Below are 141900 nucleotides of genomic sequence, written 5' to 3'. Positions count from 1 at the left end.
TCTCCACTTCCCCTCCTAGAAAACATTAAACCAGCCACTGGTACTCCACAGCTGAATCCAAGTTTACTGTAACTGATGCTCATTTTCTCACAAAGCCAGGGCTAATCATTTGTTTGGTAGCCATTGGTGGGGGATCTAAAGGGCTGGGCCATAGTATGAGTAGTCAGAGGCGTGTCTTGGAAAAAGAGGAGGAGGAGAGGGAAGAGGATAAAGAAGGGCAAAAGGGCAGAGACCTGTGGCAGAATTACAGGAACCCTAAACAGAGGTTTCAGGTGGCAGTGTGTATAATAAACTTTTTTCTAAGACTTTTTTGATTCATTACCATCCCCGTGGGCTCCCTCTAGGTATGGGGGGAAATCTCTTGATGTTTCTTAAAGACTCTGCCTAGGCCTTTCTCTCAGAGCTTAGGATTTTGGAAAAAAGAAAGAGGTCTTTTTTATTTTCTACTCTGCCCCCTGAGGAAAAGGGCACTGAAAGCTACTTGCTTAGGTGGGGAGAAGGGAAGGGGGAAATACAGAGAAAAATCTAATTTTTTAAAATTTATTTTCAGCATAACAGTCTAATGTTTATCTTTAGGTTGCTATGATAGAGCCCACTCCACTGACATAGGTCAGGTTAGAATTTATTCTCTTGGAGTTTACCCTGGATAAGATCACATGAAAAGTATCCATTGCTGCTATTCCTATGTGTCCTAGCTGGTTAAGATTCAGGATGAATTTACCCATCTTTAAGTGAGAGGTAGGATATTTTAGGTTCAGAGTTTTGGCTCTCCATCTCCAAGGTGAGAGGAATATATAAATCCTTTTTAATAAGCACAACTGAGTTTACATGAGAGGGAAATTTATAAGGGCCAAATATGAAAAAAAGAACTGAAAAGCAGAGTGGTAAGCCAAGGGTGGACACTATGGTTTTTCCCAGAGGGTGCTGGAAGGGTAGGGAAGGGACGCAAGAGGTTGAGATTTTACTCCGACTCAGGGACCAGAGGCTAGGCTACGGGCTTTATCAAGGTGAGGAGCTGGAACTGAGGTGGCATATAGGTGAGATACAGGACAAAGGTGGGTTAGAAAAAGATCTGCTCAGCAGCACAAAGACACAATGTAAAAGGACGGAGCAGGCATATTTCTCTGTCTTGGCCTGGGTCCTGTGTGTAAAAAGAAAATAAACAAATAAAGGACTCCCCTAAGAATTAATAACTATATGCTGTCCTTACTTGGCTTTCAGTTTAGAATTCACTCTGCCTGACCAATCCAGGAATCTCCAAGCCACAAAATAACCTAAAAATAATTTCTGGCTAGCAGAGATCCATGTGTGTTTAGCAAAATCACACATAATATTCCTCTGAAATATACATGGTAATACAACCTCCAATAGGCTACAGAGATTTCCTAGAGATGGAGCTCTGCCAAAGGGAACTCATGACTTAGTGGACATTAAATCATGTCATGATATGAATCTTTTGACATTAATCCTCAATTTCTGGAAACACAAGAAATCCCAAGCAGGATATAGAAAAATAAATTCACTTGAAGGCACAATCTGGTGAAACTGCAGAAAATCTTCAAGCTCTTCAAGAAGAAAAAAGAGAAAAAATTTAAAAGCAACTATTGATACAATTACCTTCAGTGGGAAGACAATCAAGTCGACAAGAGAGTTCCAAGCAGTTTTGAAAAATTCTCAGCTATTATTTCTCCAGATCTGACTTCTTCCCTTGTTTCTCTTACCTCTCCCTTTAGGATGGCAGTTAATTGTGTGCTGAGCCATTTCATGGTGTGTACTCTCTTTTTCACTCTTCGGTATTTTCCCACTCTTTGGTCTTTCTGTGCCTTATTCTAGATAATTTCTTCTGACTTGCCTTCCAGTGGACAGTTCTCTCCTGAGGCACGTATAATCTGCTATGAAAGGCATTTACTGTGTTCTTAATTTTAGCTACTGGATTTTACAGGTATAGATTATTCCGTAGTTGAAATAGCCTGGGTCACTTTTATATAACTTCCAGTTCTATGTTCATGTTTTCCAATATCACTTCTTAGAAGCTCTTTAAGCACAGTGAGCATAGTTATTTCAACACTCTTGCCTGATGATTCTAAAACCTAAGGCTGCAGGATCCAAGACAGCAGTTACTAGTCATTTTGGCTATTGAACGCTTGAGATACAGCTAGTCTGATCTGAGATGTAGTGTAAGTGTAAAATGCACTCTAGTATTTTAGAGATTTAGCAAAAAAAAAAAATTCAACTATCTCATTAATAATTTTATATTGATTACATGTCAAAGTAAAAATTTAGGAAGAATAAAAATTTGATGTAAAATATACTGATTTAAATAAAACGGTTTTAAGAATTATTTTCACTTGTTTCTTTTTACTCTTTCCCTGTGGTTACTAGAACATTTAAAGTTGCCTGTGAGGTCCCATTTGTGGCTTGCATTATAGTTAAAGCACTAATCTAGATCTGCGGTGTGTTTCCTGTTTCTGTTGTAAGTTTCAGCCAGTTCTCGTTCCTATCTTATTTCCCCTGTGTTTGGCTATATTCGTCAATATGCTGGACTTTATATTTTGGAAACAGCTGCTGAAACAATGAGAAGTCTAGGATGATTATTTCCTTCCTCCAGAAATGACTTCTATTGGGCACTTGGTAACTCTGAATCCAGAATCCCTTTCATTACTTTGTAGGAATTGAGATATTTTTGGCAGTGTAGATGCTTTGAAGCTGGACTGTAGTGTGTTGGAGGACTGGTTTACTGCAGTCCACCCTGGCCTCAGGTCCAAGGTCTCAGGACTCCCACCCAAAGAGCAGGGAGGGGGTTCCTCAGCGGCTCCACTGTTGGCAAGCCCTGGACTTCAATATGCCTTTGCTTTGCTTTGCCCCAGGAGTCTGTCTGAAGCCTGCAGAAGCCACAAACACCTACCCCTTCTATGTTCAAAGAGCTGCTGGTTCCATGACCCCACCAAGGCTACCACAAAAGGAAGCCACCAAGATAAGGATAAGAAACTAGTGCAACCAGGAGGTCACTGCCATCGGACACCACAGCTGGGGCTGCTGTCTCCAGAACCACACTGTGCCTATGGCCATCTGCACAAATGGGTGCCATGGGCCCTGCCCTGTGCTCCACAAAGCCACTGACAGAGCCCAGGACCTCGGCTAATGCAGGTTCACAAGCAGGAACCACAGAAACCTGGCCTCTGCTCCAACTCTGTGACATTTGTCACATCCAGGACTCTGGTTGTGGAGGAGTCTGGCAAATAGAATTTTTGATTTGTGAGTCTCCATAGCCTAGGAAGGCTCACCAGAAAGAAGAGGGAATGGATGTCAGGCGCTGCTCCCCTGCCCCGTGGAACCCAGGTACCTGCAGTCATCATGTTATTGATTTATTTTTTTTGGTGTTGCTTAATGAGTTTAGTGAGTTGTTATAAGGCAAACACCCATGTATCCACCATCTGGGTTAAAAGGCAGAATTTTGCCAGCCACCCCTGCGGGTCCCCCAGTACCCCATCCCAACCTAACCCCGACCTTCCCCCAAAGTAACCACTTCCTTATGTTTGGGTCCAAGTGTGAACATTCACAGGCATCATCGTTTAATGTTGCCCATTCAAAAAAAAAAAAAATTTGTGTGCACATATTTTTAAAATATGCAAAATACACTACATCTTGCTTTTTGGTATATCATGCATATAAAGTGTATGCATATCCCCACATCTGTGTCTATACTTACATATCTACATGTACGCACACATTTCTGTACAGGCAGTGAGATTTGTAGTGGTTTCAAGCATAGGTTCTGGAATCAGGCTACCTAATTCAAACCCTGTGTCTGTGGGACCCCAAGCAAGTACGTTTCCCCACCCCTCTTCCATAGTTTATTTTTCTCTTTCTGGAAAGTAGGTATAATGATAGTAACTACTTCAGACCGTTTGCAGCATGGCTCAAATGAGAGGATGTGTGTGAAAGACTTAGCATGCTGCCTGGCTCGTGATAAGTCCTGAGGACTTTTATTTTAGCTCTTTTTACTGCATGGTAACAGAGGATCTACATGATAAACCCACTCATTGTATCACCTTCGCAAGTCATTTAATTTCTCAGGGTCCTAATTTTTTTGTCTTTTTGTCTTCCCTCTAAGTCCATTACTGGACAGCATGAGGCACTGGGGGAGGATATTTATCAACATTTTATTATGTAAGTGAGTTAGAGAGGCACCTGGGTTGCTCAGTGGGTTAAGCGTCAGCCTTTGGCTCAGGTCATGATATCAGAGTCCTGGGATCAAGCCCTACATTGGGCTCTCTGCTCAGGGGGGAGTCTGCCTCTCTTCTCCATCTGTGTGCCCCCCCACCAGATGAATAAATAAATAAATAAATAAATAAATAAGTCTATCTATCTTTAGGGAAAAAAGTAAATAGGTTAGAGAGTCCGGCTTCTAGGCACTTTCTTTTCTCTCTCTCTTTCTTTCTTTTTTCCTCAAAGTCTTATACTTCTAATTTATCTCTAGATGCCACTTAAGAGAAACAGTATAGAACCACCACCACTAAGCTCTTTGAAACAGGACCCAGAAGCCAATGATTTTGGTAGCTAACATCAAGAATAACACCAGAGGGCACTTATGCTAAACGGTGAGGTAGAAGACAGTAAGGTTGAATGCAGTCAGTCTTTTTAAAGGGTGAGAAAAGTGTGTGAGCAGATCCTGTAAGTGAATGTAGTCTTCTGTGACAACCAAGTGAAGAAATGCTCTTTTTTCCTTGGCTGCCTGCATGTGTGTGGCTTGGGAAAGTGGTTGTGGATGGTTTTGTTATACTCATCTGGACTGTTCTTACAAAGCTTTAAGAGTCACAATCATAAAACAAAACAAACAAAAACAAAAAGACTTTATTTTTTGCTGTGGATTCTCATGCAGTGAGAAGTGCTTCCAGGATTCTCATATTTGGTGAATGACAAAATGTCCTTATTTACAGTGTCTGACAGCACTATAGGCTTTCGGAATACTTAGGGAGATGACCTCTGGAAATGAATTAACCTTGTGGTAGGATACACACAGCGATTTGAGTCCCCAAAGAAAATTTGTTTCAAAGAAATGCACATTTGACTGTAATAAATATTGGACATGCATAAAGATAGATGAGTGATAATTGAAAATAATTAATTAAGATAATATGTTTAATTGAATCATTTTTAACTCTCACAGAGATGATACTTCTAAAAAACTAGAAATATAAGCAACTTCATTGTAGATTACCTTTCAGTATCTGTTTCTGTGATAAGGGTTTATATAATGTCCTATACTCTTTTTTCCCAGTTAACATAATTTCAAGGGAACAAATAAATGTCTCTATACAAATGACCTTTAATAATACACTAAAATGCCTTCCAGTTCAGAAATAATGAAAATCTAGGCAAATGAAACATCTCCCAGGTTAAAAAAATGTTTCCATTAACTATCGCTGACCATTAATCTCAGTGCTGCATGTTCAGGGAATTGTAACTGTCACTGTGGCTTTGACATATGACAGTTGCCCAAACTGAGCAGATGCCTATCTATGCACTGGGGACTTCCATGAAAGGAAGAACTGAAGGACAATTTTAGAAATCCTTTTGGTTCCTCAGAGCTATCAAAAGAAGCATGGATGCTCTTCATAAGCAGGTGATGATAGACTGGCTGGGTGCTGATTAAGGGATGGAGTGGTGGTTCACGTCTGGTCTGAAGTCCCAGCTGTTGCGAGCTATGCTGAAGATCAGTGGGATGCTTGTTCATCAGCATGTAGATGACTTTCATGTAGACCACTCTTTACCTGGTACCTGACTTGTCCTCTCTCAGGAGATATTCTGGTCCTGGGCCAGGCTGGTGTGGGTACAAGTGGGTGGTGGGGTTCTTCTCATTTGGGAGCTCATACAAATCTAAAAATCATTACTTTTAATGGTTCATGCATCAGTACTCATTACGAAACTTAAGTGTGATTTCACACCCTTTTATTTGAAGTGTAGGCATAGGATGATAAGATGTGGAGATGGAGGTTGAAGAGATCTCTAATTGCCTGCATTGCACATGGAGTGTGTGTTAGTACACACTTGAGTGACAGGAAGTACCAAAAAATCCATAGGAAAAGGCCATATGTCTCCCTGGAGAATCAGTTTTAGCCAGAAATTTGTATGAGATAAGCTTACTAATATTAAAAACAAATCCAAGGATATTGTGGAGCAAAATGCAGACCAGTACATATGTTTTTCTTTAGTGAAATCATGGAACTTCAAAGAAACTTCTGTCCTGAAGAGGCCTGCTTTGGGCTAGGTTTCTTGGTCCTTAGATATACAGCAAGTGCTTGTTGCATTTTTCTGCCACTAGTGATACGTTGGGGAAACATTAGGAATTCTTCCTTAACAATCTCATTTGATATCCAAGAAAACTAAAGCACAAAAAGAAAACTTCTGATTTATGTATGTGGTTTGGGCTTTATACACCTTCCTTCTTGATTTAACCGTGGCTATTCCTTCCCACTCCCAACCCCAGCAATAGCCAATTAAAAAGTTCAGAAAAATATGGTCTGGTGGGAATGAAGAACATTGTGCTGTCCATAATTTTAGTCCCTGCTCTGCCACTAAACAATTGTATGACTTAGGCAAGGGATTTAGTTTCTCGGTCCCTCGGCAATAAAGACATGCACTTAAAAATAAAGAAATCAAAATACCCATTGTATTTGCCTGGCATGATTGTTAGATCAAACCAGGTAACAGATGTGTAGTTTAAAATGCTGTGGAAAGAGGCACAATCTGCTTTTCAACAAATGGTGCTGAAAAAACTGGGTATCCATATGAAAAGAATGAAACTGGACCCTTGCTTCACGCCATACATAAAAATTAACCCAATGTCAGACCAAAACCAACAGAACTCTGGAAAGGAAACATAGGACCAATGCTTCTTGACATTGGATTTGCAGTGATTTTTTGGATAGGACACCAAAGGCATAAGTAATGAAAGAAAAAATAGACAAACTGGACTTCATAAAAATTAAAGAAATTTTTGCACAAAAGACAATATCAAGAGAGTAAAAAGGCAACCTGCAGAATGGGAGAAAATATTTGCCAATTACATAAATGATAATTAAAATCGAGAATAAATAGAAAACTCCTAAAACTCAACAGCAAAAGGACAAACAACCCAGTTTGAAAATAGGCAAAGTTTCATAGAAAATGATAAGTTAAATAAGGATGTAAAAGGTAATTTTTTTTTAATTTTTTATTTTTTATAAACATATATTTTTATCCCCAGGGGTACAGGTCTGTGAATCACCAGGTTTACACACTTCACAGCACTCACCAAAGCACATACCCTCCCCAATGTCCATAATCCCACCCCCTTCTCCCAAACCCCCTCCCCCCAGCAACCCTCAGTTTGTTTTGTGAGATTAAGAGTCACTTATGGTTTGTCTCCCTCCCAATCCCATCTTGCTTCATTGATTCTTCTCCTACCCACTTAAGCCCCCATGTTGCATCACCACTTCCTCATATCAGGGAGATCATATGATAGTTGTCTTTCTCTGCTTGACTTATTTCGCTAAGCATGATACGCTCTAGTTCCATCCATGTTGTCGCAAATGGCAAGATTTCATTTCTTTTGATGGCTGCATAGTATTCCGTTGTGTATATATACCACATCTTCTTGATCCATTCATCTGTTGATGGACATCTAGGTTCTTTCCACAGTTTGGCTATTGTGGACATTGCTGCTATAAACATTCGGGTGCACGTGCCCCTTTGGATCACTACGTTTGTATCTTTAGGGTAATTACCCAATAGTGCAATTGCTGGGTCATAGGGCAGTTCTATTTTCAACATTTTGAGGAACCTCCATGCTGTTTTCCAGAGTGGCTGCACCAGCTTGCATTCCCACCAACAGTGTAGGAGGGTTCCCCTTTCTCCGCATCCTCGCCAGCATCTGTCATTTCCTGACTTGTTGATTTTAGCCATTCTGACTGGTGTGAGGTGATATCTCATTGTGGTTTTGATTTGTATTTCCATGATGCCGAGTGATGTGGAGCACTTTTTCATGTGTCTGTTGGCCATCTGGATGTCTTCTTTGCAGAAATGTCTGTTCATGTCCTCTGCCCATTTCTTAAAAGGTAATTTTTATAACTTTTTATTTATATATGCTACAGAAAGAGGAAGAAATCAGGAATTTGTTTCTGCATTAATTTTTTTTTTATTGTGTTGTGTTGGTCACCATACTGTATATCACTGGTTTTTGATGTCGTGTTCAAGGAGTCATTTTTCTGCATTTCTATTAGTAATCCTGAGATTTATCGAACTATTCTACAGACCGTTTAAATCATCTTAGAGGATCAGAGTTATTTACCTGGTATTGGAATCCCAACTTTAATTATTTAGCATTTAGTGTCTATGTGGCCTTTCTGAAAATCATTTCTACTATCTTCATTAAATTCTAGCATGAGACGTTGCCACTGCTGGGGATTTGCTGGATTTTATCCATGAACACAAGGATTACTCCAGCTAGTGGGAAAGGAAGACCAGTTATCTGTTTGCCCCAGGAGAAAAAACCAAGTGGGAATATAATATTGGCATACAACACAAGAGCAAGTGAACTTTCTAGTTTTGGAATAAAACTCTTTAGACCCTGAAGAAAAAATGAAAATGGGCAAAGGATTTGAACAGACATTTCTCCAAAGAAGATACACGAATGTCCAGGAAGCACATTAAAAGATGTTCAACATCACAAATCAAAACTACGACGAAATATCACCTCACATCCATTAGAATGGTTACTACCAAAAGAACAGGAAAGGGCGCCTGCCTGGCTCCGTTAGAAAAAGATGAGACTCTTGGTCTCAGGGTGAGAGTTTGACCCCATGCTGGGTGTAGAGAGTCCTTAAAAAGAAAATATTAAAAGAAGAAAACAAAAGAACTGAAATCAAGTGTTGGCGAGTGTGTGGAGAAATTGGAACCCTCGTGTACTGTTGGTAGGAATGTAAAAATGGTCTATCTGCTGTAGAGACCAGTATGGTAGTGCCTCAACAAATTAAAGTTAGTGTTAACATATGATCTGCCAAATCCATTTCTGAATATACACCCACAAGGATTGAAAGCAGGGTCTCAAAGAGGTGATTGTATGCCATGTTCATAGCAGCATTATTCACAATAACTAAACCATGGAAGAAACTTATGTACATTGACAGGTCAAAGAATAAGCAAGATGTGGTACACACACACACACACACACACACACACACACACACACGAATACTGTCCAGTCTTATAAGAAAAGGAAATGCGTGAGTCCGGAGGACATTATGCTAAATGCATAAAGGAGGCGTGTGCTCACACACACACACACACACACACACACACACAGTGTTGTATAATTCCACTTACATGAGGAAGTTTAGAGCAGTCATAATCATGAAGACAGAAAGTATGATGGCAGTGGCCAGGGGCTGGAGGGAGGAGAGAATAGGGAGCTAGTGTCAACAGGTACAGAATTTCAGTTCTAGAAGACCAAGAGTTATGGGGATGGATGGCGGGATGGTTCCACAGTAATGTGAAGGTATTTAATACCACTGAGGTGTCTACTTAAAAATTAAGATGGTAATTTTATGTGTACTGTAGCACAATTAAACAGAGAGGTGGAGCCCAAAACTGGAATCTGGCAAAGGCACTCTGTTGAGGGATGGAGGCGGGTTCACCACGAGTGATTTCAAGACTGCTGCTTGCTGGGGCACCTGGGTGGCTCAGCATCTGCCTTCAGCCCAGGTCGTGATCTCAGGGTCCTGGGAACGAGCCCCGTGTCAGGGAGCAGGGTTCCCCACTCAGTGAGGAGGCTGCTTCTCCCTCTGCCCCTCCTCCTGCTCATGTTCTCTCTCTCTCTCTCTCTCTCTCTCTCTCTCTTTGAAATAAATCAATAAAATCTTGAAACAGAAAAGACTGCTGCTTTGCCTGCATGGTCTATGACTTGTGATTCATCAGTTTGCTTCCACTGCCAAGCTTCGTATTATTCCTTGGCTACTGGCTAATTCTGAGTCATGACACCTAGAAACAGACATCCAGGCCAGCAGCAGGAATGGGTAAGAGCAAGCAGGAATCTCCATCAGTCTACTCCCGACTGATGGGAACCAGGATCCTCTGGAGCATGAGCCCTGGGAGTGCTCAGTGATTTTCAGGCATTGTGCTCCGCATAGCTCTCTAGTCCCCTCTGGAACGTCATTAGATTGGGACTATGACTTCTCTCACTTTATTCCTAAAGAAATTGAAGATTACAGAAGTTACATGTTCTATTCATGGGTCCATTCTATTTGCACTGTGTCCCCCCCACTTCAATGGCTGGTGAACTCCTGTCCCCCACTTACAGCCCAGCTCCATGTCACCTCTCCAAGGAACCTCTTCTATGTGCTCCTGCCAGGCGGCACACATGTTTTCCCCCTTTTTCTCCTCTGTGTTTGTGCCACTGTATCCTGAGATGGCTTGAGAGCTGTGCCTGTATGACTCCGTGTCCCTGTCACCTAGCACAGTCTGGCATGGAGAACATTGTAAAATCCATGAATAAATGAGTAAATGGATGCATGAGCAAATAAATAAATATTTTTAAATAGTAGGTCCCCAAATGTAAAATTATTCTGGTTTATATTGAAAGGGGTCCTCTAAGCAAAGAGAGAGCCTACAAGTGGTAGATCAGTAAGGAACAGATTCTCTAGAACTTTTTATCAAGTTTCCCTCTCTTTGGTTTTGGCCCCATCCCAGCTGGTAGGAGTTCAAACATCACTGAGACAATATTTAGAAAGGAGAGTTTGTTCAGATCCTGCTGGCTCCAGCCCAATCAACCCTTTTGAGGTAGTTGCTGAACCTGATGCTAGAAAGTTCCTTGATGGAACAGCGTCTGTGAAGAACACACATTTGAGTATAGTAAGCCGATGTAAAGCAGCTCATCTGTTGGCAATTGTTTTCAGCCTTCCTTAATTAATTTTGTACTAATTAGTTCTGTGTGCTCTTTAGAAAGACAGCAAATTCTCTGGAGATGGTGCTGGTCTCAGAGAAGATTTTGACAGCCTTTAGGAGTTCTCAACTTGTGTGGGATAAAATAACTTGGATGGGAAGTTGACTGCTTCTAGAAAGGCCAGGAAACACCCTTGCACGTGGGACTTAGTTTGCAAGGTCATGTAGGGCAGTAACTTGACTTCTCAGCCCCAGTCACACTGCAGAAGGGGGTGTGGGGGGAGGCAGGGCAGGGGGAGAGAAGAACACAGCTCTCCATCCAAGACCTTAGCTGATGGCAATGTGCGGGAGAGGGACATGCTGGGTGCAGAGAGGCGCTTTAATATTTTTGAGGTGTGAGTTCCTTCTAATCCCAAAGTTAGACCATTTAGATGGAAGGCTTTGTCTCATGGCTGGGTCTCTATCAGGATCAGAGGCTGATGACCCAACAGCTGAGTAACTGGGATGCGAGTTCCTCTTGGCCTGCTGGCAGGTCACACAGAGCTATTTCTAAGTACACCCCTCAAAAGCTCCCCCATGACATCTGTTTGATATGATTGGGATATGATACTCTGGTGCTTATCTTTCTCAGATGACCATTGTCTGCTTGTGACCCAGAGGCCAGGGCTGGGCCACTCATTTCACTTACTGGGCCCGCCACGTGCCCAGCTCTGTGGTTAGTATGTTATTGGTAAGTGTCCCTATCTCGGACGCACATTTTGATTGGGTCCGTGATCCCCAAACTCTGTGTAACAGGCAAGGGCAATACGGACAGAGTAGAAAACATTGTTTCCTCAAAGAAGCTTGCTCTGATTTCCCACAAGTTTGACTCACTCTTACAAGCCTCTGCGTTGTACTAGATATGACATCCACAGAGTAGGAACCATGGCGCCCCTGCTCAGCTCTGTGCTTCCAGCACTAACCAGTGATTAGCACATCACAGGTGTTTAATGAGTTGAATGAATGAGGGGTCATGAAAAGCCTTACAGAGGTGGTGGCGTCTGAAGTAGGTTTTGGCACATCAGAGGGCTTTGCCAGGAGAAGTGAATGGGTATGTTATAAAACAACCACACGTGATTTGGTGAATGACCCTCCTAGTTGGCACAGGGAAAATCCCCAGGTTTGCAAGTACTTTTTTTTTTTTTTTAGGTTTTTTTTTATTTTTATTTTTTTTATTTTTTATAAACATATATTTTTATCCCCAGGGGTTGATGACAATGAAGAATAGGCAGGTGGAGTGTTTTCAAGGTACTCCGAGGTGCCGAAAGGATTTGTGATGGTTCCTTTCACAACATGCTCAGGGAACTGATCTGTAATGAGAATAGGGCTTGATGAGCAGGGGGGCCCAGTCAGGGTGGGATAGCGGAGTTTGGTTTTCCTTCGTTCTTGGTCTGTCCTCCTCTGAAGAAGGCTGACACCCCTCTTCTTCACCCCAGCAAACCATGAAGAATTGAAACTTGAGAGAGATCTTTGAAAGCTTGCTGTTCCTTTGGTGAGTACTATTTATTTATTTGAGAGAGAGATAGAGAGAGAGAGAGAGAGAGCACTAGTTGGGGGGAGGGAGAGAGGGCAACGGGGAAGAAGACTCCCCAATGAACAGGAAGCCTGATGTGGGGCTCAATCCCAGGACCCTGGATCATGACCTGAGCTGAAGGCAGTTGCTTAACTGAGTCACCCAGGAGCCCCTGTGAGTACCTTTTAAAAGGTCTTCCTCTGCTTTCTAACTGGAATAAACATACTGGTGACAGGGCACCTACCAGTTAGAGTGTAACTTAGGAGTCTTTAACTCATGATTGAATTACATCCAAGAGCTATTTAGTGAACACCCATGGCACTAAAGACCACGTGCAAGCCACTATAGAAAGAACAAGACAAACAAGACAGGTTCTTGTTCTTGCACCATAGCCTCTGTCTTCAAAGAACTGATATTTATCAAAAATAAATAAATAAATAAATAACATGAATAACATAAACAACTAGACTGCAATCAGAACATGAGAGCCTAGAGAAATCAGACAAGGTTCAGGGCGAGGTAGACTTGGAGTAGGCATTGGATGACATGTCAACAGGATGGGGCAGGGATTCCTGCCAGTGTACAGAAATGATCCTGTAAGCGGAGCGTGTTTGGGGGAGCACTTATAACAGCTCCTTGCAGCAAAGTGATGGAAGGTGCCGTTTGAAAAGGAAACTGGCGCCAAACCATAAGAAACACCAAATGCCAGATCCAAGTGCTTCCAAGTGTTCAGTATCTTCCATAGATGGCACATTGGACAGTGGTAGGAAAGTGGTGGGATTTTCAGGAACCTTCTTTGTCTACCGGATTTGCAATACAAAATTTTCCTCTGTTTCTAATGCACACGGTCCACTCCCCGTTTGTCTGATCATAATGGGAGTTGGGGGAGGTTCTTCTCACCCAGCAGCAGGAAGAGTCCCAATGAAAAAAATCGGTGCATGATCATTGAAGAATTGGCTTTTGTTTTGATCAGACAGTTGGAATTTCATATCTGGTTTCTTTTTTTTTTTTAATAAAAAAATTTTTAAGTGAAAACTGGGAGAGGTAAAGAAAGGGAATAGTGTTGGTCTCCATAGGAATGAAGGCATGGGAAAGAAATAGCCTCCTATTTCAGTGCCCTACATGTTCAGTGAGCTAGTGGAGCTCTTTCAGTGAAATATGGATTTAGACCCCTGGCAAGAATGAGCTGGGAATCCAGTTCCCACTTGTAGAATGATTTCTGATAGAAGGCAAGTTCTGTGTCCTAAAAATGGTGAGCAGAGGCTCCTGGCTAGCTCAGTTGGTAGACCATGTGACTCTTGATTTCAGATTTGTGAGTTCAAGCCCAAGTTGTATGCAGAGATTACTTAAAGATAAAGATCTTAAAAAATAAAAATAAAAATGGCAGGCAGACGACCTTCTGAATGCTACTTGCTTAGAAGTTGAGGGTATAATAATGTTAATGATTTTAGGTTCAAAAGAAATTTAAATTTTTTTTCAAGATTTTATTTATTTATTTGACAGATGGAGAGAGAGAATGAACACAAGCAGGGGGAGCGGCAGAGGGGGAAGCAGACTCCCCACTGAGTAAGGAACCCAACACAGGGCTTGATCCCAGGACCCCGGGATCAAGACCCAAGCCAAAGGCAGATGCTTAACTGACTGAGCCACTCAGGCGTCCCTAAAATCTTGATTGATGTAACACTTATAAACACAAATTAGGGTTGGCCAGAACATTCAACAGAGGGGTATGTTTGACAAGGAAAAGCTAGCGGTCTGAGATTGTTGAGAGAAAAGATAATCCATGCATCTTTTTTGCTCCCCTACAAATTAGACTAAAATCTGTCACCACCAGAAAGGACTCTGGCTTTCTTGCATAATGCCCCTCCCTCCACTTCTGGTCCCCACACCAAGGAGCTAGAATTTCTCACACAACCTGAGAGCACCAAGAGAACTCTGTAGCTGACATCATCAGTCTGCACATAATCAAGAAATGTCAGTGACCACTGCATTCCCTTAACTGATGAAGCTCCCTTAAGTCCCTGGGCCAGGAGGAAACCTCTGAGCAGGTCTTCGGAAAAGAGTCTGCCATCTCCCCAGGTCTCCAGCCTCTCATATGAAGCTCATATTCCTTCCCAACCAAAACTCACGTCCCGAGTGTTGGTCTTTCGAGGCAGCGGCTGCCAAACGTGGATTTCGGTAGCACTGGGACAAGTAGATTGACTGCCACGAGTCGGTTTGCTCATTTGGATATAAGGTGACACTGCATTTGGCTCTGAAAGTCTAAAGCAAAGATTTGTTTTGTTTTTTTTGTATTTTTTTTTTTTGGTGGGCAGAAAAGCAAAGTTTATTGAGCGAGAGTAAAGTGATAGTACGAAGCTCCCGAAGAGAGAGGGGACCCGAGAGGGCTGCCCTAAAGCAAAGTCTTACAGCAGAGCTTTTCTGAAGATGGTTTATGCAATTCCTCTCTACTGAATGACTTTTTCCCAATCTCTCTACATACGGTGTAGTCAGAGAAAGGTCATTGTTTATTCTTAAAATCTGGGTTTTGAAACGATCCATATTTTTGAAAATTGTGTTTTTAAAAATGTACTTGATGGCAGTGAATAGCAAGTAACAACTATAGATCCTTTGTTTTCTGCCCATTTCCTTTCTGACAAGCAGCTGCCAAGCTATGGGCCCCCAGGAGATGATACAGGAGAAAGTGCAAATATGAACGTTGCATCTTAGAATTCAGAATGTGGAGGGGTATGCAAATTATCATTATTTTTTAAATTAAAAATTTAAAAATTTTAAGAAAATTCTAAGAAAAAAAGGTGGCCCAAAGTATCTTACAGGGGGAAGGAATATTATTTTACTCCCCTGCCGAGCATGCTTAGGAATAACCAGGCTGTTTCTCCATTTCAAATTTGAGCTGCCATTCATTTTTCCCAACCTACTCTCCAGCTTCAGAAAGAAGCAAACCTAGGGGCGCCTGGGTGGTTTAGTGGGTTGAAGCCTCTGCCTTCAGCTCAGGTCATGATCCCGGGGTCCTAGGATCAGGCCCCACATCAGGCTCTCTGCTCGGCAGGGAGCCTGCTTCTTTTCCTCTCTCTCTGCCTGCCTCTCCGCTTACTTGTGATCTCTGTCTGTCAAATAAATAAATAAAATATTAATAAAATATTTTTTTAAAAAAGAAAGAAGCAAACCTTGGTGCTGTGAGTTTTCCTCCCGTAAACACGGTTACTTCACTCCAGGATGTGGTGGGGGGCAGAAGCTCATTCTTCTTACAAGGTGATCTGTCTTTATGCGCTCTTGGATGAGAATATGGAAACAGCCATCTGGGATTAAGTGCAATTTCTTTTAGACTGTGTTCACCATGTTAGCTGTTCCACAGCGAGACCCGGTATGATATATCCAGAGTGAAAGGAAAAGAAATACCAAATTTTTTTAATGCTTTTTATTATTTTTAAATTTTTATTTATTATTTATTTATTTTCAATTTGATTTAAGTTAATTTTTATTTATTTTAAATTTTTATTTATTATTATTTATTTTTACTTTTTTTTTTTTTTTTTAGCTTATGCATCAGGACCAGCCACTGGAAGCTCCGTGGAGACAGTGAGCCTGGCTGTAAGGAGGCAGGATTCCTTGCAGCCCTGTTTATGGGGATGGAGGAGCCTACCCACACAGGCACGCTGAGGCATGAGTCAGGGAAACCGATGTCAGATCTGCCCTTGGCCTGAGCACAGCAGGCTGAGGCCGGAGCTTTGGTGCCTTCCTCCTCTCTGCCCTTCCCTTACATGGCCCTATTTCCACCCTTGCAAAGCCAAGCTCCTGTTTGGGCAGCTCCTTCCAAGGCACCCGCTTGGCCCTTGTCTTGCAAGTTGGCACAGAAAATAATTTACTCCATGTCTGCATTTACTCCATGGAAAGGTGAACTGAAAAGTCGAAGAAGAGGCTGGTTCGTCAGAGCCGGCAGGTTTGAACTTCCCATTGCTTGGCAACAAGTGTAATGGTCTCTCTGCATTCCTGGTTACTTCTAAGAGAAACTCTCAGAATGCTTCCTGCACTGATTTGCTGCTGCCTTTCTGTTATTAAACTTCTAGCAGAATGCCAACAACATCCTTTGTGATCTATGCTTTAAAAGTGTTCAGAGCCTGTGCAGACCCTACATCCCGCGGCCACTCTAGCAAAGAGCCGGGTGTGTGAGGAGAGGGTGGCTCCCTGTTAACCTGCTTGTTCTTTCCAGAGGCTGGCCGGTGGCTGGGCTGTTTGCAGGACTCTGTACAGGGCCAGGAAAGTAAAGGTGGGAAGGGGGTTAATGTTTATGGGACCCCAGCTCCACAGTGGGAAGAGTGGAGACGGTGAGGACCGTATTCTCTCTTCCTGTTCTCTGGCAGTGTGTGGTAGGCTTGTGGCGGGAGCCAGCTGACTAATGCTTCTGCCTGTGATTCCAGCTTGGAAGGAGAGGCCCCTGAGTGCAGGGACAGACAGGATTACTGACAGCAGCAGTGTGGGGCGAGTGACCACTGGGCAAGTGTGGCTTCCTAGACAGAATGTTCTATGGGGGATCCTGGAGGGGCCTTGCCCAGTCTGGTTTCTGTGGTTGGCAAGTCTGGATTTCCAGTCCCTCCCACGGGATTCAGGGGGACTGTCTTTCAACAGGTTTTCTCTGCTACAGACGGTTTCTCTTGTGTGGAATTGGAAACTCTACTGACGTAGCCAGGAAGAGGTAGAATCAGAATTTAAATGAGTCTCTCAGATACTGTAAACCGTCACGTATTCTATACCTGAAAAGGTGATTAGAATCTGAGCAACTGCCAAACCCTGTCTAGTTCGTGCCTTTGTGAGAAAAAGGATTTCCAAGTACATCAGTGATCAGAGAGCTAAATAGTGATCACACACACACACACACACACATTCATACACACACGTATCCATATACCACATGCACACATACACACGTTCAAATCGATGGGTAAGTTTTCATAAAGGAAATTAACATCGACTGAGTGGTTGTAAGTTCCAGAGGCTCTGGGCGGGGGGGCCGCAGAAGTGGGGGAATTGGTTAAGAAGAGATTGGAGAGTCAGATCTGATTTCATTTCAGGGTCTGTTACTCAATACATCTTTCTGACCTTGGACAAATTATTTACCTTCTTTAAGCCACTGTTTCCTTATTTGTAGAGTGGGGATGTTAGCTATTTCATGGAGATTCCCTCGCACATATAAAGCACCTCACACAGTGCTTGTCACGTGGCAAGGGCTCATCACATGGGAATTGTTCTTTTTATCTAAATATGTTGCCTCCTTTAGTTCTTATAGCATTGCTGTAGGTGGGGGGTTGTCCTTTCTTGAGTAAGTCTAGGAATCTTACTTGCTGGCATATCCTTTCACCACCTTCTAGAAGGGGAATGTAGGTGTGGTTGAACAGCGGTGAGATGAGGAGGAAGACAAACGGATCTTTATAAAAGTTCTGTTTGAGCCTAAAAGATAAGTTGGGTTATCTTTTCTCAGGTTCATTATTGAACTGCTTGTTCACGGCTAATTTGACCTGTTCATTACACCTGCCGAGAACAATTTAGATTTCAAAGAGGCCGTCAGAAACCAAGATACAATTCCCTTGGAGTGAGTTACCCACATAATCCCTGGCCTCCCAGCGTTCGGGCGCCTGAACACCTGGGCCAGACCCCCAGTTCCTGGCACTCTCCCTTCAGATGTGGCTTATCCCAGGTAGTGGGAGCCTCAGGCAGGTTTTAAGCAATACTGGTCAAGGAGTTGGGCCCACTTCACCAGCAAAAAGATGATGGATTTGGGGGAAAGAACTGAATCCACTTAGAAAATAAGTCGATCAAGACATATTCACTAATGGGCACGTAGTAGTCATTCACGTTGTATTCTGTTGCACAAGATAACCTACAGAAAACGACTTGGTCAGTACACTTAGCAGATAACAGGCATAAGGGAATGCCACTTCCCCTTCTCCGCGTCTCCCTTTCTTCCACAACTTTTTTTGTAGCTTGTCATAAAGTTGCATCTGAATTAGCTTGTAATTCTCATAATGATTTTTAAGGGACGTGTGTTGCTTTTAGTTTCTGTGTTACCGAGGTGGAACTTTGGAGATTGGAAGGATTTTTCTAGGAGTGCACTCTCTGAAAGAGGTAGAGCAGCGGCTCAAGCCCAAATCTTTTGCACACCCATTTTGTTTTCATTCATTGCCCACTTGTGGATCTATTCCAGGGCCTGGAGCGGGGGCGGACATCAGCCATGGTCCCTACCTACAAGGAACTCCTGCTAGTTAGGGAAAGTCTTTCCTTTTTGCCATCCTGTCCGAGACAGCACCATTTTTTTTTTCCTGGCCCTAATTAATGATCCATTCATATCCCAAGGCCCATGGATGAATAGCTATATTCAGGTTTCCAATTTATGGTAGTTTTCTTTGGAAGTCAACCAGTTTTGGGGCTCTGTTTCAATCTGCCCACATATTTCATAGTTAAACTGTCAAAAATAATGTGCAACTTGGGAATATTTTTTTACAAGACCCCAAAGAGGGGCATTTCAGGAGGCCATGACATGACAACTCTCTTCAGTTAGGAAGCAGAGATGTTCTAGAATCAATGCTAGAATCAACCGCTGTGCTTTTTGTTTTGTGTTAAGTCTGTGGTATTTTTCTTGAAGATAAAGCTGGCTTTATTGCTTAGCCTGGAAGGGAGATGGCTCCTCCAACCAAAGCTTGCTAGCCTCTCAGAGAAGTAAGTGCAAAGTTAGGTTATTTATTGACACTCTGAAGTCTAGTTGAAGGCAAGGATTTTACTGTGGTGCTCATTACAATTATGTTTTAAAACTTGAGAATAAGCACCTTGAGAAGAAAAGGTTGAGAAAAGCTTTTAAAGGTTTAGGGCTATTGTCCAGATCAGGTCCTTTCATCACTCCGTGAGATAATTAGTCCCAAGAAGTCCAGCCATGAAACGTGGGGACTGAGATATGAGTCCCCATATGGCCTGTATATAAACATGTAGGGCCACTATGATTTTTTAAAATAATATTTATTTATTGGGACGCCTGGGTGGCTCAGTAGGTTAAGTCTCCTTTTGGCTCAGGTGATGATTCAGGGGTCCTGGGATCGAGTGCTGAGTGCCTAGCCCACTGTGGGGCTGGGTCCCAGGACCCTAAGATCCCAAAATCAAGACCTGAGCAGAAACCAAGAGTCCAGTGCTTAACCGACAGCACTACCCAGGCACCCCTGATTTTTCTTAATTTACTGATACTTCCCAGTTTAGCCCAAGGACAAAGTCCCCTTTTCTTTCCATGCCCTCAAAGCTGGAGCTTCCAGGGAACATCATATGTGCTAAAAATCATAATCATAATCATCACGACAATACTAGCAGCCAACATTCATTTAGCCTGGACTTTGTGTAAACAGCTGGGCTAAGCATTTTGCATGGATTCCTGGCCTTAAAAACCACATGACAATGTGGTCAGGTGGGAAGTGTTTTATTCTTACTCATGAACTGGGATAATGAAGCTTCCTAAGGTTTAATCGCTAGGACGAGGTGCAAAGTAGGGCTGGAGCCAGATTCCAGCCAGAGCTCTCTGAGCTCTTACCCGTGGTGCTACAGATGATGTCTCCCCTTTTTAAACTTTTCTTGTTCCTACCACGGATTTCTCTAAAGCCACATCCACATGTTTGCTCATAAGGGAGATGACTGACTCTACTGGCACAGACCTCCTCTGTTCTTTCAACCTGGTGGGAAGTTGAATCTTGAGTCCTAATCACATTTGAGGGATGAGGTAGGTCCTCCCCTTCTTGGGGGCAGAGTCTCCCCTCTTTTGCACTGTTCTGCCTGATGCCCTGGGAAGCCATCCAGGCAGAAACAGCTTCCTCAGCGACTGCCAGGCCCCCCACCGGCCCCTCTGCCAGAGTAAATCCATCACTGTGTGACTCTTGGTTTCCTGAAGGTGTTTCTGTTGGGATGGTCCCAACTGCTTTGACATGTGTTATGACAAACCTGTGATGGAGAAGACACTGTATTGGGCTGGATGGAATGGATATTCAAAGAAATAAGAGGAAACTGTCAACATAAAAGGTGGTTGCTGAGAAGTAGGAGGATGACACAACTGGTTCATTTATTTCCCTGGCTTTGGGCAAACGTATCTAATTGTTCCAGAGACATGAAATTCTACCAGGTTAAAAGGCTTTCTGGTGGGGTTCTGTTTAAGTGTCTGACTCTTGGTTTCTACTCAGGTCATGATCTCAGGGTCATGAGATCAAGTTCCTAATTGGGCTCTGTGCTAGGTGTGCAGCCCACTTAAGAGTCACTCTCTCCTTCTGCTCCTCCCCTGCATTCATGGAGGAGGTCCCACTCTTCCCTGTAACAGGTGTGTAACAGCTAAGTGATATTTCTAGTAGCAACTCGAATTCTCCCACCTGGCAACCATGAATTCATTTCTAATTATTTTTCTTTAAGTAGAAATGGGCCAAGGATTTCCCACTTGGTAGAGGGGGTGATGGCTTGTCCACCTGATTGTCACAGGAACAGAGACTGCGGGGGAGGCAAAGGCTTGTGACACTTCATGGGACAGAGGAGAGTGAGGGGAGAGATGAACCCCAAACTTAAGCTCAGAGGTGGAGGGCTATGTCCCAGATATCAGGAACCATGGCCATAAGAACTTCTGGAGTCGCTGTGGACGTTCTGTGTTTGCTTAGCTAGTTTTCTCACTGTGAAAATACTTTGTGAATTACCCATGCTTGCTTCCTGGGCAGCAAAAAAATATGAGGAGGAGACAGTGGCAAGGTGATGGTTGAGTCTTAGGAGCCTGGGGGAGCACAGCCCTGAGGGGAGGGGAGGAGGGCTACTCTGTCAGGGGACAAAGGCAGTCTGAGTCTTGGCCACCTAGACTAAGAAAGAGATAGCAGGATGCAGAGTGATTTGGGGTCTCAGAAAGGACCCTGACATTCAGTGGTGGAAAGACCAGGTGAGAACTGAGATGAATCTCAGCGTGCTCTCCAACATACTTGTTGACTCTCAGTGAAGTTCACAGCATCTTGATATAGCCCTGGTAACATTCCACCTCCTTCTGAACTTGGCTTTTTCATCTTCTGTTTTTATCCATTCTCGTTAAGGACTATGATTTTATATGGAGCTAAGGAGGAGAGAAGAAAGAAACAGACTTCTTGGAACAGCTGGACTTTACAGGTGGAACTTTGGAAACAGAGGCTATCTTAGTTTAGAAGACAACCACAGGTAAATAAACAAAACAAATGAAGAAAGGAAGAAAGAGTAAAGAGAGAACAGATACGTTATTCCAGTGTCATGTGTCTTATCATATGCAATGACTATGCAATCTTCCACTTATTCAATAAGTATTTACTAAACACTCCACCATGCCTGGGAACCACACTGTTTGCTCTGGAGGAAATATATAGGAATCAGACTTGGAGAAGCCAGGGCCTTTAGGGGAGTTGAATCACCTAACAGGCAGGTGATGACAAGTGGGAGATGGAGGTCCAGAGCTGGTGCCATGGAACTCAGAGAAGGCAGGATCCATCTCATCTGGGACAGTAGGGGAAAGGCTTACAGGGAAGGAAGTCTGAAGAACTGGGTATTAAAACATGGCAGGTGGGGTTTGGTCATGTCAACCTGGTGGAATAGCCTTGGTGGGGAGAACATTAAGGACTAAGGCTCAGCATGAGACGGTGCAGGTCTCAGTGAGAGGAGAAAGCCTGGCCCAAAGGAAGCCTGATGGTGACTGGGGTGGGAAAAAATTATGTTGGAATGAGGTTCTGAGCCAAGATCGAGAGGTTCTGGAATTCCTTCTTGGGCAGTGAGGAGACACTGGGAACCCTGGGCCTGCAGACGTGGCTGGAAGAAGTGGCATGCAGGCTGTGGGGAATGCTCTGGGGCGGGGTGACTGCAGAAGCCCACCTCCCCCTGCTCATGACAAATGATGACATCATCCAGGTAATCATCCGGGCAACCAGGCGCCTCTGGGCTGCTTCCGGCTACGGTGGCCACTGCCTGTAGGAGAACTCCAGGTGAGAAGGAATTTACAAAAGGCAGGGCCCTAGAGAGGCAACTTGGTGTGATGCTGCATGAAGGATTCTCATGACCCCATCTCCGCTTCTCAGTGGTGGTTTGATCTGAATCCTGCTCCGGTTCGGACCTCACTTGCTTAGTATCTTAGTATCTTATCCCCTTTTAGGAAGAGTCTACACGTTAATTAAGCATGAGGGAGTTGCCGGGCGGTAGGGCAAATGCTTTAAACACATACACATCATCACTGTTCTTTGGATGGCTGCTCTGTCTCCCCCGCCCCGCTGACCTTCCACACCGGAATTCTGAAGAACTCTAGGACGTGATTCTGAGCCAATTTGTGGAAGAGTACAATGCTGGGTAACCATGACCAGATCATTTGTGTTCCTCAGTGTTGGGTTTTCCCCACAAGGTGAGCAATCCCATAGTACAACGAAGTGTTATCTAGAAGCTGGATATTTGCGTAGGGCAGGGCAGCGGGCCGTCATCCGTATTCATTTTGAGGAGGGGTGGATAACACATGTATTTAAAACTGTGGTCAGTCAGACAGGGTCCAGGAGTGATGGCACCAACTGGGCTCCCAGTGGGCAACCAGCTCCAACTGGTCATGGGATGATATGGTTTTAAAAAGTGTTGTTATGTCACCTAGAATTCTTCATAGAAATTTCCAGAAGTCTGGTGGCACCGAACTGGCATCTATGCATCGTAAGGAAAAGATAAAGCTCATCATCTTTTTATTATTCTTCAGGTATTTCTAAATAGTTCTAACTGATCTTTTACCTGCCCACACCATGTAAGGGAGCCCTTCTCACATTATCCCCTAGTCTCATTTTCCTTTCATGATCTACATTAACCTGTTTGTTTGCTTCTTGGTTGTCTGTCCCTGTAAGCCTCCAGTGAGCAGGAACTTTCCACTTGGCTCACTGCTGTGTTCATGCCTGGAATAGTGAGGGACCTACATTTTGCTTCCTTCCAGTTGTTGGGTTAGGCTTTCTGCATGCCCCTCCTTGGGGCCTTTCCTCCAGATGCGAACACTCTTTATTATCCCCCTCTGTACTTCATCTTATGTTGAGCCTTACATAGCATAGAAGCTGGAAGGAAAACCTGCTTAATAGGTCCTCATTAAGGTTTTTGTTCATAAGTAAAAGCACTTGCTCATTCATTGACACCCTTTGACATTGGTTTATAATGTAATTACAGAGAAGTCAATCTTTAAAGAAGGATTAATCAACTTATACTGAAATATGTTTCATCTTGTTTCCTAAATTTGTTATTCTTTACAGTGGTGGAAAAGGGAAGGCAGGTAGATGATGGTGATGACATTGCTTTTTAGCCAAAGAGCACCAGGAACTCACATGTGGTTGAAAAGGTTGGATTTGTTACTCGTTGTGGTGGGGAGGACACACTCCATGGCAACCTTGAGGCATCTTAGTAAGTGAACATGAGAAAAGAATTATAGCGTCTGGTCTTGCATTCATTGATTTTTTGGGACGGCTTGAGGAAGGGTAACTTTGCTTTGCATTGGATGCTGTCATTAAGTTAAAACAATTCTGTGATTGGGTATCTTAATAATTCTCATTGGGAAGGCAAAAAGAACAGAGGAGTCTAGCTAGAGCTATGACTGGTAAAGAAGCAACAGTCATTGACATTACCTGGGACAGGAAGATGGTGGTCATTTTTGTTTAAGCAGTGTTCTTATTTTTGTCTATACTCGTACTCAGACATTATTATGAAGGACTCTTTTTTTTTGTCGAGGTCCATCCTGGTCACACAATGACTTTGTCTGGTATTGATATTCTGTGAAATTGTTTATGTCTAACAGAATAATGTCCGGGCCTAGCTGTGCATGTCAGGCCAGCTCCTGGAGGTCAAGAGCTTCTCTTTCCCACCAACAAATCACAGAGAGCTGAGGGGAAGCCTCTGTCATGATATGGACAACCTATGGGAGCCATGTGAATGATATTGGAGCAGCACATGGAAAAGTCTCACCTCAAAACTCTCAGTACTAAAATACAGGTTCCATTTTTAATACATCTTCTTTTATGAAGGATGAGATTTGCATTTAACATTTTAGTTGGTACTGCCTGTATGAGAACATGGAATAATTTTTCTCTAATTTTGTACAAGTAAACAGGTTTACTTAAATGTTGGCAAGAGTGTTGCCTTCTCAGATTCTCTGTTGCTTCTGACCCCATCAATATCTTCGTGGTGCATCAAGAGGGATTTCTTTTCTTGGGATCCAAATACAAGAGTTCTACTAGGTGACAGTTTGTCCACAGGCTGAAGACCTGGAGCTCAACAAACAGGCCCGAGATGGGACACCGTTGTGTGCACTTAAGGAAATTGCTTCGTGTTGAAACTTGATAGAAGAACCAGGAGTGTCCTAATAGAGGTAGGAGTATTACTGTTTAAACCCAGACTTTGGGGGCACCTAGGTGGCTCAGTCAGTTAAGTGTCTGCCTTTGGCTCAGGTCTTGATCCCAGGGTCCTGGGATCTAAGTCCTGTGTCAGGCTATTGCTGACCAGGGAGTTTGCTTCTCCCGCTTTGCCCCCATTCCTCCCCTCCTTGTGCATGCTCTCCCTCTCTCACTCTCAAATAAATAAATAAAATCTCTAAAAAAACAACCCCCCCCCCCAAAAAAACTTCCTCGACCTGTTTGGGAAAATGATTAGTTTAAACAAACAATCAAACAAAAACAGAAAAAACAAACAAACAAACAATGAAACTCAGACTTTGAAGTCAGGCAGACCCAGATTTGAATCATCCCAGACCTCCCACTTACCTGCTGTGACCTTGGGCAGGTTACTGAGTCTCTGCCGATATCAGTTACTGCCATTATAAAGTGGTGATAAATATACCCATAAGTTTGTTGAGAGGAGTAAACCAGCCATGACAATGGGAAACATTATTTGCATGTAATATGTCTGTAACACATGGTAGCTTTATTTATCGTGTCAACCTTAAAAATAAAATAGCCAGTTAATTTGGCAGCAAAATGCATTTATTCAGGAAAAGCAGAAGAATTTGCAAACCAGGTTGGCCAAAGTGCAATAACCTTTAAGCAAGTCTGTGGAACAAAAGAGGATCTTGCTTTTATAGAGGAAAGGAGATAGATGGGAGGAGCTGTTTAGAAGGAAAGTCCATTGGAGGAGAGTAAGGGTTTGGAGTCGTGGCTACTTCTCATTGGCTGAGTTATGCAGTTCTCATTGGCGGGGTTGTTGCTGGGTCGGGAGAAACTCTTCTTTCTTCCCGCTAAGGAACGCAAGCTAGGCTTGCTCCTGGCTGGTTCTGGGCAAGTGCATGAAAGCTCCCCACTCAGGGCTTGCAGACTCCACTTTAAATGAGGTTTCCTTTACTCATTTTGCAAGCAGTTACCAGATAAGTGCCACCCGCCAGTCATTCCTTTAAGTAAGAAAGGGGGGATGAGAGGGTGGGCGGAAGGAGGGGGTGGGGATCAGAAGGAGATGACAGTGAGGGTCTTCCTAGGGTTGTCCTTGCATTCTTGGGTGAAAGAAAGATGGCTGATAACTGTGAAGAATTGTTTGATTTGCATTCAGGTGACTGAGGTGTAGTTCTGGTTGGCCATGAGGAGTTGTGTCATTTTGAACAGGCCTTTTCATCTTTTTGAGCCTGAATTTGTTTATATAATTAGAGTGAGAACGCCTGACTTTTTGCACCATGTAGAGATAAAGTGAGGATGGAATGAGCCAGTAACAAGCCATGCATATTCATGCGAGGGGACACAGGCAAAGCATGGTGCAAAGACCCGTGGCATTATGAAGCGTGTGATGTCGTTCATGAAACTTAGGAATTCATCATATACTCACTCCTAAAGAAGTTATCTTTAAAGAGAATTCCTTTAGAGCATATTCCTTGTGTTTTTTAGTTTTCTTTGGGGGGGTGCTATAATATACAAAAGTACACAATTTTGTATATGTTTATCTCCATGTAATTGCTACCCAGATTAAAATCAATGTTTCCATGCCCCTTCAGAGCCAATACCCCTCCCCTCTAGAGGTGGCCACTCTGTCACCATTGATTTATTTCTGCCCATTCTGTAACTTTCTATAAATGGGATCATACAGTGTGTTCTCTTTCATGTCTGACTTGCTTTGTCACCATGATGATTATGGCTGTGTGTGCCAGTATTTTTATTTGTTTGTTTGTTTTTGAAATGGTGAGGATCATCCCTTTGTTTATCACAATTCTTCCATCTGCACAGTCATTCTAATATTGATGGACATTTGTCCAGTTTTCCACTATTATGAGTAGAACTGATGTGAACTTTCTTATCTTTTAATATTGGCTTCTATTATACATTTCAGATGTGTCTCCTGGAAGACACTTTGACCTTGACAAGTAATAGGAAACATCAAACATTTAAATGAAGGCTTCCGCACTTCAAGGGCAATGACCATTTCAAATGCCATCATTCTTGTAAGTAAATCACAACGTCGTAAAGTGAGTCCCTGGCATTATTTTTCTCTTTGGCACACAAGCAGAATAGTTCCCAGCAGCATTTTGCATACTACAGATTGGGAACTACCAGTGTGTTGTGAAGGAAGAAAAACACTTTTTTTTTTTTTCTAGGAAAGACAAAGTAAGAGAAAATTCAAACATTTTTAGCTTGCTAAGGACAAAAATCGTTATCTTCAGACTTCTGGTTCAGTGATATAGGCAAGCATTTTCTGGGTTGTAACTATAAAAAGAAAATTGTCCTGGATCCCCAAGTGATGGAATCTACAACTTCTTTCCGGGAAGAAACTAGCATTTCTGTTAGAACATTGAAGATTTTCTGAAGTTAATGGGATTAAGACTAGATCAAGAACACTGGTTACTTACCCACCCAACTGACTGTCAGTATCAGTTAAGGATCTAGTGACCTTTATCTAAACATTCCTTTTCTTTTAGTTGTTAGTTTAAGAATAACCATTCTCTTTCTCCACAAAATGTCCCCACCACAAGTAAATCTTTGAGTGGCTCGCTAGAGGCCTTTGGTGTTTTGAACAGCAAGACTGTAAAAATAACTCTGAAATGTGTTCATAAGTAGATTGATAAAAAGTTTTAAGCACTATGTAAAATATTTTTTCTTTCTGTGCATCAGGATTAAAAAAAAAAAAAAAGGCCTGGAATTCACTGATTCCGGGGGACAGGAGGTCACAGCCTGGTGGACCAGAATGCGTGGGAGTTGGTGGTTTCCCAGATAGGGATCCCAGATCTCTGCAGTGAATTACAGAGGCTCTTATTCTCAGTAATACCTTCCAGAGAAAAGACCAAGGGATCCCTGAAAACAGGATCTGTGCCAGGACATCATTTTGGGCCAAGACTGCTTCTGTGTGAGTGAGCTGATAGAAGGCTGAGGAGGAATGGGTCTGACTGCTACAGGCAGAGGAAGAATGGAAAGCGTATTGAGAATTTCCTGGGGAGTGTGGTCTCTGGGAAAGAAGGAAGGCTGTGTTACTGAGTTGCCTGCAGCAGTGGTCACTGGTCCCTGGATCACTGGGACACCCTGAGGAGCCATAGGAAATGCATCTCAAGACTGCCCATCTGGGGAAGGAAAGGGAAGGACTGGCCCCCAATTTCTGTGGGTTTTCCTGTGAGATGTTAACTCTCCCATCGTCCAGGTTTGTGGGCACCAGGTGGGTTCCGAGGCACCCCGCTCTGCATCCACAGAGATGTGCTAGTTTGGGTGGTAAGAGCTTTGAAGTGTACGTGGAACTGACTGGAGCCATCAGTGGGTACCCTAGTGGAGCCTGAAACAAAAGACAGGTGAGGTTGAGGGGGTCCAAAGTGGTAAATAAGATGTCCCATACAGATGGAGAAGCAGTAACACCACACAAGTTTATTGCATGGGACAATGGTTTGATCATCAAGATAGAAAATCTTAGAAATAGATGGAAAATATTTAGTTAGCCATTGGCTTCAGCCTTGTTTTATTTCTTCCTGGTAGTAGTCTTAGTACAGTACAATCTTCTTAATATGTCTACTCAGAACTAGAAAAACAGCACAATGTTCCAGTTTAAGATTTACCAAGACATCACACTTCTGAATGCCATCACCTGGTGGTGCCTCACAAGACACATACTGTCCCTAAGAGCCTGTCTGCAGCCCAGATATCTGTATGATTCCCATCTCAAAATTTTCATCTCAGTCTCTCTTCTGAGCTGAGGGTCCATTTACTTTATTATCCTTAAGAATCTTCCCATAGGAAGGACACCTGGGTGGCTCAGTTGTTTAGTCCTCTGACTGCTAGTTTCAGCTCAGGTCATGATCTCAGTGTTGTGGGATTGAGCTCTACGTTGGGTTCCATGCTCAGTATGGAGTCTGCTCAGGACTTTTTCCTCGCCCTCTCTGTGCCCCTCCCCCCACATGCTTGCTCTCTCTCTCTCTCTCTTTCTTAAATAAATAAATCTTAAAAAAAAAAATCTTTCCACTAGAATTTACCATGCAACTTATTGGAGACAGGAACCAACACCAATATTTTGCCCTCTTGCCTGGTCAGAGGCATCTGACTGGAACACAGGGCTGGAACCCTTTCCCATGGTCAGCTAGCTGTGAAGTCCCAAGTCCACCCCTTCCTATCTGGAAGGCTGTCCCTCTCTGTTCTCTTCATTGAGGTGGTTTAGTCCAGGGCCTCGTATCCTCTGCTCTGGGTTGCGGCACAAGTGGCCTCCTGACTGTTGCTCTGCTTTTAGTCTCTTCTGCCAGTTGTCTTGGGAGGACTCTGGGAGGACGTCACTGATTGTCCAGAGACCTGTAGTAGGGGGTTGGGAGTAAGGCATGGAACAGGAGAAGTCACGTGGTCTGGCAATCCTCAACCAACAGAAAAGAAGTTGCCTGGGTGGGACCTGAGGTTTTTTATAACAATTACCAAAATTGTCTTTTGCTTGTGCACCATGTCTACCATAATTGTGATGTGATTCCCTCTGCTTCCTACCATGGCTTATGTACTTGTAACCTGCTGGGAGGTGGGCTCTTAGACACTCAGGACTGCTCTTGGTCCCCCATACACAAGTGTTTACGACATGCTGCAGTGTGACTATGTGTATTCATTTAGTGGTGTCTGGAGATGTGGTGGTGATATTTGACTACAACACAGAACATTCTTCATGAACACCACAGGAAGGCACACCCAAAGAAGACAGTCTCTGTCCAGGAGGGCTTTCTTGGCACTTAGCCTGACCTTACTTTCCTGTTTCACTTGCCGGTTGGGAGGAAAAAAAAAGATGATTTTGGTCAAACTCCCTTGGCGGGGGCGGGGGGTAGATTTAACTGAGTGGCTGTTGGAAAGCAGTAAGCATGTAAGCTATTGCTAATGTTGCAATAACACAGATTTCCCGTGGGCCAGCTATGTTCAGCCTTGAGCAGAGGCATTGAGAGATGTAAAATATGGAAGATACAGTCCCCTCAAAATGCAGGGGGCAACCGGACTGAGTTTCATTGAAGGTTCACGAGGCACCTTTTCTTATAACTCTAGTTATAAGAAAATTCAGCTATTTTTCTGTGATGCCAAAACATGTGAACGAAAGGAAATTCAGTCATCTGTTTTTCTTTGCTTACTTTGTATGATTGAATTTTTTTATTTTGTAATTTTTATTTATTTTATGGAAGGATAATTAACATAGGATGTTATATTAGTTTCAATTGTGACAACGTATTGGTTAGGCAATTCTGTACATTACTCAGGACTGAATTTGAAACTGTTCTTTCAAGTGTGTGCAGCCTGTAGACTGAGAAAGGACAAATCTCTGGGAGAGATTCCAGTCAGAGTCTAACAAAAGCCGTTAAGGAAGTAAGTATGGACGTGTTGCCTTCTGTCAGTATTTACTGCGTGACATGAAGAATAATTTTATTTTAATTAGAATCATCAGTGTGGCCTCAATTTCTTTAATGAATGCCAGGTTAAATCCATTACTTACTTCCCAGCTGTGAATGAGTTCCATTCTTCGCTAACACATGTGTATTCCAGAAGTCAGATTTTTTTTCTTCACCTAACAGGAAAATTTACTTTTGTTGCATGGTTAGGGCATTTAACTTGTTGGTTCTTTCAGAAACTAGACAGAAATAGCATTTATGATCACTGCTTCTTAGATTGAATGGACTCATTTGATTTAAGGCAAAACTTCCCAACATCTGACAAAAATGATTTATTCTTAAGGCAACCGTGAGATGATTGCTTCAGTTGGGCCAAACTCCGCACATCTGTTATGGGCTGAATTGTGGCCCCCACCTCGACCATTTATATGTTGAAGCCCCAACCCCTCATTTCTCAGACCATGACTGTATTTGGAGATAGAACCTTTAAAGAGGTGGTCAAGTTACAGCGAAGCTGTTGGGTGAGACTTTAATCCAACTGGACTGGTGTTCCTGTAGGAAGAGGAAATTTGGATGCACATAGAGACACCAGGGATGGGCACAGAAGAAAGACCAAGTGAGGACACAGCAAGAAGGAGGCCATCTGTATGCCAAGAAGAGAAGTCTCAGGAGTAAACAAAGCTATTGGCACCTTGACCTTGGGCTTCGGGCCTCTACAACTGTGAGAAAATAAATTTCCATTGTTTAAGCCATCCAATATTTGGCATTTTCTTATGGCAGCCCTAGAGGACTAACACAACATCCAAAACCAAATTTATTCTTTCCTTGTTCAAACTCATTCATTCATTCCATGGCCCTCAGAGGCACTTACTGTTCACTGAATATCCATATAATTTCCCCTGCGGTTAGGTGGGCCAGCAGTGATCTGGTCGGTGAGTGACACCAATCTTATCCCCTGTCACAGTGACCAGGGAGGCTACTCTTCCAGAGCTGGAGCTCCAAGATGGTGGGCGTTCCCTCTCCCTGGGTGACTGAGTGGATTGAAATTTCCCACAACCCAGTGCAGGGGATGTCTCCCAGGTGAGAAATAATTCATTACTGTGTTAAGCCTAGGATTAGGAGGCTTTAATTTGTTTCTTTAGCTTAACTGTGTTCATTGTGCATGTTCAGTGCAATCTTTATCCTCTCAGTTCACCTGGGAATATAAATTTAACCATCCATTTGCACTCCTCTCACTTCATAATTCCACATCTGATAGGTCATTAGTCCTTTCCATGCTACTTTTGCAACATTCCACAGATCTGCCCTACTTTCTATTCACAGAGCAAATGATAGTGATGATGATGACAAAGAAGAAAAAGAAGAAGAAGAAGAAAAAGAAGAAGAAGAAGAAGCCAACAATGGCGGCTCATTGCCCCAGGCACTCCTGTGGCGCATTACATATATGATGTCATTGAATTACATAACCAACAAGGTAGGTACTATTTTCATCCCCTTTTTCAGGTGAAGAAGTTCAGGTACAGAGAGTTTAGGTAACTTGTTCAAGTTCATACAACTGATAAGTGATAGAGCTGGGATTTAATCTTGCCAATCTGGTTTCCATGGCTTTCCCATAAATTCATGGCATTAAGTTCCCTTCTAATCCCAATGCACACTCTCACTCTCTTCTCCCATCAAGGACAACCCTCTACCCTGACTACTTCCAATCTCTTACTCTACTGACAGTCTAGATGGTTTCTCCAAACCAGTCCTGCGTTTGCCAATCTCTGTTTCATTGTTTAAGCTCTTCCACTGGAATCGCTCTATTTCCCATTCCTCTCCCCTTTGGTCCTCCCTGTCTACTTCCTGTGTATCCTTCAATGCCTCCCTCCTTTGCTACCTCTTCTGGGAAGGCTTCCTTGGTTCATCTTCATTCAGTACTCCCCAAATCCCTTGCCTATACTTTCCTTTGGGGACTCATGGCTTGCTTATGTGCGTATCTTGTTTATCTCTCTCCCTGAAGTATAAATTCCCTGAACACAGGAACCATGTTTTCTTTGTTTTTAGATCTCCTCTATAGATAATATGTATCACTGGATTTCACATAATTGTTGATTTATGGATGTTACTTGCAATTAATTGAAACTTTCTTTGAATGCATTGCTACTTAACAGAATATAATAATGTTCCCCCTTCTCACTTTGGCCACCATGGCTTAGAATTCCCAATCACACTGAGTGAAAGTGACTTTGTTAACATTAGCACATTTTTTTCTTCATTCCTTTATCTCTTCCATTTCTCTGAGTTTGATGCTATCACTTTTCATCTGTGTTATGTTAGCAAATTGCTCTTTGGCTTTTGTATTAGAACTGAGTTTCAATGGATTTCAATTATTCCTTAGCTTTGATTTATTGATTAAGAGCAGTCTTTTATCGTGGCAGTATTTTTCAAGCATGTGGTGCTTGAAAGGTGTTCCCGCCTTTTCCCCTGCAAAGACCTTTGAGTATTTTATGAAGCCTGAGCCCTCGTCTCTCATGGGTGGGCAGGAAGCTGAAAGGAATGTAGAGTTTGGTCATTTCTGCCACAAGGACTTCTGGTTCAAATGCAGGATGGAATTGAAACTTGAACAAATTTTTTGAAGCTTTCAGGTGATCATTTTCCCTCAAGAATGTGTGTTAAGTGAATTTTTACCTACACATACATTTCCCATGGTATGGCAGCCATCCTCCAAGATGACCTCTAATAGTCCTTGCATCCTGGTATTTCTGGTTCTTGTCCCATGACCCACTGAATAAGAGAGCAATCCCATGTTAAACAATGGGATATTGTGGTTTTGATGGGGTATAACTTCCAAGGCTAGATTATAAAAGACATTCTGGTTTCCACCTTGCCCTATTAGATCACTTGCTGTGGGAGAAGCCAGCCTCCAGGTTGTGAGAACCTGAAGTAACCGTTTGGAGAGGTCCATGTGCCAATGAACAGCCAGCACCGACTTGACAGCAATGTGAGTGAACCTTCTTGGAAGTAGATGCTCCATCCTTGGCTAGGCCTTCAGATGATTACAGCCTCAACCAACATCTTGTCTTTAATTCAGGAAAGATGGAAGCTAGACCATCCCAGCCAAGTTGTTCTGCAAATCCTGACCTATACCATCTGGGTCAGATGATGAATGCTTATATTTGTTTTCAACCACTAAGTTTTGAGGTAATCTGCTGTGTGGCAGTAGACAACAAATATACATGCCATGTGCAGTTTGATTTTACTGGTTCTTTGTGAATCCATAGTCTTGTGTTTTCAGTCCTATCAATTTTTAGCAATATGTAGCATATGACTATTCATTTGGTAGAAGTAAAACTCAGTGGTATAAAGGATAAATCATCACGGTTTGGTCAAATGCTCAGCATAGAGAGATTGCCTCAGTTTCTTGCTTCACTTGTGCCTGGACCCCTAGCACTGCCTCCTGGCTTGCTTGTCCTACCTGCTCCCGCCACAAGACTCTCTTTGCTCCCTCCACGGGGCCACCCTGGCTCCTCCCTCAGATACATTATTACTGCCATTAGGGCCCATCAGGTCAACCTGGACCTCTGTGCCTCTTATGTCTACCATCGTGCCTGATTGCTTTGCTGGGGATGGCATGACTTTGAAGAACCTTGTGGAATACATTCTTCATCAAACCCAGAAGGAGAGAAAATGTGCTGAGAAGTCCATACAAGGGTGAAACCCCCCTAGAGCTAACCTGCACAAGACAGGTGGCACATGTGGATGTGTCAGGAGTGTTGCCTTGACAAGTATGCCTGGAGACAAACCCAGCTAGAATGAATGGAATGAGCTAGAATGAGGTAGTGGGCTACTTCCTTCTGGCCTTGAAAAAGGTGGCCTGGCCCACTGCCATCTGCTTCTGAAGGTGCCGTGGCTGATGGGGAGATGAGACACGGAATCTCCCCGCACCTTGTTTTCCTTCTTCCTTCTCTACGCTCTCACACACCAGGCGCAGTCATAAGCTGGATCTTTACGATCCTAACCAGTGCATTTGAATCATTCAGTTAATTAGTGGAAATTCTGCATTGCTTTAGAGGCAAGGATTATGGAAAACACTGCATGAAATTCTGTAAGGATTAATTCTCCTACTTTAGAAAGCTAAAAATCGAAACAAATACTTTAAGGGTACGCACGTTTCCTTTAAAATGTTTGCGAACACAAGCCGTCTCTAATTTAAACATTTGCCACGGAGCTATACAATTTAGAGAGAAATGAAAGTTAAAGTCTTTATGGTTAATGTAGTCAGTGTTCAAACCATACTGGGTAATTTAGGCAAGAAAATATACCTCATTTACTTTGAGTGAATCTGCAAAATGCCATATTGGCAAATTTTCACTTGGCTCCATATTGCATGGATAGATTTTTGGAAACGGTGTCAATAATTCCAGTATAAGAATACAGACAACCCCTAATCACTCGCCCACCTCAAACCACTTAGGTTTTTAATCTACCAATGCTCACTTAGGTCAAATGTGGCTAAGCATCAGTTAACAGTGGCCTTAGGCAGTCTGATAACTTATCTGAGCCCTAGGGTGTAAGGGGCCACAGAGGGTTCTAAGTCCTTCCAGTCCTCCTTGGAAGCTCAGATCCTCTCTGAAGCTCATGCTCCACTCCAGGCCAGCCCGCACATGACCCTAACTCTCTGTCCTAATAATGTCCTAGGCCCCATGGTCTGGGAAAGAAAGCTGCCAGCCTGAGCCTGTGGGGTGGGGTCAGCTGTTTGCCCCTCTAGCTCCTGCCCCATCTTCCCCGGTCCCCCAGGGCGGGCCTGCTCAGACTGGCTCTTGGCGGCACAGCATGCTTCTGGGACAGAATGGGACCAACTGCCTTTTCCTATTCCTGGCATCAATCAGGTGCCCTCAAAGCTGTCACCACCCCCCCAAATCCACTCCACCCACACCTCCACAAGAGCTGTTGTGTTGTTGAAACTGCCACGAGCACTTCCTGGGAATGCAGAATTAATCAAACAGAAACCCACAGTGAAAGTATGAACAAATCCTAAAGTGTTTGCTCCTCCTGGGGCTGCTGGGGTAGGAGAGCGCTCTGTGCCTCTCACTAGGCCAAGGCCCTGGGGCCTCCAGCTCACAGCTAGCAACCCGAACTCACAGTCAAGAGTCACGCTTTCACTCCTGGGTAGGGAACGTCTGGAAGGGAACACTGTTCTCCAGGCGCACAAACCATCTGCGGGGGAGTGGGGGAGGGAAAAAAGGCTTTTATTGTCTGTCCCCAGTTCTCTGAGGTGGCCTGGACCTCTGAGGACGGCCTGGGGTGAAACTCCGAAGTGGGTGGGCTTGTCCTGTTGTTCCCTCCCCGCCCCAGCTAGAGCAGGAGTCCCACGTGTTCCCATCCTCTCCCGGGAGCTCTCGTTCCAGGCTCCACCCCTTTTCCCCACTAGCCCCTACTACCCAGGCCAGCAGGCTTCCTCCTAGGCCAGCCTCCCCTGGGTCTGTTAGGGCACCATGGGCTTCACCTTCTTACCTTCTCCTCCAGGGTCCCCTGACTCATGGGCTGAGCAGAGAGACCACAGCGCCCAGGGTCCCTTCTGCTTCTTTGGAGGGAGCCCCAGAAATCCTAAGATGCTCGGTAGGCAGGGGGAGCGTCCGCACTTTCTGGAGCCCCTAGCAGCAGTGGGGAGGCCAGTGCAGCCTGAAGGAGGGGTATGGGTGTGTGTGTGGGGGGGGAGGTGAACAGAAGCATCTTTAAGGTGGTGTGGGGTCCTCAGATGAGACAAAGTTGGACAGTTGCAATTTCAGGCTCACAGACATCTTCCGTTCTGCTTGCAGTTTTCCTAAACTTTCATTTACTCATCAACATTTTAGAATTCAGAGATTTCCTGTTTAAAAAATCTGCACTTCTGGTTTCTCCTGAAAACCTGAAGATGTGACCATGGGGGGGCCCCGAATAGATCTTGGAAGATACGAGGAACATTCTCTGGGTTTAAAACGCAAACAGGCTGGCTGTCCTCCCCTCCTTGGGGCCCTGAGGGCTGGAGACTGAGGAAGGCCTTGCTGGCAGGGGTAAGGAGCCACCAGGCCCCTGGGTAGCTGGTGGCTGGGGCCTCTTAGGAGGAAGTCAGAGTCAGGATTCTTGGCTCAGAACTTGCATTTCTGGAACCAAAAGAAAGTGACAGAAGTAAGTGATGAGCTTGGACCTGATGAAACATGGTTCACAGAGAGGCTGATGTCAACACTTCTAACCAACTCAGAAGCTGTATTGCTTGAGAAGTTCCTTAAAAGTTACAGAAAATCAGTTCTGGGGAGGCAGCCAGTTGGGGTGGTATGGGTGGAGCCCAGGGCTGACCTTATGCGTGTGTGACCTGAACAGTCACACAGCACCCATGCTTGGAAGGGCCTCATGCAAGGTTTAATGCTCTTGAAATTATTACTATCTTTGAACAAGGGCCCCACACTAGACCCCCGCCCCAGATGATAGAGCAGGTCCTTGCAAAGCTTAACCAGAATGGGACCCTTACCTCATCAAGATGGTATTTTTGAGACTGGATGCTTTAAGGAGATGTAAACCACTGATGGACGCCCGGTAGCTCTGGTGTTCTGAGCAGAGAGTGATTTTGTGTAACACTGTGTAATTCTGTGCGATTTAGCGAAATCAGAATTCCGTCAATTGGTGGTAGATCTCCTAGGAAAATGTGGGAACAGCCATGCCAGGCCCCATGCTAATCACTCCGTAATACAGAATCTAACCCCATGATTTCTTCTCATCCTTGTAAGACCTCTATGTGACAGCTACTATTCTTGTACCCATTTTATTGAGGCTAAGAAAATTGAGTATCTTGCCCAGATCCAGCAGCTACTGTCAAAGCCCAGATTCTAAATCCAGGTTTCTCTGATGCCAGGACCTAATAGGGTTACTGCAATAGTGAAGACTTTTGTCAGTTTTTATTTGTCCAGAAAAGGCCTAAAAACAGAACTTGAAAGTAGCAACTAAAACTCTTCCTATAGCTACACTGTTCAGAAGGGAATATCTTTATTGCAAGTGGGACATAAGGTTCAGGGTTTATTCATGATCTCATAGCTCTATGTAGCAAAGATCATTGGGCGGGGGGCTCATCAAAGTCTATGTTCCCCTTTTCTCCCTGGAGACTTCATGGCTGAACTCTACTTCCCAGGTGTCCAAGATGTCCTTGCCTTTTAGGTTCCTGGACCCAACTCCAGCATATGTGTGTGTGTGTGTGTGTGTGTGTGTGTTTCCCACAGAACACCAAGCAATTCTCTCTTACCAGTAGGGTGTATGAGAATTAAGCTCAAGTCACTTCTTTTTTTTAAAATATTTTATTTATTTCTCTCAAATAAATAACTGTGCTCGAGTAAATAAAATGTTTCTCTGAGTTCCGTGAGCCAGTCTGGCAAATATCAAACCCAAGGAGGCGTGGGAACAACTGATTTATAGCTGGTCTGTCGGAAGTACAGGTGACACCCGGAACTTGCAACTGACCTCTGAAGGTGGGGTCGGGGGGGGGGACAATTGTATGTGACTGAACCCTTAACCTGTGAGATCTGATACTATATCCGGGTACTGTCAGAATTGGGTTGAGTCAAGGGCATTAGAGAGCACACAAGAAGAGGGGAGAGCTAGAGGGAGAAGCAGACTCCCCACAGAGTGGGAAACCCAATGTGGGACTCAGTCTCAGGACCCTGGGATCATGACCTGAGCTGAAGGCAGATACTTACCCAACTGAGCCACCCAGGTGCCCTCAACTCAACCCAGCTCTGATAGTACCCAGATATAATACCAGATCTCACAGGTTAAGGGTTCAGTCACATACAATTGACCCCCCCACCTTCGGAGGCCAGTTGCAAGTTCCAGGTGTCACCTGTACTTCTGACAGACCAGCTATAAATCAGAGATTCCCATATCTCCTTGGGTTTGATTTACTTGCTAGACTGGCTCACAGAACTCAGAAACATTTTACTCGAGCACCGGTTTAGTGGAAAAGGGTGTACCTCAGAAACAGAGAGATGGGAGAGAGGAATCGGGCGAGGGGTGGGAAAAGGGTGTGGAGCTACTGTGCCCTCCCTAGGGCTTCACCCTTTCCAAATTGCCAAGTGTTTATCAACCGGGAAGTTCTCCAAACCCTGCCCTTTGGGGTTTCTGTGGAGGTTTCCTTAGCTAGGCGTGGTTCGTTAAATCATTGGCTATCTGCAGCTGATTCAACCTCCAGTCCTTTGCCTTTCCCCAGAGGTCAGGGAGTGAGACCCGAAGTTCCAACCTTGTATTCACAGGGCGGACTCCAGGGGCCGCCATCCCCTGGTGAGCTTCCAAAGCCATGTTACTAACGTAACAGAAGATACCTTTATCACTCTCAACACTTAAAACATCGCAAGGGTTTTGGGAACTTTGAGACAGAAACTATGGAGGAAACCCAAATACGTATAAGAAATATACTCTGGCCATCTAAATGACCCAATAAATATTTCTTATAAATCAAATTTCACACCCTGCCATTAGAGGTGGTACCTGTGACAAAGTCCTACCCAACAGAATGTGATGTGTGCCATCTCCTGGCCTGGTCTGTGGAAACCTACCCCACGCTGTCTTCCAGGCTTTCCTTTTCTGGAAAGGCTTGCTTTCTATACCTGGGACTCCCTTGAAAGTCACAGTTGGAGATGACAGAATTTTCATAGCCTGAGTCTCTTTTAAGTGACTGCATGGAGGGGGCTGTTGTGGGGGGTGGGGGGGGCTGTTCATCCAACCAGAGTTAATATGGGAATCCAGCACAGACTTCTGGAGGGGTGGAACCATTATGTATTTTGGGTCTTGGCCATAGCAGTTAGCTCTTCTCATGAACACACACTGCATTACAGATAGTAAGCAGGTGCATAAGCAGAGCGTGTGGCTGATGGCCAGATGGGGACAAGTGCCATGTAAAATCCATGCATGGTATTTATTTCCAAGAAAATGAATGTATTGATTACAGTACTTCTGAATAGTTTTAAGATATCATTGAATGCCAGTAAAGGCTCAGCTGCCTAACTCTAACCTAGGAGGTGTCCTGGGAGCCCATTCCAGGAGTCCATAAATAAATACACTCCACATATTATCATGGCCCCATCAGGTAAAGCATCCCCATTAGCAAAAATCCCCTCCATCCCATTCTAATTTCTCATTTGTACTAAAAAACATTTACTTAAACTTGCAGGAGGTTTGGCAAAAGGAAGTCATCACTTCATCATGCAAATAGAACCATCACTGCTGTGCCCTCACCTGTCTGTTTAAAATTTAGTTGCAATCTGGCCATTCTTACCATGTCCAGGGGACATGTGACATCTGCAAAGATAGCCACTTAAGCAGACAAATGGTTCAGCTTTTTAAATAAACTAAATTAATTTATTTGCAAACACTGCCTTTTCTCCTGCAGGAAGACCAAGTCACATCTCCAGGTCCTTTCCAATCACACCATGCTTCATACCTTGTTCATGGTGTGTTATACTGGAAAGGCTCCTTTGTGCTTGCCTTACTCAGTGGGGAGAGAGAATTGAGGAAGTGAAAGCTTGCTGAGTTTGAACATCAGCTTTATGAAGGATGTCATGGCGTGTCCAAATCTGGCATTTGCAGGAACATGGGTGCGTTGTGACCAGGAGTAATTTTCCCTGCCATGACTCCGTGGTGCTTGTCTCAGTGCAATGGCCAGATTTGCGATGAATGAGTACTCCCAGAGGATTTGCTGGAGGAATGACTCTGATCAGAGGTTGCATAGCATTGGGAGCTACCCTGGCAAGTTACATTGGGGTGAGTACTTGACCTTTCTGTGTTTCCGTTGCCTCATCTACAAATAATGAGTTGTGATGATTGCATAGTCAGTAGATGTAGAGAAACAATCTGGAAAGTAGCTGACATTTAGGAGCGTACATGAGGATAGCTGTTGTTATTACAGTGGTAGTATTAATATTCTCCTTGAGTATTGACTTTCAGAATGTTGACGTGATTCTCAATGTTCCTCTCTTAATAAGCTTGAGTGGAAGAATATAGTGAGTTACACAGCTTATCAAGATGGTATTTTTATGTCCAAGTAGTATTTGGTATTTAAATAAATGAGTTTTTTTTAAATTAACATATGTAGTCATGTATTCATTATTAAATCTACTACTTGCCAAATACCATGCTAGATAGTAGGGGTACCAAGTAAGCCAAATCATTCTTTGTTTTTCTTCCAAGATTTTATCATCTTAACCCTACTGGTTAGAGATGGTGTTTTTCCAGCCTCACAAATTTTATGGGACCATTTTGACTTTGTGTCTTATCTATTTAAACTTTTACAAGCTGGTCCTCTCTTGCCAGATCTTTCTGCAACATTCTTTAGTCTACTAACAAGGTATTGGGTCTGGTTTCCAGTAATTAAGAAATCAGCTGACATTCAGTCCATTTGTATAAGAATGAATAATTCCACCTTTTCTTACAGATTATATTTGAAAAAGTTAACTTCTAATTTTAAGTATATTATGTTGTATTTCTTTTCTTTTCTTTTTTTTTTTTTTTTACCTATAAAGTGAAAAACAGAAAACTCTGCAACGTGGTAGGACCATGGATGAGGGATCATGGATGAGTGGGTGTCGCCGACCAGAAAACGTGGGCTGTGAGCCTGGGAAGTGCCACCAGCAGGATGGGCGTGAGCTGTCCCTCTCTCTTTGTGGTCCATGGTGGACAATGCTAGTGCCTGATGTCATTCTTCCCTGTGGAGCATGGACATGGCTTCATAGCCCAGTTCCAAGCCTCGTGCTAAGTGGCCCTGTGAGGAAACCTGAGCTGACATTGGAGAAGAAACTCATCTCCACCTCGAGTCTGCAGGAGGCTCTGGCCTGCCACCAGGGACACTTTTGCTTTTCTCAGTTCTGTATTAGTTCTTAGGGCTAGACTCACCAAGTACTACAAATTGGGTGGCTCAAACCACAGAAATTTATTCTTTTCCAGTTCTGGAAGCTCACACTTTAAAAAAAAAATCAAGTTGTTGGCAGGGCTATGATCTTTTGAAGACTCTGGGCAAAGAGCCTTCCTTGGTTCTTCTGGCTTCTAGGGGCTCCTGGCAATGCTTGGCATTCCTTGGCTTGGAGGTGCGTCACTCTGATCTTTGTCTCTATCACCCACGGTCTTCTCTGTGGGTGTCTGCATCCCTGGGTCTCTTTTCCTCTTATAAGGTCTCCAGGCATGTTGGATTAAGGGCCCACCCTACTTCAGGATGGCTTCATCCTGGCTAATTATATCTGCATTTGTGCTGAAAGATGAGAGAGGGCTGGTGGGGGATGGGGGCTGGGAAGTTGGGGGGCAGGGAGAAGGGGAGGAGCCGAAGGCATTTGGCAGGGGAGAAAGAGCTTTGTGAAAACCTTTGCCGGTGAAATGCTGTGATGGAGGGACAGGCACTTGCAGTATGCCCCTGGGAGACCCAGAAATCGGGAAGAAGGACACACATCACCCACTCACAGTTTGGCTCACAGCCTGGAACCCACCCACTGCTGCATGCCGGGATTAGCCATGGCAGACGGCCCAGCCTGACCGATTATATAGGACGGAATAGGGGATAAGGCACAACAGGCGAATTAGATCCTCACCCTCATTCGCGGAAAGACTCCACATTTCTTGGTTCACCAGAAGCATGAATGTACCAGCATTTTTATTTTCTGAAACGATGGCTGTGATTATAATCGCAGTTCTGTGATACATACAGTGACAGTTTTGGAAGTTCCTTGAGGCTTATCTCCGTTCATTATGCTCTGCAGCCTTTCTGGGCTTTTCTGTATGAAACCTTCAGAAGGGTTCAGACAGCCAAAGGGCATTTGTGGAAATTTTAATAATTTTCTCTGTCGGGGCGCCTGGGTGGTTCGGTGGGTTAAAGCCTCTGCCTTCCCCTCAGGTCATGATCCCAGGGTCCTGGGATCGAGCCCCGCATCGGGCTCTCTGCTCAGCGGGGAGCCTGCTTCCCTTCCTCTCTCTCTGCCTGCCTCTCTGCCTACTTGTGATCTCTGTCTGTCAGATAAATAAATAAAATCTTAAAAATAATAATAATAATTTTCCCTGCCTATGGGTAGGGCAGTTGGGGCAGAGGAAGTTAATGACATTTATTACTTATTCCACAGTTTACTGCTTGGCTGTCTACACTGAGGGCATCAGGCACACTTACTGCTCGGCTTATTTTCTGGGTTATAGCATTATTGCTTTACCATGACATAGAACGTTATAATTCGGTCTGTTTTCCAAATATTATTTATGCAACACAGCACGATGGATTTTTCTGTTATCTTAAATATGAAAGCCAGAAAGACACACCATTCTCTACTTTTTCAACACGTTATCATTCCTAGGATCAATACGATTTTCTTTTCTCTCTCTCTTTTTTTAAGAGTTTATTTATTTTTTTGAGAGGGAGTGAGAAAGCACAAGCAGGTAGAGTGGCAGGCAGAGGGAGAAGCAGGCTCCCCACCGAGTAGGGAGCCCAACGTGGGACTCAATCCCAGGACTGGGATCATGATGTGAGTTGAAGGCAGATGCTTAACAGACTGAGCCTCCCAGGTGTCCCTGGATACGATTTTCTACACATTGTTCTGATAGACCATACCCTGGAAGGTTGTTGTTTTTTTGTGTTTTTTTTTTTTTCCCTCCTAGTTAGGTAATTAGATTTTTTGGTGATCTGAGAGATTTACTTATTTATACCATCATATAACTCTATCTAATCCCTTTATTATTCTATAATCAAGGTGTTTTGTCTAGCAATAAGTATCTACCCTTTATATTTCAAAACGGTGGGCAAATGGCTTCGCCGGTTTCAGAAGGAACAGTGAGATGCACACTGTGACCGAATAGTGCAGATTTTAGAGAAACTGGCATACTTGATTAAGCACTTTTGCAGGGTCGATGATGATGATTCCAAAGTTTTGGTGGAGCAAAACTCCAGAGGAGAGTTAAGAGTGGGAAAGAATGGAGGAAGGCTGAGAAAGTTGTCACACATAGGATTGTCCCCAGGTGGTCTGTGGTGGTGGTCCTCAGCCCCAGCTGCACGGGGAAATCACCCAGGAATTCCGAACAGCACCAGCTCCCAGTCCTGGCCTCCAAAGGCTTTGACCTAATTTGTGTGGGGTGGGCTTAGCACCAGGTTTGCCTCCCACGTGGCAGGGAACATGGAACTGGATAGCCAGCAGATGCCATATATAATTGCTGATCTTTTCAGAGGTTATCAGTTTTCAAAGAAGAGAAGGGGAGAGGAAAAGTTTTTTCGTCCATAAAAACAAAACTTGGCTCCTCTAGACTTGGAAGTAGACTAGCAATCTTGGGAGGGGTGGGCTTAGGCTCCTCTGAGGCTGACTGTCCCCCTGGGGGTCTCTCACAATGATTCCAAGCTCCACCGAGCCAAGCCAAAATGGAAGGAAAGGAGATGCTGTATTCTCACAACACAGTGGCCTTGCCCTAAACATAGCCCTGTCCTAACCCCTGCATAGAACTGAGAGCAGACAGGGGACATTCAAGTCAGATTTTATTATTAACTAGGCCCGCAGATGCAAAATAAGATCCCAGCTCCACTTCCTATAAAACCTTAGGTTAGAGGTAGAAGTTACTTAGCTTCCGGTAGCTTGATTTCCTTATCTTTCAAATGAACATAGTCATCATTGTTGTAGGTACATAATCATGTGGGATTGTAGGAAGTTTAATGAGATAGCATTTATAATAAAATGCCTGACACCTAATAGAGGTCAGTGATGAGTAGCTTTTACTATTGTTAGACTCAAAATATTCTCACCCTGTATCATCTGCTCCAGATAAGACCAACTCAGGACCTGCCGACCCTGTTGTGGGTCTACTGACCCATGGAGGACACCGTAAGTAGAACAGAATTAGTTCTAGACATCTTCTCCAGTGTAATCACAAGGCCAAGGAAAAACATTTTCTCCTATCCCCTCTGCAGCAACTAGAGTCCGCTTTACAGAAGAAGGACCTTCCGGATCTTGAGACAATTGACACTGGGAATGTCAAGCCCTTCATGAATAACCAGCCTGCTGTCCACTGGGATGGAGCCCATCGTAACACAATGCAACATACACTACAACACAATCAACACAACATGATAATCCCCACAGTCTTGAGAGACGCATATGGGAACAGGGATGCTGATTTCTAAAGCAAGGATTCTCACGCCCTTCTCTACAGCAATGGTGTGCAAATAGATCTATGTCCCATTTTCTTTGCTATTTATCCATCAGTGGCCACTTAGGTTGTTGTCATATCTTGGTTATTGTAAATAATGCTATGATAAACACGTGATGCAGGTATTTTTAGTTCGTGTTTTTGTTTTCTTTGGATAAATATCTGGAAGTGAAATTGCCAGATCTTATGGTAGCTCCATTTTTAATTCTTTGAGGAACCTCCATACAGTTTTCCAGAGTGGGTGCATCAGTTTGCATTCCGACCAACAATGCATCAGGGCTCATATTTCTCTACATCCTCATCAACACTTAGTATTTCTTGTCTTTCTGATATTCTCATTTTAACAGATAGAAAATGATATCTTGTGGTTTTGTTGTGCATTTCCCTGGATTAATGATGTTGAACATCTTTTTAAGTACCAGTTGGCTATCTGTATGTCTGCTTTGGAAAAATGTTCAGATCTCTGCCCACTTTTTAATTTGGATTTTTTTTTTTTTTTTGCCCTTGAGTTGTATGAGCTCTTTATATATTTTGGATATTAGTCCCTTGTCAGTTACATGATTTACATATATTTTCTCTCACTCAGCAGATTGTTTTTCATTTTGCTGATGATTTCCTTTACTGAGCAGAAGCTTTGTAGTTTGATATGGTCCCACTTATTTACTTATGCTTTTGCTGTCAGATTAAAACACACACACACACACACACACACACACACACACACACACACACATTACCAAGGCTGATATCAAGAAGTTTACTACCTATGTTTTCTTCTAGGAGTTTAATGGTGTCAGGTCTTACACTCAAGCATTTGGAATTAATTTTTAATCCATTTGAGTTAATTTTTCTGTATCTTATGACCTTATAATAAGATTCTGGTCTAGTTTCATCCTTTTGCATGTAGCTGTCCAGGTTTCCCAGCACCATTTATTGTAGAGAGAATGCTTTCCTCATTGTGTATTCTTGGTTACTTTGTCATAAATGAATTGGCCATATATATGTGGGTTTATTTCTTTTTTTTTAAGATTTTATTTATTTATTTGATAAAGAGAGAGATCACAAATAGGCAGAGAGGCAGGCAGAGAGAGAAGGGGAAGCAGGCTCCCCCTGAACAGAGAGCCCGATGCGGGGCTCGATTCCAGGACCCTAGGATCATGACCTGAGCTGAAGGCAGAGGCTTAACCCACTGAGCCACCCAGGTGCTCTGTTCTGGACTCTCTATTCTGTTTCAGGGATCTGTGTGTCTGTCTTTATGCCAATACTATTCCATTTAAATTGCTTATAGCTTTGGACTAAGCTTGAATTTATCAAAGATTTCCAGAGGAGGAAATAAAACCAGTGGCTCTTTCTCTTTAACTAGAGGATGATGCCCAATTATTATTGCTATTACTATAACTATTGAAGTTTATAAGCCATTTGTAATTACAAAATGGCATGGTGCTTTGTGGGGCGTGGTTCCTGACCTGGTGCCAACTTGCGAACTGTTAGTGTCTGGTCCTTGCTGAGGTAAGTGCAGAACTCAAGAAATGGTGTCTCAAAAGTTCTAGAGACATTTGACGTTGTCATAGGACCAGTGGTACAGCCCGGGGTCAGAAGGCAGAAATCAGATTCGGTGTGTTGAAGGTAGTTCAAGCTACAGACCAGCTGTGCCCCACAGGAAAGACCACACCTCCTCCCACAATGACCTGGAAAGAAACAAAACTGGTGCTGCTTCACAGATTGCCTAAGCTGGTGGCCTTCTGACCAGTCCTCCTTTTACAGCTTGAAAATAATAGCTTGGGGAAACTGCCACCAACTGATGGTGGAGTCTTGATAGGAGTAGAGTTGGAATGACAATTTGATTTCACACCTGATGCCTCAGCCGTGTCTCATAACAACCTCCAACAAACCAGGTGCTCCAAAGCCAAGACTAATGCTGGAGGAACAGAAGACTCCAGCTCAAGTATAGGGTCTTGGGAAGTTTGGGTGGTCACCGTTTCCTTTGCTTCCTACAGAAACCTGGTAAGAATCCTGGAAGTGTCTCTGTAGAAGGGAGAAGTATAACTTCCTATGATTTATAAGAACACCCAACACCAGATTGGGCCTGTACTGAGGAGTGATGAGATCTGCATTTTTGCATATTTTTATTGGACGATCAAGAAAAAAAATGTGTCAAACCAGAAGTGGAGATAGTCTTACTCACACACTGTTTGGGGTGCCGACCCTGTTGTAAGCACTGTTGTTGGTCCTGAGAACACGAACTCCATTCGGCCACATACTTGTCTTCAGGGGTTTATAATCTGGTGGGAGAGACAGATGACCCAATAGACTCCTTCCATCATCCTATAATGTGTGCTGTTATGTAATACACATGTAATATATAAAATGTAATATCTTCCATAATTACACATATAATTTTCAAGTGGGTGCTCGCTTCGGCAGGACATATAATAATTTTCAAGTGGTCATAAGATCAAAAAAGAGAAAGAAAGAGAGCAAGAGGCCAGAGCAAGAGGTGCAGAGAGAAGGCCTGTCTGAGGAGGTGACATTTGAGCAGAGACTTGATCACAGAAAGGTTTGATGCGCGATGTGATGGGTGGTGGCCAAGGGGCAGACATGAGAGTGAGACCTTGTTAGGAAAGTGGGAAGGGCTTAGTCAGGGAGGTGACTAACCCCAGCTGGGGGTGTGAGGGGTCAGGCTGGCGCCACAGGAAACTGGCATGGGATGTTGTAGGCACAGACAAAATCAGGCAGGGAATGTTCTGTATTTGGGAACCCCAGGCTATGTAAGGTGTTGGGTAGAGTGAGGGGTTTGTGTCTGGGGATGCAGTGGGGAGAACAGGTGCTGGGAAAGAAAGCAAGAAAAGCCTTATGGGCGATGTGAAGTTGTTTGGGCTATAGCCTGACGGGAACAGGGAAAATGGTGGGAATTTTAAGCATATGATATGATCACATTTGCTTTTAGAAAGCTCTCTGTGGGAGCAATAGAAAGAATGAGTGGAAGGCAAGGTGTGGAGGCAAGTGAGGAGACCATAGGAGAGACCCAGGCGGCATGCGTGGTCAGAGAGGAGGGGCAGATCGGACCCAGACAAGCATGGGATCATTAGGGTTTGCTTACGGGTGGATTGGACATGGTGGATAAGACCAGGAACTTCTAGGTGTTGTTAGACAGTTGTTGAACTTCTAGTGTTGTTAGACAGCCCCTCCAGAAGGGAAACTGGAAGTGAAGTAGGTTCAGCTGGGACAGATGGTGTTGACTCTATTAACTGGGGGTGACTACAAGACATGCAGGTGCAGGTCCCAACTGAGTAAGCCGTTGGAGACACATCTTACCTTTCTTTACTGGGATTTGCCAATGGGGACAACAGCTGAGTCACCTGTAGAGTGGCTCTCAACAGGATGCCTATGGAGATGATTTCCAACTGCTTGCTTCACATCTCTGAAATCATGATGTGCCTGTGGCCGTAATTTCTTGGGGACATGGTTGGAACAACAGTGTGTCCTCTCCACCACATTTATGGCATGTTTTGTTCACGCATAACAGAGGGCACTGTTTTATGTGTTTTATTTCCTGTGACTCATTTTCACTCAGAACAACGTGTTAGACAAGCACTGTTGTTCATTTTCCAGATGGCGACGTGAAGGCACAGAGAGGTGAAGTGACTTGCCAAGGTCACACAGTGCCTGAGTGGCAGAGGCCAGATTCAATCCAGGCATGTTGGAGGCAAGATTCAGGCTGACAACCACCACAACATACCTGTCCTCAAGCTGGAGGCTCTACCAATCCCTAGTGTCCTCCTGATCTTTACCCTCCAGGCCTTCCGCCATTTCCTGAATGAGAAGCACAGAGGTCCGGCAAAAGGTATACCTTTATGTCCAGAATATTTTTCCTCTTTAGTTCTCTCATGGCGCTTTCAGGAGGATCACACACATGCCCTAGGTCAGCCATTTTGGATCAGAGTTGTTTACCAGAACACTTGATAACCTAATCACGGCAGGAAGAGAGTGCCAGGGGAATAAATAACCAGCCTGGAGTGTGCCATGAAGACCAAGGAGAGCCAGGACCTGTTCTCGTAGGCACAGCTCTGGCTGACAGCAGCTCTTTCCAGACTCAGGGCTGCAACCCTTCAGTGGGTTGGGAAATCAGTCAGTAGATGGTAACCGGCATTCCTTCCAAATAATGAAAAAGGACAGAAGAGACTAGGCCGTGTCAGGAGTGTATTACATGGAATCTGGGTAAGTTATGTGGGTGCATATATATTTGGGTCATGACATAAATGTGCTTTTTATTGAATGTCTGGAAAATGCTGAGCCAGAGCACCCTTTACTGGGCATTCCGTGGCCAAACACACACTCACTGAACTATGTATGGTAGCTCCCCTCCCCTTACCTGTGGTATCAGTTACCCATGGTCAAGGGCGGTCCAGAAGTGGATGTTCCTCCTTCTGACAAGTCAGAAGGTCAACAGCAGCACAACGAACGCTATGTCACTCCCCTCACGTCATTCATCACGTGGGCCTTTTATCGTCTCACATCATCACGAGAGTGATGTACTGAGTACGGTACAAATAAGATATTTTGAGACAGAGACACCACATCCACACAACTTTTATTACAGTATATTGTTATAATTGTTCTATTTCATTATTTATTTTTTTAAAGATTTTATTTATTTATTTGACAGAGAGAGACACAACAAGAGAGGGAACATAAGCAGAGGGAGTGGGAGAGGGAGAAACAGGCTTCACACTGAGCAGAGAGCCAGATGCAGGGCTCGATCCCAGGACCCCTGGATCATGACCTGAGTCGAAGGCAGACGTTTAACCAACTAAACCACCCAAGAGCCCTCATTGTTAGTTATTGTTGCTAATCTCTTACTATGCCTAATTTATAAATTAAACTTTATTGTAAGTATGTGTGTAGAGAAAAAAAAAACATAGCATATTGTCTGTGGTTTCTGATGTCCATGAGGGGGGGTCCTGAGAATATACCCCAGTGGAGAAGGGGGGACTACTGTATTTTGTTCTCTAAGGAACTGATATAGGCGTACATCTGTGTACTTTAACTACACACATCTATGCTCAGTGCTTTGGCAGGAAATACAGTATTTCTGTGGATCTGAAGCTTCGACCAGAAACCTGCTCTAGCTCATGATTTGGGGGGTTGGTGGCACATAGATGGTAGCTTGTCCAAATGGAAGCTTTAGCCAGAGACAAAATCATCTGGAGAAAGTGTGTGAATGATCAAAGAGAAGAGGGTAGAATCTGGGGAACCATTTACCTTAAAGGCAGGGATATTGGAAAAGGAGCTCACAAGACACAGACAAAGACGTGGCAGGGAAACCAGGAGGATGTTGGCACGGGAGCCAAAAGAGGAGAGAGTTTGAAAAGCCAGGAGAGGTTCAAGATTGTCAAATGTGGCAGGAGGTCAAGTTAGGTAAGAGCTGGAAGGCACACATTGAATTGAGCAACATGGAGTTCCTTGGTGACTTTGGTTGGTGCCTTCAGTCTGTGGTGGCCACTGGACTGTGGGGGACTGAATGGTGACCGGGGAAGACAGACACAGGGGAGGAATGGGCAGCTCTTCCAAAATGTCTGGCAATGAAATGGGGAGGGCAAGAAGGTATCGGCCAAGTGGGGGATAACGGGCTCCTCCGGAGATAAATTTGGCCCTAGTGTTACAGAAAGACAAAATATAAGCTAGGCTTATAAGAAGGTGTAGGACATTTAGCCTCTGTTAGAAGGGGTGAGATGAAGCTCTGGATTTGCAGCTCCAACCCCCATCCTCTCGGAACAGTCGGATAAGAACTTCTGGTAATTGTGGAGACAAAATTGTAGATGGTCACAATGACTGCTGTTGCTCTGGTTACTTATACAAGCAGTGGCCAAGTTTAATTGGGAATTATGATTCCAAATTGTAATGCACAATACAATCAAAATCCCAGAGTTTAGAGGAGGAAAAGAAAAAGAGGATGAAACGGTAGCCAAAAGAAAAATGACATTGGTAGGCTATCAACATTAGCGCTCTCACTGCATAAAGAATAATGAAATAATGGACTGTATTCTGAAAAGAGAAAATGCTATGGGTAACAGATAGAATCCAACAGGACAGACTGAATTTCTCCTATTTTTACAATGAAAACCAGACTTGAAATTACTTTTGATTTGTCTTTTGGCTTTACCACACTTTTGCCGAGAATTCGGATGTAGGAAGCTTATCGCTGACATTCACTAGTCCAGATAAGATTTCTCTGTTCAGATTCCTGGGCCCTAGGGACTACCATTATCACAGCCTCAAGGTAGGTTACCAGGTGTTGCATAATTATTGCCACATCTAGTCTGTAAGGAGTAAGGAAATTTGCATCTGAGCATAAATATTTGTATTTAATCTTTGCTTCCCTTGGGGGGTGAAGAAAATTGGGACCCCTGATAAAGTCATCTTATTTAACAAACTTTGGGCATAAAGATCATTTTCAGAGATGAAGGAACTATATATAATTCCTAAAAGATACTTTCTCCAAATCAGAGAGCAATTTAAGAAAGTGTGAAGCTATGAAGAAAAGATATTGATGAATCTTCCTTAGGTTGCTTTCACAGTAGTGAATAACTGCCTTAAGGAAAAAGCTCATCTCTTGTGTTCTAGAACATTCTCAGACCATTCAAGTCACTAAAAACCATTCATTGTTTTTGATTAACCAGCATGTGAAAAATCTTGTCTAAAAAGTTTAGAAATGAAAGTGCTTGCCTTGAACAAAAATGAATAGTCTCGAAGATGAGAAATATTGCTGGTTTTGCTGAATATAGTCATCTATGTAAAGGGTCTCTGGCCTGTGAATAAGCCCCTTACTCCCAAATATTTTGAAACATGGAATTAAAGTGTGCGTGTGTGTGTGTTTGTGTGCATGTGTGTGTGTGTATCTGTCTGTGTGTGTCTGTGTGGTGGGGAATTCCCTCCGAGTGTATATCATGTCCTGGGTGGGGCAAGTGGATTTACAGGAAAAGGAACTTTCATGTTAGTTCAACCCCTAATTGTAAGTCAAGGTGACTCATTTGGGCCACTGAAGGTCAGTGTATGTGAGGGAAGACACTGACTCCTCACTGGCTATTTACCTACAAGTGAAGATGCCGAAAACCCTAAGTTTCTTCTTACATATCTCTTAGTACCTGTCATTTTTGAAGTCGTAAGAGAAAGCTGAGTTTTAAGCACAAAGGAAAAAAGGATCCTACACAGTGAAAAAAAAAATTGACACAAGAATTTCTCAGAAAGAACTTAGTGAATTTTTATAAACTCTTTGAAGTTGTTCTTGAATGACTGAACTCATTGTCCAGAGACTCAAAGGAGCTGGAATTGGTTGGAATTTTCCACTCTTTGCCATACTCCTGGATCATAGGCACAATTTTTCAAAATATTGGTAGAGCCTGGTCCTAGTGCCAGAATGAGGGGCAGATCTTTATGCAGATTTTATGCAGTTTTCTCCTTCGCTAACTATAATTTTAGCTGATTTTGTTTTGATTGAAATTCTCCTGGTTCGTTCGGCCGGTTAAAGCTGGTGCTAGCTAACTTGGACCAGGGCCAGATAGCTGGAGACAGACAAGCTTATTCTGTCATTGATCACCACTGCCTTCCAACCTTTTCCTCCTCGCCTGCAGAGGTGCTCACCCTCTTGGCTACCCACTCAGAATTTAGAACAACCTCTGATGCCCCAGGCAGGTGGGTGTGGAGGTGACGTGGAAAACAGTCATCAGTCTCTAGGGGCCAATCCTGGTAGTTGTCTGTGAAAAGTTGGGTGGGGAACCTAACTGGAGGACAGCTGGCTTCTGCCATGGGGAAGAAAGGTTTCAGCCTTGACCCCCTCTAATGGTGATAGGACTCCAGGGCCCCCGCACCAGCCATCCCATTTCACACACTCCCCCATTAGATCCTTTCCTTTCACTCTTCAGGGCCTCCCTTTTCCTGCTGATGAACTTCAGGCATGGAACTTTTGGGGGAAAATCCCTTCTCAGGCTCTTGGTGAAAACCTTAAAGGGACGGAACAAAGGTGATCATAAATCTGGCTAGAGAAGCCCTGCACACCAGTTGACTGCAGAGCCAGAAAAGCTGGGGAGAAAATTTCTGGTTATGTCTTTTATTTCCCTTTGCAGCTGTTGGTCTAGAATCCCACAGGGGGATACCCTAGAAAATGCTCAGAAGAAATCAACTTTATCTACTTTCCTTCCGAGAAACTTTTTTGAGTAGCTGCTGGTAAACCTCACCAGCTTTTTCAAAAAGTTCTTGAAAGCCACTTACCTGTGTTGGAGCACCTTTGTGTTTTCTTTCTGTTGCCTGAACAGAAATGCAATGCAGAGGAGACATATAGTAGTGTCTCCCTATAATTTTACACACATACACATGCACTTTTCTGTTTATAATTTCCCTCCCCATCTCTTTGCCCTAAACCTTATAATAAGCTCTTTCATTTGTAACTCTACTTGGCAGCCTGATGTTTTCAGAGTAAAATTAGTGCGGTGGCTTTCCCCGGTAAAAAGGGGTAGCTTGGCAGGGGTATTGAGAGGAAAGCAAACTAGTCAGGGAATACAATACTAGAAATGTAAGCCCAGTGAACAGCACTGACTCCTTTAGAGAAATGTTTGCTGTCTGGAGGTCCCCAGCCTCTTAGCCAAGCTGTGGATCAAGCTTGCGGTCCTTTAGATACAAAGATGTAAGAATGCTCTGTCTCCGAATAAACAGACACTTTGTAAGGAGAGAAAAACTGGTCTGAAGAGAATGTCTCAGGCGCTTTGATCGTCTGATTGCACAAACATCGCCTCGTCAATTTTTCTCACAATCTGAGAGAGGAAGTGGCATGAATAGGAATGTGTTTGGAGCTGGAGGGTGGGGCCAGGAGGGAGAGAGACGCTTCCCAGCCACCCGAAGAGGGAGAGGCAAGAAAAGCTTCGCGAGGAACCTGCGGCGCCTTCCCTCCGCGCGTCCCGCTCCCGGCGGAACCCTGCCCCCGGGGCAGCGCGGGGCCGACGCCGCAGGAGGCGGCGGGTAGCGTGCGCTCCCGCACCGCTGGGGACGAAAAGCGCAATTCCGCGTCTCTGGCAGGAGAGGACACCGTCATCCGCGCGGCGGACCATCTCTGGCACCAGACCCAAGACAGCCCTCTCCGGTGTCTACGCGCAGGCGGCTGCGCGTGCCTGCGCGCACACATTCCCGCCTCCGCGCGCCGCTCCCACGCCCCGGGCCCAGTGCCTGCGACGCGCCGGATCCGCCTCCCCGGGCTGGAGCAAGAGGGTCCTCCGCGGCGTCTTTAAGGCTGCGGTCCCCGCCCCTCCCTGTTCCCCGCCCTCCCCCGCCCGTCCTCCTAGCTGTCGCCTCGGCTCCTCCCGACCTCCCCTGGAGCCGGGCTGCCGGGCGTGCGCGGCGCGCGGAGCAGGTGCGGGCGAGCCCCTCGCATGCCGCTGCCCGGCCGGAGGTGGTAGCGGCGCCGGGCGCGCTCCGCGCGCCCCTCCTCCGGGCAGCACTCGGGCTCTGGCGCGCGCGGGGACATGTCGGTGGCGACGGGCAGCAGCGAGGCAGCCGGTGGGGCCGGCGGCGGCGGCGGCGCGCGGGTTTTCTTCCAGAGTCCCCGGGGCGGCGCCGGCGGCAGCCCGGGCTCGAGCAGTGGCTCAGGCTCCTCCAGGGAGGACTCGGCGCCGGTGGCCACGGCGACCGCGGCGGGGCAGGTTCAGCAGCAGCAGCAGCGACGCCACCAGCAGGGAAAAGTGACAGTGAAATACGATCGCAAGGAGCTTCGGAAGCGGCTCGTGCTGGAGGAGTGGATCGTGGAGCAGCTGGGTCAGCTGTATGGCTGCGAGGTACCTGAGCGCGGGGCCGGGAGGGTCGTGGGCCTCCCTCGCCGCTCGGTGCCCACACAGGAATTCTCTGTCCCTGGGCCCCTGACTCCCTGGGACCCAGCTCTGGGAGCTAGGCGCAGGGCGTGCTCTCTCCGCGGTGCCCTCTGGCGCCGGGGCGCGACAGTTGGGACGCCTCTGCCTGGGTCCAGATGCCCGGTGCCCTCAGAGGTGCGGGCCCCTTGGATGGCAGTAAGGAAGGATGGGTTTTGCTAAGCACATTGCTTTTCTCGGAGCCGGGGGGGTGGGGGGGCGCTTCTAGGCTCCAGAGACAGCTCCAAGCAGCGGGGCTCGGAAGGGCTCACGCCAGCTGCGCCTAACCCCACAAGAACAGTTCTTAACTGCTGAGATCCTAGCAATCCCGGCTTCTGTGGAGAGGGAGCAGGGAAGGGACCTGAAAGCTGCTTATCGGAGAGGAGAGGTTCTGGGGATCCCAGAGGACCCCTTGGTTCCTGAAATTCTACATCAAAATCAGGAGATGAACGCTTTCCCTTTTGCAACCAGCCCCGACGCGCGCTCCCATAATTTATCCTTGCATTTCCCCAAACCGCACACGTTAGGCTTTGTTGAAGCAGATTTTAACCCCCTTGGTCGAGCTCGGTTACTCCCGTTGATGGGAGCCGAGTGAGAGCCTTTGGCAGCCTCGAAAGGTGCCTGGATGAAAGGAAGGTAGCTCTGCGGGTGGTTTGCGCGATGCTCGGAATCCACCAGCTTCCCTCCGCGAGGACCCTGTGACTTCCCACGGTTCAGGGGCTAAGGTTCACACCCGAGTCCGACGGTTGCAGAGATGCCTGGTGTTAGGAGGAAGATTTAGAATAAGCTGTAGCAGACGTCTGCTAGAAAAATGCCTGAAGCCAAAATGATTGCCCAGGAGAGTCTTTAATAACAGCGATTCTGAATGAAGTATTGTACTTCTCTTAAGGGCGTGGAGTTTGGGAAGGGTGGGAAAATGGAGGGAATTAATAATAATTAAGGAGACGGCTTCTCAGTTAAAGCAGGTTCGTGTCCATAGGGCTGTTAACGCTGTTCAGAAAAAAAAAAAAAAGAGAGAGAGAGAGAGAGAGAGCCAGATGAACTCATTGGCTTTTCTCCTGGTTTGGGGTATTCTGTTTTTCACACATTTTATGGCCTATTGTGAACACATCCTTTCCTTCACGTTCTCATGGCAGGAGGCAACAGCATCCTCATTAGGGACTACTGATGAATGATCAGCATATAATGAAGCTTGACTATATGACTAATGGGCTTGTAAAAATATATTTTTTCTCCAGCCTGGCTCTTACAAAAAGCCATCTTAATTGCGTAAATAAAAACTGGCCAACACAGGAAGTGTTCCTGGAATTGATTTTTTTTTTTTTTTTTTTTGTAGGAAGTTGGCAAAACTCTTGCAAGAAACACTATTTGATTTAGATGGGATGACCGTTGGGTGGATGGATGTGCTCGGTCTTGCCTCTGTAGAATCCAGTTAATTTTTATTTATTTCATACTGACCTTTATACTCCATTTTGGATTTGGAGAAGATTTAATAGAAATACTGCTGTTGAAATGCACAGTGCTTGAGCAGCACTCCTTTTAGGGAAGACTAATTAGGGGTAGTTGGGGGGAAGCTAAGAGTTCCGGCCCCTTAGCAGATTGGCAAATCAAAAATCTTAAAAATTCTTCAGAGTAATTGGCAGAGTGGGGGGGGGGATGGTGGATTGGATGTTCACTGTATTGAATGTGTAGGTTAAAAATATACTGGAAAGGGTAAACATGACCTTGAATCTTCTCCTTGTACATTTCGCTTCCCGTTTTAGACCTTCTGACCTACAGCGAACTAGAGATTTGAGAGGGGGCTCTGTGCCCTCAGTGCCCCATTACAATGTGGCAAGTGTTCTCTTCAAGTTGGTTGCTCTCTCACTGTAGGTTGGAGGAATATTGGTCATTGAGAAGGTTGTTGGCAGTTTGTAATTAATTACCAAGCTGACAATACAGCTTCCCTTAATGACAAAAAGCATGTGGGCTCCTAAGTAGACATATAGAGAATTGTTTTCTTCCCTCTATTTCTGCACTGGTGGGGCTCTATTTTTAGCTTAGTTTCTCTGGTCTGGTAGCCTTTCCTTGCTGATGGCTTCAAGTATTTCAGCCTCTGCTCTTAATCGAGAGGGACTGTCCCGGGCTAATAGCTCTGAATTTCATGAATACAGAGGGTAGGGACTGTCCCTTTTACACTTAAAATTGGTAATGTTGTCAAATTTTCATTTCATGCAATTGACACAGAAAGCGAATTTGCCAGACTTCAAACTGGCCAGAGGCCTGAGCTTTCTGCCAAGCTGGGGGGGATGATGAACCCCTATTTAATTTCAGAAGAATGTCTATCAGGCCGGTCAGTAGTTGGAAGACTTGTCCTTTTCGGAATAGAAAATAGTGATCTTTTGGAGAGGCGTAAAGCACGATGTTTAAATCAGGAGTGGGAAGGAAGAAATACACAGAACACCTTCCTGGCTGTGGTCTGAGTTCGAAGTTTGCAGTGACCGTCGATTCTATATGGAGAAAAATCTAGAGACGGCATGTGTGGAGTGCTTATTAGGCGCTGCTCTCGACACTGTGCGGACTAATTGATTTAGTCTTTACAACAACCCTATGAAGAGGGTGCTGTTATCTGCTTTGCAGACGAGGAAACTGAGACACAGAGTCAGCAGCTCTCCCAAGCCCGCAGAGCTGGTGAAGGGCAGGGCACGGGGATGGCCGTATGAACCCACCGGCTCAGCACCAGGCCTGCCTCGTAAGTTTGCAGGGGCCCAGGCAAAGAGAACAGATGGACGCCCTCAAAGCAGAGGTCTACCTATTTAAAGATAATGCAGTTGTAACAAGCATGATATAAAATTTACTCTGTCTGCCTACCTAGACAGTGATATCTCCATAGTGGCCTGGAAGGCTAAGTTTGAATTTTGAATTCTCAGACTCAGGGCTCACAGCTGGTATGCAGCTGGAGAATCCCCAGGCCTTGGGCCTGCTTTCTTTTCTTCCCGCGGTACAGTCTCACCTGGTGAAGAGCATTGTGTCCACTGCCATACCCACTGTCTGTCTATACCCTCTGTCCCTCTTTGTCATACCTTCGGCTCAGGCCAGTGGTGGCAAAGGCCCCCTTGGGGGGACAGATCCAGGAGGAGCCTATTCATGCGCTGGAAATGGCTTGGTATTGGATCAGGAAACTCTGGGGAGCTGTAGTGGGGCCTGAAACGAGATGGGCAGCACTTCTGGTGGGTCCAGAGGGTCCTGGGAACTCTGCAGGGGGCTGGGTGTGGGGAGATGAAGACCCAGGACCATGGCCCTTCCTACCCAGTGTAAGGGCAGTATTGCGGCACACCACATCAAACCGGCTTTTGGATGTATAGAGAAGTGTTTTTCTAAGTTCTGAAATGCTTAGTTATGTTTATGGTTATTTTCCATTTCATCTTCTTGTACAGATAGTTAAATTTTCCAGCCAGGGATTTGGTTATAATGGAACTGTTAGAGGATGGATCTGTAGCCACATTGAAGGATTTCTGTTTTGAGACATTTTCATATCTCGTCCAAACCCAGACAGTTTTTAAGAACATTTGAAATCTGGCACTGCATCTCCTTTGACAAGTATTGCAAGATGGGTAAGTCATAATCATTTTTTCTCATCTTGCCCAGCATCCAGATAACATCTGTACTTCCAGTGTTGCAATTTGGTTTGCTTTGGAAATAAAAGCCTGTTGTTAACCTCAGATTATTGCAATTCCTGTAGCAGCTCCCCGTAAACAGACTTGTGTGCGGAGGGCATTTCCTGGGTTACCCTGAGGGTCCACTTAGGCTTTCCCTTTGCAGCTGTCTGCATTTTATTTTATTTTATTTTTTTATTTTCAAAGATTTTATTTATTCATTGGAGAGAGAGAGAGAGAGAGACAGCGGGAGAGGGAATATAAGCAGGCGGAGTGGGAGAGGGACAAGCAGGCTTCCTGCCAAGCAGGGGGCCCGAGGCAGGGCTGGATCCCAGGACCCCGGGATCATGATCTGAGCCAAGGGCAGACGCTGCACGACTGAGCCACCCGGGCGCCCTAGCTGTCTGCATTTTAAAACGTGGTTCCTGTCATGTTATACCTTTGCCTATTCCCTGACTCCCTGTCATTGTTCGTTCTGTAAATCAGTGTTTTTTCAAATGTTTTGATGGTGACCGTAGAAAGAAATACCCTTTAGACTGCTGCCTGACACACGGGCACATGGATGTATGAAAGACACATGGATTCACAAAGCAGTGCTCAATATTACTGTGGATGCTAGAGAAAAAATGACAGGCGTCATCCAAAATAGGACTTTATTCATGTTTAAATACAATATTCTGTTTTATTTCTTTTTCCAGAATTGCTGGTTGTGACTCTCTAAGTTGATTTTAGGGGCACTTGGGTGCCTCAGTCAGTTAAGTGTCTGATGCCTGATTTTGACTCAGGTCAGGATCTCAGGGTTGTGAGATCGAGCTCCACCTCCCACTCTGTGGGGCATGGAGCCTGCTTAAGATTCTCTCTCTCCCTCGCCCTCTCCCTGCCAGCTCATGCTCTTTTTCCCTCTAACAAAGTAAGTTAATTTAAAGAATAAATAGGTTCCATAACATTTTTGGACAATGGCATGCAGTTTTAAAAATATTCCTCGAGGGGCACCTGGGTGGCTCAGTCAGTTAAGCGTTTGACTCTTGATTTCAGTTCAGGGCATGATCTCAGGGTGGTGAGATCGAGCCCCCCGCGTCAGGCTGCATGTTCAGCAGGGAGTCTGCCTGAGATTCTCTCTCTCTCCCACTTTGTCCCTCTCCCCCTCTGTCTCTCTAGAATAAATAAATAAATCTTAAAAAAAAATACTCCTCCAGAAAGAAAAACCTGAATATATGTAATAGAATTAGCTGGTGTTTATTAAACGCTCTCAATGCATCAAGTATGGTTCATGTAGTCCTAGTCACAGTTTCCGATATTCTCATTTTGTGGGTATAGAAACTGAGTCATGGAGATGCCAGAAAGTTGCCCCAGGGCCCACGGCTGAAATGTGCCCGTGCAGGTCCATGTTCCCCCATCCCTTCCCCATGCACCGACTACTCCTCAAGGCAGGACAGCGCTGGGCACCTTCCATGAACTTCCGTGTATTGTCTACTCCCCGGAAATGGCTGTTGGAGCCCCTGAGCTGACTGATCTTGCGTGTACAGGGAAATCCCACCATCAGGGAGCTGTTCTTATGCCTGGATGAGGCTTCTAGTTTGAAGTTCAGGTCCTTGTTTTGTATATAGAGTCCCACTCTACGACATCACCTTCTCCTGTTTTGCTGTTTTCTTAGTACCTGAGCCAGAAGGTAGAACCTGTTGCCGAGAGCTTGGTTTGTGGATTATTTGGTGAAGCAGCATGGGTTTGGGTATTGGAGAATGAATAGACTTTTTTAAAAACCTGCTTTTTTTTTTTTTTAAACCTCCATAAATGCAATCTGTAAGGAATCAATGAAGCATGTCGGAAGTCTATGAATAAAAGAATTCTCCATTGCCAAGGGAAGAAAAGTACTTCACATGCTTCCCCTCGGAACAGAGTTAGGGAAATTCGGGGTGAAGGCGGCAGTTAAGAGAGTCAGTGCTCCACTGCTTGAAGAGCCTGAAGTCTCATCGTGACCCAGCATTCAGTGGTCCTGAGAGTGTAGGCAATTTCCATAACCTCTTGGAGCCCCATCTTCCCCTTCTATTTAAGGGGATCACCCTGCCCTCTTGGCAGGGTTGTTGTGTGGACCCGATGGGAAAGGCATGGAACATAGATCTGGAACACAGTAGGTATGCAGTTGCCCTTGGACCTGGAACCATAACCAGCCACTATCACTTATTCTCTGTCATGTGGGCAGAGGACAGGAAGGAAGAGAAAAGGCATTCACATCTGTTTGCTGGTAGAACTTGGAGAAGATGAGTGGATACTTGGGTCAGGGATGTTGGTATGTGTTTGAACTTGAACACGGGCAAATCGTCTATCATTCCCTTTTCTCCTAGAATCTTCCTTATTTTGGAAGTTCCGGTGGGTTTTCTTATATGTATAGAGAAATTAAACTTCAATCTGCATTAATTTTCTCTGCGCCTGTCCTGGTGCGGTAGAGCACAGTTCTTCAGTCATTAAGCATTTACTGAAATGAATGAAAAAGAGTCAATCACCAGAAAACATGTTTTAGCATTGAATGAGTTGGTGGCATTTCTTTGTTAAGAGTCACAGCTAGGAAAAGAAAAACCAGATTTATGGTTTTGTTACAGTAATCCATATCCCACTCTTGCATTATGACTGCTTTATTTCAGCGTTGTTGAAAAGTACACCTACCTTCATTGACTTATGTGCTCCAAACAGGAGTTTACAAATTGTGGTTGCAGTGCATTGATTTTTTTCAGCTTAGATCGAGGGAATTCTTTTGAGAATCTGATGTTCCCCCTGTCTCCCGCCCACCCTCTTTCCCTCTGCTTCTGCTGTGCCCCGACACACCAGCTCTGCCTCAGGTTCTTGCCTGAGATTCACATTTTTTTGCTTCCAGGGTCTTTTGCTTTTCTCCCAGCTCTGAAACCACCTGGCTGCTCTTGGCCAACCATGCCTCATTGACAGCGCTCCGCAGAGGAGCCCCTGTTTGGAGAGGAGGGAAGAGCCAGGTCTGCATGGTTTCTTCCCACTGTGGGCACCATCTCATTTTGCAGTTTACTCCCTAGTCTCCCCAGGCCGTGCTTGATTATTTCACGGCTATTTCAAACCATCATCTGTCTTTTCAAGGCAACTTCTCCCTGCTCTTTCCTTCCCTGTGGCCCAGTCCTTGGCCCTGTCCTGCACCAGCCAGTGCGGATGCCCAGGGCCCTTTTCCCTTCATCTCTCTCCTGCCTGGGATGGGTTTGCAGCCCAGCTCCCTGCTAGAACCAGGAGCAGCCATTGCCTGCCATGAAAAACGCTTCCCTTCCTCAATCCTGTATCCCCTCTGGTTGCTACTCTTACTATCTATTTTCCTGGATCCTTCTCCAGACACTGTTGATGCACCACAGCTGCCCTGAGGACCGTGCTGTTCCTCAGTCCAGGGGGACCTCATGAGTCTTTATTTTCCCTGGACTCCTGCCTCTGTAGGCACCCTTTGCCACTCCTTGGGGAAACCTTTGGCTCCAGGGGCAGCCTCGTTGGGTCTCCCACTCCGCCAGCCCCCTTCTGGGTTCTTTCTCTGTCCATCTCTTTGGTCTGATGTTGCACAGGGTCTGTCTTTGGAACCCTGCGCTGCCTTCTGTGATGATCCCCCCACCCACCCACTCTGGACACTCTTTCTGGGTGGTACGAATATTCCCGTGGCTTCGGTTGCTGGCCATATGCTGACAGCTCTTCAATCTGCATTTTTAGCCCAGATCAGTTTCTGAGGACCAGACATTCAGAGAGTTTTGAAATGGACATCTCCAGGGATGCCTGAGTGGCTCAGTCGGTTAAGCATCTGCCTTCAGCTCAGGTCATGATCCTAAGGTCCAGGGATGGAGCACCACATCGGGCCAGGGAGCCTGCTTCTCCCTCTCCCTTGCCTGCTGCTCCCCCTGCTTGTGCGCTTGCTCTCTCTCTCTGTCAAATAAATAGATAAAACCTTAAAAAAAAAAAAAAAAGAAATGGACAACTGCACTTACATGCTTCACGGAAACCTCATGGTTCCTTGGCTGCCAGATGAGTTTACCTTCCTATGCAGACCTCCTCTTCTTCCTCTGCAATCGTGGGGCATCAGAGAAGCTGTGACCTGTCCCTGTCTACGATCATGCTGACCCCAGAGGCACATACCTGTGATGCTGCCACTGCACCCAGCAGCTCCATTTATTTGAGTTCCTACTGGATAACCCATCCTTGCAGTAACTCTGCAAGGAATAGAGCTATGGAGGGCTTGACCAATAGGCTCCGGTCAGAGGCCACGTCCTTCTGGATGACATAATCAGGAACAGATAGTGGTCTCTGGTTCCTGGGCTGGGACCTCCCCCTCGGAGCCCTCCCCTCCATCTGTCCCTCACTGTGGCCATTCAGAGTGTTTTTCTGAAATCCAGATTGGATCCTTTTATGGCCCATGGGCCTTCATGGCAAAAGATGAGCACTTAGGCTGCAACCAGTGCTCAGGGGCTCGCCCTGCCTGCTGCCTCTGTAACCCCATCTCTTGCCCCATCCCCTCCCCCTGAGATCCTCATGCAGGGCAGACAGAACCCTTTCAGACTTGCTTCTCCTCCTGCCAGACCATCTCTCCCTACCTCTCCTACCTCACTTGTCCACCTGTTACCTGTTCTTCAGACTCACCCTTGGGGTATCTCCTCTAGAAGCTTCTCTGGTACGTCCCCTCATGGCAGCCTGTCTGACTGGCCTCCAGGAGCTTGTGCTTCCTTCCCCCTTTCTTGGAACACGTCTGTAATCCTGTCTCTTGCAGCTTCATGAGGGTATGATCTTGGGGGGGTCCCTGAGGCCCCGGTGTCTCTCACACACCTGGGTGCCCTAAGGTGTCTAGCACCTGGCCTCAAGTGAGTGTGACCGAAACTCGCCCTCCAGACCATCTTCTGGAACTGTGCGTTTCAGAAAGACACACCTCAATTAACTGCACTAATGTCATTTGGATCTGCCTGGGTTATAAGTCTACTTTTTCATTGTTGACTCAAAGTTTCAGCTCACTCCCCTGGTTGTGAATTATATCTGTGCAGCCCTATGAACCCGTGAATGGCAAGGAAGTGGCAACGGAATAAAGCACAGAGGCAGGGGGATGAAAGTCTGCCGAGGACGTAATCACAGGTTACTGCCATTCTTCTCTATAATTTTATATTTTCAGTAAGTACAAGAATCCTGTTTTATTTGCACAGTCATTGTTCATTTCTCTGAGAGTGGCTGTGCTTGCTGGGCCAAGAGGGGGCGAGCTCTTTTCCATCAGGAGATAAGATTCAGAGCAACAGGCTCATGCAAGTCTTATTAGGACAGGGAATGAGAGCCAAGATTGCTGCGTCTGCTTCAAAGTTTCGGCCAGTAAGGTCTCACCAGGTTTTTCTGAGTCAGGACTGGTGCTCTGGAAATCCGTTTCACTGTGTAAGACCTGAGAAAAAAGAAGACACCGGAGTGCAGGTTCATCTCTAACACATGACTTTATGGTTGAGGAAAAAAATGATCAAAGAAGGGCTTTTCCTTTTTTGAAGATTCCTCAGGGCCAACTGTGGAAGGAACTTTGGAAGATTGATGGATTGGTGGGTTGGTTGATGGGGTTCATTCATTTCCAGCAGATATTTGCAAAATGAGGAAAGGAGACTAGGAAGCCTTTGTCCTTTAACATTGTTTAAAGGCAAAAGAAAAAGAAAGGAATCCTTTCTGTTACAGGAGAAGAATGGAGGTGTCCATGTGATCGAAGTCCTATGAGGGCAGAGCCTATGTCCTGTTTGCGGTTGTCTTAGTTCAGTACGTTCTTTTACTACATAGTGACTCTGTGCTGCTGCTTTTACTTAAAGCCCTTTCACAGGAAAGGATATGATAAATTTGTTCACTTGAAAATGTAAATGACTAAGCACACTTTAATTATCTATAGGAAGTAGGGCTTTAAGTAAGACAAAGTAATCTCTTAACAAGCGAACTTCAGGAATCAATGAACAGGAATCAGTGAATATATTATTTGTGGGCTCTGGAACTTTCTTGGCATTTATGAAATCTATGGACTCAAAGCACGTCCATTGTTCCCAGGATGTCATGGGAAGAGACCCCGGCCTGTGGGACTTGAACTAGTTGGGCTGCTGCTTAATTAGCTGGATGGTCTTGGCAAGTCATATTCATGCCAGACTTCTGTTTTCAGGTTTTCTTTCCTTATCTGAAAAAATGAGGGTGGTCTAGGGTTTTTAGGCTGTACGCTTCAGAGCTTCTATGGTAAGGGTGCCCTGCACTGCAGAAAATGGGGTTTATTGAAGACAGGGTGATACCTAAAGCGGTAACTGAAGGGTCTTTCTCTCTTAAGGCAAACGTGAGACAGGCATTAGGCTAGTTCACCAAAGGAGCATCTACTTGCAGAGCTAATTCCAGTAGCTCAAGTGAGAGTGTATCCATCCTTCCCTTGGCATGGTCTCTTGGGTGACATTGCTTGGATAGGAAGAATCAGATTGAGAAGCCTTTTAAAACACCTTATTTCCAACTCTTGATCTCAGCTTGATGGTTTACATGGCAACTGGTCATATCTGACACTCTACTACATAAATATGAGTGACTTGGATTAATCTGTGTGTTTACATACCATATACACAGTTGAAATGTAGCATGTAAGTTAAAGAGAAATACTGCATGTTTCTTAAAAGTAAAATACTCTGCTGTGGTGAAATTACTTAGTTTCGCATGACATCATTCTGTGATGTCTTTTAAGCTTTTTGGAAAGAGGTACCATTTGTAGAAAAATCCTGATTTGGGCTAAATATGGATTTTTAAAAATATGAATGTTGTCCCTTTTTATATTTTCATGAGAAAGTAGTAGAAAATGGCTTTTGAAAATGGGCTTCTATTTGAATGTTGAAATATATGTAATAAACATTCCAAGTTTGACGAGACTGTAATTCCTTGTATGTTTTTTAGAACCATCTCCTTTCAATGATTGTAAATAAATTCTCAAAACATCAAAAAAACAAAACAAAAACAAAAACAAAAGAAAAAAACAAAACACCTTATTTCCCTCCTCCAGCACTTCCCACTATTGACTTCTAGGTTACATTTGAAATCTTGACACTGCTGATATCATAGGTATCCTATCTGCCTTTTAAAGAAAAATTTAATTAGGTTAACCTTTAAGAAGAGCTGGCGTATTTGACTTAAAAATTTTTGGTGTCTAACTTACAATATTGGCTCTTGGGAGGCTTTTCCTCTTCATTTGTCCTTTACCTTGGCCATTCACAATGAAGTAATAGTGGTATTTATTTTTAACTTGCGTTGATATAAAATGAGCATCTGAGAGGGCAAATAGTAGCAGCTTTAGGAAATAAATTTTTTTTTAATTTAATTTTTTTTAAAAGATGAAGTAGCCTAAAAAGGGGGCTGAAGAAATCTGTATAAACAAATTGATTTTCACTGGGGAATTTATCCCTAGAATGACATTTTATAGTTAGTTTGAGAATGAGCATGACACAGGATAGAAAAAAAAATAAATTGAGATTTTTCATGCACAGTTCTGGGGGGGAGTGGAAAGCAGAATTTTTTGCTCTTAATAATATTTGTTTATTTTGTATGATGATGCAATCTGTAAGGCAATCCATGAGATAACCCTTTCAATCCATACAAAGACTCTGTCATATAAGTAGCTACCTCATTTTTTAAAAAGATTTGTTTATTTGAAAGAGAGAGAACACAAGCACCGAATGGAGGGTCAGAGAGAGACAGAGAATCTTAAGCAAACTCCCAGCCTAGTGAGGCTCAGTTCCACAACCCTGAGATCATGACCTGAGCTGAAATCACGAGTCAGATGCTTAACAGACTGAGCCACCCAGGTGTCCCAGTAGCTACCTCATTTTTAAAACAACAGAACTGAGGCTCAAGGGCACCTGAGTGGCTCATTCAGGTAAGCATCTGACTTGGACTCAGGTTATGATCTCAAGGTCCTGGGATCGAGTCCCGAGTCCACCCCTGCGCTCAGCAGGGAGTCTTCTTGTCCCTCTGCCCCTCCCCCCACTTGTGCTTCCCCCCCCCCCCGCCGCTCTTTCAAATAAATAAAATCTTAAAATAAAATAAAATAAAGCAACAGAACTGAGGCTCAGAGAGACTCAGTTCCCTGCCTGAGTGTAAATTGCTGGCAGGAAAAAGAGGAAGATTCGCACTTGGAAACCATGACCTCGAGGGTCACCTCCCACCACTCTGGTCATTTCCAGCTATTCTAGAACGTCTGCCCCTGTGCCTTGAGCAGAGCTCTTGTGCCTAATCATTGGATACATTTCCAAACATGCTTCATCTTAGTTGAACAGTTTACAGGATTCCATTCTATATATTTGTTCCCAACTCATTAGATGAACCATCAACAGGATTCAGCCATTTCTTTGGAAAAATTCAAATCTATCAAGTCTCAGGTCCATATCATAGGAAGGGTACTGCGTATTTCTTGGATGGCCAAGTCTGCACAAACAGTATACGCGAGCCCTTGCGCTCTTCAGCTGTCCACACAGGTGGAGTTTTGAGGTGAAGTTGGAAACTCACTTTAAATAAAGCATTGGTTGCACAGTGGGTCTTTTCTCCAGCCTGTTTGAAAGTGTCAGCTCTTACCTGTCACGTGATAGAAGTAGAGAAACGAGGCTTCTAAATAAAATGTACAGACGTCTTACCAGCTTCCTTCGCTTCTGTTAAAGGATATTTTTGCCCTGAGCTGCTTTTTCAATCATCTGTTAATATCTTTTCTATTTTATGTGTCAGTCGTACAATGGATGTAGATGCTCCATTCATTTCTGCAGATGTTAAAAGAATCCGATCTGTTTCAAGCCAAAGATGTAAGGTGTTGAGATTTCAGATTGGTAAAGATGATCTTTGGTTCTTAGGGCCAGTGCTCTACCTAACAATTCTCATTAGTCAGCTGGTTTTTCTTCTGTTGCTGATGGGGTGTGGCAGCTCTCCGACAAGTCAAGAGAAGATGAGTCATTGATTTGGTGTGAAAACAGGATTATGCTTGCCACAATGAAAAGAGCCTACAAATATTACAACTAAAAAATAAAATAACATGTACTATCTCTGGTAGACAAGTGCCTTTTGTTAAGCTAGAATATCCCATTTCTGCAGCAAAGCCCAGATGGTCCAGCATTCAGGAATCTTCTGCCAGAAGCAGTTTGTATGGATGGATGTTTAAATAAAAACGTGTGTATTTAGGTAAACAGAACATCGTCTAAACTAGCCTGAGACTTTAAAAGCATTTAGCTGCCATTCATGTCTCAAACCTCTAGGATATTCGCATATAAAAATCAGAGAGGGAGAGTGGGCTGCACTTTGTTAAATGAAATATCCCAAGTTCGAATTAACTCGTTGCTCTAAAGAAGAAGAAAATGAGGAACTGGTCTGTTTGTCATTGACACCTTGCATGAAGCAGTTAAAGACACTGAAGGAGGGCAAAGAATGAGGGGCACCCGGGGGCTCAGTGGGTTAAGCCTCTGCCTTCGACTCCGATCATGATCTCAGGGTCCTGAGATCGAGCCCTGCATCGGGCTCTCTGCTCGGAGGGGAGCCTGCTTCCCCCCTCTCTCTCTGCCCATCTCTGCCTACCTGTGATCTAGCAAATAAATAAATAAAATCTTTAAAAAAGAGAGATACAGAGAATACATAGAACATTTAGCAAAGTATTGGTTCTCAAGTCAGTTATTATGATGAAGCCACTGTCCCCCGCCGCAGGTGCGAGGCTGGGGGCTCTGAGCAGGTCTGGTGCGTGGGGTGTAGACCAGCCTTCTTCTCAAGGAATGCCGGCTGTCTTTTTCTCTCTGGCCCCACTTTACAAAATCAGAACAAATGGGAAAGTTCCTACATATGGTTTCCTGCTGGTGGTAGGAAATAAGTTGTCTCATTTCAGGATCCCTTATTGGTTTTGACCTTGGGTTTCTTTTAAATGCTTAATGCCTGGCTTGGGTGGCTCGGTGGGTTAAGCCTTTGGCTCAGGTCATGATCCCAGGGTTCTGGGATGGAGCCCCGAATCAGGTTCCCTGCTCAGTGGGAAGCCTGCTTCTCTCTCTCCTTCTGCCTGCTGCCCCCCCGTGCTTGTGCGCGCACTCTCTCTCTCTGACAAATAAGTAAATAAATAAAATCTTAAAAAATAAATAAATAAACAAATGCCTAGATGTCCGGCCTGGTGCGGGCATCACATTATAAGGGAGATGGGGTATCGCCCTGGAGCAGAAATGGGCTTGGTCTGCCCAGAAGGATGAGGCCGGCTCCCTGCACCTGCCTTTATTCACAGTATGGTTCTGAGGCGTCATCCTTGGCTTCCTTTAATTTCCCCTTTTAAATGATCTAGCCCTGTCAGGGATGTTTTGAGGGTTAATAACGTTATGAAAATCATCCCAGAAGAAGCGCGTGGTATTTATGAAAGTACCATTAGCAACATCTCTGCTCTTTTTACCACGATCGATTCAGTCTTCTTATTACAAATACTCAAGGTAAAGATACATTCTTTGGCCAAAAAGAGAACAGAGGCTCTTGAAGTTTTTGTTTTGGAAAAAAAAAAAATTTTTTTTTTTTTTTTTTTTTTTTTTTGGAGGGGTCTTAGGCCACGGTTGAAAATTTTGGTCACACACCAGGATTTATGATTATGGAATAACCTTGCCAGTGCCTCGGGATAAAAAATGTTGCCGGGCTGCTCCAAGAGAATTACCTTTTCAGTTCAAGAGAATTATTGCATGTGAGTTAAGTGTTAATCTATTATCATATATATAACATTCATTCTGGATCAAAGTCCTTTTCATAGGTTATCTTCCATGTATGCCTAGAAAAAGGGCTGCAGAGATGGGTAATAAATATTAATAGTGCTTTTAGTGTCATTATTATAATTTTTATTTTGTTTACAATGTGTGTAAACCAATGAATGCATTCCTTTTATGTGAGAAACCTACGGTTCTTTTAAAAAGGCGGTGGGCGTGGTATGCCTGTCGTCACCTGTGAGGAAAGGGCTCCCCGCCTTCAAGGACACCAGCTCCCCTGTCACAGAGCTTTACCATGTTAAGAGCAGCTTTTCTGGGGCTTTGCCTTCTCCCCTTTCTGAGGCAGCCAAGAGGTTTTTATTTATTTTTTAAAATTTTTTTTACTTTTTTAAAAATTTCTTTTCAGCCTAACAGTATTCATTGTTGTTGCACCACACCCAGTGCTTAGTGCAATCCATGCCCTCTCTAATACCCACCACCTGGTACCCCAACTTCCCACCCCCCGCCCCTTCAAAACCCTCAAATTGTTTTTCAGAGTCCAAAGTCTCTCATGGTTCACCTCCCCTTCCAATTTCCCTCAACTCCCTTCTCCTCTCCATCTCCCTATGTCCTCCATGCTATTTGTTATGCTCCACAAATAAGTGAAACCATATGATAATTGACTCTCTCTGCTTGACTTATTTCACTCAGCATAATCTCTTCCAGTCCCGTCCATGTTGCTACAAAAGTTGGGTATTCATCCTTTCTGATGAAGGCACAATACTCCATAGTGTATATGGACCACATCTTCCTTATCCATTCGTCCATTGAAGGGCATCTTGGTTCTTTCCACAGTTTGGTGACCATGGCCATTGCTGCTATAAACATTGGGGTACAGATGGCCCTTCTTTTTACTACATCTGTATCTTTGGGGTAAATACCCAGTAGATGTTTTTATTTTCAACTGCAACTATTAAGAAAAAAGTAAGCTAACAATTTTGTTCATATTCTATTCTTTACCTTTGCTGACTAAGCACTAGTAACGCTTTGGGAAATCATGGTGTCCTTGGTAAGATTGGTTTGGCACATTCTGCATCCCTTCCTGAGATCCCCCAATCCCCTAAATGATTTTTTTTTATGTGCATACGAAAGACTTACTCTTTGCACTGTAGAGTTCTCTGGGTTTCGACAAATGCAGAGTGTCATGTGTACTCTCACAATATCACATAGAATAACAATGGAATACTATGCAGCCATCAAAAGAAATGAAATCTTGCCATTTGCGGCAACGTGGATGGAACTAGAGGGTATTATACTTAGTGAAATAAGTCAATCAGAGAAAGACAAGTATCGTATGATCTCCCTGATATGAGGAAGTTGAGAGGCAACGTGGGGAGTTTGGGGCGTAGGAAAGGAATAATTGAAACAAGACAAACCATAAAACAAAACAAAACTGAGGGTGGCCGGGGGGAGGGAGTAGGGAGAGGGTGGTTGGGTTATGGACATTGGGGACATTGGGGAGGGTGTGTGCTATGGTGAGTGCTGTGAAGTGTGTAAACCTGATGATTCAGACCTGTACCCCTGGGGCTAATAATATATTATATGTTAATAAAAAATAAAAATTAATAATAAAAAACAATAACACATAGAATAATATCGCCGTAAAAAAGTCTCCTGTGCCTCACCCATTCAGCTCTTTCTGCTTCTCCCCAAGCCCCTGATAACCGCCAATCTTTTTAGCATTGCTGTAGTTGTGCCTTTTCTGGAAGGGCATTGAACTGGAACCAGACAGTATAAAGCCTTTTCAGCCCAGCTTCTTTCACTTAGCAATAGGCATTTAATAATCATCTATGTCTTTTTGTGACTTGGTAGCTCAGCTCTTTTTATAACTGAATAATGTCACATTGTATAAATGTACCACATTTTATTTGTCCATTTGGCTGTTGGAGGACATCTTGATTGCTTTGGGTTTTGGGCAATTATAAATATACCCGATACACATATTTGCATGCAGGCTGTTCTGTGGATATAAGCTTCAGATCAGTAGGGTAACTATGCCAGACAGCAGGGCCCAGGTGCCGGGGACCCTGCAGTGAACCAAAGGAGCCAAGAGTCTGTGCTCCAAACACAAACACAGTAAGCAAACCAAAGTGGGTTCGTCTCAGGAGAAGTGCTGTGAAGGAAACAGAACAGGCCTGGGGGATAAAGGTACACTGTGGCCTGTTTGGTGGGACCAAGGATGAGCCTCCCCAGGCAAGCGGTCACACGGGCACCTGAACCTCCATGATGAGAGATGACTGCAGCGGTGCAAAGGCCCTGGGGGTACATGTCACTGAAGTTTGCTCATTTTAGTGGCCATCCCATTCCACGTGTGAGTGGTCACATTTCTTTTTCATCTGTTCTGCTTCTCATGGGCATTTGAAAGGTTTCCAGTTTGGGGCCGTTCCGAATCGAGGTGCTGTGAACGTTACCGCACACGTCTTTTGGTGAACATATGCCTGCGTTTCTGCTGGGTTCTACGCATCGTGGCGAGATTGCTGGCTTAGTAGGAGTGCATATGTTTGGCTTTGCAGACTGTATATTTCCAGAGGATTGTATATATGTCAGCCAAGAGTAATTAGACTGACTTACACTCCCACCGAGGTAAGGAGACGACCAGTTGTTTCCCATCCTTGCCAACACTTGGTGCTTTCTCTTTTTCATTTTCACTCTTAGGGAGACCATCACATTGGGGTTTTAGTTGGCATTTACCCAAGGACTTAGGAAGTTCAGCCCCTTTTCATACGCTTATTGATACTTTGGGGATTCTCTTTGTGAAGTGCCTATTCAAATCTTTGGCCCACTGAAAAGTAAAATGTTGAGTGGAGTTATCAGTCTTACTGATTTTTATGAATCCTGGCTACTAATCTTTATACATCCTAGATAAGCATCCTTGGTCAGAAATAACGTTTTGTTTGAGTATTTTCTCCCACCTTGTGAGCTGCCTTTTTTTTCACTCTTGTAATGGTAAGTGTCTTTTGATGAATAGATGTTTTTAATAGTAATATTGTTCAGTTTACCAGTTTTCTGCATTTTGCATCCTGTTGGAGAAATCTTTGCTTCAAGGTCATGGAGATGTTCTTGTATGTTACTTTTTGGAGCTTCGCTGTTTTACCTTTTATATTTAGATCTGTAATCTATCTGAAATTGATTTTTATGGTATAAGGTAGGGATCAAGATTCATTTTTTCCCCTCCAGTTGACCCTGTACCATTCATTAAGTGTCATCCTCTCTCCAGTGCACTATTGTCACAAATCAGGGGACCGCTTCTCTGTGGGTCTGTTACAGATTCTGCTGAGTGTGTTTTAATGTTGGGTTAAGCCTTCCCGTCTTGCTCACAATACTTCCATTTTCATTTCCTGGCACGGTGACCCGTACACTAAAATGGTAAATGGTTAGTAAATATCAACTATTCAAGGGGCAGGTCTGAACTTGCCTTTAGACAAGTGCATTTAAAGTCCCTAGGCTCAGGCTCAAAGAAAAGATACTCAGATTTCATTTTAGAAAAGACTTTACTTAACTAGTTAATTGTATTTCTTCAACATGCCCCAATATGGTTTTGGAGTCATCCTGCTGGTGGAAGTCCTAGGGATGGTCAGCTAACTTCAGACCATCCAGTCGGTAGTACTCTATCTATTCAACCATCCAGCCAGCCACCCAATAAAATTTGTTATGGGTCTACTGTGTACCAGGCATAAAGGAGAACTACTAAATAATGGGATTCCTTCCAGAGTTTCCATTTTTAATTTTAGAATATTTGTTGTTTCTTTCTTTATAAGCTAAATGCTTCTTTCTTTACAAGTTAAATACTCAGTACAAGAAGGGCAATTTTTGGAATTTTCTTCTATTGCTAAGATAGCTTATTCTATTGTAGTTATTTAAAATTTTTTGTGTGTGACAGTCTGGGTAAACAGGCAATAGGCCTAAGCATTAGAACTTTTATGTTGCTATCAGAATATTTTAAAACAAATTGAACCCTACAAAAGAAAAGTGATTAAAATTTTTTTTTAAAAAGCACATTATTTATTTTTAAAAAAGCGCACTATTAGTGGATTCAATGAGCAGTTAAATGCTTTCCTTATTTTCAGAATTTAGTGCCAGCCCCAAGACCACATCCAGTGTAATGGAGACGTGTGTTTTCTGGAGGCTGGCATTGTGCCCAGAAGGGGCCAGTTAGTTGTCCTTACATCAGATTGCACTACAAATGGGGGGCATGCTGAGGGCCGCTGTTGCTGGTACCTGTCCATCAGGGGGCCTGTCTATGGATGGTGTCTCCATGGCCGCCATCTTGCTCGGTTATGGTAGGGCCCTGGTTCACATCACAGGACCTCTCTGCTCCTTGCCTCCCCCCAGGGGTGTTCATGAGGCGTGGTGGGGTGGGCTGATGGTCTAAGCTGGGGCCAGCGCTTGGCATTAGCTGCTGGAAGGTGGGGCTGCCCCTGTCAGCTCTTTCTCGCCTACTGCTGCCTGTTTCTGATGGTTTCCAGTTCCTCCTGTTCGGAGCCCTTTGTGGACTCTGGAAGAGACAGCCAGGGAGCCGGGCCATGGCTGGCTCTGCCCTCTGCCTCAGGCAAAGAGAACAGGGTGTCTGTGCTATCGACTGTCACTTACTTGATAGAACTTTTATTTGCTTTCTTATTAGTCAACGTTGGCTCTGTTTTGTTTTTAGTTTCTCTCCTTGAACGTGTAGTATATTTAGTGAAACCTCAGCTATCCCGAGGCCACTAATTCTGCGACCTCAGCCATTTCAAACACAGCAAAGAACCTGGGAGAAGGCAGATGTGGGACTTCGAGAACCTGAGGAGCTGCCCTGCAGTTTATGTTTTCATTTCTTGGCGGGGGGTCTTGGGCTGGGGAGAGCACGTCGACTCTTCCTTGAGCCACAATTCCAACAAGCTTGACCTCCTGACTTCTTAGCTCACCAGGCTCTAGAAGCCGCACACCATGCTGCTCGCTTGAAGTACTGGGAGAAAGTCTCCTAGTGACAGCTGACAGCCTGACGGTGAGGGGTTGACAGAGAATCTATAAAAAGCTCAGAAGATTGGAGCCGTCTCACAGAAGACAGAAAGAGCTCCATGCGTGCCAGTGGCCTGGAGGGTAATAATGCAGCACAAAGGAACGTCTGCTCACAGAGCTGACCTGAGTCATTAAGAAAATACTAATTCTGTTGGTAGCCTCTGCTTCAGAAGGCAGACACATGAGTAATATGTTAGAGAGATTTTCAGAAAAAGAGGCCCAGTGTAGTTTATCTAAAATAACTTGCTTATAGAGAACCATTGTTTTCCTCAGGATAATAAGTATTTTTTTCTCTCTCTCTCTCTCTTCCTTCTCTCTTCCTCTCTCTCCCCCTCTCTCTGTCTCGCGCTTCTTGCTTCCTTTCCTGCTGTTCTCTCTCCCCACTCTTCCTTACCCTGGTCCCTCCACCTCCCTCCCCTGCCCAACTGCTTTTCCTCCCCTCCCCCGCCCCTGCCCAACACAGTGCAGTTTCCCATTTGTCTCTGAAGGACACAGGTATCCCGTGGGTTGCTGGTAAATGTTCAACAGCTGGTCCTCAGGAAACCAACCAACCAGCCAACCCTGATTTATAGCATTTGTGCCTTTTGTTGGTGTGGATTAGCGCCCCTCCCCACCACCACCACCAATTTGATCTCAGGCTACCACTGTGAAGTCACTGAGTGTGGAGCAGAGCAGGGCCGAATATTTCCTCCATATAGACCCAGTAGATGTAAGCAACCTCCGAAGTGTAGACTGGAGTGAAAGGTAATGAAGTCATTAAAAAGTGCTAAACTTTGAGCATGTATTAACTTTATTTTACTTGTCACTAACTTCCTTATATGTTTATATAATTTAATTTTCAGGGGCTGTGCTTGGTAGTTGGCTCATAAAATCCCTGGAAGGTTAACAGTTGTCTCTCGTCAGCTGTGAGCCGTTTCCAGCACATACCCAGTCCCTTGTAGCTGAGGGAGGTGACACCATCTTATCCGAGCATAACCACAATCCAACCAACTCTCCAAGAGAATCCCAGAAACCTTTAATTAAGAGAGACCCCCCCCATCCATTCTGACCTCTTCACCCGCCACTTGGATTCCATCTACAGCCAGTGAAAGGATAGTCCCAGGCTTCCGCCGCTCAGGTTTCTCCTGTCTTGATACAGAATCTACCGCTGACCTTTGCGCTTGACGGTGGACGGACACGGGCTTCTCCGCCCCAAACCATCCCTGGAATTTAGTGTCTTTCTCTGTTGCTCTCCAGCTTCATTCTCATGAAAAGAACATGATTCCTGATTTCATGATTTAGGACAAGACATGTTTTATTGGGAAAAGATTCATTCAAAGACCTCCATGTCATTAAGTAAAATCAGCAAATGTTTATTAGTGCTTGTTATGTGGTGGGTGGTTTGTAGTTCCGATTTTTTGATGAAGAGTTTATTTTACTGTTTCAACACCCATCTATAAAGGATATTTATTATACAGGCTTATTATATATTCATAGGTATGTATATATATAAAACCTATATATATATCCATATATACTCATTATATGGTATTTCTGACATTCAGAACTAATATTTTAATTTCCTATAGATAGGAAATATTTGATTCTCTTGGGCTAATGAAACCAGACAGCTTTCTAGATCTTTCTAACCCTGGGGCACTGGTGCCTTTATGACGTGGTAGAGCTCTTCTGTAAAGCTGTATTTTGGTGTGTGTGTGTTAATGTGGCAGACCACACTAGACTTCCCATATGGGGCCCTGTAGAGTGGTGGGAAGCACATGGCCTGCAGAGCAAGGCATACCTGAATCTGAAGCCCAGCTCTGTTCTGCTCACCAGCTTGTGATTCTTCTTCCTTTGGGCTATTGGGAGTTGGTGTTATGGATATTTCTTCTTTCCTTAAGAAGACTTGGTTTATTATGGGCCTCAAAATAGAAGCTCCTTAGTCTGAAGATAAAATTCTTTGTAAATCCTATCTGACATCTCTCCTGGTGGGCACAGATCTGTAACATGAAAGCAGTGGGTGTGTGGGTGCTGTGCATAATGGGTGCAGAGATGGGCTCCCGGCAAGGAATCTGAAGGGACAGTCAGGCTGCTCCGTGTCCCTAAAAGGCCAGATTCATCCAGCTTCATCAGGTGGCCAGATGTGGGGGTGAAGTCAGGTTCTCACATCCCATGCTTGGGTATCTCCTGGGTCTAGCATCAGCCATATTGCTCTTAGTGTCACTCAGTCAAATCATCTTAAGGCCAAACTGGCACTTGCTATGGCTTCCCTCTTTTTATTGATGGTGTGGTGAATCACCCCAACAGACCTGGGTTGTGTTTGTTTTTGAAGTAATTTTAGATTTACAGAAGAATTGCAGAGACACTGATGAGTTTTCCCGTTCCCCTGTCACCAATGTTAACATCCAATGTTAACATCCAATGTTGACATTTTTTCATGTACATTTATGAAAACCAAGAAGTCAACACTGGTATAATACTATTAGCTCAACCACAGTCTTTATTCCTATCTCCCTGGGGTTTTTTCCACTAATGTCCTTTTTCTCTAGCAGGACCCAATCCAGGATCTATCAGATCGCATCTGGTGGTGTTTGTCGTTGGCTCCTCTCATGTCCCACCCACTCTCAGCCACCTAATCTAGTCCCTTATACCCGCCCTGCTTTTCCATTCTCATGGAAGTGCCTGAGCTTAGCCTCAGCTACTTACTACTAACTCGCTTGTGGACCCTGGTATATTACTATTGGATTCCTGTCCCCAGATTCTCTGACCTTCTTGGGAGCTGCCCAGAACGGGCAGGGAACCATCGGAAAATGGACCCCTTTGAGGTAGCTCAGACCCTTCCTGGCTGAAAGCTGAGCTCCTCACAGCCTCTTTTCTAACCCTTCAAACATGATTTTGCACTACTTCCCAGATTCTACTTTGGCCCTCTTCTGCAGACGGGGGGATCTCTTGGCAGCCTCCCTAACATTGCTTCCTATCTCACAGTTGCCAACCTTGAGTCCTGCTGTGTGCAGGAACTATGTTCTTTCATTATTTATCTTACTCGGTCTTTAGGGCAGTACCTATGAAGGAGACCAGTTAGAAACTGAGGCATAGAAACGGGTGTAACTGGCCATGGTCACACAGCCAGTATGTAGTTGAACAAGGATTTGCACTGAGAGAGTGTAACTGTGGACCTTAAGTTCTTGAGCACTCCAGTCTCTCGTCTCAAATTCAAGATGGCCCCGTGAGTTTTGCTCATGCCATTCCCACATTTCTTCACCAAACCCTTCCATTTTTTTAGTGAGGATTCTACTCATCCTCCAAAGCCAAACTGAAATCTCATTTCCAAGAGTTATTTTTTTCATTTTAGACTGAAATCAGTTTGTTTACCCAGCCTTCTTAATACTTATAAATCAATTAGAATAAAGGCTTTATCTCTCAGCTGGCACTTACCATATGCTTCCTGTGTGTGTGATTTCTTATGGGTGTGCATCTAATCTTCCCAATTTGACTGTAAGCTCCTAGAGAGTGGGAACTTGGTTAATTTTTTATTTTATTATTTTTTTAACTTAAAAAAATTAACATATAATATATTATTGGTTTCAGAAGTACAGATCTGTGACTCATCAGTCTTATATAATACCCAGTGCTCATTACATCACATGTCCTCCCTAATGCCCCTAATGCCCATCACCCGGTTACCCCATAGGAAATAAACAGGTTTGCTGGAGGGGGAGGTGGGTAGAGACTCCAGAAAACCTGTTTATTTCCTATGATTAAGAGCCTCTTATGGTTTGTCTCCCTCTCAGGTTTTGTCTTATTTTTTCCTCTCTTGCCCTATGATCCTCTGTTTTGTTTCTTAAATTCCACATATCAGTGAGCCATATGATAATTGTCTTTCTCTGGTTGACTTATTTTGCTTGGCATAATATCCTCTAGTTCTGTCCATGTCATTGCAAATGGCAAGATTTCAGTTTTTTGATGGCTGCATAATATTTTGTTGTGTAGTGTGTGTGTATACACACACACACACAATATCTTCTTTATCCATTAACCTATTTATGGACACCTGGGCTCTTCCATAGTTTGGCTATTGTGGACATTGCTGCCATAAACACTGGGGTGCACGTGCCCCTTCGGATCACTACATTTGTATCTTTGGGGTAAATCCCCCTAGTGCAGTTTCTGGGTCATAGGGTAGCTCTATTTTCAACTTTTTGAGGAATCTCCATACTGTTTTCCAGGGAACTTTGGTTTATAATGTATTATGTCATCCAAAAAGTCCAGTGTACAGTCTCTGTTGAATAAATGTTTTAAGTGTGATTTCCTGGAATATCACTTGATAATAAATAGTGAAGAGTGTCTCATTCTATTTGAAAGATAATATTGATGGCTCGAGCTTTGCTTATGGAGCTGCTGTGGCATTGAATCACTCTTGACCAAATAAAACCCAAACCAACAATAATAATGGGCATCAGTGTTTATTTAGATTCTGGGCTCAATTCTAAGGCCTTTCCCACATTAACTCTTTTTTAAAAAATATTTTATTTATTTATTTGACAGAGAGAGAGAGCACAGGCAGTGGGGGCGGCAGGCGGAGGGAGAGGGAGAAGCAGGCTCCCCGTTGAGCAGGGTACCCGACGCAGGACTCGATCCCAGGACCCTAGGATCATGACTCAAGCCAAAGGCAGTTGCTTAACCGACTGAGCCACCCAGTGCCACCACCCCCACCTGCCACATTAACTCTTCATCCCTCTTAACAAGCATCTGAGGCGCATATTTTCATCAGTCCCATTTTAAAAGGGTAGGAACGAGGCACAGAGGCACAGAGAGATCAGTAACTCACTGAGATACACAGAGGAGCTGGTGGGCAGGAAGGACTGTCCCCTGTGGGCTGGATCTCCTGGGTCTCCTTCAGTGGGGTCACAGTGGCCTCAGAACTCACCTCTTCTTTTTGTGAGGTCAGAGGTCATTTACAAAGACTACAGAACTTTGATGTGCTGAGTGTCTTTTTTTTTTTTTTTTCTAAGTGAGTTCATTGCCAGTGTGAGTCTTTATAAATCTTTAACTTCTTGCTCTTTAGGACTGCTTAGTAACTTCCTTTGTAATACAATACTTTACCAATTAAAAACCCAAATAAAGGCAAGCTCCCAAGTGTGGAGGATTTCTAAATGCAAGGAAGTTGCTCTGGCATTTTCTGGGTGGGGATTTGGTCCCCCCAGGACCGGGGGTGGGGGGTGGTAGGGCATTATCAGAACTCCTACTTTGTGTGTTTTCTCTGTTCTAATGCTTAATCATTTTACAGCATCTAACCCTGTGTTATCGGGTCACCATAGCACATGGCTTCTCACTCTGCTAGGTTTAAGGCTGGTGTTTTTCTTAGAATCAGTTAAAATAAAACCTGGATGTCATACCCGTGGCCTGTTTTGGGTAATGCGGTTTAACCACAAGCATACCTCTGGTATTTGGAACTGATGTTTGGCTTGCTGGTTGCGATTGCTCTGGTGGGTCCCGAACATTCCAAGGTTCTCTCTCTTTGGCAGCAGGATCCCCACAGCTGCCACACCTAAGTCATAAGTTCCTCTGCTCAAGAAGAATTCACAACTCCACTGTGGCTTTTTAGAGTACTGGCCCGACATGCCTCTGCCCTTTTCTTTTTTTTTCCCCTTTCTTGTAGGTTTTTCCTTTTGACTCATTACCTGGTTTTTTGGGGAAGGAGTTCTCCTGATAACAGTGAATAGGAGGGACCCTGTCGGGCTCTAGGAGGTGAGGGGCTGGGGCCGGCGGGGGTTGGGATTGAGGAGCCCATGCAATGTTTTCAGCCACCCTGTTGGCTAATCTGGACAGAACAGTGTGGAAGGATGCCCTCTCTGCAGGGGTGCCCCACGGCCTCCTTGAGTTACCAAGCCAGCAATTGCCCCTAAAAACTAAGCTTGAGGCAGGTCACCCTTGGTACAATTTGTGTCTGGCTCCCTCGGCAACCACCTCTTGTCTTTTTTCCAGCTTTGCGGCTTATCATTCAGTCTAACTTGGCCTTTCCCCATGACTGTAGGTCTTGGTGTCAAGAGATGACAGAAAAGCAACATCCTGTTTCTATCTGTGCGATCTTTTTTTTTTTTTTTTTTTTTAGCTTTTATTTATTTGAGAGAGAGAGAGAGAGAGAGCAGGAGCAGAGTTGGGGGGGAGGGGCAGAGGGAGAAGCAGACACCCTGCTGAGCAGGGAGCCTGAGGTGGGGCTCCATCCCAGGACCCTGGGATCATGACCTGAGCCGAAGGCAGACACCTAATGCGCTGAGCCCCCCAGATGCCGCACTCCATGCGGTCTTATTTAAAGTGCCGAGGAGGTAATTGGGCTCAGTAATTGTGACAGCTTCCTTAGTTTGTTTGAAGGACTTGTTGGTCGAATGCATAATCTGTTTCTTCCTGTGATGTTTAGGTGAATCAGTGGATTCATGTCTTGGAGCCGGCAGAGGTTTGTGATCGTCTTCAACTCGTTGCCATTCAGACACACTCTTTCATTTCATAGAAACGAGATGTTCTTTTAAGTGTTACTGGGAGTGAGACCCATGGAAGGGCAGGCCCCTGTCATTGCCACAGAGGTCCGTCTAACAGAGGACTGGAAGGAGGGGCTGAATCAGGAGACTCCTGTGCTGTGGAGGACCCTGTGGGGGAGGAAGTGGGCTTCATACTGACCGATGAGACCGCCCTGGGAAATGGGAAGCTGGATCACTAGGAACAGCCAATTATTTAAGGCAGTCCCACCAGGCAAGTAGCCCACGTTGGCCCTGTGTGTCAGCCAGCCTTCGGCTTCTGGCTTCCTGTGTTCCTAACTCCACGTCCTGTTCGCTGCCTTCTCTGTACCAGAAATTCTAACGTCCATGTTACCCAGCCTACAACTTAAACCTACTTCCCAAGATCTCTCTCTGGGTGGTTTTGTTCTAGAAGTTTCTGACTCCACATTGCCCTCCAGACACCAGTAAGCCAGCCTTAACACTCAGTGGAAAGGAAGCGGGCCTTTCCCAGATGCCGTGTGACAGCCAGAATGGGAATGAGCTTCTGCTTCAAGAGATGCATCTTGGGGATGCCTGGGTGGCTCAGTTGGTTAAGCAACTGCCTTTGGCTCAGGTCATGATCCTGGCGTCCTGGGATCAAGTCCCACATCGGGCTCCTTGCTCGGCAGGGAGCCTACTTCTCCCTCCGCCTCTGCCTGCCATTCTGTCTGTGCTTGCTCTCTCTCCCTCTCTCCCTTTCTCTCTCTGACAAATAAATAAATAAAATCTTAAAAAAAAAAAAGATGCATCTTGAAAGTTCTGGAAGAACTAAGATATACTGCTTCTCTCTCTACCTGTTGTTGTTTCTGTGAAGCAACCTGGGAAGAAGAGATGGAAAATGAAATGATAATTTGGGCCTATATATGGGTCTTAGTGGCACCTTCAGGCCAGGTTTATATTGGGAAGGGAACTATCTTGGTAGATAAGAAGTGAGAATTCTTGCCAGTGTGACGGAGGACTCGCCTCTCTCTGTTGACAACACGGGGTCATGTGTGGAGTGTCCCGGGTGATAGAGCTTTTGTGAACATGGAATGGTTTCATGCCTAGGCTTTTTTTCTCTTCTCCTTTCTGTGCATTCCTGTCCCTGTCTTCCTGGCAGAGGGAGCTAGAGTGTGGGTTGGGGGAGCTACCTTAATGGGACTGATCAGACCTACATCAGAACCCCAGAGGCCCACCTGTCCAGTGACTCTCCTAGTGAGGAGATGGGGACAGACCTCACTACCAAGACCGCATTGCCAGCCAAGGAGATGGGCTTCTCTTTGCGGTCTATGTCTTCCCTCTTTTCTGGGCAGTTGTCCAGTTGCTCATCAGTCTGATGTTTTACCTTACTCATGAACATGCTTTCTGCCACAATTTGAGTGCTGTGACCATCATCTCCTAGAGGGCTTTATGTGTGTGTCTCCTGACCCCCGTGTGGCACCTCACCACCCCAGTAGATACTGTGGGGCTTTTGTGTGGAGGTTTTGTGTCCTCCTGTCTGTCTGTGTCCTGTGATCGGGGATAGGCACCATATTGGAAAGGCTTACATTGACCAGTCTCGGGCCCACTTGGGATCCTTGTGGGGAGACCTAGGTGAAGGAAGCATCCAGATGGCCTGGCTGATAACCCAGCTCATGTAGAAAGGCTGGAGGAAACACCACATGTGGGCAGGGGAGGGTGTTGGGGCCACAAGGTCAATGGGAGCCCTATGTGGGATGACGGAGAGAGGCAGGACCAGCTCAAGGATCTCTGGGTGATCCCTGGAGGGGAAAGGAGTTACAGTGGTGGAGACTTGTTACTCTCTTAATATGCATGAGCCTCTTTAGCTCCCTCCTTCAACTTCAACTTAAGTCAGTGCAATTCATTCATAGACCTACTGGAAACATCTCAACCAAAGAAATGGCTGTGTGTCTGACCTAACCATGTAATAGACGCATCACCTTGATTGCTCTCTGTTTCCTCTCTTGTTTTTTGGGAATCATTAAAGATAAGATTATACCTGGCTTTCAAAATTATCATGGCAATACAAAATTCTGTGTCCAGAAATACTACAGAGGATCTTTGTGCCATTGGTTACCGTGTGAGTGCACTGAAGTGATCACCCAAGAGGAGAGTGTGGCTCCTAGTGGTTTCTCTCCAACCCCGACCCAGCTCAGGGAGGTCTGGAGGCATCCACATCTGATATGCGGATTTTCAGATCTTACAGGTGACTCATCATTCACAGAAAAGGAGAAAAATGAGATCCTCTTGGAGGTACCTCTCGGAGGATGGGTTCCAAACAGTGGATGCCGCAGGCAGGGCGAGCTCTCCAGGGAAAGCCAGCCAGCTGCACTTGTTCGCTTTCTAGAGTCTGCCTGTTACTATGAGTGCAGTCCTTTTCAAAGCTCTGTTCTGCTTCCTAAAATACCCTCCCGATTCACTTCCTCTTGAGATGAAGAGAGGCCTGTGGGGTCTGCCTGTCCTAAGAGTAGAGCCAGCATGGGGAGGCATGGGAAGAGACCCAGGGAAGAGGGACCACCCACAGAGGCCTTCATCCTCACAGTGAGGAGGATGGACTACCCTGTGTGGAGAGTCCCAATAAGTGTCTAGACCTGGGGGCTTGGCCACAGGGGCCTTATCTTTTCTTTTCTTTTTTTAAAGATTTTATTTACTTATTTTACAGACAGAGATTACAAGTAGGCAGAGAGGCAGGCAGAGAAGAAAAGGGAAAGCAGGCTCCCCACTAAAGCAGAGAGCCCAATGCGGGGCTTGATCCCAGGACCCTGAGATCATGACCTTGAGCCAATGGCAGAGGCTTTAACCCACTGAGCCACCCAGGCGCCCCCACAAGGGTCTTTTGAAATGGAAGCTAACTCTGTAGCTTTACCATTTGTTAGTCTCTGAATCTGAGGTGTTTGTCTCATGTTAAGCCTTGTTGCTTTTCAGACTGTTACAAATAATTGGTTCTATCCACGGTGACTCTTACATCCATGAGATGAAACAAGCTTATTAGTATTTTTAGAATAGGCGTGATGAAACCCAAGAATAATGCCAACCATAGTGTGAGGAAGATGTGGTTTGAGTCACACTGACTGTGCAATTGGGGAAATCACTTGGCCTCTCTGTTCTTTGGTTTCTCCACTTGTCAAATAGTGGGTAATGAGATGTTGTGAGTGAACCAAGGTGTTCTATGTAATAAAGCGTTTATCATAGTGTCTCGTTGATGGTAAGCGCTCAGGAAATGTCAGCTGTTTCTAGAGTTGAGGCAGAGGAGTAGCAACGGAGAAAGGTCTGGACTGCCCCTCCAGCTATGTTACTGTGGACATAGGACAAGTCTCAGTTTCTCCATCTGTCAAAAGGGGTAATTTTAGTACTCCCTCCATGAAAGCATATCACGAGAGCTACACCTGGTCATGTTTGGGGAGAGTGCTTTAGTGAAATGCAAGCCTTTTGGGGTGTAAGGTGTGGGGTAGTTTTGTATCTTCTGCGGGGCTGCGTACGGTGCTCTACATTTGCAGATAAACCTCACGAGCTCCCAAGTTCGCCTTTGGTTGGTTTCTCTGCGGCAAATGTTGTCCCAGCCACACAAGCCCTTCTTGGAGTAGCTGCTTTGAGTGTGTGTCTTGAGGACCTACCTGGGGTCCCTTCGGTGGGTGACACAGGGAACACAGTCTTTGTAATAAGCTCCTTGATGTGAGTGACATGAGGATGATTGCAGAGGTTTTTAGGACTGTCACCAGCAGTGTGGCTGGGGGAGTAGCGTGTGGAGTGGGCAGACTGCAGGTTTGAATTTGAAGGAAGCCTGTTCGGAGCGGTGCGTTTTTAGTGTTGAATAGTGATCCTGGACCACATCCGCAGGTGTAAGAGGGGCTCTGGGTGAAACAGGATGTGACAGTGATACTCTGCATCATCACTAGGAAAATTCATCAGTGTCCACATTCTTGTCACCGTGCATATGAAATAAGGACAGAATGTCAAAGTTTAGGTTGATTTGGGTGACAGGAAGGTAGAGAAACCACAGCTTCTCCCTTTGGAAGTAATGGTCAGATTTAAATTTAGAAGTAAGTGTGGTGTGTGTGTGTGTGTGTATTTTAGGTGAAATCAAGTGTCTCTATCTTCAGAATTGCAACTCTTTTAATTACTTTTTTTTTTTTTTTTTAGAGAGAGAGAGAAAGAGCACATGCAGGATGGGGAGGGGCAGAGGGAGAGAGAGAACCTTAAGGCAGGCTCCACACCCAGCGCGGAACTGACTCGGGGCTTGATCTCATGACCCTGAGATCATGACTTGTTCAGAAATCAAGAGTCTGGCGCTTAACAGACTGAGCCACCTAGGCGTCCCCAGAATTGAAATTTTTATTCCCTCTATTTTCATCTATTTGCCAGGAAGTAGCTGGCTGCTTCCAGCAAGGCTGCGTTTTTAGGAGAGATTCTGGGTGTGCATTGCCTAGCCTGCCACGCACCCGAGCTCCTGCTTGGCGCAATGGATATTTGTGCTTTTTCAGGGTGAGTGGTGGGGTTGCCAGTGGGCCTCTTCCTTCCTTTCTGCTCTGAGATTCAGGTTGTCCCGAGAGGAGGCATTTTAAAAGTATGGCAGAACATTTGAAAAATCTTGTCTTGAATACTTAACTGTGAATGAACATAGTTCTTTTCTGTCGTCCTAGCTCTTCCCTTTTTGTCCGCTTCCCGTTCCCCAGGTAGCCCACTACGAAATGGTTTCTGGCACGTAATGGTTTTCTTGCTTATAACTTAATTAGGAAAAACAACACATATGAACCTAGCTGTCTTGTTTCCGGATATAAGAAGATGCTCTGTCCTTCGCCTTGATTGTAGCATGCTGGAGAGCTGAGCCGCTGATGTTGGCTTGGAGTCTGTGTGAGCTATCTTTCTGACAAACAGAGCACGCTTGGAGTGTATCTTTGTTAAGATCTTTCATTAATGTGACTTGATTTATTTTGGATTTGGAGCTATGACAGGTTTTCTTTTTCATTGCTTCTCTAATTTAAGACTTGAAATAAAATTACTCTGTGCAGTAAATGGTTTGCAATATGTTTACCTCTTTCTTCTTCTTCTCCCATAGCAGTTGCTAGATAAAGTGAGAAACACGATGCTGGGGTAGAATATGAATTAGTTTTTTAGAAGTGCTATGTCTGATCTGGGTTGTACCGCTAACTAGCCTGGGTGCAAATTATATTAAAGAAAAAGAAAGCTTGGTTTTGTTACTTGACTGAATTCAGCCACTTTCACCAAATCAGTTGGTATGTATAGATCTTTAGGTTATGGTCAAAAACAGAATAATCTTAGAATGGTGGCTGAAGGTGCACCCTGTCCTTCCAGACCTGCTGGGTTTGAATCTGGCTCTATCAACTCCAAGCTGGGTACCTTGCTCCAAATATAAAATAGGAATAATATAGGTGTGTACCTACGTTACAGGGTCACTGTGATGAGTAAATGAGATGATATGGTGTGAATGTAGTGCAGAGTATAGTACCTTTCACCAAGAAAGCACAATATAATTGTAGAACTCCATAAATACCCACTTAAAGCATAAATATTTGGCTGGTTTGTGGATTATAGCTTTTCCTGATTACTGTGGTACCTTACATTTTTCACTTTTGAAAGGGAGTGATTGTTTTTTTTTTAATCTGAGTTATCTTGGACTGTTAGCAAGCCACTGTGGCTAATGTTAGTTATAAATTTCAGTTGACTTTTCTATAGTACAGTTAGCCTGAAAATTATAAAAAAGGAAAATGAGTTGGGGAAAATGGGTTTATAAATCCAACTGTAACTCTCTACCTTGACAGAAAAGAAATAGAATGGAAAATAAAATTTTGCATTTTGTTTTAAGAATTCAGGCAAGTTCAATGTTCAGAAAAGTGCTTCCACATGTCATGGTGTAGAGTCATTACAGACCTAACTGTCTAACATCTGAGTGAGGGTTTCTACCTGAATCATCAGACTGGGGAATTTCTTGAAATAAGTAAGCACAGCATAGAAAAGATTCAGTGGTTTATATCAAATTCATATTGAGGCAAACATTTACAAGCCTCTCAATTTAATTCAATTTAACTTTATTTTTTAAGCCTATTTATTGTCAACAACTTAGCAACATCCCTTAGTGAAGGGATGTGCTGTGGTGTAATGCTCATCTTTTGACTCTTCACACATTTCTCTCATTTTGAGTGGTCCTTTTTGATGTCAGGGGAGCGATTCTTTGAGCTTTCGAAGAAGAGTTGTCGAATTTGACAAGCTAAATTGGGTATTTTCTCTTTTGATCTAGATGGACTCAGAAGTTAATATCTGTACTCTCCAGGAACTAATTTGCAGGGGTGGTGTCATGTCAGAGTGTTGTGAACACCACACCTGGTGAACAGGTGTCCCAGGTAGCATGTGGTATGTGATGCTCATCGTTGTGCCTGTTACGATGTCCAGCTGCAGTGGCTCATGCATGGAGTGTGGGAGCTGTCTTACTCACAGACTCTGCCTCTTGCTCAGGGGCAAGTCTGACTTCTGTTGGGTGAGCACTTCCTGTCACCTTCTGATGAATATGGATGCCTGGCCCTTTGTCCCCTCCCCTGCCTCATTCCCCTTGTGACCACAGGGTGTGATTTACCACATCTTGCATTTGGGTGACATCCACTTGACCTGTGTTTTTTTGCTGTTGTTGTTTTCTTTTTTTTTTTTTTTTTTACTATTTTGAGAAAATCTTTTTTTTTTTTTAAAGATTTTATTTATTTATTTGATAGAGATACAGCGAGAGAGGGAACACCAGCAGGGAGAGTGGGAGAGGGAGAAGCAGGCTTACTGCCTGATATAGGGCTTGACCCCAGGACTCTGGGATCATGACCCGAGCCGAAGGCAGATGCTTAACGACTGAGCCACCCAGGTGCCTCTTGACCCATGTTTTGAGCTTTTTTTCTGCCCGAGATGTGGCTAAGAGAACCCCGTTTTGTGTGCGACCCCCCACTTCCGGTTTAGGTCTGTTTTCTCCACTGGAAAGAAGGGCTCCTTCGGAGCAGCCACAGCCCCATTTTCTTCACTGTTGTATCTTGGAGCACACAGTAACTCACACACGACAGGTGCCCCAGAGGATGGGTGACTGAGTTAATGGATGGATGACTTTATGCCTTTGGCCCAGCTGAGAGACCAGTAAGCAGGAAGTCATGGTCCTGACTCCCCCAGCAGGACTGGAATGGCCACTTCCCCTTTCATACGCTTGATTCCTTGTCTGGGCCGCCAGCAGCTTCTCTCAGCCGACCGTGCCACCTGTGGTTGGGTCTCGGCTGTCACCCTATGTGGCAGGCCTTTCCCCTTTCCACTCTAGCTTATTATTACCCTTCCTAATTTCTAATGTGTGTGTTTTTCACGCCCTTGCCTCTCAGTGCAGCTGGGGTGTTATTTAATGTAATTGGGTTTTGTTTTGTTTTTTTAATGTAACTTCTTTCTGTGTCACTTTCTTTGTGTAGGAAATGACCAGTGATGCTTCCTATCGCATAGGCTCTGGGGGGATGCAGGGAGTGGCTGCCTGGGAAAGGGCCTGCGGTAGTCTTTTCTGATCCCCGAGTCACCCACCCTGTCCCGTGCACCTGTGCAGCTGCCCCCGCTGAGGCCCAGGCCATCTCCCCCATACTCTTGACCCTGCCAGCCACCTCATGCTTTCCTGACTTTGTTCAGCTTGTCAGGGGGACCCTCCTCACAGCATCCATTGGAATCTTCTAGCGACAATCCACTGTCTCCCTAGCACTCTGCTTAGCATCTGATGAAAAGCGCACATCAGTGAACACTTGTTAGTTGGAAGATTGTGAGCTGGCCTCGCCCCGTATTGGAGGCTCTAGGCTGCTGCATGGTGGCTCTCCAGCCTCCTGCCTGTGACAGGAACCGAAAGATCATTTATCATTCTGGCAACTGGAGACAAATCAGCTCGCTGTGTCAGTCCAGATAGGCTAGGAGTGACCCCAAATTTTCCCAGCTAAAAATAATAACATTGTATTTCCCACTCAAGCTGTGTAACCAGTGTTGACCTGATGTGGGGGTTCCGCTCCTCAATGTCACTCGGGGACCCAGACCCATGAGGCTGCATCTAGAAACATGCTTCTGTAATTAGCAGGCCAGGGCGAGGACCCTGAGAGACACCCACTGACTCCAAAAGCTTCCACCAGGAAGGGCACCCATCGCTCCCACCACCTAGTTCATTGGCCAAAGCCAGTCTCACTCCACATCTAACCTTAGAGGGACCAGCCAAGCCTGAAGGGGCCACTAAGATACTTGTGACCAGAGAGAGATTTTGCTGACAAAGAGAGTGTTTCCTAATCGTTACTGTCACTCTTCAAATGGATTGTTCCATGCCGCATCTCCATCCTCATTCAAAATAATTTAGTCTGTGAGAAAAGGCATGAATCCCAGGAAGCTTCACAAATGGAGTTTTCCTTCCAAAGCTCTGAGGAACTCATCCACTTTGAAGGAAATAACTATCTGTCTGAAGAGAAAATATCCTAAGTAATCTAGAGCTGGGCCTCCAAGGAGAGTGATTCACATGAAAAGCCCCTCGGTTGACTCATTATTTTATTGGGCTTTTGCTGAGACCTTTCGTGTGTTCAGGGTTTATATGGCCTTTAATCCACCGTAAGAAGCATAAACAAGCCTCTGGGGACTGGCCCTTCTGGGCTCAGTCCTGAGCTGGGAGCTGGGGTTCTAAGGTTAGGTGGCAGAATGGCTAATAAAATGACGGCAGCCTGAGGGAAGAAGCAGCAAAGAGAAGTATGCCAGAGAGTAAGCGAAGGAGAGAGCAGGTAGGGGAGGGCTTCCCCCAGAAGATTCTCCAAGGCTGAGAAATCTGCTCACCTGAGGTGAAGAGGAGGGGCGTGGTCCAGAGATGGTTCCAGGCCGTAGCGCAGCCCAATCGGGAGACACAGAGGGTTCATATCGTGAGAACTTTGCGGGCCAAGTAAGGGAGTCAGAATTTTAAGTTTAGTTAGAAACCACAGACACAGGGGAATGAGGTGGTCAGTTCAGAATTTTATTTTTTTACTATTACAAAAGTGTATTGAACAGAAAACTTCAATATTAGAAGGTACACGCCTAGGATTTTTATCTCCTAGAAAAAAAGGTGCTGTGAAGTGGGAGGCACAGAAAGAGTGGTTGTCACTGGGTGAACATGGCTGTCACCTGTGCTCCCGCCAAGGCTCTTTCCCCCCTGTCCCCATCATTCCCACATAGTTCCGTCGCCTCCTCCCCACACGGTCATCCATCAAAAGAATCATAAAGGGACCAGATCCCCTTAGTACTCCTTGGCCTCATCTGCCACCATTTAATTGTGACCATAACTTCTGGCCCATAATTTTTTTCATCTCAGGAGAGGAATTTTGCTTATAGTGTCTGCTCGGCAAGCTCAAAAATGCCTCGAAACAAAATGCCTTGAATTTTTAAATTTAACTTATGCTGGATTTGTTCACTACTTCTTACATGCCTTACTTCTTGGTATGATTTACATTTCCACAACTAATTACTTTCTGTTTTAAACCTCAAGTTCTATTTTACACCGAATACCCGCATTTAAATCTGATCATTTCCAGTATTTTTTTTTTCCACTCACACAGAAAATTTAGCCATGTGAGAAAACTGAAGTGGAATGTTATACTGTAACATAGACTCAGTCACAGCAGAGAGAGAGAGAGAGAGAGAGAGGGAGAGAGGGGTCTGATTATTCTCAGGGCTTGTTTGTTTCATTAGGTGGTTGCTACAATTCATTATCTTGTCAAAATTTAACTTTGTACATATGGATTTAAAGCGTGAAGTGTTTCTAGTTTAGAACAGACACATCTGCTGCTGCTTTTGTCAGTTTTGTGGTGAGATACTCTGTTCATTCAAATCTTTCTTCTTTTGGTAATAGTTTAATCCGATGGTCACACAAACGTTTATACGACACGTTCAGAAACTTGGAAGTTATGTTCCTAAATGACTTGACGGCAGATTAGAATTTTGAAAAGTGCGGTGTGGCTGCTGTGTGGGGAATGGCAAGTGGCAAAGGTCGTGAAGAGCTGGAGGGGGCCGAGGGGGACCAAGATGTTAGCGGTGAGGATGTGGCAGGGTGTGCCGATGGGGTGTTCTTTGGAGGTAGGATAGACGGGACTTGCCGGTGGAAGGGCGTGATGTCCAGCAGGAAGGTGACAGTGGTCCTTTGCTCAGGACACGCTGTCCAGGTGGGCAGTGCACCTGGGAGACGGGAATGGAAATCAGAAGCTTGGCTGGTGATGAACAGAACAAAGGGAGCCGCCTTCCCTTTGCTCAATACTTTGTTCGCACACGAAATTCCCACTCCTTTGCGCTCATTTTTCTAGATATAACTGAAATCAACCCTTGAGGGTCTGTGCAATCCCTTCTCCCCAAAAGTGCCAGGTGCAGAGCGACAAGTTTCCAGTGTTTTGCGCTCACTCCCCATCCTCCTATATTTCTTTTTGTTGACATAGCACCCACTCAGACAGAGGACCTAATGCGATAGAGAAGATTTGCAGTGTTCTTTGATGACTTAATTGACATCCTCATGCCATTTTTCATGGTCACAGTTATTGGATTTGAGGGGGACTCTGGTCTCTTGATTGGATAAGGAAGACACCTGGGTGTCCCTGATTAAATCTAGCAACAGTTCTAGCCTCCTCGTGGAGGGCTAGAAAAATACCCAAGTCTCATCTGTAATATATTACCACACCATCTTGTATGACAGGGATTTCTGGCGACGGCTAAGTTCATCATGTTGATATCGATTGTTTTAACTTCTCTTTTTTAAAAATTTTTTATTTTTTAAATTTCTTTTCAGGGTTCCAGAATTCATTGTTTATGCACCATACCCAGTGCTTTATGCAATATGTGCCCTCCAACCTCCCTCTCACCTCCCCTCCAAAACCCTCAGATTCTGGGCGCCTGGGTGGCTCAGTGGGTTAAAGCCTCTGCCTTCGGCTCAGGTCATGATCCCAGGGTCCTGGGATCGAGCCCCACATCAGGCTCTCTGCTCAGCGGGGAACCCACTTCTCCTCTCTGCCTGCCTCTCTGCCTCCTTGTGATCTCTGTCTGTCAAATAAAAAAACAAAACAAAACAAAAAAAACCCTCAGATTTTTTCTCAGGTCCATAGTCTCTCATGGTTTTCTCCTCCTCCATTTTCCCCCAACTCCCTTTTCCTCTCCATCTCTCCGTGTTTTAACTTCTCTTGCAGTGGGAACATTTTCTGACTTCACATTCTAGGTTACTCTCATTTGGAACCTTTAAAACTTTCCTTCAGACCAATTTCGAATGTTTCCTTGTCCCCACACAATTCTGGATAGAGTTTGAAAGCCATAGACACCTTAACATCAACAAGCGTAGCTTGGAACTGTAATTCTGGCTGGTTCTCTACTGACTCTTTCAGCTACCACCTCTCTAGTGGGGTTGAACTGGATCACACCAGTCTGGTCTGGGTTGTCGTCCACTCCCCTCCCAGACAAGAAGAGGTCCCGGAAGCTATAGGAAGGGGAAGGCCAAGAGGGTGCCTGTTCAGCAAGGCTCCTAACTGGACCTTAGTTTCCCATTCCACTTGCACATTAGAGGGAAGAAAGATGGTTTTGGTTCAAACCACCTGTAGATCAAGCTGCCTGACCCAGGACAAATCCTGTCACCTCTCCAAGTCTCCATGTCCTCATTGTAATAATAGCACCTGCTGCGAGGGTCGAGATGAGCCGTAATTAAATTCTTGATGGTAGAAGTTATTGGCATGGTGCCCAGCACAGTGGTACTACAAATAGGAACTATTATTATTTTGAAAAAATAATACCCCACTTGGTACTTCTTGACCAGACCTAGGACCATGCTTTGTGATAATTTGGCTTTTACACAAGTTTCTTAAAGAAAATATACACATTGACTCTAAGTCACTCATTCGTAGCTGATTTATGGCTTGAAACTTTGTCTTTTTATTATTAATCAATAATAGTCATAATAGTCTCTGCTCTGGGACTGATTTACTGAATCTTAGCGGGTGTAGACAGGTGGTACTAAGCAGTCATCTGGACAGAGGCCAGGAACCCTGAACAACCACTAATAAAACTTACATTTTGAGCTCTGCCAGCAAAGGCATTGCTCAGATGTGATAAGGAATTTGGATCAGGACCCATCTTTCTCTGGCCTGGGTCTGCTCTTGACTTCCTCAGACTGATCGTAGCTCTCGCTGGTAAAGCACACAGAATAAGGCAGACACAGTGTGAGGCACAGGACATATTACTTAATCCTTTGGGCAGCCCAGTGAGGACTATTCTTACTCAGTCCCGTTTTTTGGATGAGGAAGTAGAGGCGCAGAGAGGTTTAGGTCACATGGCGAGTGATGGGCGGGGCTGGGACCAAGCCCCTGGTCTGCCTGGCCCCAAGTCGGTGTTCTGGAAGTAACTATTCCCACTTGAAGGCAAAAGTGACGTTGGATATGCATTTATTGAGAGCAAATATTTCATGAGGGGACAGCAATGTGCAAGGAGGTGCCTGAGGCCCATGGAAAAGGACCCATTACCTATGGTACCCAGTGTTGCTGGGACTTCATCTTGGAGGACAAAAGGGAGGCAGCCAGACTTTGTTGTGTAGAGATTCTGGCTTGGGGCTCTCTCCTCACTCTTACCACTCTGCCTGGACACACTGTAAATTCACGACGATGAACTGGAGACAGGCCCTGCGTGCACCAGCTAGCCCAGGCTGGCTGCTCTCCTGTTCCCTGAGATGCCAGAGGCAGCTACGTTCCGCAGGCCCCGCCTCAGCCTTCTGGTTTCCCATAGAGAAAACGGGGACAGTTGGAGGGCCCTCCCAGGGCCCCACGGGCTCGTGTGCCCACACACATTGCTCACTTCCTAGTGCGGCGGATGAGCTGTCTCCAGCCCAAGAAGGACCCTCCCTTCTGCAGGGGACTCCACCCTTCTGGTCTACTCAGGGATATTGTTCTGGTAACTTTTCCTCACTTTCCTGCTTCATTCGTTCCCCGCGGAGTATAAACATGCTATTATTTCTTCATCCCTAAAAAAAAGTCTAGAATCCTTTCTTGACCCCACTTCCTCCTGTTAGCTAACAACCTTGTCCTTCTCTTCAAAACAACTTGAGAAAGTTTTCTGTGCAGCGGCTCCCCACTTTTGCAGGGGATACCAGCCAAGACTGCTCATGGATGCCTCCAGTTGGACCTAACTCCAAAACCTGCATATACTGTGTTTTTCCCTTCTGTGTTCCTACCCGTGATAAAGTTTAATTAATAAGTTAGACACAGTAACAGGTTAGCAACAATAACTAGTAATGAAATAGAATGGTTACAGCAGCATATTGAAATAAAAGTTTGCGAGCATGGTCTCTCTCTCTCATGATACCTTACTGCACTGCACTCAGCCTGCTTCTTGTGTGGTGTGATAGTGTAATGGTGTGAGCCTGTGTGATGAGATGAGGGGAGTGACCTAAGCTTTGTGATATAGTGCTAGGCTGCTCTTGAACTTTTGCTGCTTGGTCAGAAGGAGGGTCATCTGCTTCCAGACCAACTTTGACCACAGGTATTTGAAACTGGAGATGGTGGGTAGGATGGCTGCTTTCTTGAATACCAAACCCAGTCCCAGTCTCCTACTGTGTCTGGAACTGACTCTGGGATTCTGCCTCAGCCGTGTTCCAAAGCTGCTTTGTTGAGTAATCGCGACTTCCCTGTTGCTCAACCCAATGGTCCAGTCTTGGTCCTTGTCTCACTTTCATAGCTTGGCACAGGTGATCTCATTCCCTCCTCCTTAAGGCATGTTCCTCTTCTGGCTTCCCAAGCACCAAATGCTCTCCAGTCACTTTGCTGGTTCTCCACTTCTAATTTTACCTACTGGAGGCCTCAGGGATTAGCCCTCAGCCTTATGACAATAGCCAAGTTATGGAAGCAGTCCATGTCCATTGATAAGATGAATGGATAAAGAAGATGTATTTATATACAATGGAATATTACTTGGCCACAAAAAGGAATGAAATCTTGCCATTCGCCATGGACCCAGAGGGTATTTTTCCAAGTGAAATAAATCAGAGAAAGAGAATACCCTGAGGTTTCCCTTGTATGTGGAATCTAAAAAAAACAAGACAAATGAACAATAAAACAAAAGAGACTCATAGATACAGAAAACAATCCAGTAGTTGCCAGAACAAGGTGGGGATGGGGAGGGAGCAGATGAAGGAAATAAGAGAAGGGGAGCAGAAGCTACAAACTTGCAGTTATAAAATAAATAAATAAGGTACAGGGATACAATGTAGAGCATATAGGAATATAGTTAGTAATATGTAATAACTTTGTATGGTGAGGGATGATAGCAACATTTACCATGGAGATCACTTTGTAATGAATATACATGTTGAGTCACTGTGTTCTATGCTGGAAACTAATATGATATTGTACATCAACTACACTTGGGTAAAAAAAAATAATCAAAAAATTGCTTGGTACTAGATATTTACTGTTCTTTAGCATCTCAATGAGTCAAGGGGGAAATCTGCTCACTGAAGTGCTCATGCACATTGAATGTAGTTATTGACAAGAAATTTCTGGGTGAGATGGAGCCAGTTCATAAATACAGTAATTGATCCAAGAGGCTGTCTCATTGTCTCTCAATCAATGAAGGCAAGAGTTATAAAAAGAATATATTTCTACTTTCCCTCACATTTTCTTTACTAACACAGCTAGAGAAGTTTCTATTTATAGCCCTTTTCTTACATAAACCTGCACGACCATTTTATCTCCAGTTCTGGGTCAATTTCAAGAAGAAATTAAGTATTCATGGCGTTACACGATTTCCTTTTATTCTTAACGTCAGTATCCTAGAAAATGTGTCTAAAGGTAGTTCTAGGCCTAACTATTTTATTTTGGTGAGAGCTTCCATTTATTCACTTGATAAAAAATTCACCATGCAGGTACATGGGCCGGATAGGTGTGAGTGTTACAAAATAAGACATAGTCCCTACCCTCAAGGACCTCTTACTGTGGTGGTGGAGACAACAGATATATACATCTTGATGGGTTTTAGGGTTTTAATGTGCTAGGGATCATGATGGAATGTAATGTGCCCATGACTACAGAGCTGTGGGAGGCCAGAGGACAGGAGATCCAGGTCCTAAGAGGACAGGAGATCCAGACCCAGATTGGGTCATGGGCAGTGGGTCAGCCCGAATGACTTTCACCCCATCTTCTGATGTGCACTGGGTATCGAGGATGGAGGGCCCAAGATCCTTCAGGCTGGTCCCTTTCTGGGCTGAAGAACCCATCTCCGTGAGTGGAGAGATGGGATTCTCCTGGTCTGTGTTACAGAGGCCGACTAAGAACCGTAGTCCTGGTAGACCTTCACTTTCTAAATAAGAGCATCTCCAAGGCCTTCCAAAGGGAATCTTCATAATATACCATCATTATGCCTGCCGAACTACTAGCTGGGCTGCTTGGAACAGCCTAGAGGTTGGCAAGGATTTGTGGTCATTTGGGGTAACCGGGTAATCATAAATCTTCTACCTTGCTTGCCTTTATGACAACTGAATTAGCTTGCAAGTGCAAAGAGCATTTGGGACTTGGGATAAATCATGTGATTGGACACTCAACAGACAATTATGGAGTGCCCACTAGGTGTGAGGCCTTCTGTCTCCTCTCTCATTGATGTCAGAAGTTAGCAGACTGCAGGGCATCAGATTCTTAAATCTAATTAATTTCTGTTCCAGAGAACTTTTGATTTTGGGGTTTTTGTTTTGTTTTGTTTTAATTTGTAAGGTTGTTTAGAAGATGTCATCTTCAATCCAAATTATTCCCCGCCCGGAAGAAACTAAATAAGGATTTGGGGAAAGCTTTGACCATGTCACCCCTCTTTCTGGGAATAAAAACATAGATCGGAGTAAGGCATTTGCACCTTTGTTATCTGTCACCGCTTTTTTCCTTTGACATGGAGATCAGTCCATTTGTGGAAATTAAAAATAAAGCATGGCATCCCTTTCTTTCTGTGCATTTGCCATTACTTGTGTGCTAAAATGAGTGTCTGTTCCAGTAGCAAAAGTGACAGATGCATATGAGGTAACAACTTGCTGTCTTCGTTGAAGCTTACTTTGCGATGAATCAGAATAACAGAATTGGCCTTTTTGGAAAGACTGGAATTGTGTTTTGTGCGACTTGCCTGGAATCGAAGGTGAAACTTGTTCATAATCAGGGCTGACAGCATTTTGGAAGACAGGTGAGAGTTTCTAGATATAAGAAAGGTCCGGGCGCTCGCTCTTTCTCCCCCCATCCCTTCTCATACACGTGACCTCCCACCTGCCACCGACTGAAGCTCAGACTTCTGCCCTGGCTTCCCCCTTTTGGTTCCCAGACCCATAACCTTAAGGTGGGGGGCACTTAAATCTCAACCCAGTGTTCCTAAGGATTATCTCCTGAACTTGCATTCTTCAAGATGGAGGTTGGGGGGAGTATTTTCTGGGGGAGGAAAAAGTCAGAAGAGCCCAGTGTAAGAGGCTCAGCTCTGGCCTGTTGAGTTCAAGGAAAACCTGCCACATATCCACTGTGGGTGAAGGCTGATCTTCTAGTTGCTGGTGTTTGTCTAGGAAGTGATGCTGTGTACCCCCTTCATCAACAGCCACTCCCAGAAGGTCCACACCAGTGGATCTCTGGCTCCGGGGGGCTCTGGGCGCATGTGGGGAAGGCACTGAGTTTGAACTGAATTGAATGTTTGCTGCTTGCCCGGGATCTGTAGGATTAGGGAGATGGGTGTGGGTGGCCCCAGAGTTAAAGGGTTGATTTATAGGATTGGCAAATTGCTGATTTCCAGACTGTTATGGGATAGCTGGTGGTGGGTATACAAGCAGTTGAAGCATTGCTTTCCAGGGTGGAAACAATCTGGTTATGACATCTGTCCCCCTGTCACCACAGGCTGTGAGGAGGAGGACTGGCTTCAGGGTTTTGTGTGTGGCCTGGCTACCCGATATCAGAAGACCTCCCTCCACAGGGACAGGAGGGCTGCTCCGTGGTGAGAGGTGTGTAGAGGGCTCAGTTCCCTTGCCAGAGCTTTGTTTTTATTTTGGCATTCCCCCTGATCTCGCCTCATCCTGTGTTGAAGACCTGTACAATGACAAACGCTGTGGAGGATGGGTTTTTTGACTCACTTTCAAAATGGAGCCCCTGGCAGGCGCTGAGGGACACTCAGGTGAGCCCAGCAGTGCCATCTGTTCACGGAGGGTCTAGGAGAAGCAGAAAGGAGAAGCGGCTGAGCAACAGTGGCCTTGAGCGGGTATCGGTCTTTGTGTGGCCCCTGATTGAGTAGGACGGAACAGCCACTTCTTGCTTGTGTTTCACAGCCAAACCACGTGCCACAGTGTTCTTCTGTGTAGCTGCCATTCCATTTGCCTTTGTCTTGCTCCCCAAATGTCAGGTGGGGGTCTCATGTCTCGGTGGTAGAATCCTCAGCACCCAGCCCATCACGGTAGAACGAAGGTTCTAGACGGGGAGTGGACACCCTATGTGAGGAGTGGCTCTTCCTTTTTGTTGCCCTTCTCTGGCATGGAATGTCTTCCCTTTCTGCAAAGACACTCAACCCCTTCTGAAGCAAACTAATTGGATTGTGAATCCTCTGTGGCTCCCGTTACCTGTGTAGAGGCTGTGGTGCAGTGGCTCTTGGGTGGGGGGCAGTGCCCAGGGGTCTGCGATTTCACATGGGGCTTCTGAGGCAGGTGTTCTGCAGGTCAGGACTTGAGAAGGAGCGCTTCCTGCTTCTCGACGCAGAGTGCTCTGGAAGTAGGCTTTTCAAGTGGGGAGTCAACAATCCAAGAAGGAACTCTGACTCATTCCCGCTGCTTTGATCACACACCCGGAATTTTCCACACCTTTGATTTCTTGTGTACTGCGCCATCGAGTCCCGTGGGGACCCTTTTGCCGTGCTCTTCAAGTACACTCTAACTATTCAGTGGCATGGCTGAAACCTGTTGACATTTAAAAAATTGAGTACTTTTGTAGAAGAGCAGTCACAAAATAAATTACTAGACCTACAATTAAAAATCGGTTAAACTTCCAAAGCACCAGATCTTAAATAAACTCTATTTTAGCCCCAGGAGACTGGCAATATATCACAGCCACTTCCCAAGTAGCTTCCTAATTACTTGCTTCTGTGGAACAACTGGCCTTTTCCCCGCTCCCTTATAATCTTGAATCTTTCTCTGTCCAAGACTTAGGTTTCACTTGGCACCCTAGGGTAGCTCTGTCCAGTTCCCATTCGCACTGCTGACCAGTAGGTAATGTAGACTAGTACAGACACTGGTCCCTTGCCCACATCCCAACTGTCTGTCCCAATGGATCATATCCTCCGGTGTGGACGTGGGCTTTTCTGTGACAGCCCCAGGAAAAAACAGTGCTTACACTGACCATCTCCACCATGTTTGTAACACATGAGGCTCAGGTCTTCCAGCTATCATGGAAACTTGGAATCACCTCCCGGGTTCCAGATTGGTGAGTGCCTGGGCTATTTCTGATGTGTTGGAGCGTCCAGAAGCCATGATAGTGAAGCAATCCCTGGAGGGCCCTCTGGCTGCCGTCCAGCACTCTGGAAAGGGCTCTGCCATTCTCCTGCTGCGCCCACAGTCACTGAAATCAGCAGGGACAAATCTTTTGCTCAGCACGCTGCATTCTGAAAGGTGGAGAACACACATATTGGCATAAAGCCATGCAGATTGGGGTCAGCTTGTCTGAGTTTGAAACTAAGCCCTCAGCCCATGAGTCAAGATACTCAAACATTTCCAGAAACCGCAGCAAGGATAAGACCTAACTCAGTGAATTGTTCAGACTTTAATTCAAGAAATGATTAGCAAGGGCTTCCCGTGTGCCGGACTCCATGCAAGGCACTGCGCTGGGGACTTACAGTTTAGGGAGGGACACCAACAAGTGTAAAACTTGACCTGTGTGGTACCTGCAACAAAGAAGTGTGTGGTCTTAGGAATACAGTTTCAGGGGTGGGGGGGTTGACCTTGGCACAAGCGAGACCAAGGACGTTCCCTCTTAGGAAGTGACTGCTGACTTCAGCTATTGAGACGAGCATATCACACGTGCATGTGCAAAGGCCCTGTGGAGGCCTCAGCGGGGAGCATGTTGAGGGATCAGGACAGGGCAGGGTGGGGGGTAAGAGGCAGGCACCCAGCACGCCACGTAAGCAGTGCCAGGAATTTTGATTTTAAGACTTCTATGGGTTTTTAAGACTGATGGGAAGCCACCGAAAGGTCTTCGGCAGGGCAGTGCCAGATTCGTGTTCTTAAAGTTGCTACCCTGGTACAGAGTGGAGGCTGGACCGATAGAGGGATGAGACTGGATGTGTGGCAGCCATTGGGAGAAACGGACAATAATTCAGGCAAGAGATGATTTAGTATAGGTGTGGGGTAGTGCAGGAGGTGAAAGTGCAGGTTCAGGAGCCATTTAAGCCAGAGAACAGATAGACTTGGCGACGGATTAGATGAGGGGAATGGAGGGGCAGGCGGGGTCCGGGGCCACGCTTCCTGGAATGGTGACCTCGCTGAGGCAGAGTAGCACTTATTACGTGGAAATGATCGTGGCCATTTGTGAAGCAGCGCTCCATTCGGTCTGTTCCTTTCACACAGAAGTGCTGGTGAGTCACTTTCTTTGGCTGGCCTTTCTTTCTGAGTCTAGACTTTGACCAATGTTGGATGTGCCCAGTGTGCCCAGGGACCCGCCCTCTGACCCCACTGTGGTCCCTGGAGCAAGAGCTCCTCTAGACCCTCCCCTCCCCGGCCGTGTGAGGGAGGTAATGGAAGGAACTTCCGGCAAGTTCTCTTCCTCAGGCAGAACGTCCCAGTGGGTGGTCCTGAGCTCTCACCTGTACCCTAGAAGGTACTGAGCTTCCGGAAAGTACCCCCATACACTCCCGCGGCATCTTCTCCCCTCCTCCTGCTTCTGCTGTTGCTAAATCTAGTATTAGTCTGGTGTATTTATTACAACAGATGAGCCAGTATTGATACTTTTTTTTTTTTTTTTTTTGGTGGGCAGCAAAGCAAGGGTTTATTGAGTGATAGCAAAGTGAGAGTACAGAGCTCCCAAGGAGGGAGGGGGCCCAAGGGGGTTGCCACCAGAGTTTCTAAGTCCAGGGGTTTTTATGGGCTTGTTGGTGGGCTGTTTCCTTCTGATTACCAGCCCCCGCACCTGTCATCCAGTCAGGGTTTTGTCACCGATCTATAATATGGGAAAGGGTGGAGGGCTCCTTCCAGGGCGGTGTAAATCCTAGTAAAGATGGTTTCCCCTTAGGGCGGGGCCGGGGGAACCCCTTGTCTCTGCCTGCCTGCCTTGCACTTAAAAAGGATTTTGATACAGTTTTCTCAGCCACTCTCCAGAGTGTTCATTGAGGCTCACTCTTTGTGTTGTCCCTTCTATGGGCTTGACCCTAAGGACATTGATCCACCACGACAATGTCATACACTCTCACTGCCCTTAACTGTCCTGTGCCCCACCCGTTCATCCCTCCTTTCCCCTCAAGCCTTTGGCAACCGCTGATCTTTCCACTGCCTCCATAGTTTTGCCTTTTTCCAGAACGTCATATGGTTGGAATCCTCTGGCATGGAGCCTTTCCCTGTTGGCTTCTTTCTCTTAGCGATAGGTATATAAGGTTCCTCCGTGTCTCTTTTGTGACCTGAGAGCTCATATTACCCACAGTCTGCCACACTGCAAGTGCGCCGTGCCTGCCGGTCTGTACCTGGAAGTCTCCAGAGGGGAATCACAGTTTCTTTTCGGTGTCTGGCGTCTCTTCCAAATAGCGGCTCTACGACTCCTTCTCAGTCTTACTCTTCTGTGTACCTGTCAACCCCGAACACATGTAGCCATAGCAGATGTAGCAGCTTTCCCAAGATAGGAGATGGGAAAATGTCCGCATTCAGTATTCTGTGTTCCCGTAATCCCAACACCCTGGTCACGCGGTTTCCCCTTGGAACGACTGAGTCACGAACAGTGCGGTGACCGGTTTGAAAGTGCGGGAGGACTGCTTTCTAAGAACTGAGCTGGAACAGATGTTTGCCTTTGTGACACCCTGAGTCTGAGTGTTTCCAGCCTGAAGAGTTCTGCTGGGCCCTTAAGCGTAGGAATGAATCATCATCCATCCAAAGACCGTCTCGGCCATATGTCTAAAGGGAGGAGAAGCAGGTCATAGCCCATTGTGACTTCTTAGGAACAGGCTGCACACCCATTGCCTCTTGTTCCCCGTGGGTGACAGCAGCCCTCTCTTCTGGGACAGCCCTGTATTCTCTCCCCATGTCCTTAGCTGTTGCCTGCGGCCCCACAGCAACTTGAGCTCATGGCCCCACTGTCTTGTCCATGTTCTTGACCCACCTGATCCCTCCTGCCCTCTGCTTGACGTGCTTCTGAGCGTGTGTGTCCACCACCCTCTCCGCGCTGGTCTGGGAGCTTGCACATGGTGCTCCTGGTGATGCAGGTGCTGCTCTCGGGGGCTGGGGACCTAAAGGCTTCCCCCTGCTGTGAGTCAGCACAGGGGGCGGTGGCCGTCCAGTGCAGCCAGAACCTTCGGGACATCCATTCTGCCTTGGCTGAGAAGGCCGTCCTTGCCGTCTCTGCGAACTGCCTTAGCTCTCCCTTATGTCAAATACCTGCTTAGGAACACAACCTCTGATTTTTTTTCTGGTCACTCTGGCATTGTTCATGACCCGCTGTGCATGTTGAGCGTTCATACGCAGAACGCAGAAACGCAAAGTGTTACTGTTTCCTGAAAGCTCTGCTTCTGGGGATTTTTGCTTACATTTGTCTCTGCCCCTGCCCGTTTAATCCTTGTGGTTTTGAGGAAGTTGGTGATGTGTTAGGTTTTTACATGCAGTTTTCAGTTGTAAGGAGTGAAAGATGCGCCAGAAGAGACATTTACATTAAATTTTTTAAAAGAGGGATCCGCTGATCAGATGGGCTCGGAAACCTTAGCCACGTCTGAGGTCGTGTTACTACTGATCCTTGAGTTTGTGCAGGTTTGGGGAGTGGCAGAGATTGGGGGTGGCAGAGGCCTGCCCCTGTAGCCCGTCAGCAGAGGAACAATTGACGTGGGGGCCATGGAACGGGGTTCGCATCCAGGAAAGCACCTCCGTAGCTCGGCTCGGCGCCGTCCTGCTGCTTTCCCGCACAGCAGCTCCTTTCCTTAGCATCTCAGCGGCACCCCCTGACTTCCAGCGAACCAAGTAGGAGGAGAATTACGTACTGCACTTCTGTCGCCTGTCTAGGGCAACATCGTCTCTTACCAGGTGATTTCTGCCGCCTCTAACGGGGACTCTGCTCACGCCCATAGCTCGCAGAGCCCGGCGTGATCCTTTCTAAAAGGTGACTCAGATCGCACGACCACTCTGCTCCAACTCAGAGTGGCTTTTCTCTCATGGGTGGGACAAGTCAGTCCTCACAGGGGCGCCACCCCAAGCCCACGCTAGTGACGCCTGACTCCTGGCAGCTCTCAGATACACCTGAGCACTTGCTAGTCCCCCTCGATGTCTCCCTCTGGACATCCAACCCGCTTCCCTCTCTCTCTCCGAGGTCTTTTATTTGGATATTTCTCTCACCAGGGGTAAAATTCTAGTCTTGCTGCTCCCTGTCCCTCCCCTCTGCCTATTTTTCCTCCAAAGTATTTACCGCTGTCTGCTGTGCTGTCTGTGGTGCTTACGTGTTTATTGTGTGTCTTCCCCTTCCAAGGTTTGATCTCCACAAGAACGGGTGTTTTTGTCGGTTGTCTGTTCTTTCTCTCTGGCGTCTAGAAAGTGCTCGGCGGTGGTAGGTATGCCACCAGTAGATGTTGCGTGGGTCTTCCTGGTGCTCTTAGCGTTTGCTGTAGGTATGCCTTTTCCTAGAATAATCTCACAAGACCAGTAACGCGAATCTTTCTGTGAGTCGGCATTCATTTTCTGTTGTTGAATGTTAAGGCGGCAGCTCTCCCCTGGGCTGCTGTGACTTGAGGCTGTGTGACAGGTCATTTGTTCAATGATAATGGTGGGAAGTACCAAATCAAGCACGTGAGTTATCAACATATTAGAACAGTTTATGGTGTTTATCAAATCACGTCAGTGTTGCTCACCTGTATCACATCATGTTTTCTTTGCAAGAGGACAGGGGTGGCTCTCTGTGTGGGGTACTAGGTGGATGTGGGTGGTGACAATGGAGGGGTGCTCTCCGTGCTCTGGAGGTGAACTTCAGCTGGGAGGTGTCTGGGATAAAGGGAGACACAGACTTGCTCTTCTGGATGGCAAGAAGAGCATCCTTCGTGGATGTTACCTTAACAGTCCCTTCGCCACAGGATCAAGTTTCGTTAGGCTCTTTCATTTTTTTTTTTTTAAAGGAAGAGTTTGGTGGTTACTGTTTTTGGCTTGAAGCCAGCTTCAACCCTTGAAGCTTATTTAAATTTTAAAATAAGTGGGTATTAGGGAAAGGCTGGTAATGTGGGATCATAGGACTTGCCAAGGGCATCGGAGCTGGGATGACCTCATGTGTTGCCCCATTTTGGATCCACGTGAGGCCATCCTCTTCCAGCCCCCTGAATGCCTGGCCCCAGGCAGGTGTGTGCCCGACCCCAAGCCTCTGTTGCCCAGTACACTCAGCTCCGTTCTTTCTGCTCAGCTTCCCAGGTTTGAGGGCCCACGCGCTTTGTTCTTCACTTCCTGGCCTCCCAGGTACCCTCCTCCAGCTCGATTGGGGCGTGTGCCCTCCAGTCTGCACCATTGCCAACCACAGATCAACCACAGATGCCTTTCCTAGTTCTTTGTTTCACTGGAGCACTTCTTCCTCAGATGGGAGGCACATCTATTAAGATGTAAAACCTGAGGTGTCTTGAAATGTCTGTGGTGTTTCTCGGTTGGCAGTTTGTGGGCATGGAGGCGTCCCATTTGGAAATCGTTTTCCCTGAGGATTTTGAAATTACTGCTCCCCTGCTTGATGACACCGATTCTCTGCCTGCCTCCATGACCTGTTCCCTTTCTGGACATTTCCAGTGTCTCCTCTTGGTCCCCTATGTTCTGAAATTCCACAGCAAGGTGCCGTAGGGCAGGCCAGGTTCCTTTTTAAGTGGAAAGGATTTCTGGCAGTTTCCAGGACTTGCTTGAACATGTAATATAATATTTAAATATGTGATACTTAAAACTAAGCGTAACTCTTGATGCTAATGGTTTTTCCAGTTATAAAATCAAATAAAAATTGCAAATTGACTGGAAAGCACCCAGCCAGTGGAATTCAGGGACACAACATGAATTTAGCCGTGGTAGCTAATGTCACTCCTTCCAAGTTAGGAAGGAGGCCCTGCCCTGCCCCTGTGCATCCCGTGAGAGAGGTCTTCTGGCTTCACTTGGTGGGCATACTCGTAGGGGGTAGGAATCTAACAGGTCTCTGTGTTTAACATCCATTCGGTGTTAAACCTTTGGCCTTCTACTCATTAGCCCCAGGACGGTTACAGTCATTCTGCTTGATGCCAATGTGTAGACAGAGTCGAGTTGAAGGTTAGAGGGTGGTCGTCCAGACGATTCTTAGACAACATATTCTTGCTTACAGAAATTTTGGGGATTGTCATTAAAATGAGAACCTGAAATGTAAATATTTTCAGAGGGAACTCCCCGAATCCCTGGGCTTCCGCTCGCCTCTCTTCTCTTTATGTTCTTCCTAAGCCAGTTGCCCTGCGCGTTCGCAGCAGGCGGCTGTGAATGCGGCTGCGGGCTCGGACCCTTGCCCAGCCCTGCCCTGCCGCCTGGGTGCTCTACCCTGCCGCCTGGGTGTCCCACCCCGTGTGTGTCCATCCGCGCCCCGCCAGGGTCACAGGCTCCCGTCCCGCAGCCCTTCACAGCCCTGTTGGAGCTGGAGGCTTGCTGAGAACCGGGAGCCTCTGGCACTTCTGGGGAGCCATTAGGCTGTGGGTCACAGAGCTAGAAAACCAGAATCCGTGTACAAGCTGGTTTAGCTCCTGCGCTCCTGGCCCCGTCACCGCCGCGGAGCTGTATTTTTTTAAAATACAAGCACACTTGACACCATGCTGAACAGGGTTCATGGTGTAAATTTTCTGGCAAGTGTGTGTGTATATGGTATGTGAGTATGTGTGCACACGTGAATGTGTGTGCATGAGTGTATGAGCATGGCACTGTGTGCATCTGAGTGCATGTGCACATGTAAGAGTGTGTATACATGTGTGCATGTGAGAGAGTGTGAGCATGTGCGTGTGTGCGCATGGGAGACTGCATGTGAGAGTGTGTGTATATGAGTTTGTGCACATGAGAGTGAGAGATGTGAGTGTGTGTGCACGTGAGAGTGTGCGTATGAGCCTGGGTGTGGGTGTATGTGAGTGTGTGCTTGTGAGTGTATGTATATATGAGAATGTGCATGAGTGTGTCCACATGTGCCTATGAGAGTGTATGCATATGAATGCACACGTGTGTGTGTGTGTGTAATGCACGTGGGAGAGGGTGTATGTATGCATGAGAGTATGTGAGAATGTGTGCGTGTGCAAGGGTGTGTGTGTTCCCACAGGCCGGCCAAGCTTCGGGAGCCTGCGTGGGCGACCTGAGCGTGTCCTCATGCTGGGGCCTGTTGTGCGCTCCCAGCGGAGATGGCCGCCTCCAGGCCGCAGCCTCTGCGCGCTCCGGGCTGGGCCTCTGCTGCTCAGCACTGTAGTGTGTCCCTTTGCAGTGGCAACGGCAGGGGTCCTGCATCTCTGGCATCTGCTCCAGAGCTGGGAGCTTTGGGGCGGGGAGCGGGGATTGCAGATCGGTTACCTCTGAACTGCTTGCTGGTTGTGAACCGCACTCCAGGTCCCAGATGTGCTCCTTATTATGGCATTTTCCCCCAACACCTCTGGGGCTTGAAACCTGGATCTTCTCTTACCCTTTCCTTCTCCCTCACCTGCCTCCCAGCTCACTTCCAGATGCCATCCGTTTTCCCTCCCGGTTAATCCTGGTTTAAGATCTTTTCGTTCTTGCCCAACTCATTCAAGCCCGGTTCGCTCACTCTGGGATGAGTGTGTGCTTCTCCGCAGGCCTCCGCTTCTCCTCTCCTCCTCCCTTTGGCCCGCGGCCCTGCAGCGGGCTCCCCTTCTTGTGCAGTTTCCAGCCTTGCTCCGGAGCCCTCTGTGGGCCAGTCTCTGCAGGATGAGGAAAAACTGCAGCCTGCAGGGGGATGGATTTTGTTTGTCCTTGACAGGATTTTAAGGGATTGTTAGCCAACTTTTAAAATATTGCAATGTTTTATTTCAACTTCTGAGAAGTTAGAAAATCTGGTGGCTCTAATTGGCAGGAATGGAGTGTTCTTTGCTGTTTTTCTTCAGGGCATATTTATTCCAGTTTGCCCTGCTCCTCACTACTCCTTATAGTGCCCCCAGCTGCCTTAGTGCTCATTTCTGTAACCCCTCTGCTCACCATAGGCATTCAAATTGACAACACAGAACTGTCTGACTCCTGGGCCAAGGACCTTCCTACATGCCATATTTAAAACTCGCATTGTATTTTTGCCTCTTGTGTACATTTTGCCTCTTGTGAACAATCTCCTTCCCCCACAACCCTCTCCAAATCCTGCCAGTCCTCAAGGCCAGCTTACATACTCCTTGGTGAAACCCTCTCAGGCAGCCCTTGGAGGAAGGTTTCCCTCTCTTGAATTTCTCAAGAACTTGGGGTTTGTCTTTCTCTTTAGGTGCCATTGTATGTTATTTTGTTTCAAGCTTCGACTGACAGACGGTCCCTTGCAGGCCGAGTCTCACAGGGCCTGGCCCACAATGTCTCCCGTATAGTGGGTTCCCAACAGATGAACAAGAAGATGGGTGGTGATGATCAAGGGGCTTGTTCTGTGGTACCAACAGGAAGGCCTCTGACTAAAAGGGGGATATATTGGCTGCTGAGTTAGCCTAGGGATCCTGAGGAGATGGTTTCACTTAGTGTTGCCATAACCCCTGATTTATTTTTAATGTGGGGAAATCCTCAAACACAGCTAAACACGAGGACATCAGAGTAAGTTGTGGCTGTGGTTACTCCCTCGTCGACGATGTGATCTGTCACTAAAGTTGTTTATTTGGTGACACTGCTCTGTACATTGAATAGCGCCAAAGAGAATTTCCATGAAATGTGGACTATTTCTGCATTCCTCATTAAAAATTTTAAATACCAAATATGCATAGGGTTTTTTTTTTAAAGATTTTATTTATTTGACAGACAGAGATCACAAGTAGGCAGAGAGGCAGACAGAGAGAGAGGTGAGGAAGCAGGCTCCCTGTTGAGCAGAGAGCCTGATGTGGGGCTCGATCCCAGGACTCTGAGATCATGACCTGAGGCGAAGGCAGAGGCTTCACCCACTGAGCCACCCAGGTGCCTCCAAATATACATAGGATTCTCTACTTGATACTAGATCATTCCTTGCTCCCCAGGTCTCTCCCATGTTTACTTCCATGGCCCATGTCTCCATGTCATTGTGCCCCGGGCTTTGGTTTCGCCATCACCGATCTTCAGAGCACACCCGTACTCCACCCTCCTGGGGTGTAGACGGAGCTCGGACTCCTCCCAGCCACTGACAGACGGGGTGGTGGTAATGAGAAGCATCCTCGTTTGGTAGAAAGTGTCCATGCCCAATGATTGTTGTAATTACTCAGTCGGTGAAGACAGTCTGCTTCAGGAAAGCCAAACCTAGGTTTTCCCTGCCTTGGTAATGGTATTGACCTTGTGATACGGGTGTTTTCTCTCCTCCTGTCAAGCTCCTTTGAGAGGGAAGGAGGCTTTGCTTCCCAATATCTGGGCCAGGTGGTGAGTGGACTCTAGGGCAGTCCTGTCCAATGGAATGAAATGTTCCGCATCTGCGCAGGAGCCACGGGCCACGTGTGGCCGCTGGGCACTGAAGTGTGGCTAATGAGACTGCAGAACTGAATTTTTAATTGGATTTCATTTAGTGAATTTAAATGAAAATACCACATGTGGTTGCCATATTGGACAGCCCAGATCTCGCGGGTTGGAGAAAATGGGTCAAATGTAGTATCTGAGGGAGAGCCGAGTGCGTTCCTTAATGAGAGTATGGCGGATGCCTCCTGCAGGGGTGGGAGTCTGCTTTGCTAGCAAGTAAAGGCCCATTTGGTCGAATTTCGCCGGGCATCAGAGCTGAGTAATGTTTGCAGGGAAACCCACTGCCTTACTCTTCTGAGGAGAGCCTTATTGACTTTGTCATTTCCTTTACGAATAGCAGACGTTGAGCTTCCCCTAGCCGTGATTCCTCAAGCAGGTTCTGTATTCTGCTCCCTGCTCCCCGACGTTGAACCTTGACTTAAATATAGACTTCGTGTCCTCACCAAAAACTAATGCCAAATGCAGATGACTGTTTTGGGGGGAGGAGTGCAGAAACGGAAGAGGGTTCTGTGTGGATTGTCAGATAGGAAATTGTGGGTTTGTCTCTTTTGCTTTTCTTGAGTAGAAGCAGCTGAAACTGGCTGTGGGTATTTTGGCCTTATATGGTAGTTTTGAAAGCCACATTGCGCTGTGGATGTAACTCTAACCACATTTACCAGAACGTAAGCCAGTGTGCGCTGGGCTCCGCTCCGATGGCCATTGGTTCAGCATTCATGGGCCTGGGGAGGTTCCCTGTGGGCTCCGTCCACACTGTGGCTCCCTAGCTGTGGTCTGTGTTTGTGGGCTACCGGCTGCTTCAGAAACTGGTGATTTTCTCTGTTGGTGTTTCAGTCTCCACACGTCCTTTCACTGTGGGAAGTCAGGTAGACCCTTGAGAGCTCCACCACCCCTCTGTTTGTGGCTTTCTCAATGACTCCTTTCCGACGGGATTCCACATACACACAAAATAGGAGGTGGGGCATGGGCAGCTTTGAGTGACAGAGCACCAGCTTGTGGGGGAGGGGACATGGTGGCGGCCAGGGAGGCTGGTAGCCACGGATGGACGGAAGCAGCACGCACATCCAGTGTGGGGTTTCCCAGCATCCTGACCATGGAGTGCGGATCTGCTCAGCAGCCTCCACCTGGATAGAGGCTACGTTTGTGCCTCCCTCCATTTCCAGCCCCTCCCCCCTTTCTAGAAGGATGGGTGAGGGGTATGGTGGAAAGTTCCAAACTTCCGATCATGGTTTGGTCTTTCTTGTGAGCAGCTCCCATCCAGGAGCCCACCAAGAGTTACCTCATTAAAACTCAAGATGTTCCTACCAGCCAGGAAATCCTAAGGGATTTAGGAGCTCTGTTTCAGGAACTGGAGTCAGAGACTAAATGTTAGAACAAATGTTGGCACCCCCATTGATGAGGGTTTTAGGAGCTCTGTGCCAGGAACCAGGGTAGAGACCAATACATCCATTTCTTACGATTTCACACTGGTATATCATATTCCTTGGTTTCCTCCAAATGCTTGGGTCCTCTTGTTTGTTGGAATAGAAAAAAGAGAATGGTTGAGCACTATTAGTGAACGCACCTAACTAGAAAGGAGACACTCAGGAAGTGAGCCTTGCCCCCGAGGACCACGTGATGCAGCCAGTACTGAGCGCCTGAGCCCAGATGTCCCTCATAGAGGTCTCTCTCTAGCTTCTGCAGACCCATCCCTGCGAGGGCGAGGAGCTGGGGAGGAGGTGACCCCTACCGGGAAGGTGTCACTGTTCTTTCTGTAATCTTCTGACGCCCATCCTGTACTCATAATTGTAGCTTCCTGCCATAACGTAGGAAATTGTCATCTTTGAAATACTTTCTACTGTTCTGTGACTCTTAAATCTTTTTTGCTCCCTCTCCCCTGCCCCTTCCTTCCCCCTCCTTCCTTTCACTCACCCCCTCCCTCTTTTTCTTCCCTTTTCTTCTGGCTTCCCCTTTCTCCCCACTTTCTCTCTTTCTCCTACTTCTTCCCCATCCCCCCCTTTCCCTCTTCTTCCATCTGGTCTCGCCTTCCATTGTTGATCCCCGCCCCCCCCCCCCCCCGCCCTGCCCCATCCGTGATCTAGTTATTTCTTTAAATAAGTCAACTAGGTTGGTTTGGTGCAATGTAGTTTCTCACTAAATAGAATGCCTTCCCATTTGCCTCCCCGAACCAGGAAGAAGAAATGCCAGAAGTAGAAATTGACATCGATGATCTTCTTGATGCTGACAGCGAAGAAGAGAGAGCTTTAAAGTTACGGGTAAGCCGCTTTCAAAATCTAGAACTTGCCTGTTGTGAGTGCTTGAATCGGCTTGCATCTCCGGAACCCGGTGTGCACTGATCCTGCCCTAGGGCGGTGTTAGCACCAGGACCCGAGCCAGTATCCGTTCCCCCTGCACGGCGTCTCTGATGGTAAAGCAGTTCTTGACTATGGTCAGTTCTCAAACCGCCTACCGGGTATGAGCTTCTGCAGCCCCATCTTCTTGGAGGAAGAGCTGGTTCTTGCTTCCAGAAATCCGTTTGCCAGGACAGGAAGTGATGTTCCACAGTTATGTGAGAGGAGAGGTTCTGGGCCAGATCTGGGGCGCCCAAGCCAGGACTCTGCTCTCCCGGTTTTGGGTTCTCTCACCCAGGAAATCAGTTTCTAGAGCAGATTGTTTACAACCTAATAAAAGAAAGATTGTTAGAGTACACTTGCCTGGTAACCTCCTAGTACAACAGCGGATGTTGAAGCTGTCTCCCGTTTCCTTCCCACTTCTTTCCCTTCCCACAGGAGGTCAGATCTATCATTTTAATATCTGCATTTGGGAGTTTCTAAAACCAATTAGCTTCTGCCCTGTCATGGCTCTTTGTGGTCACTGATAATTACTGCTAATGGTCGTTGGTCATCACCAACGGCAAGGGATCTCTAAAGGCAACGAAAGGACACATTTTAATGCATTAATATGTTCCTTGTGTTAATAATTACTAGTGTCCCTCGTGTGGTGAACAGTCTCAGCTTAGTGATCATTCCTTGTTGGTAAATTTACTCAGGTTGCATTAGCATCTAGTTATAAAAGTTAGAAACAGTAAAGCAGGCACCAGGTTCTGCAGAAAGTGTAGTGGCCTATAAAAGGTTTTTTATAAAATTAAGAACTTCAAAGGGGCTTTAGCTACTCAGGCCACCCTCTTTCGTTTCCAGGCGAGGACACTGAGACCTGGAGGGGTGTGACATGGTGGTTTGTGGAGGAATCACAGCCAGACCCCTGGCTTTCCATGTCCGGGCTAATCATTACCGTTTCCCACAGGCTGTCTCGACTTCAGCATATACGGTTTACTATTAACCATTTGGTAGCCCGAAGGAAAGGCACGTGTGTGTTCTGAAGAATGCAAAGCATTCGTGTGTAGGAATGTACAACTTTCGATATCTTCAAGACGACCTGACGGGTGCTGAGATAAAGTGTGTTTCTAGATGGTCGATAGAAAATCTGGATTTACCATGTGTAGTAGAACACCATGAAGAGAAAATGATTTTTAATTTCACTTTTAAAATGATAATGGATTTTTAAATAATCAAACTTACCTTCTGTGTATTTTATTCTAGGAAGCTCTTGTAGACTGCTACAAACCAACAGAGGTAAACAAATCGCTTTTCCTAAATGCTGTGTTTGAATTCGTTTTTATTAAACCAGTTTGCATATTTTTAAAGCCAAACAACAATACATGGTTTGGTTATGTGTATACTAAGGAATTATTCTTACCTGTAGGTCAAGTGCATGCTTGACTAGTATTAACTTCCTTAAATGTATGCCCAGGCTTATCTGGTTCAGGAAGATTTAAACCTAATGGAATTGGGTGTGTTGCTTGTCTTTAAAAAAAATTCTTTATTTATATCTGATTTCATTAACATATACTCTATTATTAGTTTCAGGGGTAGAATTTAGTGATCCATCAGTTGTGCATAACACCCATTACATCAAGTGCCCTCCCTAATGCCCATCACCCAGTAATCCCCAAAAGCCAAATTCAAAGGTAATTATGAGAGGGTTTGGAATCATTAGTGAATTGTTAGTGTTTTAAGAAAATGTTAGTAAAGTTTTAGATCTGTAACTGGAGAATGCATTCTTTTATTAAATAGATATGCATTTTTAAGAAATGTTAAGTGAAGTCTGTCATTCAGAAGAATTGCCCTTATTGGAAGAAGTTTTATGCTGTGTTTGCATATTTACCATCAAGTGGATAAATATTAGTATAAAAAACAGTGGGTATTAGTTTGGTTAGACCAAAGCATTTAAGGTATACTCCAAAAAGTGAAAGCATGGTGGAGAAATTAGGGATTTGATCAATCATGAAAAAAATTGATAAAGGAAGTCTTTTTCATTTGTTCCTGTGATAAATCAGAGAAATTAGAATATCCATCCAATGTTTTTCACAACATTGGAGCAGTGGTACTAGGACTTCTGATTTTTGAAGTAATGTAGCTACAAAGAGAGAGGAAAGCATACTTCCACAAGATTGTATAATTTAAAATGAATATGGTGTTTTGTGATTGTTTGGCTTGGGCCAGTTACTTACTTGAGCTTTATTCTTATAGTCTCCAGTGTTCCTTTATGCTGATTGCATCGTAGAGATTTTTAATTCTAATTTTAAAATTGTAAAGATATTAAGTATATTTTTAAATCAATGTAGCATATAGTCATAGTTTTGAAAGCCATATATACAACTACGCTTATAAAGGAAATATAACATTGCCTGTTTCATTCTTCAGTCCCTCTTCCTAAAGGTATATATTTTATATTTATATATTATATTCAAATAGATTTATACATCAACACTTTTGGCTGTTTTCCTACTATTTACTCTTGTATTCCTAAATATGCAACTGCTATTTTTTTTTCATTTATTCACCTAAGGAGAAATATGATAGCTCTCTCACTTTCCCTGTAATGCATTTCCCTCATCCCCTTGATAAAGTTATTGACCAGTATTTTGTTGAATCAGTGGTCAAGGTTTATAGTATTATGATTTAAACAGATATTTTTCACTGCTAAGCCAAACAGTAACATATAACCATTGCTCCTTTTTTGTATAGCTCGTTGTTTTTTCTGGAGTTCATGCTATCTTTTTTTTATTTTTGTCTAGTACCTGTTGCTATTTTTTAATGAACTCTCCAATATCTTTGTCAAACAGGTAGAATCGTCTCTGTATACTCAAACCTGTCATTACTATGCTCCCACCCCAGGCTTTCCTCGTAGTACCCCTATGCAACAATCTGGAGAAGTTATTCTCTGGGTCTACTGAGTAGCTACTGTAATAAGATTTCTGTTCACTGTTGTCCTGTTTGATGCTTTGTTTCTTAAATCCCAGTCTTCCTCATTTTTGTGGGAGTACATCCTCCAGTAGGTTTTGGGAAAAGATGCATAGAAGGTAAATGTTTTGAATCCTTGCTTGTATAAAAATGTATCTTGATTAATCGTTTGGATGGTATAGAATTCTGGGATTTTAAGGCATTATCCTATTTTTTAATCATTTCTGATAGTAAAAGTCTGATGCCACTTCCATTCTCAGACTTTTGTATGTGACCTATTTCCCCCCCAATTACATTTAGGATTATCTACACTTTAAAATTTTATGGTGATATGCCTCAGTGTGGGTCCTTTCTTATTCACATGCTGGGTACTTTGCAAACTTTTTTAGTCTGTAGTTATATGTATTTCAGTTCTTCAAAATTTATTTATTTATTTATTTATTAACAGTTTCTTCCTCAGTATTCTATAATACTGGCTCTCCTTTTATTTAGATGTTGCGTCTTTTGGAGGGAGCCTCTAATTTCTTATCTTTTTCCTTTCATTGTCCGTCTCCTTGATTTTTTATTCTACTTTCTGAAAGATTTCTGACTTTACTATCTAGTCTTTTTACTGATATTTTAAAATTTCAGCTGTGTTATTTTTAATATTTAAGAGCACTTTCTTGGTGTCTGTTCACTATTTTGTTTTACTATTTCTTAGTGTTTCATGGACACATTTTATAATTTTTTTTCTCTTTGAGGATATTAACAAATGTTTGATTTCTTTATTTTTGTTTTTAAGATTTTTCTGCTCCATGTGTGGTCTCTGTTTTCCCTGAATCTCACTTTTTTTCTTTTTGTTTTCATCTGTCCTTGCTTATTTTTGGCAGCATGTCCATGAGTGTTAGGACCCAGTAAACTGACTAAATTCGTGTAGCATGAGCACAGCTTGTCTTTGGTGGGTCTCACCATGGAGTGATTAGGTTACAAACCAACTTTTTTTTGGTGATGGTGGTGGTGGTGGTGATGGTGTGTGTGTGTGTGCAAAAGAAGTGATCCCAACTCAACTCAAAATGTCACTATTTGATAATTGACTCTCTCTGCTTGACTTATTTCACTCAGCATAATCTCTTCCAGTCCCATCCATGTTGCTACAAAAGTTGGGTATTCGTCCTTTCTGATGGAGGCATAATACTCCATAGTGTATATGGACGGGACTGGAAGAGATTATGCTGAGTGAAATAAGTCAAGCAGAGAGATTCAATTATCATATGGTTTCACTTATTTGTGGAGTATAACAAAAAGCATGGAGGACATGGGGAGTTAGAGAGAAGGGTGTTGGGATAAATTGGAAGGGGAGGTGAATCATGAGAGACTATGGACTCTGAAAAACAATCTGAGGGGTTTGAAATGGCGGGGGGGTGGGTGGGAGGTCGGGGTACCAGGTGGTGGGTATTATAGAGGGCACGGATTGCATGGAGCACTGGGTGTGGTGAAAAAATAATGATACTGTTATGCTGAAAATAAATAAATGAAAAAAAATGTCACTATTTGAACACTTTTTTACTGAAAAGATTCAGGTTTTGTTTTTGTTTTTTTAAGAGTTGGACCATATAAACTCCTTGAGGAGTTGATAGTTAGATTAGAGGCTTTCTGGAAACAAGGACAACGATGGAGGCAAGAGACCTCACCATCAGCTTTTTTGGGAAGAGAACTTCTTTGTTTATAGTTATCTGGGGAATTAATGGAAGAGTTAAATTAATTAGGGGCACCTGGGTGTCTCATTTGGTTAAAGTGTCTGCCTTTAGGTCATGATCTCAGGGTGCTGGGGTCACGCTCCGTGTTGGGCTCTCTGCTAGGTGGGGAGTCTGCTTCTCCCTCTCGCTTTCTCTGTGCTTTCCCTCTCTTTCTCAAATAAATATATTAAATCTTTAAAAAAAGAAATTAATTATATATTTGGAGAGTTATATTAAATTGTTGTGAAAGGTTAAACAAGAATAATAGAATAGTCAAGAAAGGTGATAGATTGTTTCACTGATCACATGTGATGTCGGGGTGGAAGGGTTGCTGTTGAAAGTAGATTCAGACTCGGTGTAGACGTGTCATTTACTCAGTTAATCATTCCCTTCTTCACTTCTCCTTCTAGTGGGACAGTTCATGTTCTGGTATTTAGGTAAGAAAGGTTGGACTTTCATGAGACCTATTCTCTTCCAATTGTGCAGTACCTAGGAAGCAAAATATTCACACTTGTTAAAAGCCAGGCAGTTAGATGAAAACGATGAGTCTTGCTTCCCCCAAGAATAAAAGTATTCCTCATCTGGTTTTTATGATGAGGTTTAAGAGATGAAAGATGTAATATTTGAATTCTCTTTGGAGTTCCAAAGGAAGAAAGAAGAAAAAGCATTTACATGTGAACTTCTCTCTGTCCTTTAGCTCATGGTTTCTAGAAATAGAAATGGTGACAAATGCTAAGGAATTTCAGTCAAGTTCATTCATCCATTAAAGGGGTCATTTCAGAGAAGGTTGGCAGTTGGGTTATGATGGTAAAAATTATAGCTTATTGTTTTCCCAAAGCTCTAGAGTTCACATCGCAGTAATAAACATTATCTTATTTAATCCTCACAGTCCTGACCTGAAGAAGAAAGTTAAGTTATTTTGTCTCTGACCTCACAGCAGTGAGCAAAGGGAAGACTCAACCCTGAGTTTCAGACACCTGATCTTGTGCTCATTCTTTCCCCCTGCTTGGCTCCCTAAGCTACTAGACTTGGAAAGACATTTAGGACATCAAAGGACTTTGTCCTCTCTCAACTAAGTGCCTACCAATTAACAATGTTCTTTTCAAAGTAGCCCATTCTGAAGGTGCTTTTTTTTTTTTCAAGTACTGTGTGATCTTTATTCCATAAAAATCTTGAAATTTTATTTATTTATTTGACAGAGAGAGATCACAAGTAGGCAGAGAGAGAGGGAAGCAGGCTCCCTGCTTCACAGAGAGCCTGATGCGGGGCTCGATCCCAGGACCCTGGGATCATGACCTGAGCTGAAGGCAGAGGATGAACCCACCGAGCCACCCAGGTGTCCCAGAAGGTGCTATTTTTTTGATCAAAGGAATTTGCATACAATTTTATGTCACTTTGAAGTTAACCAATGTAAGGAAAATATCTCTGCTGATTTGGGGACTTTTATTTATAGTGTCCTTGCTGAGGTGGGGTGTGTGGTAGGAAAACTGGACTTTAAGACAAGAGTCTTTTTTTTTTAATTTTTATTTTTTTTAATTTTAAGAGATTTTAAAATTTTAGATTTTAAAGTGTGACTCTCAATACTCTTTAAAATTGAAGAGAGATTGAGAGAGAGAGAGAGTAAGCATGCAAGTGAGAAAGGGGGAGAGGGAGAAGTATCTTTAAGGAGACCCCCTGCTGAGCGTGGAACCCCACCCAGGCCTCCATCCCAGGACCCTGAGATCATGACATGAGTCAAAATCAAGAATCAGATGCTCAACCATCTGAGCACCGAGGCACCCTCTAAAACAAGAGTTTTATGTGAGCAACAGCACTACATATGTGTGACTTTCAGCCTTTTCTCAACCTCTTGAGCCTCCATTTCCTCCCCTGTAAAATGGAGGTAATAACCACCTCTCTGGGTTTTCATAACCAGTATTTGCACTGATAATTTTAGAGATAGTAATAATGATAATAATAATAATAGCTCAATAATTACTAAGCACATGTCAGGGACTGATCTAAGTACGTTACATGTATTAACTTATTTCTTCTCCACAACAAAACTGTGAGGTTGACACTATTGTTATCAGGAATTTGAGACATAGAAGGACTATGTCATTTGCTTGAAGTGATGTAATTAATAGTTGGAGAAGTCAGGATATGTACAAGAGCACCCAGCATAGAGCTTGACCCGTTAGTCAAATCTTGTTCTATACAAGGTAATATTTCTCCATTACATATTAAATATGCAAAATGCCCCAGCTCGCCAATAATGACATCTTGAATTATTCAGCTTGAAGAGTGGGCTTTAAAGAACTTGCTATTTTCACAGAAGTGATATTGTTTTTGGTGTGTCATGTGCTTTGGGTCCATGGTTTCATTTTAGGGAGGACGCTGGTTAATCAAAAAAGAACTTGTATGTTCTCATTTTGATTCATATTCTTAGCTGTGGACTCTCAATGTGCAAATCTTTTCTGACTAGGCCTTTCAAGACACAGCAATGTAATTGTGGTCACCACACTAATGTATTTGTGGTTGATTAGTAAGAATGGTGTTTTAATTTTTTTTCCCCCTGAGTAGATGACATTTCTGATGTAGCTGATATTAAAACAGAGCTGATTTTTTTTTTTAAGATTTTATTTATTTATTTGACAGACAGAGATGACAAGTAGGCAGAGAGGCAGGCAGAGAGAGGAGGAAGCAGGCTCTCTGCTTAGCAGAGAGCCCGATGCGGGGCTTGATCCCAGGACCCTGGGATCATGACCTGAGCCGAAGGCAGAGGCTTTAACCCACTGAGCCACCCAGGCATCCCAAAACAGAGCTGATTTAAATGTAGAAAAATAATGTTTCTATATAATGCAAGAGGAAAAGGAGTCATTTAATTTTGGTTGATATTTGGATTTGAATGATCAGTAGTGACAGCCTGGTGAACATTATAGAAATCTGAGATGGGCTATTGGGGCCAGCTAGCCAGGCTGGGGAAGAGCTTCTTGTCCTATTTCTCATTCTTACTTTGCATGGTTTTGATATCTTAGGATCACACAGGAGCATTTCCACTTACTGCTATGGTGGACAGAAAATGCTTTTAATTTGGGCTTGAGGGCATCTGTCTTACCATCTGTTACAGGAGTTGTCAGTCCAGTCAGTGGACTCGTAGGAATCTCTTTTTATAGTTGATGGCTCTGCCATTGTTCTCTGATAAACATCATATTTTTTTTTTCTGTGCATTTAGCAATCAGAGCCTGTAGGTTGATACACATCAGCCTTTTACACAGGATGACTACCTATGAGTAGGTGGTGAGAGGCATATCTGGGTCCTAGTAATCTGTGGGGTCACGGAAATGTCACAGACACATGATGATGCAGGAAATGGATGTCTGATCGTGGTTTGCAGTAGAAATTGACTAGTGGTTTCGAAAACGCAGGCGTGCATTGTTGTTCTCCCCATGTTGATGGTGGGAAGGTAGGATCTCGCTCTTTCGCCACAGCATCTTGGTGACTGCATCTCACTTTTCTGACCGACTTTTGTGGGGCCCATTGTTACTCACCCCACTCACATTGGTCTTGCTCCATTTAGCATTTTAAGCCATCCTGCAAAATATCGTTCAGCTGTGTATACGTGGAAGTCATGGTAGTGCTCAGAGCTCCTGTTCTGAGCTCATTGCGGTGGACAGAAGAGATAAACAGGGTATTTCTAACATAGAAAGTTTGCGTGTGTGACCGGAGGAGACATGGCTTGGCATTTTGCTATCTTCTCTCTACTCATTTGCTCAACAAATGTTTATTGAATATCTATGTGCCTATAATGAATCTAGGGACTTAGATAACGCAGTGAACCTGGGCATCCATTGAGAAAACAGTCTTTCCTAAGTTCACAGTTGACTATGGTGAGAATTAAGTGTTCAAAGGATATTAAAATAGGAATAAAAGGCCAGAAATGCGAGGATGTCAGCTTATCCCATCGCTTTCCACGTTAGTTACCAAACTGCCTACAGGAATGTGCTTTGAGTGGCTCCGCAGAGAAACCTTCTTTCTTCTCAGCTCTCATGGGGTTTGCTCAAGAAAGACTGCAGTTTGGGGCTGGGATGGGGAAGAGAGCTTGAATGATGGATTAATGAGTTGAAATACACCTGTTGGAAGCTGTCAGCTTTAGAACAATGTTTCCGAAGAGTGAGGACATTGGGAGCTTCCAAGAAAAGCCTGGAATCAATGACTATGACATTCTAGAGGTTGTAGCCATTGGCTAGGAAAGCCTTGTTATGTTCTAGTGTAATTAGGGTGGTTAGTAATAAAGGACTGGGATTTATTAACCAGAAACAGGAGTAGCTTTACCAAGTAGCCAAAAGGATTTTGGCCCCCATATGCCCGTCACTCACATACTTTCTCCTGAGGGCTCCTTAGGCACCAGGCATCCTCTGCCCAGGGAGAAGGAGCCAGGAGGTGCTGAAGCTCGCACTTGGACCCATATTTGAGTCCACATCTGTGCTCTGTCTACCTCTCACTGCCTTTCTCTGAACTCTTACTTGGTCAGCACCAGCACCCCTTTGGAATATTTGTAAACCTGGTTCAGGTTGTCTTCCTTGAGGAAATCAACCCGGAAGGGTTAAGTAAGCTTGCCAAGGACATGAAGTCATGGAGCAAAACTCCACATGTCTCCTTCCGTCTTTATTCAGCATGTTTTGCAGAGTTAGGGAATAGTCCACAAGCCCATCCTCATTTCCAGCACCTGTTGTAAGTGTAGAGGTCACCAAGACCCTGTTCAGATTTGCTAGAAGGACCCACGGCACTCACTGTGCGCTTCTATATTCGTCATTTCATTCTGTTACAGTCAAAGGCTACAGATGAAAACCAGCCAAGGGAAGGATACATGGGACAGAGTCCAGGAAAGTTCCAAACACGGGGCTTCCAGCTGTCCTCTCTCGGTGGCATCCTGGGCAGCACTGATTCTCTTAGCTATGACGTGCAACACTGTGTACGGAGTCTTGCCAACCAGGGAAGAAGCTCACCAGGTCCTTGATGCCCAGAGTTTTTCCTGGGACTTGGTTACATAGACTGCCCATGAGCTTGACTTCAGTCACCAGTCCCTTGGTATACTGAGCTGATATCACATCACCCAAAGCCCCTCCCCCAATAAATCACACTGTTAGATTCTCTAGTGTGGGTCAAGGGCCCTGGGGTAAACAAAGATACTTTTATCAGGCAAGGCAGTCCAAGAGCTTAGAGCTCACCTCCCAGAAACTGAGGGCAAAGACGACCTCTTCTGGGGCAAGGCGAAATTCTTTACCAAGCAGGATGGCCATGAGAAGAGTGATAATGATGATGATGACAATATTGGAACATAAGGAAAGAAGAGGTAGATGCTATTATAGGATGAGCCATATAGGTCTGGCTTTAGATGCCCTCCCAGTAATTATTATAATTATTTTTAAAGATTTTATCTATTTATTTGAAAGAGAGAGAGAATGAAAAAGTGAGAGAGAAAGCATGAGAAGGGGAGAATTAGAGGGGAAGCAGACTCCCTTCTGAGCAGACAGCCTGATGGCGGGACTCAATCCCAGGACTCCAGGATCATGACCTGAGCTGAAGGCAGTTGCTTAACCAACTGAGCCACCCAGGGAACCCAACCCCTTCCCCCCAGTAATTAACGATGGTTATTTTTTAAAAACATACGATGGAGGCAGTACAGGCTTTCAAGGACAGTGGGTCTTTAAGTGGCTTGCATTTTTGATTGTTGATGATTTTATGGCCTTTTCCTTGTTCATTAAATTCAGAATGAACATGTTTTTGAAGCTGATCAACCCAAATTATAAACAGCTCCACATTCTCTTCTTGGGTTTGGACTTAATTTGGACAGAAGAAAGAACGCCAATTAAAGACAATTTGACACATGACTTTTGGATTTCTAAATCGTTAGAAAAGGGAGTCATAATCAGAAACAAATCCCACCGCTTGTAAATTCAGTAAGATGTCATTTTAACAAGATTTAGGTGTTGGTAACAAGTAATATTCCCTCTCATTGATAATGGGGCCCTTGATAAAATTATTTCAGTTTTTCTTAGTGATTATAAAGTTAGAGATTAAAATTTTGCTGGATTTACTCCACTGGTGGTTTATTGCAGTGGGATTATTGATGTGGGTTTTATTTTACATTGTCCAAATAGCAAGTGTACTAGTTCTGAGAAGCCAGTCATTAATAAGTGAAGGAAGAATTGAATGCCGAAGAGGCTGAGTATGGGGAGGGCAGGTGAACGGTTGTGCCACATAGAAATGAAGGTTAGACTCTGGGTACAAAATAATTAGTCTAAGAGCAGTGGCCTGAGTCTCTAAAATAGATTAATGGGACCACTTTCACCAGCAAAACAAATTAATCTCTAAAGGCAGACAGTCAAGAACATAAATGGACAGCACAGTTTCAAGTGGCTTTAAGTTTGACGAAGGAAAGAAGGAAACAACCAGGATGCACTTATGACCTTCTGGAATTTCCGTGGGCAGCAGGGGTTATAATGAGAGCAGGCATAAAACTATTCCCCGTAACAGATTTCATAAACCTCTTTTCAGATCATGAAAATGGACCGTTCTGCTGTGCACGGTGAGCAGACGAACCTCTCTAAAGATAAACAACACTCTCCCCACCCCTCTAAAAAGAGGGGGACAATTAAATATTCTCCTGTGAGTGATGCTGGCACTTGTGGTGCTGAAATGCCTCAGAGGGTAGGGAGCAAATCCTGGTTGGGTTGGAGGACACAGGGCTGCGGAAGCCCCCAAAGCTGTTTGTCAGTGCTGATTCACTGCCTGTCTGTTGTCAGTGACCTGCATACGCAAGCTGATAAAAACTTACAGTGTGATTTTTCTAAATGCCTGGTTGGTTCTTGGAGCAGGGATGTTTTGCCATTTGGAATAGTTCTCAGTTGTTGCCATCACTTTTAAAAGAGGCGAGTACTGCCTTTCCATCACCCTCACCTATTTAAACTTCAGTGGATTTGGAAATTCTTCTTTCCCTCCCCCTGATCATGCTTTGCCTGATCCCCATGTCTTCTGATGCATGTCAGGCTTTTGGGAACTGTCAGGTTGATCTGTGAAAGTTGGGTGGTTGACTTGGGTTTGCTGTCGTTGGGCAGAGAGACTAAGCAGATGGTCCCCGTGAATATGCCTTTTAAGGAAGTGACTGGTGCATTGATTGGGGTGACAAAGAGGGGACAGTACAAGGGGGAGTCACTGAGCCACACGGATCCCAGCCTTCAGAATCTTCACCTGCTCTCTCTCTCTCCCCACTCCACCCTGGACTCTGTATCAGGGGTGGATGATATTTTTTGGAAAAGCGGTTTGAGCCTTCAGAGTTCTGCAGAGTTCTGCTGGGCACCTTTTTTTTTTTTTTTAATTTATTTTTTATTTATTTTCAGCATAACAGTATTCATTATTTTTGCACCACACCCAGTGCTCCATGCAAACCGTGCCCTCCATAATACCCACCTTTTACGGGAGCTCAATAGTTGATCTGCACAACTATTGTGATGGGTGACAGTACGCACCAAGCAACAGTTTTAAGCATATCTTTCAAAAAGTCCTTTTGTGGGGAAAGACTTATAATTCAAGGGCTGCCACATAATATCCATTTGTCTTTTTTAAATCACTCTAAATACTGAAATTATGACAGAAGTTGGTTTAATTATGCACAAAGCAGTGATCTGCAAAGATACTGTGGTTTCTCCTTTTCCTACTTTCCGTTGGAACCATCATTGTTACGGCAGCGCAGAACATCAATGAATGTAACATGAATCACTGTGAGTGACAAGGGAAAGGTCCCAGACGCCTGGCCACGGTGGTAATTACAGACTGAGTGTCCATCTGCCGCCTCTGGTCCTGGCCGGGGCAGGCGGGAGGGGGTGGAAGCTGAAAGCTACGGGGCCCAGGAGGGATGCGGGGATGAGAGCTCAGAGCAGAACGTGGCACTGGGACGCCGTGCCCCATGACAGTGCCACCCGGCAGAAACTCCAGAGCGAGGAAGGACCGTCTGTTTTCACGGCTGCTGCCAGATCCCTTCACAAACATGCTTTGGCTCTTTGAAGTCTCTCATCAGTCAGGGGGCTGCGTGTTATGTAGTCAGGTTTACGAGGTCACTGGAACTGTTTCTTTTCTTTCTATTGTTTCTTTAAGCTCTCTGTGCGTGTGTGCATGCGCTTGTGAACCCGTGTGTGCACACACGCTTCCTGGGCTGAATGCTTCCCCGGATGCTTCTCCTCTTGCCTAACTCCCCCATGTTGGCTAGTTTTCCAGTGCTTAAAGGAGAACCTTTAGAACCTTCCTCCATATTAGTGGGGGCCAATAGATACTTTGTACAACCCCGTCCCCCCACACACACACATGCCCATGCATGCACACACACGCAGAATTAGTGCACAGGGATGCTAGTGACTCCCCTCTCTGCTCCTTCCCCTCACGGCCACTATTGTGTGATTTAATGAGTCCACACATGTATTCCTTTACTTTGCAAACCTTTGCCCAGGAACTCTTGTATATTACACACCATGCTCTGGCAACGAAGCAGGAGTGATAGAAAGGCTGTGGATTATCTTGCATGCTGTAGAACTATGTAAGTAATGTTTTGCAAATTTCCTTCAGCCTGCTTATTTTGCCCAATATTAGATTTCTGAGATTTGCTCCTGCTGATGTAGGAGGCTCTGGTTCATTCATTTTCACTGCTGTGTGGCATTCCGATGTATTAATGTACTTACCCCTTCTTTTGCAGACACTCATTTACGCTGTGTCCAGTTTTTTATTATTATGAATAGTGATGTGATAAAAACTCCTGATCTGTTGACTCACATACAAAGAGTCTCCCAGGAATATACCAAGAAATGGAGTTGCTCTTAAAAGTTGGCCCCAGCTTGCATGCCCACCAGCAGAATTTAAGAATTCTCCTTAACCTCGTCATCCCCATACCTGGTATTGCCAAACGGTAGAATTTTTTGCCAATCTGAGGAGATCTCATTGTTTTAGCGCACCTTTTCCTGACTGCTCGCTAGTAAGATTGAACACATTTTTTTCCTCATGTGCTTATTGTTTGTTTATGTTTCCTTTTTGGGGGTTTCCATTTCAAATCCTTTGTCTGCTTTCAAGTTGTTTGTGTTTTTCTTATTGAGTTTTAAGAGTTGTTTATATTTTGTGGATGACAATCCTTTGACCTTTGTGTAGGTTGCAAATATGTTTCACAAACTGTGAAGCTTATTTTGCTTGTGTTGTCTTTTGTGTATAGAAGTTTTACATTTTAATTGAAATCAGATTTATCCGTGACATCCTTTATGGCATATGCTTTTAAAAGATGTGCGCCTAAGAAAGATTTTACTACTCCGGTGTCTTAAAGACAGTCTCCTTCGGGTACCTGATTGGCTCAGTAGGTTGAGTGAGTGACTCTTGATTTTGGCTCAGGTCATGATCTCAGGGTTGGGCTCTGTGCTGGGCATGGAGCCTGCTTAAGATTCTCTCTCTCCCTCTCCGTCTGCCCCTCCCCCCATAGCTTGAACTCTCTCTCTCTTAAAAAAAAAAAAAAAGATAATCATCTTACATTTTTTGCTACAACTTTTCACTTTTATTTTTCACACTCAGATATTTAAACCATCTTGAACTTACTTTTGTGTATGGTGTGAAATAGAGATCTAACTTGACCTTAGCTGTGTTGTTCTAGTACCGTTTATTACGCAGTCAGTCCATCCTTATGCCCTTACTCCCACTGATAGGAAATCATCTTGTGTTGTATATCAGATTTTCCTGATATGCAGAACTTGCTGTTTGTCTATCACTGCACACTATCACAATTATCGGGGATTTATTTTGTTTTATTTTATTTTATTTTAAAGATTTTATTCATTTATTTTAGAGAGAGAGAGAGGAAGAGTATGAGCGGGAGCAGACGGTGGAGAGTCAGAGGGAGAAGCAGACTCCCGGCTAAGCAGGGAAACCAATGCTGGGGCTCGATCCCAGGACCCTGAGATCACAACCTGAGTGGATGCTTAACCGACTGAGCTACCCAGGCGCCCCTTGCCAGGGCTTTATAATCAATTCTTAGCAAGGGCCAGGATTTTCTTATTCAATATACATATGATGGAATATTATGCAGCCATCAAAAAAACCCCAAATCTTGCCATTTGCAACAATGTGGATGGAACTAGAGGCTATTATGTTAAGCGAAGTAAGTCAGTCAGAGACAGACAATTATCATATGATCTCACAATTATCATATGATCAATTATCATATGATCTCTCATCATAATTGATGATAATCAATTATCATATGATTCCTCTGATATGAGGAATGTGAGAGGCAGGGTGGGGGCAGGGAGAAGGGAGGGAAAAATGAAACAAGATGGGACCAGGGAGGGAGACAAACCGTTATGAGATTCTTAATCTCAGGAAACAAACTGAGAGTTGTTGGGGGGTGGGGGTAGGGATAGGGTGGCTAGGTGATGGACATCAGGGAGGGTATGTGCTATGGTGAGCGCTGTGAAACGTGTGACTGATGATTCACAGACCTGTACCCCTGAAGCAAACAATACATTATATGTTAATAAAAAATTTTAAAAATATCTTGACTATTCTTAAATATTTATATTTTGATTAGAACTGCATGAAACTTATAGATTAATTGGGGGGTAAATGAGATCTTTATGATGGTTTGTTCAGGACCCAATAATAAAAACTGTGAATTCCTCAGGGTGAGGGACCGTTAGAAGAAAGGATAGGTAACAGTGAGTTTGCTTTTGGTCATTTTGAGACTGGTGTGCCCATGGAACTTCCCTCTGGAGACCTCTGGGAGCCACAGGAAATGCAGGCCTGGATCTCAAGGGGGGAGACAGAGAGGAGGCCTGAGAGTATGAGGAAATGGGCTGGCTGAGAGACAGTGCCTTGAGAAGGCTGGGAACCAGGCTTTGGAGAATGCCCACATTCCATCAGAGCAGGGTCAGATGAAGAGAGCTTGGCAGGGGCACGTGGCCGTGGGGAGCCCCGAGGAGTCAGCTGGCTGGGCAGAACCTGGGTTTCAGTGGGCAGAAGAAAGGTCAAGGCTCCGGCTTCCCTCTCCTCTTCCTGTTTCCTTCTCTCATTCTCTTCTTTTTGCTCCGTCCTCTTCCTCCTCCGCTTTTTCTTCTTCTCTAATTTATGAGTTCGCTAGAGTCTAGAAGGCAGCAACTTAGGGCTTCTGAGATATTCATGTGTTGGGAAGAGGCTGTGAGCAGAATGGAGGGCAGGTTCGTGCCCTGGAGACAGCTTCCCAGAGCTTACCTATGAAACAGTCCTCTACACCTCTGGTCAGCCCTTCCCCACGTGTAAACATTAAAGGATCACTGTGTTTATCACACACACTTGAAGTCATTTTAGTTTGGTTTGCAGTTAGACTAAAATTACTCATCTTGGTTGCTTACTAAAAAAGATGTCCCCCCCCTGGGCATCATGATACAGAGAGAGGGGATTGTACCATCCGTTCCCCAGCGATGAGACCAGGTTTCTGACGGCTTCTAGAAATGTAGGGTTTGAACCTTAGTCTGACCATTCAGTAGCTCTGTGACCTTGGGCAAACCTCTAAACCTCTCTGAGTCTATGTTCTAAGACTGTTATAAGGATTGAATGAGACAGTACATGAAAATGCCCAGAGTGCTTGTCACATAGAGGGTGCCCAGGAAGTATGAGTTGTGTCCGAACCCCAGACAGAAGTTCAGTGCTCGTGAGAACATGGCACTATGCCAGACAAAATAGAAAGGTACATACTGTGGAAAGGAGTCGTCCTCAGGTAGGTTAATGGGTGAAACGGGAATGCAGAGTGTTCTCAGCTCAGATATGAAAGTGGTGCCCAGGACTGAGGTCGGGGGTAGGGGCCCAGAGTCATTTAGAAAGGTGGTGTTGTTGTTTTAAGATTTTATTTATTTGAGAGAGTGGGGGGAGCACAAGCACAAGCATGGGGAGGGGCGGAGGGAGAGGGAGAAGCAGACTGCCTGCTGAGCAGGGAGCCTGACCGGGGACTCGATGCCAGAACCCTGAGATCACAACCTGAGCTGGAGGCAGACACTTAACTGACTGAGCTACCCAGGCGCCCCACGAGATGTTTCACAAGAGGCAAGTTTCGGGGCCCTGAGCACAGCCTGGCCCTCAGCAGCCCACAGAGACAGTGTAGCTGGGCGGGGGTGGTGGGGGGTGGTTGTTGCAGACCTGGGATCTTGGAGAGCATTTGGACAAAACTGCTCAGGTGGCCTAACAAAATAGATGCCAGTCATTCTGAAATGATGGGTCAGGGCAATGTCTGTTTGCCTCCTAAAAATTCCAGTAGTTTGCTATAAAATACTGTTTCAAACATTAGGAAACTAGAATGGTCAGATCTTACAGACCAGTAGAGAGAGATTCAACTAAAAAAAAGGATACCTGTCAGGAGAGAGGGGAGGGAGAGGAAGCTGGGCTGTCACTCCAGGGCAGTGGTTCTAGATTCTAGATACCTTGCATTGATACAGAACTTCTCATCTTTCAAAGTCTCCTAGATTTATGACCGTCCCTGGGAGAGGCAGGGACGGTCCCAGGCCTGGGCTGGTCAGGGATGGTGTGTGCTGTCGCCTGCCCACAGGGCTCTCACATACACACTGAGCACTGTGGCCCGTGTCTTAGGTGGACAGAACCCATTTCTCTGTCTTCCTTCCCTGCTGGCCTGGGAGCCCCTGTTAGGTGGGGCCTTTCCCTTCCTCTGTATCCCAGCAAGTAGGGTGGAGTCTGGCACAAGGTGGGGGCTTGGTACCTAGTTATGGAGTTTAACTTACTCCAAGAGATCTGGATTCAAAATATTTGCTTTGTGACCTTGGACGAGGGCTTTTAATGAACTAGAACATCTATTTTTCTCATCTGTACAACAGACACGATAAAACCACATTAGATTAAATACGGTGGTATGTATAAGTAGGCTACACGGAGAAGGCCTTCAGCAAATATGAATTCCCTTTGTTTTCTTAAGACTGAGCACGACCATAGCCAGATCCTGATACAGAACCCACGTGAACCAGGGGGTTTGCCTCCATCTTCACCTATCCTTTTAGCTGGAGATTAAAAGGTCAAAAAGAGTCATGAAGGTCCTTTTTTGAGTATCACAAAAAACCATGACCTCTGTGGTTAGGGAATCATTTTCTTGTAGAAATATTGCATCTGGGGGAACCACTTTGTTCATCTCTTCTTTTGGTGTGTTCTCTGTGTGTACATGTCACATGGCAGGAGGCCATATGAACACAGTGGTAGAAGGTCTGCTTGAAGTTAGCCTGTTTCTTTATAAATGCACACAGAACATTTACCAAGACAGACATATTCTGGGCCACAGAGCAAGTGTCAAATTTTAAAAGATTCAAGTCAAACAAAGTGTGTTCTTTGAATAATGGAATTAAGTTAGAAATCGGTAACAGAAAGATGTCTGGAAAATCCCCAAATATTTGGAAACTAAATGACACACTCCTAAATAACTCCTGGGCCAAAGAAGGAATCAAATATGAAATTTGAAATGATTTTGAAATGAATGAAGTAAAAACCCATTATACCAAAATTTGTGAGATGCAGCCAAAGCAGTGATTAGAGGTGAAAATATATATATATATATATATATATATATATATATATATATATATATATATATATAAAACCTATTTCTAGTGTTATATATAATAGAAATAGGTTTTAAATAAATGGCTTTAAAATACACCTAAGAAACTAGGAGAAGAAGAACAAATTAAAATCAGAGTAAGGTGAAGAAAGGAAATAATGAAGATGAAAGCAGAAATCAGTGAAATATGAAACAGAAACTGAATAAAGAAAATCAGTGAAACAAAAGCTTATTCTCTGAAAAGAGCAATATAATTGATAAACCTGTAGTCCAAATAGAAATAAAGATAGGAGACAAATTATCAATGTCAGGAATGAGAGAGATGACATCAGTACAGTTTCAACCAAGGTTATGAACCTCTTACCAATAAATTCAACGACATCTATGAAATAGACAAATGCTTTGAAAGACACAACCTACCAATACAAAGCAAAACAAAAAACAAACAAACAAACAAACAAACAAAACCCCTCCAGACCCAAATGGCTTCACAGGGGATTTTTTACCAGACATTTAAGGAAGAAATTATACGAGCTCTATACAAAGTCTTCCAGAAACTTGAGAAAGAAGGAATACTTCTTAACTCATTCTATGAGGACGGTCCTACTCTGATACTAAAACCAGACAAAGACATAAAAAAAGAAATGTACACAACTATTCCACATGAGCATAGCTGAAAAATTTCTAAAGAAAATTTTGTCCAATTGAATGTAACAGTACATATATGTACTTAGAAGGCTCAAAATATCAAAAATCAATCAATGTAAGTCACTGTGGTAAGGAACTAGGAGGAAAAAGCCCTTCCTATAATTACGTCAGTTGGTACAGAAAAAAACATCTGGAAAAATGCAATCTCTCTATTCGTGGTTAAAAATTCTCAGCCAACTTGGAATAGAAGGGAAAGTTCTAAACTCTAGAAAGAACATCTGCAAAAGGTAAATGTCTACAAAAAGCTGCTAGAATAAACAAGGGAGTTCATCATGCTTGCAGGATGTGAGGTAAGTCTATGAAAATCTATGGCTGGCCACAGTTGGAAATTGGAATAAAAATATACTACTTACAATAACAGCAATAATTTAAACACATAGGAATAAATCTGACGAAAGATGTGTAATCTCTGTACACTGAGATTTAGAAAACGTTGCTGAGAACATTCATTGTTTTTTTTTCCCCCACAAACTGATTTATGGATTTCAGTCTCAACCAAAAGGAGCTATTTTAATAAATAAATCCAATAATGTGGCTGAATCTCAAAATAATTATGTTGCATAAAAGAAACCAAAAAAGTAGAAGACTTCTTAACAGCACATTGTCCTGGGTTTTCCCCCCTTCTCCTTGGTTTCTCCTTTTCAGTCTCCTTTGCTGGGCCAGTGCTTCTTTCAGACCTTGCTTGCTAGGGCGCCTCTGGCTTTGGTCTTTAGCCTTCTTTTCCCCTCTATTTCCACTTTCCTCCAAGCTTATCTCATTGAGCCTTAGCATTGCTCCTGCGTATTCTAGAATTTTCTGAAATGATGGAAATATTCTATAGCTGCAGTGTCTGCTGTGGTGGCCACTGGCCACATGTGGCTACTGACTATTTGAATTGTGGCTAGTGTGAATAAGGAGCTGAATTTTAAATTGTTTTTATTTTAATTGATTTACATTTAAGTAGTCACACTATGTCATTCATATTATAGAATATAGAAATATATTACATATATACTATGAAGATGGATCTATATTTACTTATATTTATACTACTTGTATATGTGCTTGGGGGTTACAGCATCTCTTAGCCTTGGTCTACATCATGTATTTACAAACTGTGGGTGGTAACCCATGAACTGGCCTTGACCCATATTACTGTGGACAGTGAGACCCTGGCAAGCTGCCCCTAACACCCCTAGCATGGCTCCCACCCCACTCCTCTTGGCCTTTTTTTTTTTGCCAGAAACACCCACTTCTTTGCTTGTTTCTCTACAGGGCCTTTGAACATGGGCCGTGACCCAGACCCCCAGACTTTCTCTGAGCTGGCCTCTCTTTGTTAATGCAGGTCTCACATCAGATGTCATTTCCTCAAAGGGGCAGCCCTTCTCTGACTCAAGTAGTGTCCACAACACAAGGCTGAGTGACCTGTTTTGGAAGTAAATGAGCTAGGTTCTTATTTACATAGAGAATTTTTGAGTAACAGGAACAAGAGTCATCAAAGTATTTTTGATTAGAGATTCTTGGTTTTTCTTTGAGAATCATCTGTAATCATTAAAATCTGCGTAAGTTTCTATATAGGGCATAAGTACTGATCTTGCTATTTTTTTTTAACTCTGCGGAATACCTCATACAAATTTAATGAACACTTTAAAATATGTGTAATACAGTATATTAACATAAATTAGTTGACATAAAACTAAGAGTTTCATTGATGTTAATTTCTTATAAATGCAAGTTATTTATTGAACATTTTTTTTTAAAGATTTTATTTATTTATTTATTTGACAGAGATCACAAGTAGGCAGAGAGGCAGGCAAAGAGAGAGGAAGGGAAGCAGGCTCCCCACGGAGCAAAGAGCCCAATGTGGGGCTTGATCTCAGGAGAAAACCTGAGCCGAAGGCAGAGGCTTTTACCCACTGAGCCACCCAGGCTCCCCTATTTATTGAACTTTTTAATCACTGAGATTAATATACCTCATGATTGATTTTTTTTGAGATAATTTGAATCTTATTTAAATTACCAAATTACTTTTGTCTTGAAGAAGAAAGGTATGTAGTTTAGGATATATTATTTCTTATCATGTTTAATCTTTATTTTTATAATGATCTTTATTAAAAATATGCTATAGAAATAGTGCAGAAGAATTACTAGCTATTAACAAGATAAGTGATAGGATTTGTGATTCTGACCTTTGCTTTTTTTAAAAAAAAAAAAAGGAGATCTACACTCAAATGCTGGAACTTTCTACAGAATTCATTTGAGTAGTAGGTTCCAAATCAATAAAACTGAAAGTATATGTTACATATTATATTGTCGAAACCATATAGCAAGAGGAGAAACAGGAAATGCACTTAACTTGACACAGTGAAAACTGAATGTAAGTGTGAAAATTTGGCTTTAGTTTATCCTAAGAATTTTTTAAATTAAAATAATGTTCAGAAAGTTAAAACAGGGCCTCATATGTGTTCCACTCTGCCCAAGATCAGAAATGGTGGTGATGCAAACGCTTTTCTGGATAAGCTCTCCAAAGGGAATATTCAAAACTGCAGATTTAGACTCAGAGATGTTAATTGTAACATTGTTTCTACTTCTGAAAAGTCCGGAACCAACCACATATCCAATAATGGAGGAATTAAGCAGATGGTAGAATATCCATATAATAAAGGCTAATATAACCACTGAGGTAAATTTTTAGGAAGGCTATTTAGTGTTGTGGGAGAAAGCTTCTGGCATAATGCTACGTTGAAGAAAAGGGCATATTTATTCAGTGTGATCTTAATTAGGTAAAAATCCATTTGCATAAGGGAAAATACGTTAGTAGTTCGTTCTGAGGGTAATTGTTGCTGGCTTATATTTTCCAAGTTGTCTAGAAAAAGCACATATTACTTTATAAGAGCAAAAATGCTAAAATTTGGGTGGCTAACAAAATACTGAATGTTTAAGCTTATTGTGTTTTAGAGCTGGAGAGTAGTTGCTGGGATCACTTGGCCTGGGAGCTCATGGGAGCTCATGATTGGAAGGGGAGATTGAGCATGGTTTCTCAGAAGGCCAAATGGAGAGGAAGATTTCTTAGTGTTTTCACTCTTGGTAAATTCCTGATGTACCCACGACTGCCACTTGTTGATCAGAAAGTCTGGCTTTCCTCTTTGTCTGTGACATATAAAATAGAAAGACAAAGTAATGATTATCTAATAAATGTGACTGTTTAGATAGCAAATATTTTAAAACAGAAGGCGACAAGGAAAGATTCCTGATGGTAGAACATAGGAACTATTCTAGATTGTTCTTTGATCTTTGGGTGTTCGTCTGTGACTAGGACATGGAATCATTTTAGTGGATCTCCCTCTGCAACCCCTTTAAATGAAATTAGAATAGAAAATAGAGGGTGTATTCTATATATTAAGTATTCATTCTTTAGATTTTTATTGCAGGTATGTGTTTGAATACACTGAATTGTAAATGTAAAATGTGTTTGGCTTTTTTTAAAAAAACTGATTAGCAGTCAAGAGAAGTCAGAAGACTCTTTTGAGATCTAGGTAAGTGGTTCTCAGAACGATCCTTGGAGCCAGGAGCAGGTGTCTGCTGAGAACTTCTCAGTGGTGCACATTTTCAGGACCCACCTCCCGCCCCCCAACCACCATCCCAAGAACTACTGAATCAAATTCTTGGGCCCAGCACTCTGGTTTCATAAGTCCCCCTGGTGATTTAGATGAGGACTTACATCTGAGAACCACTGGTCAAGCTTTGCTATTCCAGGCATGGTCCAGAGACTAACATGGGCAACACCTCGCAGCCAGTTAGAAATGCAGAGTTTCTGGCCCCAGCCTGGGTCTACTGAGTCAGAAGCCACAAGCTCCCTGGGTGACTTGTGTGCTCCTATAAAAGGTTTATTAAAGGTTGAGAAGGCTGATCTAAAACCACAAGTGTCTTCAGAGGCCATGTAGACATTGTCAGTGGGTGAAGGCAGCCTGTGTTTCTCCCCCAAAGAGAGCAACAGGGAGAAGGTATTGATGGTGGTGGAGGTTCAAGCATGCTTCATTTGCTTAAAAATGTCCTCTACTGAAGACCCTGGGCTTGACACCTCCCACCAACCTAAGATAACTGCTGTTGACCACAATGACTTCAAGTAGATTTTAATCCCCAATTGTAGTAGAGTGAGACTGTCATATTAACTCCTTCTGCTCTCTTCTAGGAATTTATCCAGGAGCTGCTCTCTCGAATAAGAGGCATGAGGAAGCTGAGCCCTCCACAGAAGAAGACCATGTAATGCTGGCACAGGGTGCAACTCTCCCAGAGACGAAGAAGGGTCCTGGGATTTGGGCTTCATGAAGACATTTATTAAAGCATAGTTGCCCTTAGGAGAAAATTTTTTTTTGGGGGGGGTGTCTATTTAGACATTTATTCAAGAGTGTTCCTTTTTTGTTTGGGGAGGTTTTGTTAGTGTACTATTTTAATAGCAAGACCAGCAGGTCTTTGGTTTCAATACGACCAAGGATTATCAAACCAGGCAGACACGCAGGAATGGGTTGATCCCAGCAGCATATTCTTTGAGAAATTGCAGGTTTAGAACCTAACTATACAGGGATGATGGTTTTCTCACAACTCGTTTGGTAATACTTTTTCTTAAGTTGTACAGTTGTCTCAGATGTCAAATTTCTCGTACTTGTATATATCTACACGCGACTAAGTTAAAATGTAGACGTGGGTTTTATTTCACATTGATGGGATACACTTGTGGTTGTCCTTTAATTGGAGGTCACAGCACATGGGTTTTCAATAAGCCACTAGCTATTCTTCATGTGACTTCAGCTGACCTCCAGCATTCACTTTCTGCACCAAAGTGAAAGAATTCAGCGTATCCATTATTTTAATGAGCTACGCCACAAAATGTTGAGTTGGTCAAGGGCTTAATTCATGGACTTCATATTATTTCATTCATTGAGATGCTTTGCCAGGTCATGTACTTCTTGCCTCGTTCGTGGTATTTTAAAATTTTATGAACCCTTCACTTGAAGAACTACTCAGATTTCTAGAGAAATGCCCACGGCAAGGGGTGTCTCACAGTGGAAAAAGGGAGCACTGTGTAGCAATTAACTCTCTGCTTTCAACCAAATACTGTGTATTCTTCTCTGTCCATGAAAGCAGGTCATAAGGAAGTTAACAAATCACCTATTTTCCTCCTTAGAAATAGCTCTGGTCAATTCCATGCCTGGGTAGCATTAGACCAGAGCGGGTCAACGGAGGGTTGAACGTGGTAAGAGGTGAGAAAGCCTCCGCTGCTTTCAAGAAAGTTGATATAGGAGTGTTGGCTGCTTTGGAAGGGTGGTGGAGATTGCATTTCTGGCTCCTCTCAGTGGCATGTGCTGAGGATTCTGGCTCCTGACCCCAGTTATGCACCCCGGCCTCCTTGCTTGGAGCTAGGCTTAGGGCCCCTGCCTCCCAGTGATAGATCAGTTCCTTGGAGACAGGTCAAAATTCAGATGGATGTGGGCTGGGTAAAAGGTCAGAGTAGAAACTCTCCCTTTCCCCCCCGGAGGCCCCCACCGCCTCCCCACAGAAACCCCACCTACTGTAAGGCATCTCTAGGCGGCCCTGTCAGAGGACAGGAGTCAGACATTTTATAACAAGGGTGCTCTGAACATATTTTATTTTTTAAAAGAACTATGTTTGTGAATTTTATGTATACTGGCAAGCTTTGGAAAATGTATTTAATTTTGTAATGTTTACCAATGATTTATTTACAAGCTATTTACTCAAATAAATGGAGCTGCTTACAAATCTGCTTCCACCTTTGCATTGCAAGCCATGTTTGAAGGATAATTTGAGTCTGTGAGATGTTCCGCAGACCAGGGTACCGAGTCCTTACACCTCGCTTTTCATTCCCTGGAAATTTTCAGGCCTTTGATCCTGGTTCTCTCCTGAGGAGAGCAGAGGTGTTGGGACACGTTCCTGGGTTGGGAAGGAAAGTGAGAATGAGCTCTGTGTATTTGGTCCTGCCTGACCGTGTGCTCTGGGGCCTCTCTCGGGCCACAGGCTTTGCATTTAACTTAAACTCCCTTTTACCCATATGATAGAAATTCTGAAGAAAATTTCAAATTAATCAGATACTCCAATTATGCGAGAATGCCATGTACCCTAGAAACACAAAAGTACTGCATATGCCAGATTTCCTCTAGGCCTGACCAGCTCAGGTTATGGGCTAATGAAGCAGGAAGCCCTTTGTTGCTGCCACACAGCTTGCTCTTGTCCTTCCCTCACGGAGGGCCTTGCATCACCTGACTCCCCTGACTCCTCCTTGATTCCTCATCTCTGCCCTCAGCACACCCTCAATCACCAGGCTCTTCTTCCTCTGCTAATACCTCTCATATCCCTAGTTAAATCTTGCCTTGATTTCTGTAACCATCTTGGGGATTGGCTTCCCCATGTGCAATCTTGCCTATCTCTGATCTGCTCAGTAGCCAGAATAATTTTTCTGAAAGACAGCTAAGATCACTCTACACTCTACCCCCTACTTAAAACCCAAACTCCTCTGCATTTCTTACAAGGCATTAGTCCCTGCCTCTCCTTCCTCATCTTTTGGCCTTCCACTAACATCCAGTCTTACTGAATAACTAGGGTTTCCGGAACATAGGTATTTTCTCCCCTGAAGCTTTGCAAAACTGTTGCCTCAGTCTGGAATATCCTGACCATGCATGGGTTCTATCTGGAAAACTGGTCTACAGCCCTTCCCAAGTATGTCCAGAGCTTCTAGTATTTACCCCCATCACAGCAAGTACCCGCCATATTATTACTGTCTATTCGCCTGTTCATCTCTTCTTTTAGACTCTAGGATCCTTGAGTTTGGGACCAAGTCTTAGAAATACAGCACCTAGTCCTGAGTCTGGTCCATCCAAGGGGTCAATACATGTTTGCAACTGAATAAATACAATAAAAGATTCTTCAAGAAAACTCAACTGTTTCCTTCTTGGCAGGGATAGCGGTTCTTAGGACTGAATATGCATTTGTATCACCTGGGAATCTTTAAAAACAAGTTGTAGCCCATTTAATCAGAATTTGAAGGAACAGACCTTGGACATTTTTCTTTTTCAAGTTCCCAGACTGAGCACCAACTGGGCCGTTGGCTCATTCTCATGGAGTCTGGCATACAAGTCTGACCTCATTGACCTCAGTTCATCACTTGGATGCTGTTACAGCAGGTGGCATCTGTGGCTTTAACACATTGACTATTTCTCATTTTGTCTTCTGCTGGAGAAGAATTTATAGTCCAGCACTAGGGGAATGACTCCAAAGTACCCAACTTCTAGTTTGGTGCTCCACTTGAGTGTGAAGAAATCTAAGTTTAAATTTGATCCATTTATAACAATTATAATAATAGTCCCCACTTACTTATCACTGTCCTGGGTACTTATCTGCCTTATTTCATTTAATCCTGAAATGAATCTTATGAGGTAAATTGCATTATCCTCGTTTTATAGAAGAGGAAGTAAACTCAGACACATTGAGCAGGTTCCTGGAGGTCATGTCGTCCCAGAGCTGATACTGAAACCCAGTGCTATGTCTGATTCAAAGCCCCTTGACTGTTAGACTTTTCTGCCCCTTAGAGGGGGATTGCTCTCAGCTCCTCCCATAAGAGTAAAAGCCAGGAGCTGCATCGAAAGTGAGCCAAGCCCCTGAGCTGAGAGGTGGGGAGTGGGAGGCTCTGTGGTTGGAGCAGTTCCTTGGCTCCCTATGGACTCTCTCTCACTCCTGAGAAGAGGGGCTCCCAGGCTTTGTGCTGTTGTCCCCTGCCCTCTCTCCCCTGACAGAAAGCTCTTGGACTTGGCCTTGGAGGCTCAGCATGGAATACCTCCCATCAGTTTCCCAAGGAGGCAAAATTGGGAGGAAGAACAGCTCAAGGAAGGTGTTTCTCAATTCCTATGACACAGATACCTGATTTTCATTTACTACTAAAACCCCCATAAAAGATAGTGTGCTGTGCAGAATCCGTTATCAACAGTAGATAAGTACAGGATTACATTGGCTCTTTCCCAGAAGACCCAGTGGTTCGGAACATGTGCTGTTTTGAACCATGGCTACCGTGTCCCCAGGAGACACTGATCAAAGGGGCCACCACCGAGAGCGGCCAGTATGGCCCAGGCACTTAGCCCAGCACCTGGAGAAGCAGGTGGGATAGCTTCTGGGAGATGTCCCCCAGTGAGGCTGCCAGTGGTGGGCCAGAAATGTGCTCCATGGCTTAGCTCTGTGGTGGGCACTGCTCCCACCCAGTGCTAGGATTTTGCCACTTTCTTGCTCTGCAAGACTCCCAAGCCTTGAGCCAGGCTTCTGTGTGACTAACAGCTGGGGAAAGGCAGGCCGCACAGCTGATGGACACATTATCCTCACATCATTTTTGCTTCTGAGGCAAAGATCCTCAGGATTCCCTCCACTTCTCAGGAAACTTCTCTGAGAGCAGCCACTTTGGAGGTGCTCTCTCCCCTCTTCCCAAACCCACTGCCTCCTCCTTTTCCCCATCTTTGGTCACTAGACTCAGGGCTCTCTAATGGCACAAAGGACTTAAGAAGGCCTGGTGGGAAGTACTTTGGGGTTGGAGGGACCCCTGGTCTGCAGTCTTAAAAAAAGCAAAAGAATTCAATGTATTCAGTAACTGGAACTTTGTAAAAAGCCTGTTTCAAATTGGACATAGATAGGAATGCCAGTAGTTTCCCCATTGCTTTCCTCTTCTTGAATTTACTTGGGGCCTGCAGAGTTTTTACTAAGAACTAGTGCCATTTCCTTTGGGTTTCAGGATATCCCTTACTGTGTGTTTGTATTTTGCCTGTGAAAAAATGGCTGGCTTCTCAGAGTCTCTCCAGACTTCGTGGGGTTTCTTTCCACCCCTATTTGGATGCACATGCCAGAAACGTTTCACTTTCTCAGTGTACTTAAGCCATCATGGCATATCTCGACTGAGGATGAATTATTTTTAAAAGACTGGATCGTTCAACCCTTCTCTTGTCTCCATGGTGTTCTCACTACAACATGGTGGACAGGCATTTCACTAGAACACTGACGTTAAAACAACTACAAATCCAATCCTGGAAATCAGGTTTTCTAGGGCTTTCCTTGGATCCATTGGAGAAAGAAGTCTAGATTAATCTCAAGTACAGTTTTCCTTCATCTTCAGGAGTGACTCTGTTGGATGGCCTTCTCAGGACTGACCTTGTTCTGGTAGATTCTAGAGGTAGATATTCCTAGCAAGCACATGAGGGTAAAGAAAAGTACACTTTTACCATCATGGCTATATAGACTTGATCTCATCTACATACATATTTTTAATTCTGTGTGATTGTTGTTGGGAGACAATTCTACACAGGTCTCTTGTGTTTCTGCATGCTTGAATTAATGTCAGTATTGGAAGACAGAAATACATTTCTCCCTCTAAAGCAAAGAGCAGGCAGGGGCTGAATAATACGAGTAGCACATTATCGCTTGTGGTTTTGAAGTGCCCAAACTGAACTCCAACAGCAGGTATGTGACCGTCATATCTTTGTGTATCCCAGTACGCCCAGTTTCTGAAGCCAAAAATAGAAAAAGAGTTCATGGAATATCTGCTGCTACCAGATTGGTTCCTGTCAGTTCGCAGGATGATTCATAGAAAGTGTAACCCAACACGCCCTTCTGGGTCACAAGTGGCTTGAGCCCAAGTGATTTACTATTTGGTTTTTCTATTGTTAGTAGCAGGAAAATGCTCCTTTGTGGCTGATTATATTCCTAAAAGGGGACATCTCTGACAAAACCCCCTTTCTGATCGCTCATGGATAAGGAGATAAATAAGATAATTTATCTTTAAGAAATATTTTTATAGCCCTTCGCACAGAGCCTTACTCTTTTCAGCCATAATCCCAGAGGGGATCAGTGTTCGGGCTGTGGGGGTGGGGACCAAAATGTACAATCGGTTTGCCTCACTTTAAACAGAATACCTCAAAGCCCTAGAGACCTCCGTCTTCCTGAAATTAGTGATGAGTGAGAAATTGGGTTTTTTTTTTCCTTCTGAATCTTATTTTCTGTTTGAATAGGTGTACTGAGAACTCCCTGCCAATAACTTTAAGCTAAATTTTCCTAAAGCCACAGCTCATGGAGGCTTCGGGGAGTCCTCAAAACCTCTGAGACTTTGCAGGAAAGAGAGAGAGAGAGAGAACAGACTGAGACGGAACCATCCACAGAGCAGCAGAGAGAGATCGTGTGTCAGAAGGGAGAAGGACACAAAAAGTGGCAGAGAGGCACGGACAATTTGGGGAGGAGAGGGTCTGTGCTATCACTGGGTTTTCAAAATGTCCATACCAAAAAATTGGAGAAGAACCAGGGCGTGGAACTTTGGAGGCCACAGCTGTGCAGGAAGCCAGGGTTGCCAGGAGCCCCCCAAAGAGCTGGTGGCAAGGCCAGCCTCTCCTCCTCGGCCTCAGACCTCCCCGAATGCACTCCCCAAACTCCTTCCTTCCCGCCTCATACTCAGATGTTCCACTTCGCTGAATTCCTTCCATGGATGATGGACTCTCTCCCAGACACACTGCCCCAGGAGCAAGTAACAGCCTGCCTGGCAGAGAACAACAGGCTTGTTCTGGAGGCAGATTCCAGGTGTCTTTCCTCTTCTGCCGTCAGCACTGGGCTCTGTGCAGGGGTTCCCATGATCATAAGCTTCCAGAACAGCTTCACCTCCAACATGCCCAGCTCCACAGTCTGCTTCAACCGCCAGCCCCGTTGGCTAACAAGCCTGCGGTGGGTGCCAGAGGGCACCTGCAGAAAGATCTTTCCTCAGCCTAACCCCCGCCTCCACTCCCTGCTGCCATCTTGTTTAGCTTCTCAAACAAACACGTTGAGATGGGCATGTGAATACTGGTATACGGGGCAGAGCAACGGGTGGGAGAAAAGTCCATACTTGGTCATCTTGTCCCTGGGGGGAGAAAAAGAGGAAAAGAAGGTAAGAACAAGCCACTTCTTTGAAACATTCTTTTGTTGTTTCATAGGTGTGCAAAGAAAGAAAGCTATTGTGTTTTATTGGGGCTGGTGTTTAATTGGGGCTGGGAATTTAAATCCCATAAAATATTTTATACCTTCTAGGAGGAAGGAAGCTCTTAGCTGTTTGTTTTGCTTGTGTCTTATCACGAGTCTCATTTAATCCAAAGCACGGGTCCATGATTTATGGTCTTTGTATGGCGGAAATACTAAAGATACTTAATGCCATGAGGCACATGTCATATTAGCAGCAGAAATGGCCCCTGCCTGAGTACTCGCTCCCCCTCCCACTCCCTGAGATTCAGAATGACCCATCCACCCCTACTGTGGGCCACACAAAGTCATATTTCTAATGAGATCCAGACCCTGGAGGCAGAAACTGTGAAAGAACTGGAATTCCCATTTTGTTGCCAATAATATCAAACTTAATGTTCATTCGGTGATGACTATCCAGACACAAACAAGCAGAAAGGAAGGGGCTTTAAAATCCTAACCAATAATCAATTCAGTGTCTCCCTCAGATACTAATTTCATTACTGAGGGGCTTATAATTTCTGTGTTGTCAGTTTTAGTGAAAAGTCCTTGAGGGTTATTCATTGGTCATTGGGAAAGTCAACGTTAATGTCTGCTATGGTTTAGGAAAGGATGTTTTATGACTAAATTTTCAGATGCTTGTATTGAATTGCCTGGGATTGGAAGTTTCACTGGGTCCCACCCAAGGCTCCAGAAAAGCTTTTAAATTACTTGTAGTTGTCAGAGCACATTGGCTCCTCAAGAAGATTAATGGAGCTTGCCCACTATACTGCCCATCAGGTTTTTAAAGTAATGCCGGTTCCCTCTGTTCTCTCCTCCTAATTGGTGGCTATGAGGCTAAGCTATGTGCCCTGGATTTCAAAAGGAAAAATCTTCTAAGGAACAAGCTTAGGTTAGTAGAATTGGTGGAGTCAGCGGCACCAGTCGGTGAGCTTCCAGAAGCCCAGCTCTCCTTCCGCTCTAATTCTGTAACACCCCCACCACGTCAGTGCCGGAGATCCTACAACCAGACACCCATTCTCCTTCAAGTTAACCCGCCCATATCCCAGGTAGAAGCCTTAAGCTATAAGCATATTTACTTTCATCCAATTCCTTATTTTGGAGGAGGGTTAGGTTATGAGGCTGTGAGGGCTAGTTAAAGTGGGAAATGGGGACCTGACCAATGGTTGTTTGAATGTCATTTGAATTTCAGTTATCTCCTACAGCAACCCTGTGATGTGAGCAGCTTCATGTTCCATTTGCAAGAAGTCAAGCTAAAAGAAGGGCAAAGTCTTTGCCAATAGACTGAGCAGAGGAGGCATATAAACTGATACCATACTTTAGGAGGGCAACTTCAAAATATTTCTTAAAATATAAAATGTTAATATTTTTGATTCAATAGTTACACTTTTTAATATGTACCTAATACTTAAACAAATATATGTGTAAAGTTTCTTTGTTAGTGTTTTTGTAATAGAGAAAAATGGAAACCAACTCATGCCTATCTACAAACATTATATGGGTTTTCTAAGAAAGATACACCAACATGGTGTTGGTTGCCAGGAGAGAAAAGGAAATTA

At 44.6% G+C, this 141900-nt stretch overlaps 1 protein-coding gene and 1 long non-coding RNA gene across 3 annotated transcripts; one reads left to right on the top strand and one right to left on the bottom strand.

Annotated features, from left to right (window-relative positions):
- The first annotated feature begins 53359 nt into the window (after positions 1-53359).
- On the top strand, positions 53360-135094 carry PPP1R14C (protein phosphatase 1 regulatory inhibitor subunit 14C). Of its 2 annotated transcripts, XM_032338754.1 has the most exons (4): positions 53773-54265; positions 110207-110290; positions 111614-111646; positions 133509-135094. In XM_032338754.1, exons 1-4 carry the CDS (start codon positions 53957-53959, stop codon positions 133581-133583), a joined length of 501 nt encoding a protein of 166 aa, XP_032194645.1. In that variant the 5' UTR covers positions 53773-53956; the 3' UTR covers positions 133584-135094. The 2 variants fall into 2 exon arrangements, with proteins under 2 accessions (XP_032194646.1, XP_032194645.1); XM_032338755.1 differs by lacking the exon at positions 111614-111646 and having other exon boundaries at positions 53360-54265.
- On the bottom strand, positions 75023-78605 carry LOC116588066. The gene is made up of 3 exons (XR_004284769.1): positions 78523-78605; positions 77130-77197; positions 75023-75148 (listed from the first exon to the last, which is right to left on the bottom strand). It is a non-coding gene; the product is annotated as an uncharacterized LOC116588066 (long non-coding RNA).
- Positions 135095-141900: the final 6806 nt, after the last annotated feature.

This window comes from Mustela erminea, chromosome 4 (assembly GCF_009829155.1).
Source record: "Mustela erminea isolate mMusErm1 chromosome 4, mMusErm1.Pri, whole genome shotgun sequence".
Lineage (NCBI taxonomy): Eukaryota > Metazoa > Chordata > Mammalia > Carnivora > Mustelidae > Mustela > Mustela erminea.
The sequence above is the reverse complement of the archived record's forward strand: the minus strand, read 5'-3'. Positions and strand labels throughout refer to the sequence as shown.

Bases quoted from the DNA above. Each gene is read 5' to 3' on its own strand.
- PPP1R14C (XM_032338754.1), top strand. From the start codon at position 53,957: ATGTCGGTGGCGACGGGCAGCAGCGAGGCAGCCGGTGGGGCCGGCGGC. The intron at 54,266-110,206 runs GTACCTGAGCGC...TCCCCGAACCAG, and splicing joins GTCAGCTGTATGGCTGCGAG to GAAGAAGAAATGCCAGAAGT. The intron at 110,291-111,613 runs GTAAGCCGCTTT...ATTTTATTCTAG, and splicing joins AGAGAGCTTTAAAGTTACGG to GAAGCTCTTGTAGACTGCTA.